Source organism: Hetaerina americana, unplaced genomic scaffold (assembly GCF_022747635.1).
Source record: "Hetaerina americana unplaced genomic scaffold, ioHetAmer1.1.p SCAF_2, whole genome shotgun sequence".
In the NCBI taxonomy this organism is placed as follows: Eukaryota; Metazoa; Arthropoda; class Insecta; order Odonata; family Calopterygidae; genus Hetaerina; species Hetaerina americana.
In genome coordinates, this window is record NW_027286763.1 from 25,836,336 (window position 1) to 25,958,231 (window position 121,896).

At 40.5% G+C, this 121,896-nt stretch overlaps 2 protein-coding genes and 1 pseudogene across 4 annotated transcripts; 1 reads left to right on the plus strand and 2 right to left on the minus strand.

Annotated features, from left to right (window-relative positions):
- Positions 1 to 6,526: 6,526 nt before the first annotated feature.
- Positions 6,527 to 6,645, minus strand: LOC139688466 (5S ribosomal RNA; annotated as a pseudogene).
- Positions 6,646 to 55,096: 48,451 nt separating this feature from the next.
- On the plus strand, positions 55,097 to 81,836 carry LOC139687708 (lymphotoxin beta receptor inhibitor-like). The gene is made up of 5 exons (XM_071584965.1): positions 55,097 to 55,364; positions 74,579 to 74,844; positions 78,330 to 78,416; positions 78,871 to 79,106; positions 81,485 to 81,836. The coding sequence occupies exons 2-5, from the start codon at positions 74,594 to 74,596 to the stop codon at positions 81,607 to 81,609; spliced, it is 699 nt and encodes a 232-aa protein (XP_071441066.1). The 5' UTR covers positions 55,097 to 55,364; positions 74,579 to 74,593; the 3' UTR covers positions 81,610 to 81,836.
- A 3,672-nt stretch (positions 81,837 to 85,508) lies between these two features.
- On the minus strand, positions 85,509 to 120,748 carry LOC139687953 (ribosomal oxygenase 1-like). 3 transcript variants are annotated; one of them, XM_071585326.1, is made up of 12 exons: positions 120,579 to 120,748; positions 120,348 to 120,418; positions 120,187 to 120,265; positions 119,572 to 120,085; positions 118,333 to 118,432; positions 106,741 to 106,961; positions 103,756 to 103,863; positions 101,652 to 101,865; positions 98,789 to 99,035; positions 91,375 to 91,492; positions 90,932 to 91,121; positions 85,509 to 86,155 (listed from the first exon to the last, which is right to left on the minus strand). In XM_071585326.1, the coding sequence occupies exons 2-12, from the start codon at positions 120,399 to 120,401 to the stop codon at positions 86,081 to 86,083; spliced, it is 1,920 nt and encodes a 639-aa protein (XP_071441427.1). In that variant the 5' UTR covers positions 120,402 to 120,418; positions 120,579 to 120,748; the 3' UTR covers positions 85,509 to 86,080. The 3 variants fall into 3 exon arrangements, with proteins under 3 accessions (XP_071441427.1, XP_071441426.1, XP_071441424.1); XM_071585325.1 differs by having other exon boundaries at positions 120,348 to 120,442; XM_071585323.1 differs by having other exon boundaries at positions 120,348 to 120,488.
- Between the last annotated feature and the right edge of the window lie 1,148 nt (positions 120,749 to 121,896).

Consider the following 121,896-nt stretch of genomic DNA (forward strand, 5'->3'; position numbering starts at 1 on the left):
TCGGCAAATATATGACAACTGCATTTTCTCTACATGTCCATAGCCTCTGCTAGCTTCCTTGCCTTAATTTGACGGTCATCCGGAACCATTTGTTGAAATTTTTCGATGTTATCGGTGGTTGTCACAGTTTTTGGCAGTCCGCGACGGCCATCATCAGCCAAACTCTTACGGTGACGTTTAAATTCAGCCGCCCACAACCCCAGTGTCCTAAATGATTCTGCAGAGTCTCCGTACACAGCGTCCAATTCGTTTTTGATTATTTTAGAAGTGTTCTCGTTCAAAAAAACAAATATATAATGGCAGCTGGATACTCAATGTTTTTAACTTTCATAAAATTCCTCACAATGACTCATTCAGACGATTGTAAAACAACAACTGAGAGGCCAACATGGCTGAAATTTTAATGAGTAACTTTGAACGCACGCGCAAAAACATTCCCCAACTTCTGTTGATGAGTATGGTCGTCTTATTGTTGAGATCAAAAACATTTCAGACAACCCTCGGATATGTTCCTGAGGAAAAGGAGGACGTGCGAGGTCTGGCCAATAAATACGCGAACTGGTGCAATCTGGCGGCCATGACGCGGACTATGGCCCCGCCCACTAGCGGCGCTAGTTAAGAGAAGACCCAATGAGCCATTGTACTTGGCGGATCGTCGAGCTGTGCGTATGGTGCCAGTTATGTTAGTTTCTATTGCTCTTGTTTTTACTGTTTGTTGAAAATGGAAATTGACGAAATCACGGAGCAACGAAACAACATCAAGTTTTTTGGGGAAGTGCGGTAAAATTTGTCAAGAAATCACTTAAATGTTGACAGCAGTTTACGGTGACAATTTTCTGAAAAAAACATCTGATTTCAAGTGGATTAAACGTTTTAAAGATGGCTAACTAGACGCCACGGATGAGGCAACGGACGACCTTCAACCACCTGGGATGACGACAACATTGATCGTGTGCGGTCCCTTGTCCTTACCGATCGTAGGAAAACTGTCCGAATGATAGCTGATGAACTGAATTTAGAAAAATCAACAGTGCACATCGTTTTAACCGAACATGAAGGATGGATCCTTCACCATGACAATACGCCTGCACATTCGGCATTGATTGTTCGCCATTTTCAGGCAAAAAATTCAATCACCATCCTTGATAATCCTCATTCGCCAGATCTCACCACCTGCGACTTTTTTCCTATTTCCAAAATGCAGAAATGTGATGAGGGGACATCACTGGGAAGATTTGGACACAATAGAGCAAGAAACGACGAGAAAACTTAAAAGCCTGACTGCCAAGGGTGCTTTAAAATGTGAAAAAAAAGATGAAATAAGTGCACAGCAACGAATGGAACAAAATCGATGTGGACTAAATTTTGCAAAATGAAGTTTTTATGGCTTCAGTTCGCGTATTTATCGGGCAATCTTCATATAGTCCATAAGTTTAGTATCTTCATCTTCAAAGCAGTGATCAAAACAAGTTGAAGCTAATAATATCAATTTCATTGACACGACAAAAGTTGGGCATTTCATTGCAGCACCTTGTAGAAAAAACGCGTGGCCGGGTACTCGGGTTCGTATCTCGTTCGATCAAAGATATTCTTCCTTGTTGGAGCTCCATTGTTTCAGTGGCAAAGTAACGGGATTGGCAACGATCAAAGCCAACAGTGAAAACTCTCGCGCGGTAGACAAAAATCCAGAAGGAACAGTCGTTAGAAATGCAGGCGAATGCCGCAGAATTGGGAATACAATTATTCTGCCGAAACAAATCCTGCGCCGGATTATTATTCATGATATAAAAGCCGACATTTATGAGCCGTTTTGGAAAAGAGTGAGCAGCAGATCACGTCCACCAGGTGACCGGGTTTAATGAATCGCTTTGAGGCACGTGACGGAACTCGAAGAGTGAAGAAAGAGGCGATGATTGCATAGGAAATTCCACCAGCGAGCTCCCTCAAAAGCACCCCGAGGCAATAACAATCAGAGGGTCCCCCATCCCTTCGCCCTATCCCCCTCCCCGCCAATGTACCATGCATATTTATGCACACACACGGAGACCTCGGCCCAACCGATGTGCACACTGCGCTTTGGTGCGTCCTTTCGCCCAGATTCCTCACGCTGCTCCTCGCGATATTCCCCAAGTGCCGACAGGGATTGATCTCTCGCTTAAGGTGGGTTTTGGATGGATAGGCAGACTCTTTGCCGCTGCATTACTGGGCCTAACCTAATGCCATGTTGCACCCGACACGGCAATATGCATCAGTTTAAGCATGTATATGTATACGCATGTATGAGTACATACGGATGTTTTCTTCAGAGCATTATCACCGTAAACAGCTGTCATCTTTTCAGTAATTTCTTGATAACTTTTACCGCACAAAAACTTTATGTGTATTCGTTGCTCCGTAATTTATGTCAATTTCCATTTACGACAAACAGTAAAGACAAGGGCACCAGAAAGTAACATAACGGGCACCATACGCACAGCTCGACGATCCGCCAAGCACAGATGGCCAATTGGGTCCCAGACAACTAGCACCGCTAGTGGGCGGGGCTATAGTCCGCGTCATGGTCGCAAGTTTTCACCAGCGTATTTATTGGATAGACGACGAATTTATTTAAAGTAGTCGAGGCGGTATTTTACAACAAACATATCATTCTTGTTGCATGATTTTAATAGAACTGGTGTTGGCACTATGAGTTCGATACGTGGTTATTAGTTCATTACATGCCAATTTTTTTCATGTAGTTGTATCTCATGCTTAGTGCGTGACTTTGTCTGTCCGCGTGCTGTGCATTCCATGCCGTGGATAACCGCCCCCCCCCCCCCGCCCCGCACCTTCTCGGTGGCTTGCAGGGTATTATGTATACATGGATACAAACCCTTCCGCCGATTTTCTGCTCCCCTTCGATCCTTCTAATATATATTTGCTCCATTTATCCCTCTACCTCACTTGCCTAACATTTTCCCTTCAATCACGGTCTTCAACGTCCCATCGCCAATCAAAATACTCGGCATCCATTTTTCTTGTCTCTTTGGCCTCTCTCCCTCCCTACTGTACCAAACACGAATTCGTTTGTTTTTCTTGATGTCCGTTTCAACTCTTTCCATCCTTTTACGCGCTCACACTTCAATATCCCCGAATCTACCCCGAAGTGTAGATTTTGCCCGTACGTGGAAGTTTCCGTGCCGTAAAAAAACCACATATCAATCCGTATCAAAATTTTTGCTTGTATTTACTTTTTCTATACTCAAGGTTCTATCATTAACTCCCTTATCCGAGTATAAGCTCCTTTGTCTTGCCAAATTCTCATCCCTATGTCCCTCTTCGTTGACTATCCCCCAAAGCAACTCCTACATTTGTGACTTGTTCTTCTTATTTCAGTTTACATTTGAATGAGATGCCATATGGACAATTGCGTTTGTAAGTGAGCAATTACATGGTTTGTGTAAAAAGCACCGGTAACAATTTTTCCCTGCAGTATGCTTAAGTGCTAAATTCAGACCGTCGGTTAAGTGTGCGCAGATCGTATTGGCATCGATAAGATGACAGTGCACACCATTATCACTGAAAATTTGGTGATGTGAAAGATCTGCGCTAAACTCGTCCCGAGAGTCTTGACGGACGGCAGAGAGTCGAGTATCTGCTGGCGAAGACCTTCTGCAGCACGACACGACGATTCCCCAACCCCCTTACAGTCCCGACTTGGCACCAGCAAACTATTTCCTTTTCCCAATAGTGAAATCCTCCCTCGAAAGACACCACCCTAGGGGCATTCAATGAAGCTCGCATGCGTACCCTTAAGGACCTTCCGGAATCCACTTACCAGGGAGCCCTCAAGTCGTGGAAAAGCCGCTGACAAAAGTGTATCGACGCTCAAGGGATGTGCTTTGAAGACTTTTGAGGCATTGTAGGTATATCTGAAATAAATCTATTTTTTGCGAAACTTTTCCAGATAATTATTATACATAACATGTATATTTGATGTCTACCTATAAAACGTTGAAAATGTGTAGCTCTGGTCCTTACTCTGCATGCATGCATGGTTACTGTAAGTTGGTGTCTTTGAGTGGTGAAATCTACTGAGGTAGCCTATCCGTATGGAGTACCATGAGACGGGGACTCTTAAGACGATGAGAGGAGATAAAGCTTAACTCATGTAATTCTTAAGTTAAGAGATGTTAAAAGAGTAGCTATTTATAAAGTAAATAGCGGAATGAGAGCGTTTTCCTCATGAGACGTGAAGAATAGTAACGGAGACGAAGGCGCTGTGGATAACGCTTTGAGTGCGTGAAACTCACATTTTGCACATGCTATGCACAAGTTTTTAGTGAATCGCCACCGGTCGTTTGAATATAATAATTTGAGCAAAGAAAAATAATTTTTTTTTCTTCATCCGTCATGTGCTAACCATCCATTTTTAAATAGCCCTACTGGTTGCTAGAGAGTCGTTTAAAAAACTATAAATCTTTTCACAAGTTTTAGGCAAAGCAAATTGTTTTCCTCTTTTTATCCTTCAGCCACAGAGCTGGCACGTGTGACCTCAATATCTCTTGACCGTTAATATTTTAGTTCCGACATCGGCCAAGAAAGTGTCAGAGCACTCTCTAAAGCAGTGTAAAGGCATTGGCATTGGAAAGGCCGAGGAAATGAACGAGCGTAACGGTATGGCAGAAATATCTTCCGCCAAAGCTCACATTCAAGTCAGCCGAGAGGAAAATACTACATTCCACTTAAATAAATGTTCAATTTTTCAATTAAAAAGGTTTCATTATCAGTATTTACAAAAGATGACTCGTTTTAAAAATCATTTTTGTGAACATTCCCATACTTACAATTTTATGCAAATACGTCACTATGGAGCGCGAGTGTCATGACGACGATCATTTTTGCAGCAACATGACAATCATTAAGTCACTATTATAAAGTTTGTTCTAAAAAGTAGTATGTATCACTACTCCATGGCAGGAACTTTTGTATATTTGCTTCGTTGAGAAAATACTTAACCCGAAAAAGTCGTAGTGCGCGTTGCCGAGATCTGGATATTCTGGGTTGTCGTCAAACAAGAATTCAGGTTAATTACTTTCGTGCAGTGATTTATCTTAGCGATTGGCGATGAATTATGAGTAGAACAATGAACGGAGTACATATTTAGAGAACTTGAATACTATACTACATGCAGATTCCTTAACATCCGGTTTCAATTTATTTTTTCTAAATCATATGGACATCTCCCAATTCACTACGTTCCCTACTCATGCATGCTATCTACCCGGGAGAACACACGTCAATGCATCGACTGCCAAAAGATTAACGCAGGCTAATTTTGCGCCCCTTTTTTAAACGAGTAAAAAATAAAACTCTTCAATGTTTCGTGAATGGGAGAATTGCCCAACACCCCTCCCGCCTGAGGGATACCGACACCCATTCTTAATTTTCGGCATTCCCGTTAATGTATTTTGTTTTACTCGTTCATTTACATTATTTCCCAAAAATATTCCACGAATATGCCGCCGTAAATCCAAAATAACCCCATTTTTATACCAAATATCTCCATTTACGGTTTCACATGTTCCTTGGAGCTCCATCGCAGAATCCCCACAGCACCGAGAAACTCGAACCAGGTTCATTTTTGGTCATATTCATGAGAGGGAAACACTGGGGCCCTTGAACTACGACTAAAACGAGAGCTTCGCGGGGAGGCAAACGGTACTCCACGTCAATCATCGAAAAACTTCTGCAAGTTAATAGGCTCGGAACGCATTTTCAGCCTGTGGAAAAGAAAGCCGAAGTTGAGCAAATCGTAATAGACGTTCAGCTAGATATCACGGTTGAACACTACATGCAAATACCTGCTCAACTGAATATCTGCGTCGGCCCACAACTATGATTCATCCCTGGAGTTCTTACTGGACAGGTCACCTCCACCTCCATTCCGCTACCTCGCTAAGGGCGGGTGGAAGTCCACCCTCGCCGTGGTCCACGACTCTTGTCCCGTGAATTCTTGCACTCCTAGTAATTTAGAAAGGTATTTATTTCCAACTATTGGCTCTTTAAGCTTGAACTATTCGCATTCGCGTTAGGGATTTCATGAAAACAAATGCACTACGCAGGGATCCCCAAAGAATTGGTGTACACATTGAGGTCTTCCATGGGGCCATATTCGACTATATTATGGCGAGATATAGGGATCGGTAGGCATTTTAAATCGCAACTTTGGATAAATGTGGAAGATTACGTCCTAACGATACACAATATGAATACTTTGGTCTAAGAAAGCTGGACGCCTGGAAAAAATGGATAGCCGCCTGTAGCGGCTATCCATTTTTTCCAGGTAAAAAGAAGGTAATCCGATTACGTCCATGTTTTAAAATTATGAATGTAATCACCGAACGAACGACCGGCATTACTAGTGAAATTATTTTAATTGAATTTATCAATTTATTCGAAAACATTTACATATAAAGCCAAAGAGGCAATGAATGACGTTTGCCTGAAAATACGTTTCGGACGTGGAAAAAGAAAAAAAAATGCAAGCCAACGGTACCCGGTGTTCCCAAGCCGTCACCCATTCAAGTACTATCCGGGCCCGACGCTACTTAGGTACGGTGATCGGACGAGAACCGGTGTATTCAGCGTGGTATGGCCGTTTGCAAATTCCCGTATTATACCATTAGAAGTTCAGGGATGAACAAAAATGAGAGAGAACGCGAAGATATCGGGGAATAAATGAAAACGACTCGAAAGGATGGTTCAAAATAATAAGACGAGAATATGATTGACACGATGGGACGCGTACACATAACATATTACAGTAATGTGTAAAAGAACGCAAAAATTGGGAAGGTTTATAAAACAAGACATTACATGAAATAGACATGAATAAAACGTCACAAGTAAGAATAAGGTGGAGGAATAACGCCGAATTTTAAGGCTTCTTCTCCTTCTTTCGCGCGCAGGCACGCCAGAGCACCCTCACCCATTCCCCTCCTCCGCCGCCAGCCGATTGCCCGCCACACCCCACCCCACCCCCGGCCGCAGTCCGACTCCCACGCACACCCGCCCCACCCCCGCCAAAACTCTCTCCTCGCCCGCATCGCTTATCCTATCGGCCATAGGCATCCGCCTCAATTTGTTGGCTAATCAGCGAGACTGATGGGCCAATCGCTCTCGGAAAACCCTAAACCCTATATAGCCCCACCCTACCACTTACCCTTGGAAAAACTCGTCAAACCCACCCTCCGCCCCTTCCGTCGAATCCCCACTGCCTCCATTCGTCTTTCCTACCCCCACCATCATCTTTCCCATCATGCCCTACATGATATACACACCCATATATATATATATATATACACACATACATATATATATATACATATATATATATATATATACACACCCATATACATCTTCCAAAAACTAACGCTCTTCAGCGACGACCAGAAATCAGTGCAATCGAAAATCAGTGTGAACGGCATTGGATAAAAATTAGTGTTAAAAAATAAATGTCTTCGAGAAGTGTGAGGAAGTTTTCTTTCGGAGCGCCTTTCCCATGTCTCTCCGAACGTATCGGATAGTTCATCAAATAGTTTCCAGCAACCGATGTTCAAAATTCAAATTTTATATGACGGAATAGAAATTATGCTGAAAAACGCTAACTGTAACAAATCATCCAGACCGGAACAAATGCCAGATCGTATATTTGAGGAATTAGCGTCGGAAATAGCGCCGTACCTAGATATCATATTTAAAAAGTCCCTAGTACATCACAAGACTGGAAAACGACTAATGTGACACCTCCATTTTAAAAAGGAAACAGCGAGGAGCCGAGCGATATCAGACCTTATGATTGCTAGTCCGATAATGAGACACCTCCATATTTGTGAGTTTTGATGTGAAATCCATCACGGTTTCCGGAAGGATAAATCCTATGAGATACAACCTGCACTTTTTGTCCATGACATTTTTGGTTCTGGAGAAAATAATTTCCAGTGTTTTGTAAATTTTAAAAATCCTTCGATAAAGTATCCTTAAAAACCATAAACACAGTAATCAACCCGAAGGGCGGTTTAGTAGGTGTTGGTAGAGTTCACCCAGTACTAAGCCCTATACGGCGTGTGAAATTCACACATCAGGGTAGGGGGGCCAGTTCCTTTCCCTGTGCCGGTTATGGTTTCCCAGGAAGATGTGGTACCCGAAAAATCACATAGCTTGGGTGGAGCTGCAGGTGCTCAGAGTGCCTTGCCCGGGAATCGAACCCGGGACCCTCCGGTCAGCAGTCCAACGCTCTACCCCCTGGACTACCGCGACACACAATAAAGTATCATATAGTAAAATTCTAACAAAACTTATGTCTTACATAAAAATATCCTGGGTTGGATTAAATGACTTTGTATGGTCACGTACCAAAAGTAGTATTCATAGATGGCGTTGGCTCTAATGTAGTCGAAGGCACTCTGAGTGTTCCCCACAGGGAATTGTCATAGGATCTTTTTTATTCCTTCTTTACGATAACGATATATCCGTGGTTGATAGTAACATACTTTTACATACATACTTAATTTGCCGAAGACACAGTGGTTTACAGGGATATTCGTAGTCCTGATGATGAAGTATCTATAGTAGATGATCTCAATACTATACAAAGTTAGTGTGACTTTCGGCAGTTAGAATTAAACTTTAAAATGTGCGTAGTGATGAATTTTTGGATAAAGATCAAAGTTAAATACTTATGCGTTGCCCTCATTCACGAACTCACCTGGGTGAAACTCACTTATATACGGTAAATATGTGGACAAGCTAAAAAAAATTAGGATTAATTGGAAGAGTGTTGGAAGAAATGCGTCGAGAATATTAAAGGGCAATGTTTATCTTTCGGTAGTTAGGGATCATTAAGAACATGCGGCTAGTAATTTGGATGCGCTCCTGATCGGCATTCATTCCCTCCACAAATACTTCAGTGGTAACAAAGACGAGAAAAGATCCTCTCTTCTTTCTTCGTGCGTTGGAGTGTTGTTAATTCTTCGTCGTCATAAAAAATCTTCGAACGCGTAATTTTTGAAGGAGTGAATCGTAATTTCGTTAAGAAGGATCTTACCCGAGTACGATACACCCTGGATCCCACGGGGGCGAATGCACGCGATCAATTAATTAAATATTAAGGACATTAGAATGGGAAATATTGGCATCCACTTTAACTTCCACCCTCATCAAAAATCCTTTCACTTGATCTATGCTTTGAGAAAGTTGAACGAATCAGAAGTTCCCAGTGAGGATATTCGAGTAGGCCTTTGCTTTTTTCAGGCATATCTGTTTTATAATTCAGTCTGGTTAAGGTCCCATCTTCGTGAGTGGGAACGCAAAAAAAACATATTTTATCTGCAGAAAATTATTCTACATCCAATCGTTTTTCCACCAATTATTATTGAACGGTAATTGGCGATTGCCTTACAGATGAAAACTAATGGTAATCATGTGAGTCCACAATTAAATATTTTCAAAAGTGCATTCTTAATGTGCCGATTAAAAAAAAAGGTATTTTTCTCAAAAAGGCGTGAAGGAATGGAATTCATAGCCTACCACTGGTTGGTAAGTTCAATTTTCAGACGTTAAGACAATACTTTTAATCGTTCTCCCAGTTACTCAAAGTAGAGGAGATTTTAATTTATAACGCTCTAGCTGTACTCTTTCAAAGAGTAATTCTTGGGAACTTAAATAATTTCGAGAGAAAGACAGAAATTATAAATGAAAGATAAATGTATTTGAACTTCCACTCTAGGGAACCTTGTTGACGGCAGAGAAATTATAGCTAGAATTTTCTTTAATAAATGCTCTTCAACATTTTATTTCGAAATTACGACATACAGGTATTACTCGTAAGTATCCTTATCTACTGTTTTTTCCTTCTCGTTTCGTAATTTTAATTGTAACTTACCGATATCTTCCTCCTAGTACTCATAAATCTTACAAATGGTATCATTACTTGTTATTCAAGGAACATGAACAAAAAAAGAGAAATAAAAATACTCATTTAAGTGTCCACTCATTTTAAAATGCAACTGACGGAATGGTGTATGGCTAATTTTATCTAATTCCTATGAATTTAATCTAATTCGTAAGTTAGCCCTATTTTCAAATTTACATAAACGGTATCATATTGAGAGATGCAACCGTTGTGGTAATACATATTTTTCCGGTCAATTCATAGTTTAAACATTTATCGGGCCAATGAAGGAAAATGTAACGAATCTTTCCTTTTGAGTTTCATATACCCACACAAATATATCGATTATCCTTCTGAATGAATAAAAACTTCGAACCCTAAGGATTAATAACAAATTTCAGATGCTCTTCAAGCTGGTTCATTTTGGCACAGGTTACATTTCCTTTTCAACCTTTTATTTATGATATTGTTTGGGTTCTCACATTCAGCGCCAACAGTTTGAAAAGAGAAATGGAATAACTGCGTTTAGATAAATGGAACTGGATAGATCATCTTTATTTCTTGTCAAACTGGCACACAGTTCCGCCCAGCTCTCGTCTCTCACATCGATCGGCAGTCTTCCCCCATAAAATGTTGATCCGTCGCATTGGGCGCGCAGGTTTTCAGCTTTGGATCATATTTCCGCAACCCGAGAGAGACACTGCGGAGAGACCTGAACTCGTGCGAGGCAAAACCTAGCCCTCGAGGGCTGACCCCAGACGTCGCTTGAAGTCCGTCGCCGAGCTATCCAAACAGGAAAAAGTGGTTCTACATTGAAACGTGAGGCAAAACTTGTTTATTAAGTTTCTAAGTGCTATAAAAGCCAGGTAAGAGTAAATACATGGAAGGAAGTTACTCGTAAGTTGCCCAGGAATAATCATACATGCCGATACAAATGCACAACCGAGAGGTTTAAAACTCTATTTCTTCATTCCAGTAATGTCTAACGTTGTTATATTTAACATTTTAAAAGCGAATTGAAAGGAAGCCGGAATGACACTTGGACTTTTTTGATCTTGGCCAACAGACAGAGCAACTGTTGAAAAGAATGTCGAAGAGAAAAATGATAAATTTCTCTGATTTGTTGACAGGCGTCAGGTACCATTATTAAACGGAAATAGCCAATTTGCGTATACATACTTATGGATGTTTGTACGACCGGAGTAATTAAAATCAAAACAAGTATGCAAAATTTCTGAATATTTTTCTCGTCGATGTGGACATTTCGGAAGATCAAGAGTCAGCTTGGAGAATCGGATGTAAGAACTTCGAGGTATCTGAAATAATCTCAGAACTGGTCAAAGTTCAAAAATAAAACAATTCGATCAGAGGAAAAAACAATTCTCTCCGAGCCTTTTCAAAGATTGATTTTGAATTTCAAAAATATGTTTAAACGCAGAACTTTATCAGACAATTGACTTAATTAGAGACTACCGCTTCTCGTGAATAAAATTTCCCTTCAAAGGTAATAATTTTATTTTGCAAGTTTTAGAAACAGAAAAAATGCACAAAAAATGAAAAATCATATTTTGCAAATTTTAGAAAGGATAAAATTGATTTGTATTAACGGTATCATTTAAATAATACTATATGAATCACAAATAAAATTATAAAAACATTAAGTTTCATTCGACTCAAAATAATTAGGAAACATAATACATCCATGGAGACATTATTCACACCACACGGTCACACGACACACGGAACATTTCGCGCCTCCATAGCCAGATTATCATAACACTCGCTTAGGTCTCCCAGAAATTAAAAAAAAGTTCTCGACGTAGGTCTCGTTGTCTGGCTTCGTTGTGGGCTTCGGTTGATCGCCTGGGAAAGTAAGCTTGTCAACTTCCTTGGTGCCGCGATCCAGACCGCTCCCGGGATCCGTCGAGGGGATAGCCGCCGATGACGGTGTCTTCCTGGCAAACGAGTCCGACGGATCGGCAGGGCCGGAGCTCAACACTCTCGTTCGGGAAATCATGGAACTGGTACTAGCGGTCGACAGGAGGAACCCGAGGACAAGGAAGACTGATCTGCTATTCATTTTACTGCTGTGTTGTTGGTGTTGACGAGTGTTCTAATTACTTCATTAGCAAACTCCAGAAATAGTATAGCACGCAACTTAGACTTGAATCAGCACTTCAAATTGCGTCCTCGAGCGCTCAGAACGAAGTGGTTTCGTGGGTTGCTAACGTTGAATTCTCCGGAAGGTATAGAATGCACTGCGGGCGGTGCTCCGGTGGGTCACAGGAGAGAGGAGGATGGGGGCATTCGGCTACCCGATTGGTTCTCTCGCTATTTTTCTTATGCTCTGCCGTTCGCAGCAAGAGACGGATGAACCGTTACTCGGCGAGATCATTCCCATCGTTTCGCCGACCTCCTCTCGCGGTGCGACTGCTACGGAGGAGATTCAGAGTGTCATTAATATCCCTTGCCTGCAATCACAGCCTCAATCGCTGGCTTAGAATGTTAGTTCCTTCTTCTACTTATGTACATTACCCGTGCTAATGAATTTTGCATTGAAAATGGGTTGAAAAATGTTCAATTTTTATATATTTGTAGGGGATAGTGACTTTTCAGTCGCTATCTAATGACAAAATTATGAACCAGCGAAATGGCAATCCAATTAAACGATAGATATTTAGTAAAGATTATAATTCAGCTTTGGATAGCCAATCATTCAAGAGGTGCGTATTAGGCAATGAATGTGATAGATAAAGTACGACAATTAAAGTAAACAAAACAAATGTAATGAGGTTTTTGCGGAAAAGGAAGAATAATCAAACGTTAAAATAGCAGGGTGAAACTATAGTAGACGGAACATATTACGTATCTTGGAAGTGTTTTAGACCAAGACAATAGCAGAGGCATAACGAGAAGAATTGCGTTCAGGAAGAACCTTTCACAAATAGAAGGGAATTGATGAAAGGGACATTTGAGTATGAAAAATAATATTGATGGCATGTTTGATTTGGGGCGTGGTTTTGTCTGCCGCGGAAACATAGTCGTTGAAGCAAGATAATAGAGGTAGATTGGAGATTTTTGAAATGTGGTTGTGGAGAAGGATGAAAAAGGGGAAATAGAGAGAAAGAAAAGAAAACAAAGAAGTACTAGAAATGTAAAGAGGGTAAGACATAGAACTGTAGGCAAAGATTCAAATTACGCGTGAGAAATGGATTCAGAGTATTTTGATTGGCAATGAGATGTTTGAAGACTCTGATAGAGGAAACAGCGTTGATTACGAGCGGAAGGGTAGGAATAGAATAGGCATGGATGGAATGAAGGGAGGAAAGAAGTATGCGGAATTGAAGAAGGGCTTATTGTAGTGTCGGATGCGAGGCTATGTTTTGTTAGGAAAAGGAAGTAAAAGTATCGTCGCTCAGTGGTTTGCCCATGCCAAGCCTACCTTAAACAGTGGACTACCTGATAATAATAATTATCATTCCATTATTCTGTATTGATCATTCAATTATTTATACATTTCTGTAGTTGGAATTGTTTCTTGACAAAGATTATCCATAACTGTTGGGAGTCATGTTGAATTCGGAGTTTATATATATATATATATATATATATATATATATATATATATATAATATATATATATATATTTATTTATTTATTTATTTAATTATTTATTTACAAAAAATTTCAAAGGACTGAGGATAGTAATTTATGATCGACGAAACTCCTTCTAAATATGTGGAAACAGATATTGAATAAATTGGATTACTTGTCAAATGAATCGAGAGAAGTATTCAAAGAGGCAAGTTAAAATGTAATGTTATTTCAATTTGGCAAGGCATCTTAAATTCTCTTCGAGTTGTTGGAACCTATAGCAGAAACTAATAAGTTTTTCATGAAATAATGAAATAGGTAAGCCACCAATGAATTTAAAATTGATTTGGATAGACAGCTCAACATAAGTGGTCAATTCAGGGTAGGGGCTGCTGAATTCTCGAAGGTTACCCACTAGACAATATACAGACACACTACACAACGTACATTTTTAATCCTTAAGAGGGCCAGTACACCAGATTAGATTGGAAGGAGAAATATTATTACAAATTAAGGAAAACAGACTCTTGTATGAGCAGATGTAATAAATCCTTATCCAACGCACAATTACTGACCAAAGCCGAATAAATTCCTCAAAGAGTCATTAAACTCTTTCAAAAGAAAATATCAACCAATTGTTTTCTACATGCCATGGAATAATCGCAACTTTACCCTATAAATTGATGGCCTAACGTTCCTTTCTCACGCTCTTTCCTAACGCCTCTCGTGCAAGGAATTATGATGATGACAAAGTAGAAGACAAATTAATTGAGTGATATTGTGCACAAATTGCTGGAAATTCATGATGGGCAGAAACAAAACAAAACACTGTAAGTTCCAGAACGTTTTATTCAAACGACCAGGGCCGTCGAATGGTAGACATCTTCAGGTATAGCAAACAGGTAGCTGGAGAATATAGTATTACCCTCGCGGATGTGGTGGAATGAGATTTTTAGGAGTGGAGGGGTGGGAGGAAAGGGTTTTTGCTGGTTCCGTTGAATAATAAAAGAGAGATGAGTTAAGTTTGGGCGACTGAGATGAGATGAGATGCTGCTGGACAAAGGAAGAAGGGGGTGTGGGGAGAGTGAATGAGTGAAGGGAAAGTTGATACCCCCGAACGGAAGATGGTGCAAGGCCTGAGGGAAGCTTGAAAATGACAGGGGAGCTGTTGAGGGTCACGGCATTACGGCAATTGCTGGGTTCAAGGGGCATCAAGTAGAAATTCCCCTTCCACGCGTCCTTCAAGTGGATCGTGGAGCGCCATTTGCTTGTGGAAATATTGGATTAGATGCAGGGTGGCTTTCAATTTCACCTTTCCGCTGTAGTATGGTTGGTGCCATTTGTGTGCCTCACTTAATCACGTTAAGTATCTTCCTCTGTCCTCTAAAAATGGCATTGCAGTCTTCACAGTTTAGCTTACATGCACCACTTTTGTCGTTAGGCTTAATGGAATCTTTTGCATTTTTCAATAATTTCCTCTAATTAATCTACTATGAAATTCCACTTTACACTTCCCTATAGGAAAAACACTGGCCACTTAATGCAAAAACTCACCTAAATGGTCAGTTTACACCACGTACTTCTCCTTTTCAGTGCTTCTATTCCTTGGTGAGGTGAAAGAAAGAGAAAAAACAACTTTGCACTTCCACACACTTTTTTAATATAACACGACCATGGTTTCGATGCTGCGCATCATCTTCAGGTACAACATAACAAAATTATTCAACTTATATAGCCAGGAGCCAGGTAGGGGAAGTCAGGGAGAGGGGTGGTAGCAATCATTGGTGGGTGAAGGGAAAGGGAAAGTGAGGGGGAACTAATGGATGCAGACGGTACAAAGGGGGGTGGTTGTTTGCAACGGTTGACCCTCATTAACGGAGGGTCGGTGACTGTCACTGCCTTGGTGGGGGAGGGGATGGTGTGGGGTGGTATTCAAGAAATTAAGGAGAGGGGAACGCGAGAGGTAAAGGATATCGTTGACCACCTCAAGATTACCGGACTGAAGGGATTCCCAAATTTCCAACTCCTCCAGAGCGTTCAGCCGCCGACCTTTCGTTTCTGTGTGTAAAATGTCTGCTGTGAAATTGCTGGAATGATTGTAGTCTAAGAGGTGTTTGGCGAATTGTGATCTGTTGTCTTTCTTCCTGAAGCATGAACGGTGTTCCTTAATCCTAATGTCGAAAGTCCTCCCAGTCTGTCCAATGTAGATGGCGTTGCAGTCTGTACAATTGAGTCTATAAACTCCGCTGTGTTGCATGACGTCAATTTTGTCTTTAGTGGAACCTATTATATTTTTTAAAGTACGTGAATTGTAAAAAGCGGCTTTGATATGGTTTTTTGCGAGTATTTGTTGTGTCCTGAGTGAGAGATGGCCAAGGAAAGGAATTCTTCGCCATTGGTGCGTGTCCGGTTTGGGTGTGTGATATATGGAATTCCGAGCTATTTGCGTTTGTTTTCTGTTGTACATGTTGTCAATCAATGTTTCAGGGTAGCCGTTGTTGACTGCAATCTGTTTTATAATGCGGAGTTCTCTGTGTTTGTTGTGAGTTGACATTGGGATGTTGCAAGCTCTGTGTAACATGGAATGGAAGGCTGCATGTTTTTGTGAATGGTGGTGCCTGGATGTGGAGTGGATAATTTGGTCGGAGTAGCATTTTTTCCGGTATATCGAGAGGTCGAACCTTTGGTTAACTATTTTCAACGTCAAATCAAGGAAATTCAGAGTACCGTCTGCTTCTAGCTCCCTCGTGAACTGTATGGCAGAATCAAAAGCATTTAACATGGTTGAAAAATTGTCTAATTGCCTGGGGGATCCCGTCCAGACACAAAAGATGTCGTCCACATACCGGAACCAGGAAAACACATTTTTTTGGAGGGGATGGTTTAAGGCGAAGAAGTTTCTTTCCCAATTGTCCATATAAAGGTCCGCCAGGATAGGAGAGAGAGGAGAGCCCATAGCCAAGCCTTCCATCTGATTGTAATGTTCCCCGTTGAACAAAAAACTACTCTGGTTCACGCACAGGGTTAACAATTCACACAATTCACTGGTTATTGGATGTGGTGCTTTGGCTTTAACGAGGGCTATCTCGGCAAGATCGACGGCTTTCATTCTGGGGATGCTGGTGTACATATTAGAGACGTCGAAGGACACCATAACACACTTCGACGGTAAAACCATGTCCGACAACTTACTCGCGAGCTCGTATGAGTTCTTAACCCCGTATTTTGGGGAAAAAAGAGTAAATTGCCTGAGTAGGTTGTTTAACTTGTGGGCAAGAAGGTGGGCTGGCGCCGAGACACTGGACACCACAGGTCGGATAGGAATGTCACTCTTGTGTATTTTCGGGAGACCAAAGAATCTGGGAGATTTTGGATTCATTTGCACTAGTTTGGTAATAGCACTGGGCTTAAACAGCACTTCGCATCGGGCCAGGGAGGTTTTGACATCCCTCTGGTGCTCTGTAGTGGGATCACGCGAAAGGATGGCTATTTTATTAGACGAAATGAAGTCTTCACATTTTTTAACATAGGATTCCTTGTCTAAAACCACGACTGTATTCCCCTTATCTGCTTTTGTGACTATGAGCTTATTTATTGAAATGGACTTTTTTAGGGAAGAGACCGCCTTAATGACTTCGCTGGAACTTGTCCTCCTTTCGGAATTCTTGTATTTCACTATTTCCCTTGAAATGAGCTCTTTCGGTCCTGCGTTTCCTTTTCCGAGGGCTAAATCACAATCTACAGCGAGATTTTTTAGGTCCTTAGTGGTTATCCGGGTGTTGGGACAGTACATGAGGCCTTTCTGAGTTGAATAATTTTGTTATGTTGTACCTGAAGATGATGCGCAGCATCGAAACCATGGTCGTGTTATATTAAAAAAGTGTGTGGAAGTGCAAAGTTGTTTTTTCTCTTTCTTTCACCTCACCATGAAAGAATTCCACCAAGTTAAGCCTGAAACTGTTAGATTCTTCTATTCCTTTAACAAATAAGTGTCTGAAATAAGAATATGGAAAGCGTTTTTATTGTGGATGAGATCAATCAAATTTTTAGCCATAGATGGATAAAATTATTCTCATTTTTTTCAAATTCCCGATTGAAATTATTGACCGAAAATAGAATTCCAACGTGTACCTGTATATATCTATTATGTCTGTTTGATGAAAGGCTGATAGTTCCTGAGAAATGCAATGACGGGAATTGTAATGGATTGCTTGACCTGTGAAAGCTATTTTTCTCAAAACTGCAAACTCATGTGCATTGCCACCAGTTATGGTGTTGATTTGAAGGAAATTGAGATGGCCATGGACTCCTTTCTCGTATGTGAAATTTATGCCTTGGCATAGGAAATTCAAAAACACTTTCAAAAAGGCGATCAGCTTCGGTCCTCTTAGAGAAAATTTCGATAACCAAGCTATAACCTTTACGTATTAACATACTTGGTGTCCGCCACTCGTGAATTGCAAATATTCTCCAATAAATCATCCATTGCTAAATCTGCGAGAAGCGGAGATAATGGGGACCACTTCGATTTGCATGTAAAGTTCACCGTTGAAGAGGAAGCGATTCCGTTCCACGCACAATTTTAGGAGTGTCATGTATTGTTCTACAAAATATGCATTACGTATTTAGAACCTTTTCAGTTACTCTTACTGCTCCCGACACGGGGATGCTGGTAAACATGTTGGTGACATCAAATGACACTAGTTGGAGTGATTTTTTTGAAGGGACTTTGCACAGCTTACTAGAGTTCTTGACACGGTATTTTGAGATGAAGTCGGTAATGCCTTTGAGCACAAAATCCAGTCTAGTCGCCAGTTTTCTGGAAGGAGCGGCCACTTTTGTAACAACTGGCCCAATAGGAATGCCTTCATTGTGTGTTTTGGGAAGGCCGAAGAAGCTGGTGCTTGGAGCGTAATTGCTGTAAATTTGTAGACTTCTTCGTGATTAACTATATGCAAAGCGGAACAAAGAGCAGATCTTACTTCCTTTTGAAACTTGAGGTTGGGGTCACGTGGGTTTTTAGCGATGAAATCGTTGCTTTATTTGGGATATCCTCTCAATTCTTAAAATACCATTTATTAAAATTTTGTTTTGTTTCTGTTCAAGACAAATGATTTTTGCTATAGTAATTAGTTGCCATCATTGTATTTATTGCACTAAACTATACTAAACAATGGAAATAATATTTTAAAACTGAACTAGCTGAAAAGACGATACTCCAATTTTTTAAGATCTCGCATTGAATAAGACGGACAGGATTTACTTAAATCTATCTTAATTCCAATGGCCAATATCAACTATCTTATTATGTCAGCAAAAGTTGTGAAGCATGCCTTAAGTGGCTAATATTTCCAATGATGCCGTGAAACTTTGAATCAAAAGTCAATGACACGCCCCTGACTTGGCATATAGCGGCCGGGAAATCTATAAATGGTTGCGATTCATTTCCGTGTCGTATTTACAGCCGGTGAACATACATTAAAAATCTAATCAATAATTCCAACTAATGACTCGCTCGAAGTTTTCCTCCGCCAAGTCATTGATATGAGAGGGGAATGAGGAAAAGTGCGTGCGATCATTAGGATCATGAATATTTCCACAAAATGCGGATCAAATAGTTGCAACATTGATTCCTTTCGAACAAATGGATAGCCAAAATGTTTTAATAGGAATAACTTCTACCTCAAACCACTGCTGACTGTTGGAATGATCGAAAGGTATTTCGGGAAACTTTTCTGAACATGTGCTGGGAAAAAGAGAGAGAAATAGGGGTGGCGGAGGAAAAGTGTCGTGTGCCGTGCGAGAGGTAAAGGAAACGATTGGGTGAGTGAAACTTCACCCGGGGGCGGTGAAGAAACAACGCACTCTCAATGGAGGTCGCGTGGCTTCGTCCGCGGGAGGAGTGGGCCGGGAAGAAGGGGTCTTTGAATTCCACGAGGAAGAACGTGGTGGGGAAGTCCTGGGAGAAGGCTTGACGGACGAGGAAATCTTGGAGGCCGCCCTCAAGGCCGAGAAGATTACAAGTGATCAAAATGCTCGCTGAATTCGCGACGGAGAAAAGTACATTTTGATAAAATGAGGCAAATTATGGTCAAAATCACGCAAATTATTTTGATTTAAAAAAATTATAATTTGAAACCAATTCTCATTGGTTGCATGTATATTAAGGTTTATTTAGATAAAAAAGTAAGGAAAAAAGCTAAGGAAATACTATTTTTTTAAATGGCTTTAATGCCAATAGTCAAACCACGGGGGGAAAATATGAGCTTAATGGAATGACGCTGTGGAAGAAGAGCCTAAGTAGCAGTAGGAAAATAATGAATTTGTTTATTCATTTGTCCTTCAATCTGAAGATTGACTGACTGCAGCCCTCATTTAATCCCTATTCAAGGCTCTCGGGCCGTGATAGTCACTCTGCCTTGAACCCGTCCTCATTTAGCCTTGAAGTATTTTTCCCCTGTCCCCCACCGGGCTCTCCGTTCGTCTCTCACTTTCCCTGCAGCCTTTCGATTGACATCCACCTCCGCCGGAGCCAAATCTCGGAGGTTCCGACTCTGATTTTCCCATCCCAAGGGACACACCCCTCCGGAATACGTCTATGCAATATTTATTTCTTCATGACCGTATTTTCTTCGGGCAATGTATCTGTGTTTTCATCCCACACGACTCCCTACCTCGATCAATTCTGCTCTTTGTGTAGATATGTCACATGTCCTTCCGTAGCTTGTTTCACTGTTTAAGAGTCAGATAAAATATTCCACGTACTTTAGTAGAACATGCGTTTGGAAACAATTTGAAAGAATGTGTATGAAAGAATGTGTATGAAAGAATGTGTATGAAAGAATGTGTATGAAAGAATGTGTATGAAAGAATGTGTATGAAAGAATGGGTAGATTTTTCCTGAATTTCCCACTGAATAAATCCTTGTGAGGGCAAAACTTTCAAGAAGCCTGAGGATGGCAGATAGAACAACATTTGGAATCTACCTTGTTCATTAGACAGAAATATTTTGAAGTAAAACAGGGATATCGTCATTAACCACACTTTGATGATGGCAAATGCCCAAATTAAAATTTCAAAAGTGAAAAGATCAATGATTATTTTCTGAAAGGTGGTGATTCTCAAAGAAGCATATCACAAGTCAGCGATATACAGTAGATGATGCCAAAGTAGATGAATCAGATAAACAGCCATGACCAGGTATCAATGACAGACGAATATCAGGCCATAAACGGAATCCTAAAAGCCGGAGAAGATAAGCAAGGAAGTGGGAACAAGGGAAAAAGGAAACGATAGATCGCAGAAGACAGCATGAATCGAGAATTGGATCGGAAAAGATTTAAATGCAAAAACTCAAGAATCGAAGTAAGAAAGGAGGCGCATAATAACATGAGTGTACTACATATCCGCAAAGAAAGATGTGGAAGGGATCGGAATGAAAGCATGTAAAAGAGTGCATGATAACATGCCATTGGGAAATACAGCATATGCAATAAGCATAGAGCATTAAGATAGTATATTGGTAGAGGAGTCCGAGCAAAATGATGCACTCCTCTAAGGAAAAATAAGGAGAAAACTGTGATTCAATACGATAATCAGGTTGGAATGGATGGTGTTCTCACAAGACATTTACCGTAAAATCATCAATTGAGTTAAGCAATTCTGAATGATTAAAATCCCTTGAATGAAAACGAAAAAGAGAACAAAATACTGGAATCAGGTTATAGTTTTGCTAAGGAGCCTTTCCGGGGATACATGAGCCCATAAATTGGCGAAATGCCGACGGAGTTACTAATTTACTGTTAAGAAGATCCTGAACAGATTATACACATTAGAATCTGACATTAGGTATTATAAAAACATCAACAAGTATTTTATAAGATTATATGGTCTCTAGATAAAATAAGATGGGGAAAAAGAGGAGAAATTAATTAAAGAAGATAAATGTGCGCGAAGGGCAACTTTTGAAAATAACTAGTATTCTTGAAAGGGATGAAGGAAAGCCAACTAATGTATTTAACAATGTCAAACTATCTTGATGTTCAAGACCTAATCTCTTTTCAGATATAAAACCTTTATAAACCGTGTCCTACACGTATAATATCATATTAATAATGCCGTCTACTAGTGATAGTAGGTTGCTCATGGAATCATAGACCAACTACTTCTATATTAGTAAGCCCTACCTGTGCGACACCGAACATCGCAACGCACTAAATTACAACAAGCTTTTTAACTCCATATATGCACTCCCTCCTCCCCCCTTCATTCCGTTCAAGGTGATTAATATTTTCCTCCCCCTACCTCGCTAAACAACACTCTCCCATTTACATCAGTGGCCAACAATCCATTGGCACTCTCAATATGCGCTGCATTCACGTCTCCCGGCTCCATTGAAATTCTCTCAAAAATCTCCTCTCCTGCGATTACCATCTTTTTTTTCCTTTTGTGCATGTGTACGCGCAATAACGAAATCAAACACTCCTATGGCGCGGCACATACTCCAATGTTCGGCAACAGTACACGTCCGACTCCGTGGTCACAATCTTCTTTCGTGGATCAGAGTGCAGTGAGCTCGAACCGGCCCTCCCCTCCCGGAACGCGCCTCTCCCCCTCTTCTCATCACCTCTTCGCCCGCCCCTCACCCACCCCCCAACCGCCGCCGCCCCCCACCCCCCCCAAACTCACCGCCCGGACGAGTGGGTGGGCGAATCTCCCTTCCTCCTCACCCCCCCCTCCCGACCGTGTAATCACGAATTCCGCCCCAATGATCCGCTCTCCGTCCCCACTGGTGGCGACGACCCCCTGCGGCAACTGCCATCCACCCCGCCCCCACAGGTTCCCCATTTCCCCCCCTCCCCACACCCCCAACCCCCGACCCGATTATTTCGGCGGTCGCCATGACGGCGAGGGGGTGGGCGGTGAGGGGAGAAGGCATTACGCGTATTACCCGAGAACGAGGCGCACGGGCCGCTCACGCGTGAGCGGTCCGCGCGCGCGCGCGCTCTCTCACTCCCACAGCCGCTCGCTTCCACGTGCGACAGCGCAATACGGCCGACACAGAGGCACACAAATGCATGCACTACGGCAGCAGGGCCCGTTTCGAGCTGATGTGCAAAGGCAACTTCTCTGCATCCAGCCGCCGGCCAAAAGGATACGTCGCTGGTTCCTGAATTAATTACACGGCGCGAGGAGTGCGTCAACGGCCGCATTAATACGCAAGAATACACTCGGAATCTCATATTCGCCGCTGCCTCTCAACTCTCGATAGCAAAAAAAAAAAACACAAATCATTAGGTTGAACCCAGAGAAAACTAGGACCCTTCAAAACTTGATGATTATGTTGGATGCCGAGGATCAAATGAGCGGGTGTGATGGCAAACGTATGAGTTAGCGGAGGAGTGGAAGGGAGAGGTCAGGTGAATCGGGGATACGTTGGAAACACACAGGGTTCGTTGGCAGCACGACAGAAGAATAGACGCAAGAAAGGGAAATGGGAGGAAAGAACCCTAGTGAAAGACCAAAGATGAATGGCAAACAAGGCCACACAAAGGAGGATGTGAGACGGAAACGGTATTGCGGTTCAGGAGATCGGATGCGGAGAAGAAGGGATGGCTGCAGTCAACTGATATCCGCATTGATAACTCGCTGGTCGCCATATGCATTCGACGTTTAAATTGTGCCGCCATGAGACACAAAAAAAATAAACGTCCACCGAATTAGAAAATCGATCATTCAAGATGTCCCATTCTTCATTTTTAGGTACTTTTAGGCATCATTCGCTAAATTTCAGCGCTTTGATATTTGGACACTATTGATTGCTGGAACTGGATGGATTTTTCTTCGGACAATAGCCTTTTAACAGTCCTCTTTGAGCACGATGGCGCGCGATACCTCTTAACAATAAAAGGCGCTGAATGAATGACTGGGGGCATTGGGGTGTGTGTCAAAAGAGAGGATTGGAGGAGGGAGACGCAGTGAAGGGCAATCCCAATGGCAATCAGAAGTATGGAAAGAGGACTGCTCGACTGGAGGCCGGAGATATGCGCTTCAGGAGTAAGCGGGAGAAACGCATGAATGCAGTGAATGGCAGAGGGGTGGACTAGTACTGATCTGTATTTATTTTGATGTATTTCATAGCAATGAAAATGATTAACGAAATTGCACGTACATTGGAATGGACTCGATACATGATTTAGGTTGACTTAAATTAATTATACAGTCCTTCATATCGTTCCACGCTTAGGTAGCCACAAAAACATTATTAAAGACGTTGGCGTGGATCGTAGCATAGTATGGAGCCGTCACGTCGTCTTTGAGGTAAGAGTATAAGCATAAATTAGAAGTTTTGAGGGGTGGGTAGTTAAGTGTTGAGGAAAAATAAGTTGAATAGAGGTGAAGACAAACGAACAGTTTTCAAATGTGGTGAAGGAAGGGGACAGTCAGCGGATTGGTGGAATTTTAAGAGGGCAGAAGGAGGGAGTGGATGGAGTTACCGGAGACGGTGGACGATCCGGCTGGTTGTTCTTGCTATTTTTAAAAACATAATTGACGAAGACACTTTTAGAAAAACCTATAAAATGGATCCTTAGAAGTAATTTCTGATGACATTAGCAATACATTTTAGAGAAAGTACTGTAAACTGTGGTCAGCTTATTGAAAATATAACGGTTTATGAAATTTTCAAGTGCAATAGTTACTTAAAATTTTTTTGAAAATTACATTTGCAAAAAATCTTGAAATATTTCATCAATTTCAATCAAAAGCGAAGTGTAAAGTAGGCATTACTTTTCAATAAATTATTGCCAAGTCAATTTTATTCTATTAAAAGATTTTACTTTATTAGCATATTAATGGCATTGTATTGCAGCAAAATATAGGTATGTTAAGCCTCGATAAACAATCAATCAAAAATAAGAGTATTAATTAAAGTGAAGGTACAAAAGGGAGGTCTTAGACGACCCCTAACAACCATTGCGTATTACATATTGTATGAAATTCTCCTTCTTCACCCGACATATTCTATTCCTACCTCTTCCCGTGGCATCTAAAATTAATTACCCCTTCCATCACGGCTTCCCACGTCACACAGCGCCTCTCAATATCTCCATCTCCCGTTCCTCCGAATTTCATCCAGAAAATTCCTCACTCTTCTCACCATACTTAAAAATTAGTCAGTCTTCCTCTCTCCCTCCAACTTATTTTCTTCATTCTTTTCCATGCTACACACATCTCAAAGACGTACAATCTAAGCTCATCCATTTGCCTCAAAGGCCAGTTTTCGTATCCATGCAACACTATGCCATATAATGCAGACTAATTTTTCATTATTGAAAATAAAGATCTTTCCGAATAATATGCTTCGGCCTAGGGATCTCTCGCGATTCGCACCCCCTTCCTCGATCGTCGGGACGGCCGCCGTAATGAGGGGCCACGCCACATCGCGAAGGCAAGCGCCAGGCTTCGACCAAAAGAAATGATCGCTCCACGCGACTTATTCAGGACGTCAACGCGAACTGTTTGTTACGACATCCGAGAGGAGTTGAGATATTAGTCCTCTAAGTTTAGAAACATAAAGCTAGAAATTAAACATCTGCAAATAAGCTCTACGCAATCTTAGTATTGATGTCAATGTCAGTCTGCCACAAAATCAAAGCACAAATTTCAAAAATACCCTAATGAACGTATGCTAGACTTATCGTGTATACATTTTTTTAAACAAATAGCGCAAAAGTGAGGTGCATATTAATATAAAATATGCTATTTGATATTGATATGAAATTCATGTCATATTAATATCGTCTAGCAGGAAGAGTCGTAGGGAAAAATTTGCAATGGAACAGATTCGAATGGGACACAGTATCATAAGACACCCCTCACCCCTAATGGTGTCCAAGGAGCCACGGGTGTGTGATGTTTGTCGCATTATTTAAACGATAAATATATATGCTGTCAAACAACAGGAAATACAAATAACATCGAATATCAAACAGTAAGCCAGGCAGCCTCAGAAACATCGTATTATGTGCGAAGACTCAAAAAGGAAAATAATTTTATCAATTGTGAATGTTTTTTATACTAATCTCAAAATTAATAAACCTCTTTCAAAGGACAAAAGCATTTTTTCATTAATGCACATGTTATTCATTTAATTTATAGTCTGATATGATCATTATTTTTTTAATTTCTTCAAGCGGTTGGGGTAGGCTTTGAAGGGCCGCAAAATATTAACCACCGCTGCACTCCCAAGTCTCGTGCCACCGTACATGTTGTAATGAACCCTTCTTAAATTGCATATTTGTTGCCTCCCTTCATTCCATCCAACATTCCATTTCTTTTCCTCCCCTGCCTGACTCTCTCCCCTCTGCCACACCTTTTCCTAGCAAACTTTCTTCCACCTCTCGTGCCTCCTTTGAATTTCTCCCAACCACCACCCCCTTCCTCCCTTACCATGCCTAGTATTTCTTTGTTTGTTTTCCTACCCGTCCAAATTACTTTTTCTACTCTTCCAAAAATCCATATCTCAAAAGTCTCCCATCTACGCTTTTCCTCATGCCTCAACGACCAAGTACGCCGTTCAAAACTTCTCTCTAAAACATAGTAGTCACGAATCTTTCCTTCAACTCCTTGTCATCAACTCTCTCTTCGTGAAAGATTCGTTGCCAAACACAATACATTTTCTTTAACTTCCAAACTGCTTTGACCATCTTTGTCCTCAACACTTTTTCGAAAAGTGGTACTGCCCCTGCTCTAGTCTATGCTCTCCAATGTTAATGTTTCACTTAGCCTTTCCCTTTCTCGAGAGTTTCATTTTATTTACATTGATTCTCATACCGTACAAGTCACACTCATTTTTAATGGGTTCAGTAATGAGTATTTACTAACTCCGCCCATAGCTGAGTTTATTCAAAACACAATCATTTACTATTCATTTTCTCAAGGTATTCTATCCATAGTATGTTTTGGAGAGTCCCTAACGTCTCTTTCACGCACCGCGCGGGATTTCCCTATCTTCCCTACATCCGTTATTTTCTTCTTCAGTTCTTCGTAACTTCTACTTGCCTCCATGCAGAGTCCAAGGTATTCTTTTACTTCCTTCAACCCACTGGTTCCACAGTCTCCCTCCTAACACGTTCTCGTCAACATCCCGCTGCACTTCAGTTATTTTTTTCCACCGCTCTTTTTTCTTGCCTTTCTCGTATTTCACCAGGCAACTTTCTATCTTGGTCAACCATATGTAAAACTTCGTCCTCTCTCTCCGAATTCTTCACTCTTCTGCATCCTAGCAATTCTAAATTCTTTAATCTACGCTAATCCTCTTTCCTCAAAGACAATGTTTCAAATCCATACAGCGCTCAAATTCATGTCAAAAGACGTGTCAATCTTTACTTGAAATCTCGACTTAGCGCATATTTCATCAGTTATCCGCTAATTTCCTTTTTCACCAACGAAATTAACTTGCGCTATATTTACGTAGTTGATAAAATGGTGGCAAACAATTGTTGTGGATACATAAATGAAGGATATTTCTGTTAAATTTATCGTAAAAATGGCTTCTACGATCCATACACCCCATAAACAAATAAGTCCCTACCCATACCCTGTCCAGCTACCCTGAGGAATACATAGACCACGGGCTCGCGCGCGGGAGAGGGCGCGGGCCGCCGCCTAATGGGGCCGCCGAGGGTGGGATTCATCGTGGGCGCATCATTTCACACACACACACAGGGTGAGGGAGGCGGGCGCATTATGCATTTACGGTCAGTGGAGCGGAGAGGACAGCGGCGGCCGGACCCCATTCAGCCAATCTCATTCGGGCCTCCGCCGCCCGCTGATGCAAAAGTAATAATAGGGGCGGAGTCAGGGGAGGGGGAAGGGACGGGAGTGACTCTCTGCCTCTTTCTCTCTCTCTCTCTCTCTTCCCCTCCCCCCCCCCGGGCGACCGCCGAAAAATCCCTCCTAGGTCTCTCGCCCAGAAAATTGCCATCGCCGCACACGCACCCGCATCCTCTCCCACTCACCCACCCGCTCCCTCTCTCCCTCCCTCTGCCATTTCCACCCGGCGTGGATTGCCAAAACGGAATATACATGTATTAATCCCCGACTTTAAGGCGAGCTGTGTGGCTCGGAAACCTTTCGCAGTCAACTGCGATAAACTTCCAACGTCCGTGCTGCCGGCAATCTCCTCGCTGCGCCGTCATCCGCATCCACTGAAGCGTCGCATTCCTCGTCGCACCCGACTACATAGTCAGTGTGGGGAAGTTGTATGGATATTGAAAAATGAGCAAACTCCAAATGCATTGAAAAAACTACGATATTTCAGAGATTGCTTTTGAATAGCAGTTCGTTATTTTAAACCACCAATGTTTCCCTCGCCGCACTCGCATAATCCAGGGGCTCCGTCGTCTTTGGCCGCCAGGGCCGTCGTCCCACCCCCACGCTCCTACTCCTAGGGAACTCCGATCAAAGATCAGGGACCACAACCTCCAAAGCGAAGTGAGAGATTGCGCGCCATTCGGGCACAATCTCCACCTCTTCAGCATCACGTATTTCTTACTTGCACGGCAACCAAAGTTGGAGCCCAGCTTTGGATGCAGGGTAGGTGAGACTAATTTCTGGCTAATTACCCTAGTACTCAAAGTAGTGTACAGTTTAATTTTGTGCTTTTTTCGAAGTAATTCAGGCATTATTATTTTTATTTCACGAATCGGTTCCTTTGCTGTCATTAATTTACTGTATTAATTACTAAAATCGTTAAATTGCATTGCTCAAATTGTAAACTGGCATTTTACATTCTTTCCATAAAGATGCATACATCAAAACGCACGCCGTTCCCTTCCCTACCAAAGAAGATTACTTTCATATTTATTAAATGAAGAATACAATGTATCTTTCCACTGTCCTTTATTCACGTACAACTAGTTTCAACGCTCAAGCGTCATCATCAGATACAGTTCAAGTGTACATGATGATGACGCTTGAGCGTTGAAACTAGTTGCACGTGAATGAAGGACAGTGGAAAGATACATTGTATTCTTCATTTAATAAACATGAATTTCCACAAAGTTGAGCCGGGAACAATTGAATATTGAAGATAACTTTCATTATGCACGCTATTATTCAAAGTTTTATTTTCGAAATCACATCAATAAAGTAGTCCAGGTGCCCCTACAGACGTTTTAGGGTTCAGCCAGAAGTACTGAACCGTCGGCATGCAGATAATGGATGCATGCATGTACATCACTTATCATTACTCCTCACTTTGCCATGGTATCCTTCTGTCATACTTTTATGAAAAAAAATTGAGGGAGTTTCTTTTCCTAACGCAATGCACCCTCAAATGTCCCTCCTACTTTCTGGCTATGACCATTTCGGTCTAAAACTATTCCGAGATACTCCGATGCCTCTTTAACCACGTCCTTCTTATATAAGTTTAAAGGATGGGTGGTAATGGACAACCCTGTCTCATCCCTCACTGCCCATGCCGACTCTCCATCTGCCAATTGCATCTGAGGATTCTGAGATGTGTGCAGTGTGCAGATTAGCCGACTTTCCCCTCCGATTTTCTGCAATATATCCATTGATTACACTGAGGTCACTCTATTTAACACTCCCTCGAAATTAATGAAATAAAAAATACATCCTGATGATATTCTATGTTCCTCTTTATTAGTGAGTCCTGCTGCTCTAGCATCACACTTGCCTCTTCCTTTCCTGTACCCTCACTGATCACACCATGGGTAATCATTGAGAAAGTACAAAGAGTTCGTAATTGCAGCTCTTTACCCTTTCTTCAAACTAATTCTGTATTCACATTCTTTCAATCTCTTCTTTCGTCTATCTTTCTAATCACCTTGACCGTAAGTCACGGTTTCCTGGTGACTTTTCTATTTACTTTTCCTATGGTCTGCGGCTTTCTGTATCTCCTTTTTGATATGTTTGCATTTTTTTCCCTGAAACCAATTTCCCAGTCGGCATTCATAATTTCCTCCACTGCTTCCTGTTACCCCTTTCTTTTCGTCTCGGTCAATGATTTTGCATTCCATTTTCTCAACAGGCTTCCGCGTTTTATCCTCATGAATCCGACTTTATACCTAATTAGTACCACATAATGAATGCACATCAGCTACTGGGAAAATAATCTAAATATTCACGCTGTTCCTAAATCTGTCTAATCAACATATCGTCGGTTTGATACAACTTTGAAACGCTCGGCATTTTCCATGCACACCAAGCGGCCAATCATGTTACTTTAAATCAAGTGTTTGCTGTAATTACAAAATCTCTCCAGTGTAACTCTTCTGCTTTCTCTCCGCGGTCATTCCTTATTTCTAAACCGTAGACCCCTCTCTCACTACAATCTCTTCCTTCGCCTACCGTCGCGCTCCAACCCACCATTACTGCCAAATGTTTCCTTCCAGGACACCCAATTTTATATCCTGTAATATCGCATACCCTGCCAATTTCTTCCTCCCTATGATTGCTTGTCGATATATGGGCCATAGCAATGACCAAATATTCAGTAATACCCACTATCCTTCCATCTCACTTCGTATAGCCTTAAAATAACTGTACTCGTATTTATATTTCCTACTTTAATCTCTTGCCTAATAATGTATAATCTCCCTAACTTCAACATCTTCCAAGTATTTCAAGTACCCATTCCATCTTATTTTCATTCTAGCCTGTGTATTCTGTGGTTTCTACTGTCGATTTCGCTTAGCACTGATTTCGTGAGATGATGCCCGTGGAAGCCATACTTCCCCCGTTGCCGGGTACGACATGGCCGATTGAGCCGAGTCCCGTAGTTGCCAGGATCCACGCACAAGTTTCTGCCCATCACTGTTACATGGGATTAATAATTTAGTTGGTTTTCCGTATCCCTCCCAAATAGGGTATTTAACGTGACACCATCACTAACCACTCAAGGCCGCCCCACCAGGGTCAGACGCCTTTGCAGCCACTTCACTGAGGAGCAAACGCTGTGCGGACTACCTTTCGTCTGACTATTACCCTTCGTACTATCTGGCATACCCGACCTGGTGCAAAATTCAATGCTCCGGAACGCACAGCTTTAGTGGTCATCAAAACCCACAAGCCCTTCCACCACGTCAAGGTTGCGGCCCATGGGGAGGGAGATGCTGTAAGCATGACCTGCGTCACACAATTGATTTCAGAAATCGTTCTGCTTCCCACCGTACATCCACGAGATATCCTGTCTTATTTCTAATAATCATCACATGGTCATCATCTAGTCATATATAAAAATACTCCTATCATTCTTTTAACTACAACTACGGCACAGTTTTGGCCTGGCAATGACGCCCTAAAATGGTGGGCATCTAATAGGTGTCAAAGGATACAAAAATGTATTCAGTGTATCCGACATAAAATAAGGACTAATTCGGAGAAAAGTTGAATTGAATGTGTTGCAATATTTACTCTATAAGTAAAATCAAAGAAATAAGCGCTAATATTAATACTCGGTAAATATGTTTATATTATTAAATTTTACGTACGAATTTATTTCATTCCATTTCATAATTCAAGCACGCGACATGTTCTTATGTCAATTGCAAGGGTTGTCAATCTCTGCCGAAAAGGTGATGACTCATCATTCGTTCCAAACTCGAAAAATCTCGTTAAAAATCGCTTCGGAAAAGTCCACCGGGATCATAGACTAAAATGGAAAAGAACGCAATATTTCATTCATTATTCACGAGGAATTTCGTTGGTGGGCACCACTTACTTCATTTCCCTTTATTCGTAGCCGCTGATCGACGATAATTGATTTTAATATCCTTGCAAAAAATTGAGGCAGCATCAATAATGAGGCTTGTTTTAAAGAACGTGCATATTTCACACGTTCTATCGCATTAAGCACTGGCCAAGTTGGAAAAAAATGAGCGTTTCACGGGTGAAGGAATCGGCTTTCATCGATGAACCTTCAAAAATGTATTCAGGGGCTGATTATGATATCTTTTTAAGACGTCCTTGCTCTCCTTTCAAAAAGCCGATTGGGTATTAAAAAAACCGCTTAGCTGAAATGCAATTACTAGGAGATTTGATTGAATTTCCCACCTCTGGCTTCCCTTCGAAACCTGCCCGGTCGCCCCACTAAATAGACTAATTGCTCCAGGGAAATTTAACGATCTTAGCCGACCGATCGAGGATTCCCCCGCGCTTCCTCTCCACCAAAAGTAATCGGTCACTTAAAGCGAATCCACCCACAACCCCTCCCGTCCCTCTCCCTCGTCTCAAATCACTGCCGGAATTAATTCTGAGTGACGAAAAAAAGAATAATAAAAACATTCAGCCCAGGAGGGGAATAAAAGATGAGCGGAGCGATTCATTATTATCCTCATTTTCTCTGATCGAATGACCCCTTTCCATATTTTCCCCGGGATGATTCCAATTTTCGCAACATGGATATACACGTGTGTGTGTGTGTGTGTGTGTGTATATATATATATATATATATATATATATATATATATATATATATATATATATATATATATATATATATATATATATATTATTTATTTATTTATTTATTTATTGTTAATTACAAATATATATATATATATAATCATTGTAGTAAAAACCTTGAAAAGGTAGTGATATGAGGAATTATCTCTGGAATCCTCACTAAGTGGTGTCATACCAGACGAATGGTGACAATCGATGGCCTGACAATCGGACATTCGATGGTTATGGTCCCTCCAACCAAACATCTACACCCTGTTTATGACATATATGGTCAATATGTTTGAAATAATTTTCATTTTTTAACGAAGGAAAATTAAAGCACGGACCAAAATGTGATTTAACTTCAATGGCAGGATGCTTGGGATCACAGACACAATAATACGTCACGCAGACAGAGAAAATTATATTGAAAAATCATGATACGTCGATTATGAGAGGTACCAGGATGATTTGTGGGCTTCACTTCCTGATTTATGAATTGTTTTTCTCTGTCGAGGCTTCGAGATGCACGCCATTGAGCACACTCTCTGCTGCGGGTCGAATCCGGGCCAAACCCGGCGAGGTGGTAGCACTGGCTGTTGTCCGAGGGGTCGAGTCTTGTTTGGTGCGAAAGACAAGAGTGCGGGATGAGGAGGGGGGGGTGGTGTTTGGGGGGAGGGGCCAAGAGGAGAGGCGGCCCTGATTTATGCTCTTCATTGGTTTCCATTGGGTAGCGTGCAAACTCCATCACGGTCCTTGAAAACGACATTAACTTCTACACTAGCTCTAGCAGTGTTGCCAATTTAGCACATTTGGCTATTTTTTACATATTATTATTAGGTAATCTACCGTTTAAGATAGGTTTCGGATTGACACAACCACCAAATAAATATTTTGTGACTCCTAACAAAGCGTAATTCAGCAACCTACTCCAACATCCCTATCCTGTTCCTGCTCTTTCCTCGTTTGCCTAACATTCTCCCCTATATTGCAGTCTTCGACATCTCACCGCCGATCAATACGACCTTTATTCATTTTCCATGCCTCCCTAGGATTTCTCCCAACAAACCCCTCTCATCGCCCATCATACCTAGTACTTCTTCATTTGTTTTCCTTTCGGTCCATTTCACCTTCTCCATTCTTCTCCACAAGCTTTAGTTTGTCAGTCAGCCAAGGAGTTGCAAGCATTGCCGAGTGAATTGGTAATTCAGTGTGATAGATATGGGATGAGAAGAGAAATATTAATAAAATAAAGGTTATACGATTTTCAAGAAAGAAAAAGACTAAGCTAAACATTAAAATAGGAGGGCAAAAACTAGAGCAAATTGAACGGTTTACATATCTCGGAAATGTTTTGGACCAATATGGTCAAAGTAGTAGGGCCGTAAGGAGAAGAATTGCGCTAGGCAAAGAGGCTTTCACAAGGAGGAGGGAGTTGATGATGGGGACGCTGAGTAAGGATGTTAAGAAAAGACTCGTAAAAACTTTGATATGGAGCGTAGCTATGCACGGCGCGGAAACATGGTCACTTAAGCAGGATGATAGAAGTAGATTGGAGGCTTTTGAAATGTGGGGGTGGAGAAGGATGGAAAAAATGAAGTTAGCTACAAATAAAACAAGCGAGGAAATGTAAGGTATGGTGTGTAAGGAAAGAGAATTGTTTGGATAAGTCAGAAAGAGATAGGAAAGATTTAATTGGTGATGTGATGTTGAAGACTATGATAGAAGGGAGAATGTTGGAAAAGCGAGGAAGGAGCGGGAATACGATAGGGATATTGGACGGAATGAGTGTAGGAAAAAGTATGCAGATTTAATGAAGGGTTATTTTAAAATGGGTGTCAGTGGGATTGTGTTTCATTGGGCGAGACAAAGAAATGTAACGGTATTTACCAAATTTTTTACCAACAAAATTTACTGTCCAAAACCGTCCTTAAATGGTAAACCATTTGTTATATGTAAATAAAATTACATATATATATAAATATACATATGCCTCTGGAACCATTAACTATACATTACAGATACGTTGGATTCGGTTTCCCTTTTATCCGCTAGTCCCACCTGAGCTCTCTGAGACATGTACAGGCTGCGGACAAATCTTCTATCCCACCAAACTGCTATTTTTTGCAATCCATTCACCAAACTTCCCCAATTTAAGCTATCAAACGTCTTATGGAAATCTACAAAAGAGACAAATGCATCCTGATTGTATTTTATATTTCTCTCTATTCGTAACCTACTCGTAATTACTGCAGTTACATCACACGTGCCGTATAGTGTATACGTATTACACTATAAATATCACCCTAGTAATCCTCCATCTCAACTCGTATGGATCTAAAAGATCTACAAATATTTCCTCTTTCCATCTCTCTCTTTATATTCTCTAATTTTCCTGCCCTCAATATTGGCCTAACATTTCAAGATCCTATTCTAACTATTTTGGTCGTCTTCTCTGCAGCCGCTGTCGGTTTTCCTTCGGGAAGATTTCGTTAGATTGCGACCACAGAAGCCTTGCCTCTCTACGGAGTTCGGCCCAATTGACACACGGTCAATTGGATCGATTCCCGTAGTTACCAGTTGATTTTTTTCTCTATTCTGTACATTATACAAATCTTGGGATTATTAATTGAGGAGGCTTTCCGTTGCCTTACTCAATAGTGTTTTTAATGTAATACCATCATTTAATGGCCGTCCAACTGGGGTTAGACACCTTTGCAGCCGCCTCACTGAGGAACAGAAGCTGCGCGGGCTAACTTTCGTCTGGCTCCTAATCATCGACCTATGACCCTACCAGGGGTGACCCTACCAGGAGCCATTATCATTGCTCCCGCAAGCCGTGGGGGTGGATAACATTCCTGCGGAACTGCTGAAATGTTTAGGAAAATGTGAGAGGAAGAGGCTATATGGGCTAATTCGTAGTATCTATGAGGAAGGAATCTGGCCGGAAGACTTAGTGAGATCAGTGTTAGTTCCTATTCCGAAAAAGGTAAAGACTACATCATTTGAGGACTACAGGACAATAAGTTTGATATCCCACGCAGCTTAAGTTGTTCTCAGGATCATCAACAACAGAATAGAGAGTAGGGCAAATGACTACTTAGGGGATGATCAGTTTGGGTTTAGGAAGGGGAGAGGTACGCGTGATGCCATTGCAGTAATGAGATCATTAATTGAGAGGAATATAGAATACAACCAGGAGGTATTTTCCTGTTTCGTAGATTTCGAAAAAGCGTTTGATAGAGTGTATTGGGAAAGACTAATGAGTATATTGCAGAAAATAGGAATAGATTTGAGGGAAAGGAGGCTAATTCGCAACCTGTACATATCTCAGACGGCTCAGGTGCGGGTGGGGAACGGGGAGTCCGGATGGGCAGTGTTAGGAAGAGGTGTAAGGCAAGGTTGCCCATTATCACCGTTGCTGTTCAACCTCTATGCAGAGGAAATGATCAAAGAGGCATGGGAAGAACTCGAGGTAGGAATGAAAGTGGGTGGGAAATTCGTAAAATCAGTTAGGTTTGCTGATGGCCAAGCTCTAATTAGTCAGTCAGCCAACGGAGATTAAAATATTATTAAAATAGGAGGACAAAAACTAGAGTAGGTAAAACAGTTTACATGTTTGGGAATTTTTTGGATTAACACGGTCAAAGTAGTAGGAACGTAAGGAGAAGAATTGCGCTAGGAAAAGAGGCTTTCACAAGGAGGAGGGAGTTGACAACATGGGGGTTGGGAGGAATTTATCAAAGGAGTCGGGGTCATTGAAGATTCTGTGTCCTGTAGTGGACAGGGAGTAAGGAATGGAGCGTTTGGTGCGATATAGGTGGCCACTGTTATAAAGTACGTATTGTTGTATGTTGTTCGTTTGTATATCTACCGAAGTATGAAATATTTTGTCTATTAATGTTTCGTTTACATCTAGGAAAGTTAATTAACTGTAGACCTATTTCTTGAGCCTTTCTGACACAGGAATAAAATGTTTTTGAATTCTCTTTTAAAAACTCAGAAAATGTTTTCATTTTGAATTCTCTCGATGCTTTCCGAAATGCCTTCATGACATTCGCTCTAGATATCTTATTATTATAAGTGATCTCATTCGGTTTGTCGTGAAACCAACATGTCCTTATATTTTTCATCTTGGTGTGACATCTTAACGATTTTCTTATTTCCACGTTGTGTCCTCTATGTGACGTGTTATCTTTTCTAAATTTACTTGGAATGAACCTGTTAACTGCTGAGCGCGTGATGTCGAGGAAGTGATTCCACGTAGCACTTAGGTTTCTCCTATTTCTTAAAATTTACAAATTAACAGAGTAGCAAGTCCCTTTTTTAAACTCGTACATTTTTTTACTTCTTATTTCGGATTCCATATAGGGGAAGCATAACTGCATTAAACATTTACACAGGAAACATGTGGTTGTTAATTATTCCTTTTAATAGTTTCAGAACTTAAAGACTTTTCTGGTATGTTCGCTGCCAACGTGTCAAGGATGTTACCGTCCCTAGTTGATGAAACGACAATTTGATCTATGAAGTTTAACGTTAAAGAATGTAATAACGGCTCGCAGGTATCTTTTGCCTTTGCCCCTTGTTTTAAAACTGCATGTGCTCTGATCAATAGATAAGACATTGAAATCTCCAATAATCATAATGGAAAGATCGTTGTTTTGTGATGAAAAACTTTTTAATTGCTGGTAAAGCCTAGTGAAATATCTCTGTCGTCTTTCGGCCTGTCAAGTGTGCATGCACGTATTCTTTTGAATTCAGGACTTTAAATTGAACACCAAACGCTTTCCATACCGTTATTTGGAGTTGCCTCAGCCCTGCTAACGCAAGGGCTGTAATAAAGATACCGCCCCCGATTCCATTTACTCTCATTCTGTAAAAAGAAAAGGATTTTGGGAAAATGTCACTCACGGCAGTTCCAGGGAACAATCAGCTTTCAGTTGCAATAATTATTTATACCTGCGCCTGTGCTTAAAAATTGTAGTGGCTGATGAAATTCAGCGACTATTTTTAAACTTCGGAAATTCACTACTAATTGAGATATGTTTCCTTGGTATAACGGTCGCTTGATTATTTAACGGAGATCGTTTTCTTATTATTATCGAATTCCTTATACAATCTTCCGTCCGATGCTATCTGATGAATGTAGTAGTAGTAGTAGTTTTGAGGGGAGGCGACCGACAGCTAAGGTCATTTGCGCCATAGGGGAAGGACAGGAAAGGATGAAGGGTGGAGAGAAACCCGGCGTCGGCATTAGCCTACTCTTTACGAAAGGCGCCAAGGGGTCCGCGGCTTAACGTCCCATCCGACGGACGGCGTACTCACTCAAAGTGCCCTCCACAAAGCACCTCAAGTAGGGATCGAGATACCTCTGAAAAATATTCAACACCGCCGGGATTTGAACCCGCGCCCTCAGGGTGGGAAGCCAGTACGTTAGCCCCCGCACCATCTCGATCCCCCTGATGAATGTTAAGTGACTTTTTGTACACGTATGAATCTCTAGCCCTGACCCTCATATCATATAAAGCATTAGTTTCCGGCAAAGAGGAATTCAGAGATCCTCTATTTAACTTACTCGCTGCCATACTTTCTAATATAAAAGAGCCCTGCAGCGCTCGAATATCCTACCTGCCACACGCATGGCGGCCTCAGACGTGTAGTGAACACCAGAGCGGTTTCGACGGTTCCTACACGATTGGATCGCCGGTTGAAACCTGCAGAAATGACGCAACCTTAGATTTATACCTACCACTCGGCTCCAAACCAGAGGTCCACGGTCCATCCGCGGGCCATGTCGCCAAATCGCGAATATAGAGGCTTTATTTTTTTATATATGCACACGATCCTACCTACTACATGAGAATATTAATTTTTCTCATGAACTTTAGTGACAATTAGGTTATTTGCCAACATAAATTGGGTGATTGCTGATTTCCTCAAGATAATTCAGAAAGGTCAAACATAAGTCGCTTCTATTTTTTTATTATTTCTTTAAAATAAGACATGGGAATAATATTTTATGCAAGCATGAATTTTACATTTCCAAATTCTGTAAATCTCTATGTGACATTAATGATGGATGTGAATGTGTGACAATTTATCCAAGCGACTTACACAATAGATGTTTTGCGCCATCGTCAAATGGGCGGGAAAACGTGAAATGCAATAAATGAACAGCAAATAGTATACGCTAAGATTATAAAGCAAAGAATGGTTATCAGCCGGATATGGCTGAAAACTTATTGCTCCATCCCAATTTTGTTGATTTCAAGGAGGGAATGAGTGCGTAAAAATAAAAAGTATTCTTATGCACACCAACTGATTTCAGTCTTTAGATTTAATTTAGCGCACAATATGAATGCTATAATGGTTTAACTCGGAGGTATATGGTATAATATTCAGGGCCAGTTTGTTTATGCATTAAAATATGCGAATAGACTAAATAAGCCACTCAAGACTGCTTCAACGCCTCACTGTGAAAGAAAGACCACGAGCGTCACGGCGAGGGATCGAGTGCATGCAAATAACTGCATCGATTGAAATGGATATCGAAAAAAACTACTAGAGAGGCGAGGGAAATGATCCACTGAAATTCATTCCCGAAACTATATATTCTAGCACTTAATAGACTACGATCTAATGCTGTCAAGCGCCCCGGGCCCCCCTCTCCACCCCTCGATCCAGCCCCGCCTACCGCATGACTCTCCCACCCCAGCCCCCGGCCGCCCCCGAGTTCGTGCGGCAATCGAATGTCAGCCTGTTCTTCCATTCCTTTCCGCCAGAGGGAAGGCCCAGCTGATCCACGAACAAGACGGCGGAGTTCGGCGCGTGGGGGAAGGGGGAGTGCGTTGGCGGTGCGCGCGTGTTAGGGGAGACGCCCTGTGGTGGACCGCCCGACCTTCTGGCCCCTTCGTTTGTGCGAGGGGGGGGAGAGCATGGAATGCGTGAATTCATGCGACGGAGGCCTTCGACCATTCAATGACTAGATACGCCCTCGAGGTTGCGGCTCCGGGAGGGAGTGTGGGCGGGAGAAGAGAAGGTTCCGGCGGCGAAGGGTTTGTGAGGGGTGAATCGCAGCGTGGGGACTCGCGACAGACGGGCGTTCTCCACTCCCCCCCCCCCAGTATTCCTACCTTTTCGTACCGCTTAGAGCTTCTGCATTCAATATCCTCAATCGCCTTTTCGATTTTATCCTCTTGAATCTGAAGTTACACTTCATTACTAGTAAATTATGATCTGGATCCCGATCCACTTCCGGGAAATTGCGCGAATATATCATGCTGTTTCCAAATATGTGCCAAAACATTGCATTCTCTAACATCTTCTGCCACCTCTTTGAATTCCTCTTCAACCTCTACATATTTCTCCATCCTTCCGTCGAAAGCTGTGCCCAATCATCTCCGCTAACCACTCTGCAGGCAGGTTTTAACAACATGGCGGGTGATCCGCTCTTATTCTTAGACAATATTTTCTTCACGTCTTTACGCATAGTCCATCAGTATTTACCTCCTACTCGCAAACCTTTTTTTTTTGCTCATGTAATTCTTCTCATTATGCTACGATATGCCAGGAAAACATAACCTTGAGGGGTGGAAACCATTAGTTATATGTCCATGAAATAGTAGAATTTCTTCTTCTTAGTTTTCAATTCTGCATTAATTGTCTTGCTATGGTGTTGCATAAATGTTTGTGGTTCATTTTTCACCCCTTTTTTGCAGAACAAATAATTAATTATTAGGTAAATTAGCCCTCGTTTTAAATTGTCTTCCTCCAACATGTACACAAATTTGCACTTTATTTGATAGTTTTTACTGACTATTTTCACTTTCCCTTCCTCTTCCATATCCTCCCTTATCACGTACCCTTCAAACATGCTACTAGCACCCCCTGCCACACACTTTTTTGTTGGATCCGGGGGTATTTATGTCGATGTAGAGCCCTTCCACGAATGATGACTTGTGTATTAACACCCTCCTGAACGTTGCGAGGTAGCCTAATGACAGAGCGGACGGTTGGGGTTGCAGGCCAGAGGACCCCACGTTGAATCCACAACTTCAACAAAAGAAAACTAAAGTGGTGCGGTGATTGTTTGGCAGCTATAACCTCTTTGGGAATCCAATGGTGACCCAGAGAATAAGGGACCCTTTAATCGTGTGGGGCTCATGCGTCATAAGACTTATGACTTGAAGCTCACCTTGCCCTCACACCTGAAACTAACATTCTGGTTGAATGCTGTGATGATGATGGACATACACGTGCATCTTAACTTGATATCTCTGAGCCCGAAACTACCTTGGCGTGAAGAGAAATATGGGTATGATTCCAGAAGGAGAGTATAGAATTATTAATCAAATATTGTAGCTTTTAGATAATAAAGGTGAATAATAGCGTTCATTCTGAAATTTCAAATAAATTTGGAAATGCAATTGTCGCCCAGGGCCCCGAGGAAGTTATATTTGACCACTAATGACAGTGGCGTCAGCCAACTCATACGCCCAGCATGCCATAACAGAGGCACGAAAAGGGGGCAAGAGGTCACAGTCAAGGGTGGTTAACGCCTGATTAAGTCTACTCGAATCCGGGGCTATTTAGTCCAAGGAGTAGTTCTAGAAGATCCATTATTTCATCGCCCAACCTAAGCGCGGCAGAAGTTGATGAACTCATTACAAGATGTGTGCGACCTACAAGGAAATATTTTAAATAGTATGGAACCGAGTGCATTGAAAAATTTGCAACATGTGGGAAGACTCAAGCATTAAGGCAAGTTGGCAAAAACTATGCCGCTGGAACAATTCACGTATTTGGGACATATTTTGAACTACGGTGGATAATACATTAATCATTATCACCGAGTATCAATCCGAAGATTGCTTTGTGGTAGCTCTTCAATCATGATCCATTCTCCCAATCTCTTCCATTCCTCGTCGCTCCTTACACCCACCCACATGTCTCTCTATTTATTTTCCATTATCTCCTTCTTGTAGTCTAACCCAGGCCTTCCTCTGTAATTTCCCCTCCATACAAGTAGTTAATTCAGTTATGGTCTTCAGTAAGCTAACGTTCCTCAGAAAACGTCCAATCAATTTTCCTCTTTTACTTGTAAGTGTCCTCCATATGCATCTCTCTTCACTCACTCTTTGAAGTTCTTCTTCAATGATCCTCTCTGTCCGTCCATTTAATTCTTCATTATTCTTCGATAGCAGCAAATTTCCATCATCTTCGATATATTTTCCTCTACTGTACCGATGGCCCACGTCTCACTTCCATAGAAAAATAGTCTACATATATAACTGTGAATAAATCACCTCATTATGTCTATGCTAGCACTATTTGCTGGTAGTAGATCTTTCTTCCAAAAGACACTATTCTTAGCCATCCATATTCTTCGTACTGTATCCAACTTGTTTCTTATATTACCATTCTAGTGGTCCAGCTCGCTAAATTGCAGAACTCTTCCTCTTTTTCTATTGGGTATTTCCCCAGTTTTCTTCATTGATTTGACTGAAAAACATCTTAGTTTTGATCTTATTTATCTCGAGGTTGCATTTCTTCATGCTCTTCACTGCGGTGGCTTCCTCCTCATGTCTTATTTCTTCTTAATAGGTAGCAATTCACAGCGACTTACCCTTTCTCGATGCATTCGTACGCCTATATTAATATCTCCATTGGTCTTCGTAATTGCTTTCACATTCTACTCATTAATAACCACGGCTTGCGATGAGAAACCCTGCCTTACTCTTTTCTTTACTTTAGCCCCTTTCCTGTTTTCGCTGCATCTAATCACCGCTCCCTGATCTCTATAGGGAACGTTTATCAAACTCCCTTTTCTGTAGTTCATTCAAATTTTCTTCCGAGTACGCTGTGGCATCATATTTCAGTCCACGCTGTCAAAGGCTTTCACCGGATCGAATGGGGCAATAGGTCGGTTAATCTTTCTGCGTCTTCATCCCTACGAAGTGTTTCAGAGCAAGAATAGCTTCCCTTGTCCCTCTTTTTTTTTAAAACCTAATTGGACATCATGTAAATACTCTACTGCTCTTGTTTTCAACCTTCGGTATATTATTCTTGCCAGAATCTTCGGTGAATAAGTCGTCACGATGACTCTTCGGAAGTTTTCACATTTTCTGCCTTTTCTTTGTCGGAATAGCGACAATTGTATTCTTCCCAAGGTCCATCGGTATTTCTCGTCTTTTAGGCATATTACCTACTATGCTGTATGTCACATATTGGGTTGCATAGCTCTATAAGAGTCCCTTTCCGTACTTTCTTTTGACAATAATGATTAACGTAATGACTTCAAGATTAAGTAAAGGAGGGAATATAACCCTTGAACAGACACCTCAATTAAAGATTAGTTAATATTTTAATACAGGTAGCAAGGATGTCGGCCTCTAAATCTTATATTGCAAGCACAAGGACATTACGTGCAATAGATCGCTTTGGATACGTCGGTTTGCAAAAGAATGGGGAATATAATTTGGATGCAAAAGGGAAGAGAAGAGTTGCGGAAATTGTTAGTAGAGAGACAGAAGTGCCGTGTGGGTGAGGTGCCGAGAGGCGATGGGATTTTGAAGGTCATATCGGAATGAAGAGATGGCTGGTTGAAGCGGGGAAGGGACATTTCTGCCAACTGCATGAAGAAAAGTTTGAAAAATATGTGCCAAAAAAGAAAACAGAGTGGGGAAAAGTGTTTTCTTGGGAATTTTGGAAGTTCATGAGGATTTGAAACAGCTTTCAGACGACGTAAAATTCTTACTTCCACGCGGTCGATTTCACTCCTTTAACCATACTCTAAACTCGAGATCTTTGTTTTTGAAAGTCCCCCCACAGTCAATTTAAAAAATTCGCAAATTACTGCATTGCATTTAGAAAGTCCCAAACCAACCAACCAGTCGTTTAAAAACCGGTCAACAAATCGAAATTCTGGTCCAAACGCTCGCCCTTACGATTTATTTCTTCCTCATCTATCACCATATCATGCTGCAGATATTTTGTTGTGAGGCATTAGCCGTCTGATCGTAAGGAATTTGGTTCAATTCCAATTGTTTTCAGATCCAATTAGTTTTCACAGCCCTTGTTCCATCTTTAATTCCATAGTAGTTTTTCCCCTTTCCTATATTTTTCCGTACTTCAGTTATATTTGCATACCAATCTGCTCGCATCGTCAGATGTCGTTTTTACCCTATTTTCTATTGCTTCTGCCAACTGGTCCCTATCCCTCCCTTCCACATTTCTTCCTTCCCCAGGGTATTTTTAAAATGCTCACAGTTTTTTTTTTAAATACCCGAATGTTAAAAACACACTCAACCTAAATGCTTGTCAGCATTATTATTCCTTATTAAATACTATGGTTGGCCTTTTATGACCGCGTGTTTTTTTTTTGGGCTGACAGAATGACGCCTCACTCACCGAGAGAGTAGGCGGAGGGGCGGGGGGGGGGGGGTCGTCGATCCCCCTGGGCCCTCCCGTTTCTAAAACTCCAACCCCTAACATCAATTGTCGCAATTGTCTCCTAAACATCAAGACATATTAAAATAGTCCTTTTAATTAACGAAATACAAATATGTGAAACTCGCCCTCTTTTGTATTACGTGCGTTGTAGCCCGGGGTGATGTTCTCTCCGAAAAAATGAGCCGTCTTGATATTTTTTTTAATCTTACGCACCGTCGCTAGTACATGGAAATCCACAATATACACATCTGTGGTTTTAATTATTTTCATTGACTTGGCATTTAATATGGAGGGGAGAAAATTAGCCTTTACCAATCCGAAGCTTAACACTGGTATATGGTGTCCACGACCCGGATGACCAGACATCTTCGGACCTAAAATGTAGAGAGTGAGGGTGGTAAAAGCCATGTTCTATTGGAAAGCAACAAACACATAAAGGTTGTTTCTTTCCCCTCCGCAATGGATTAGTTACACAGTGAAGTGAATCCCAATGCATTATGTGAATTTGACGGAAATTTAATTGGTTTTGCATTCTCAATTTTTAGAAACTGTATCTGCGATGGTATTCGGTTTCATTTTGGGACGCATTTTATGTTTAATGCCCTTCATATTTGACGTCATCCTCCAATAAAATGAAACAGAGTTTGTTTTGATCAAATACTAAAATTTACATTCGGCCCCATAACGTGATGTAAGTTGAAAATTACACCTTCGGGACCCAAAAAGATTTTTAATGAACGCAAAAGAGAGCGCAAAGGTAACGATTTTATAATAACTCATGTATTTAGTTTCACATTCAATGCTATTAATGTAATGCTCTTCTATTCTTCAAAAGTTTTATGCATAAAACACCGTTTTAAAATGTGGATTTGTTATATAGAGATCTCTTTCAATTAAGGGCGTGGTATTGTATCTGTGATCGATAAAAGTTGTATCATTCCTTCGCTAAACTCTATGAAAATAAATCTATTTGAGAAAATTATTATTTCAAATTTTAAAAACAAATTTACGAGCTATGATTATGGAATGTCAAAACGGCTGTGATGCTCAAAAACCCAGCTTTTAATCCACTCCGAACTATTCGGAATATAGGATAAGTGAAACATGACATCAATAAGAGAGGAGTACATTAGATAATTTGATGTCACCAATCGCAACCTTTTTACAATGGATTTGCATCTACAAGTGCACTTTTCAAACCGATTTTACTGTGTAACCTATGCAATCACTTTAGAAAAGGGTCTCTAAGTGATTGCGAACATCGAATGAAGTCATTAAGTATTGAATTAATAAACCTTCCATGTAGGTTTATTCCCTTTTCATATTTTTTGTGGACTATATTTTTTTGTTCTGCTTTTCTTTTTGCCTCTCACGTATACCAAAAAGATCGGTCTACATTAGTCTTAGACAATTCTTTCTATAATCAAGCATTCGTGACCCGCTGAACGAAATTAATTGCGGCTGCAAATATCGAATGGACTGCATTATTATTTCACCGTGAGAGCACCTCATTGACTAATGCACTCTAGTCGACCACCTCATTAAAATACCTTCAGCAGCAAATCTGAAGTACGACTCTTGCCGACACCCTACGAAAATTTCGGAAAATATCGCCATATTCGGTGAAACCGTATGTCGGTCGGCACACTGTTGCCATGTGATATCAGCGGAAAGCGGAAAGTAAACGTGAGCTTTCATAGATATGCATGAAGTAATTCATACTCTTGCCTTGTTTGATTACCGAATCATTGCCATGGATGGTGATTATACATAAAGGCTTAATATTTTTCTTTACGTATATATATATATATATATATATATATATATATATATATATATATATATATATATATATATATATATATATATTGGTATGTGGAGTAAATTCAACAGATAACGATGTCAAAACGGAAGCAGGGATCTTAATTTAGGCAATTGAGAGTTTTCCATACTTCAAAATCTGGTCTGCTGAAAAGTTAATGCGATCGGCAGGGCTGAGGCAGTGAGAATGGTGTTTAGCAATCCATTTGAACGACGCGGTGGGCCCACTTCCGGTTTTCAGTCGGATTGGAAGGAGCCGAAGCGGCGATCTCCTTGCGGAGTGGGACATCATGGATGGATGCCTGGACCTAGGATGACCGCCACAACTTGGCACGATTACGGTACCCGAGCAGGCCCTTGCCTCCTGCGAGACTGTGGCACGAGGGAGGCTGGGAAAGAGAGAGGAGGAGGGGTCAGAGAGGAGCAAGTAACCTCCCACCCCCACGCGCCTCTTTCTCCGATTTCTCCCCCGCCCCCTTCTCCTCCCCACGTCACCCCCTCTCATCCCCTAGCAACGCAGCTCCGTTTCCCCGACACAAATAATCAATAGAACCAGCTCCCTCCACAGCTTCTCCAACCCCCGCCCCCCTTCCTCCCCTCTCTCCCTCCCCCGTTCCCATGCCAACGGATCCACCACCACCACCCCCTCCCTCTCGCTGCCAGCGACGGCGCTCGCATTGTGCGTGCGTGTCAGCCGCGTGAGTGCGTGCGTTCGCGAGGATGTAGGGTGCGTGCGAAGGGGTCCTCGGGAGTCAGCGGCCCCACTTCGCAGCCCGATCGCAGGCTCTGTTTGTGCTCCGCGACGCGATGTTCGACTCTCTCGGCCCCCATAATCCACGGGAGAATAAAATCGAAATAGTGGCCGAAAGGGCTCCGTTTCAGCTCCTAAACACCGAAGATCACATCACGCCCCTACCAATGGCAAGAGGGAAAACGGAGCAGGAAAGAGTGTATGAACGATGAGCGTGGGATTTGGTCGATTGTCGAATTCCAGCGTGACGCTATTTGAGTGCAGAGGGCCATCGCCTCGGCTACGGGAGGTTTTTGTGGCTTCAGAACCACTATTATGTTTACCATATCTTCGTCAAATATTCATCATTGAGGAAATCGGAGGAAGAAACAGAAATAAACCAGGGTTGTTGGCGACGCGTTTGTTCCAAGTAGAAGCGACCGTACTCTATGCATAGGAAAATAACGTACGCTTTCACCTCATCACTATTCGCAATAGAATTTCTCCACCGTGAAGATAGGCTTCCAACGAGAGAGAGCAATTGCTGAAGAGTCCTTTATATCCGCGGAAGATAGACATCTTTTTATTGCGTTCCAATGTATTGGATGCGAGAAATAAGAATTCTACGAATACATACTTGGAGAGAAAAATAATGAAATAAAAATAGTCTTCCACTTATGCCGCTCGATATGCACTACGCTGCTGGAAAAGCGAAAAACAAGGCAATAATATCATTTTTTTTTAAAAAGCACAATATTCAATTTTTACACAATGAAGTTCAAGCGATTGAAGATTTTGCGGGGGCAAAAGATTCCTTCACGGAATGAAATGCATTTCGCACATTTGTAGAAACTTTTATGGAGAATCATCTGGTCAGACATTGTGATGTAGAATTAATAACATCAAGGAGACCGAGACAGCACACATATGGAAATGTCAGCCGTTTAAACACACTTTTTAAGTCAAGATCACGAAATTCTACCATATGCAACACCGTTTTTGGCAAAAGAAAAGTTGTATTCTCCAATCTCCATCTGCTTGGGCTTTAGGTGGACAGCCGAGGTCATCCGATTCACTGGGGATGGAACAATTTGGAAGAGAGGCGTCTGCATGACCTACAGGAAAGACCGACCTCGAATTAGGCCTAGGTCCAGGACTCAATAGACAAGGACATCGCAGTTAACTCACAACTCAGCAGTTATCGCTATGAATGCGACTGCATTAGTATACAAAGTGTTTTGTGTTACGTCAAGGATTAAAATCACAGAAGCTTATTTATATTTTCACTCAATGGACCCATTCACTCCGACATAGATGTTCTGTCCAAGCTCGATGATCAAATATCCATAATCTTAACCAAGCATAGCAAAAGCAGATGTGCATTGCATTTGCAGTCATCGGTTACGTTAACTTGCCCTTAATTAATTGGGATAACTGTTCCGTGGAAAAATTGGAAAAAAAATCGCAATTCATGCCAAGAAAATTCATGAGATATTGGCCAACCACTCGGTAAACAAGCATTTAAATCGCCGACACAGCACACTACATGCTTTCGCGAATATTACGCCAGAGGTTATCACAAGCGTGATCATAACTGAGGGCATTAGCGATCAGTGGGGATTTCTTCTGACCCTGGATCTTTGATTGTTTTAATTTTTCGGTATTATCTTCTTACTTTTTCCTGAGACACTATAACGTGGCTCATGAGCTCTCCTGAGTACTTTACCTTTTGCATTCATATTTTTCCTGTTGGCGTCTGAAAGAAATTGTACAAGAAAATAACCATATTTACACTTCCGGCACCAATTTTACCATTGTCTGCCTTTGATGAATGCACATTTGAACGCTTTCCTTGTATTTCCCTGACGTAAGAGCAAACTTAATTTGGTTTATCCTCTAAATATTTGTGTAACATTTTCCTTTTAAAGGTACATACGGCTGTTCACATTATCTTTTTTTTCCATTTTTACAGCATTCCACGAGTTTCCGACTTAGAATGTCGGCATTACTTCTCAAACTATTTTTAAAACTTGAGTAAAATTTCATTTGTCCCCTTCACGGCGCTCAGACTTCTCTGTTGCAGCATCGTGGCTCCTCTTATCCATCCTGCGTCAGTATGTTAGTAACATCTCTATATCCACTAAAAAGCATTTTCCAGATGTACTGCGTCAGCATTACGAGTATTTAACCTTAACGATTGCAGTTCTTCTTTTAATTTCTCCCGAAGCCTTGCGGGAGATGTCTCGAAGGGAGTTACGTGCGTAACCACGGTTCAGGAACAAGGAGTGACCCGGCTTTAATGACATCACAGGTATAAGTACCTAATATGGAAAATGACCAAGGATATATGCAATAAATATATGTTTAAATCAATCACGCTCTTACGTGAATAATGCTAATGAAAGAGAATATGTTGGGAAGGCGAGGTAGATGAAGGAAGAGACGTTTAAGTTTAGCCCAGATAGACGGACGGACGGGCGGCGGTTTCTCTGGCTGGGTTCGAGGGAGGGGAGTCCCAGGAAAGACTGGAGGCCGGTGGTAGTTGGCTCCCAACCTTGGCGGAGTGCAGATCGTATGTTTGCGAAACGTCTATGGCGTGACCCCGTTACACTCCGTCATGAACGGGTTATTGGAACAGCGCTACGCCATTAAATTGAGCGTGAAACTGGAGGTAAACTCATGACATGTTCAAGGTTATGGTGATAACGCCATGGGTAGATCGGGTGTATTTGACTGGCACAGGTTATTTCGGGAGGGCAGAGAAGATTTTGAAGACGCCGAAAGTTCAGGACGCCCTTTGACCTCAAAAAGTGACAAAATCTTTCAAGAGTGGTGGCTGTGTTGGACGGGGATCGCAGATTAAGAGTTCGCGTGGTGTCTGGTGAAATTCGCATCCATAAAAGTGATGTGTATCGACTTGTGACCGAAAAAATGGGCATGAGAAAGGTGTGTGTGAGGTTAAAGCCGCGATTGCTCTCGGACGAGCAAAAGAAAACTCGCTCGCGGATGTGCCAAGAGCTTCTAGACCATGCCTCAGCCACCCTACAGCCCTCACCTTGCCCCACCAGACTTCTTCATCTTCCCCCACCACAAATCTGTGCTGAAAAGCCGTGACCACGGCTCGGTGGAAGCGTTACAGCGGGCCGTGACGAGGGAGTTTAGCAGCATTCTGGGCGCCGGTTTCCATAATATGTACGAGGCATGGAAAACCCGCTGGCAGCGATGTGTTGACGCACAAGGGTACTAATTCGAAGGCTTTTGAGTGAATGTTTCAACTCTGGGAATAAATATTTTTCAATCGACTCAGTCCTACTACTTTTGGGACAGACCTTGTATCTCCAAATTTATATTGTGATATGTACTAAGGTGGACGCGAAAAAGCGAAGCAGAAAATGATTTTTATCAGCTAAGATGCTATAAGAAATGCCAAACACTAATAATCAATACTTAAGGGAATTTACTATTATGTTTTTCGCGTCAAGTAAAATTATTTTTCATGAAAAGGAATGATTCACACGTGAATGCAAGCTGTTATTTGGTGATGTGGAGTTTGCAGTTTATGTTTTTTAATAAATGGCCATAGTAGACCAACACATTCAAGTGAAAAAGAAATTGTAAGTTCTGTTGTTGATACGATGAGGTTAGGGTAATGGATTTGAAAATATTCCCTAATATAATATCAGTATTGAAAAATATTGTAAATCACCCATTATCTAATGCAGTAATACCCGCTAGTTAAAAAAGGTGTTGGTATGACCTATTTGGAAAGGAACATCTCATAAGATTTTAAATAATTATCACACAAACTCAATATTACATGCGGTATCAAATATCATGGAAAGGTTTGTAGCTGTTACACTGTTGGATTTACTAGGTAAGCATGGCATTACTTACATAAATTTCCGATATGGTTTCCAAAGAAATTAAAGAACCACATAGGTTTCCAGCTAGTGATAAATAGTGTCAGAGATGTAGTATAAATGGTAAGCTTAAGAGTAATTCACTAAATCAATAATGTGTGTGGAGAAGAAAATGATGAGGAATTTAGTGTGCCAAAAGGATCTATTCTCACCAAACTATTCTAATTTTAATATATGTAAATAATGCATTCAGTTGGGTGAATTTCATGAATTAGAATTGGGTGCTGATGATGCATTGCTTATTGGGAATAACTCTTACTGCATTGGTCATTGTAAATAGCTATTCAGGATGTGAAGCAGTTTATCTATAATAGCATCAGGTTCGAGGTTCGTATTACCAATTATTATGAAATTAATATTATTATTATTATAACAGTAAGCACAGTATTATCCAAAATAACGTTTGATTCATTACATGACCTCTAAAATTGGAGATACTGCATGACAGATTCATCCACACAGCACACTACATTACGATACTCATAACTTTAATTCTCTCGTACTTAAATAAGTAAAAATTTATGATTAATTAGAATTAATCATTGATGAACATTTTAATATTGGTTTATTTGTACTTTGTTTGGAAAGGTAAACTGTTTACGGCTATTGGATTTTTCCATTTATTTAATTGGTGACATTTCAGTAAATAAATCCTTACATTTGTATTCTACCAGTTATGGTAGGTTTTGGATGGACACAGCCTATACAATTGTACGCAATACGTTATATTTACCTGCCTCTCCAAACAGAATACAACCTGACATATGACGCTACAATAAGCCGTGGCTCTTACTTAAAAAGTCAAGTGTAGCTAGTGGTAACGCCTGGATGTTGAAAGGGCGCTTCATTTTAGAAAGAAAGTGGAAAGTACAATCAGTACTCTTCATATTCCGCTATATTAGGGCCGTTGTCCCCTGCCCTCTGGCAAGCACTCTCGACGATTCGCTGGGCGCTTACGCTCACAACTCGCGAATTATCGCGGCGAAAGAGGGGAAACCACCGAAGAGTACGGGAAAACCTTTTCTCCGATATTTATTATAACTATGGTAATATTCCGATCAACGTATGATTTGTTTCGGATAACACTTTAACCACCACTACACTCCTGAGCTTAATCTAACACGAGACACCCAACATGCTACAATGAGTCCCCCTTCTATTCCGCTTACCGTCTTCCTAACTTCATTACGTCCAACACGTCAGCCCCTTTCCTCCCATTGCATCGCCTGCCTAACGTTCTCCCTTCCATCACAGTCTTCAACACTCCATCTCCAATTGATATTCTCTGCATCCACTTTTTCATGTCATCTTTTAATTCCTGCCAACAGGCGTCACCGCACCCCCACCATGCCTAGCACTTCCTCGTTTGTTTTCCTTTCTGTCCATCTCAGCTCTTCCACCCTTCTCCGCACCGAGATATCTAAAACCTCGGAAGTACGAATAAGATTATCCTCTTCCCTCAAAGTCATATTCCCGGAACCGTACAAAACTATGTTCCTTATCAAAATTATCAGTAACCTTTCCTTTGCATCCTTTAATTTCAAGGTCTTTGAAATAAAATCCCACCTCTTTGTAAGATTTCTTCGGCTAATGCAATTCTTCCTCTTATGCTCCGGATGCTTTGACCATCTTCGTAAAAAAAAATTTCTCCAATGAATCGACCCGAATAAATAATTACGAATGTTTCGAGCGAGAGAATCCGCGGAACCCTTGAAGCACGCGAGGGTCCATTCGCATCTCTCGGATCGCCGCTCACCCCCCCCCCCATGTTGCCATTACTCCGCCCCTTGCCGGTGGCAGGATTCGGAGGGTGGCGCGTCCTCCCCCCCTCCATCCCCCCGAGGGACCAAGGCACCCGATCAGCCGAGAAATTGGCGCATTCATTTTGAAAAAAAAGCAAATGAGGGGCAGAGAGAGGAAGGGGAGGAAAGAGGGAGGGAGTCTGATTTGGGTTTTTCTGAAAATTGGGAAAAGTTTGGAGGCGCATTCCGGGGATATTGGTGGGTGGAGGGAGAAGGAGGGCAAGGGTCAGGACGAAAATAAAAATCTAGCCCTCCCCCTACCCCCCCCACACCCCCGGGTTGCCTTGGGGTTTAATCAGAGAGGATTAAAAAGAGTCGATTCGTCCATCCCTCCTCTCCACGCGACATCAAAAGGGCCGTGCGCAAGTGGCCATCACGGGCGTTTGGGACACCCCCCCTCCCATCCTGCTCCATCCCCCTATAATCGCCTACCCCCCCCCCATACTCACACCCACCCACCCCTTCGATTCGAATCCCCCCCCTCCTCCTCATCCCACACGCCGCTTCCTTTTGCTTTTTTAAGTCAATACCCGAGCGGGGTGAACTCTTTCGGAAGGGCGGGGGGGGGGCGAGAGAGAGAGAGGTGGTGGGAGGAGGGAGGTGCATTAGCAATTCCCTCTCTGCAGCGAGGCAAGCAAATGAACCCCCCCCTTCCCTCCCCCACACACGCACGCTCTCACGCACTCCTGAAAAATTCAGGTCGGTGGGGAATGTTGGGACGCGCTCGCGAGGACGCGAGCATAAAAATAATGCACGCGGATAAAATAATGAGTGGAAAAAAATCTGCGCCCACAACACGAGGACGAGGATGAAGGGGGGAACTTGGGTGGGGGGGGGGGTTCGTAAGGAGCGATCGCGGAGAGGCGGGAAGACAGAGGGCCGTATAGTGGAGGGCGGGAATGCCCTGATTCCTCTGGGTAATTAAGCATACGCTTAGGGGGCGCTGAAGTGGCGGAGGAAAGGTCAGCAGACTTGCCGCGTAAACACTGCGCAGCTCGGGCACCACACCAAGCCGAAGAACTACCCCGGATGTCGACTGTGCTGCTTCACTGCTGGTAGGGCCGAGCGACGCTGTGCGCAATCGCTAATGCCAATCGCCTCAACTGCCACAATATCGTATGCCATACTCATCAAGTATTTGTATTTGAGGAAAACAAGGAAAGCAACGATAAAATAAAATCACGTATATTTTTATTCGTTATATGGTTATTCCGGATATGGTCGTGATATGGAACATCGTCATTATGATGAAATTACCAACCCAATCAGATATCGTTCTGCCAACTTATTGTTCATTACTTAACGACACCTCTCAACGCTTGGGCGCCGTCATCAGTTACATGCGAGGGTAGGCTGAAAACTAATGCACACATGCTTGTAGACCAACAAACAAAATGACCTTCAGAAGCACTACTTGTGGCATGTGGAAGTAACATTCCCCCTCAACACGCATGTGCAAGTTTGAGGTAGTTTAATTCATCCAGTGTATTTCTAGAAGCCGAAGTAAGGAGACGTGTTCCAGTGCTACGTCAACGCGAGTTAAACAGCGTGCTGTTATCGAATATTTAACTGCTGAAAAAGTGACTCCTACTGACTAATATCGTCGTTTAAAGGCTGTTTATGGTGACGATGCTGTTGATAGGTCTACTGTAAATCGATGGGTAGTAAAATTTCGTGGTTGTGAGCCTGGAAAAGCTAAAATTGTTGATAATACACACAAGGGACGTCCGATCACTGCCACAGACGATAAATATTGCTAACTCGTCGAAGATTTAATTCAAAATCACCGGAGAATCACTCAAAAGCGTATCGCAAGCCATATTGGAATATCCAAGGAAGAAGTTAGTCGTGTTAAAGGCAGCCTGGCGCCAATAAGCTTGCAATATGACAACGCTCGTCAACAGACCTCGCGCACAACTGGAGAGGATCTGCGAAACCTGAAATTTAAACCGATTCCACGCCCTCCTTATTCCTCCGATCTTGCCCCTTGCGATTTTTATTTTTTTTCTTCAACTCAAGGGACACTTCAAGGATAATCATTACACCTCGGACGATGAGGTGAAGGCAGCTGTTAAGTCCTGAATTATAGAAAAGTCGGAAGAGTTATTTAGTGACGGAATGAAAAAAGTTGTTACTCGTTGGGAGAAATGTGCTCACCTTAACGGTGACTATGTTGAAGAATAAATATATGGTTTTAAAACGAAAGAATTGCGCTTAAATTTACTTCTCGTCCGATCTTGATATCTGTTTTTGATTGCGCTCTGCAAGCATATGTGCATTACTATTCAGCCTACCCTCGTACAATACATTTAAATTATAAAAAGTTTGTATTACAGAGCATACGAGGACGATCAGAAAAGTAAGTTCCCCAATTTTTTTCATGAAAAATCAAATTTATTCTCATCTCTGCGTACATCGTTGGAAAGGTTGAGCATTTAGCTATTTCTCTATATAGTCGCCTTGACGATCAATCACTTTTTGTATCCTTGAAACCAGCTTTTTAATATCGGCGTCGTACCTTTCTCCCGCCGCGTCGCGAAGCCAACTGACGACTACTTCTCCAATATCAATGCATCGCTATTTAGTGGAAGCGTACGGTGAGAAGTGTATGGGCATCAAAAACGTGCGGAAGTGGTGCAGGGAGTTCTTTGATGGCCGGGAAAACGTCCACGATGAGCAGCGGTCGGGGCGGCCGAGTTTGCCGGAATCAACGGTGGCTCAAATTGACGAGATGGTGCGCAATGACCGGAGAATTACCCATTATGAGATAAAGGAAGGCCTTAATGAAGAGAGTGGCTCCCGCTCTCAAAAACACCTTGGAGGACAGATTATGTGTTCCTAAGTTTAAGTTTAACATGCCATGGTCAAGCTAGTGACCAACATAATATATGTACATATACACGCTTCAGAATCAATCTACTCTCGATTACCTTAAACAATAAGGCGATTAAACAACCAAAACTTATTCGAGAAATCAAACAATTTGCAATATATTTTTATCATTTAAAAATTTTTGTTTGAATATCAAGTCAGTTCTCAGCACTGAATTTGTTACATTGTACAAACATTCGTTTAGGAGCCCAGATTTCTTTAGCTCTTAACGCTGATAATTTTTGATTTTCCCTCATCTTCGCACTACTCGCGTGTATTATCATAATGTTTTAATGGTTTCCAAGACGCTCATTCATTTGTGACTGTGGACCGTCCCGGATGCACCAATCGCACATTTGAACCCTTGGATCCTTAACGCGGGTCGGATCCCTAAAGCAAAGGGGGGGTGAGGGAGGACGAGGGCCGAAAGGGACGCCAGCGCCATTCCGCGGGTACTGGCGAACCCCGTAGTTCGGAGCCGGCCCTGCGCGGTGGCGCCACCCGCCCCGTTCCCAGTTCGAGGCGGAGAAGGACGACTACGTCGGAGCGTGAGAGTGTGTGCGTGAGTGTGTGTGTGTGTCGTTGCCTGCCCCCCGGCCGCACCCCCGGTCCACTCTCTCCACCCCTGCGCCCCCACCCTCCCCCCGGGGGCCGCGCGGAGATTCGCAGTGTGTCGAGGGCAGCGAAGCCTCCCCCGATTCGAGCACCGCGTCGAGTGCGGAGCAGCGGAGCCCCACATCCGCCAGGGCCGGACTCACATCGCCACCGTGAGTACGCGACCACCCCAGGAGGGCAGTGCATGCACGCGTGCGTGATTGCCGCCCGCCCCTGCGTGTGTCTCTGCACCGTGTGTCCCTCCCGCCCCCGCCAGTCATCTTCTCCCGAAAAAACCCCGTTCACGTGGATTCCGGTTCAGGCGGCGCCGCTGCCGCCCCTCTCCCCCCCCCCCCCACTTTCCCCCGCGCACAAAACGAGGGGAGTGGGGCGCGCTCGTATTGACGTGTGCGCCAGCGGCCCTGACGGCGGCGTTCTCCCCAACCACCCGTCGCCACGGAGGGCATCGGGGGAGCGTGCGCGCGAGGGAAACACGGGGCCGTGGCGCGGCCGACGTTTGCACTCCACACCACATATGATCCACAACCCTTGCAACCGTGGCACTCCTACCAACATCGCCTTCCTGTCGATATTTTCCGGCTCCCGCGTTTTTCTCACTGTCGTCCATCGTATGAGGTGTGATTCAGACTGTCGACTATGCACCGCTAAAATTCTAGGCCTCGCCCAGCAAGAAACTAATTACCGCAACAGCCTGCAGCACAACAAACCACTCATCTTTTCCACATACCTCCCTTCATTCTCCCGTGAGGGGCTCTTTTACTTCCTCGCTTTCCCAAAATTCTCCCGTTAGTCACAGACTTCAGCATCATCCCATTGCCTCTCAGTATCAACTAGGTCCACTTTTCCTACCTTCCTCGAATTTTTCCCAATACAATACGGAGCTGTTTTTTTCTTCCCCCTCCAGGCATAGCACTTCTTCGTTCATTTTTCTATCGGCCCTATATTTCATTTTCTCAATTCTTCTCCACCTTCACGTTTCACAAGACTCATATTCGTTTCCTTAGATACCCAAGTTTCCGAGCCATGTATAACTACGCCCTATCTGGTGCTATACAATTTGTAGTTTCATATTTGGTGTTCTTTACTGTTCACAATAGTGGATTCCCCGACTAATATTCTGTCTAGTTCTCAAGTCACCATCCTTTTTAGAAAGGTTTCGCAATGCCTGTCGCACAGTAAGTTTTTTATCTCACACTTTGTGGCGCCATCCTGGGTATCGTGAGAGCGGAGGAATTCACGAATAAATCCTCCTCAGTATAAAAACACGAACATTTTTTGTTTCGAACATATTATATAGCCATTGTAAGCGCATTTATAATACTCGTATGTCCATTTTCTAAAGGCTGCTCCCACAAATATTAATACTGTCGCGTTCCTCTGAAGTGAAAATATAATTTAGAAATTGATCTCGCAAATTATTATTTTTTCAAAAAAATATTGCCAGAGTTTAGTTAATAAATGGTTTAAAGGATAAGGAAGTTGGTGGCGAAATTAATTTCCGAGACACAATTAGTCTTTCAGAGTTTCGATCGCACTCTAACGAAGACGCTCGCGATGATGTACATACAAATTGCACCATGGTTTCCGCGGGTGTTACCCGAAAACCCCAATGTGTGCCTTTTGACTATCTTGTTGAATCGGATTAAGGGCTTCATAAACGCAATATTTCCTTAGTATTTCTTTAAACTGAAGGTAAATCCCTTCATTTTCAAAAATCGGCGGCCTTCCATCCGGCTGTGAAAGAAACGGGCTCGTCGGAGGAATGAATGGTACGCGTCATCCACACTCGAGTACCCACCGAACCGCATCTAGAATCTGAACACGAGAGGAATTCAGGGAACACGTCCAAAACCGTCTCGGGATTGTTAAAAATAGAAATGATTGGTACATAAAAGTTTCTTTAGGTGGAAACACAATCCAACTGAAGGCCATTCAATCATTATTCACAAGTGTCGTTGATCCATTCGCAAATCGGAGGGAGCGTTCAGGCTGACTAATAGGACAGGATAATTGCTCCATCAATATGACTCTGTTAGTACCTCACGTGGGCCCATCAATTTTTAGAAACCATTGATTAATTATGGTATCAATTTCTTCTGCCTTGTCATTGCCTTTCTTCAACCCCCATCTACCTTCCCCTACTTAGTCCCAAGCGGCACTCACCGCGTTCTGTTGATTAGTCCACTAAACACGCTCTTCAGGGCAAGCGTTTCGCGGGGCATGAGGACGTTTTATATGGGGGTTTAACTGTGGCTGAGACAGCAAATACTTCAATGCTTTGAGGGGTTTGTGTACGAAGATAACGTTGTAGATTACAACGGACCTCAGTCAAGTATCTCACCGAGTATATTATTTTTTAACAACTGTCGGTGACCCAACTTCTGGCGCTCCCTCATGCGAGGGCACAGGGAGTACACCCAAGTGGAGCCCGATGGACACCATGGTACCAATGCGGGTAGAGGTGAGGGGGGCGGAGAGAGAGGCGGGTCGAGGAGAGCCATCCGCCGTGAGCAGTTCACGGAGCGAGGGTATCGTTGGACTCCTTCCATTACCCACCTCTCGATTCGATCCCAAATATCCTCGACGCTTTGCGAGCGAAATGGTGGGAATAGGCCGTCGATTGCCGCGTGGAACAGCGAGTTAGGAAGTGAAGTCACACGATGAAATTAACTTTCGCCGTCAGACGGTGAAAACTGTCTCAATACCATAGGGGTTGCCATAGTGCCACCTTAAGTGTTTTTATTGCGACCTTGGTTTAACTAGTACCTAGGTCGTAATATAAATACTTTATGAGGAAAAACAAAGCGTCTTCTTCCATCATGAAAGATTTCCACCATGTTACACCTGAAACCGTGTTGTTTACCATCAGGGTTGTTAATAGACGATTACGAATCAAGGTCTAGGAAAAATATGAAAGAGAATATTTTCCTGCAGAATTCCTTGAAAGAATATTTCATAGCGAAAGCACCGGATGCCAAACGCACTTCAAGGGAATGATATAGAAAGAAACAGGTGAAACACGGCACGATTTCCCGATTCAGGGAAACTTTTCGTCTTGTCGGCAACCTTCCTTCCCTCTCCCCGCCCGCCGTAGGAACCCGCACAAAGTTTTCCCAACAACCTCTCTCCTCTCATACACTCCCCAGCACTTTGCTGGTATCCCTTTCCATCCAATTTAACATTTTCCATTTTTCTCTGCAACCACATCTCAAAACCCTGGGATCCACACTCATCCCTTGGCCCATAGAACAAGTTTCACAACCATACAAAATTATGCCCGTTATCAAAGTTTGCGTTGATTTTTTCTTTAAATCTTACTCGAGGTCCTTATTATCAACCCTATCCACTTTGCAAAAGTGTCTTTGCCTAACCTAATACTTATTTTAATTCCCTTGCCATTTTGCCCATATCCGTCTAAAAGACTTCATTTATCGGTTATCTGCTCTTCGTTTCAATACAACAATTTCAGTGTGTAAAGATCGTTCGCCTTGACCGGAATGAATTTTACACTCTGATATTGTTGCATTGTAATGAACACTTAGCGGATGACTCCGTTAAAAGTTACAGTCACAGCATTTCCCGCAGTCTCTTGGAATCTGCTCTTAGTTTATTCCTACCACTTTAAATGTATAGCTCAAGCTTTCTATTTCCCAAAGACCCAATTATCTTTGTTTTCCTCTAATTTAGTCTCAATGACGGATGACAGAGCATGTAATTAAAACGTTTCGTTTCATTTCCGAAGCGAATTGATTCCACAGATTCACACCCGTAATAGCGTAGAGGAGATCGATTTGTAAAACGTTGGCATGCTAAAATTAGTAGCGTATCCAAATCATTAGAGCAGCTATGCTGGGAATCACTCACGGAGCGAAGGTTACATTACAGATTGAAGCTTTTTCATAAATTGGAAGGAGGTCTCTTTAGCAGTGATGTTGAAAATGTATTATTACCCCCATCGTACTATGGTAGGACAGATCCTACCGGTAAAATTAGAGAGATTAAGTGTATGACAGATAGATTTAAGATGTCATTTTTCTCCGAAAGTTAGGGGATCATAATAACATTGTCTGACCGCGGTAGGATCATATTCGGGTAAAATTTATTCTGGCGTGTTTTCACCCCCTGCCACACACCCTGGCGGTGGCTTGCAGAGTATATATAAATAAAAATAAACCAACTCTTGCAAGCCACATCACGCACCCTGCTCACGTGAGTACGGACTTGCGTATCCACTCCCGAGGCATTCACCAATCACGGTCCGCTCTGCCGGCGCCTGCAGGGCCGCAACGCCTCCGAGTGGTGGGTGTGAGGATCGACCCTTCAGGTGGCGACCACCCCGGGGGCGAGCACGCGTGCCGTTCGCAGTCGACACCCCGCACCTCCCTCCGACCCGGCTAGCAAAGTAAGTCCCGCTACAGCAGGAGTAAGCGGACAACACACAACCCAACAACAAAAGGACATCCCTACGGTCAAACAAAACGTGCAGGAGGGGGGGTGGGGGTGACGGGGGTCGGACGTAGCAGTGAGAAACCGAGCACTCACCATCCAACCTCCCTCTCCGGTGTGTGATACGAGGTGGTGATGGTGCTGAGAAAGGCGCGATTGGGTGCGGGCAGAAGGGCCCGAGGGAGGCGCGTCCACGGACAAGGCCGGCGGCCGAAGATCGCGGCGAGCGCTTCTATTCCTTAGGGGGCGATATCATAGCAGTCCACAGAGAGGGTGGTGGGTTCGGGAGGTGGGGCAGGAAGGCGTCAGGAAGGTTAAAATGGGTGGGCACTCAGGGGTGGCTGGAAAAGGAGCTAGTATGACACTCGAGGGTGGTTGGATACAACGACGCCCATCATCCTAAGGGGCATATTGTGGGGAAAGTGAGGTGGGAAAATGTGATGAGAGGGGCGCTCTATATCTTTCGCTCGTTATGCCCCATTTAGAATGTACTGCTGATATTTGGGATCATGGCGAAGTCGGTTTGATTACCAAATTAGATCTGGCGCAGCGAAGAGGAGCTAGATTTGTAAAAAAAATTCTTTTGATAAATTTGACAGCTAAACTATTTTATTAGGAAGCAGGTTGGATATAGCTAACGGAGGGGATGTTAAATTACAGATCAAATTCTCTTTCGTAAATTGGAAGCAGATCTCTCTTGTAATTATGTTGAAAATATATTGCAAATTCCGTCTCCTACCACGGCAAGAGAAAACGAAAATAACATAATATCTCAGCTGTAAAAGTGACATTTTAAAATAGTATTTTTCCGACGACCATTAAGGGATCAGTATAGGTCTAACTGCAAACTACGGCAATTAAAATAATAAAACCTCTTACTTTAAGTTTCCTAGTGCGTGATCATCATTTTACCAAACCTTTTTCCTATTTTTATCCGTACTTGAATCCTGTAAAATTTTTCGGTTAATTGAGACAGTGCACGTAAGCTGTTGTAAAAATGATTTCCATCTTTTGAATTATTTAACACTTCCATTGGTAACCTACTTAAAGTAACACCATTTTACATGCCTGGTGTGAAATCACTAGCTGCTACGCACCCCAGAGGTGACCTGCAGGACACCATATTGTAGGTGTGTGTGAGCGCAGTCACGTGTTGACGGAGCTGCGAGACGGACGGAGGAGGCCGACGGTGGGGGCCACAATCAAGGGTGCGGAGTTACCATGGCAACGGGTAAAATATGAGGATTCAAAGATCGTGCAACGATGGAGGTTGCTGATGGTCCGTTAAAACTTCACGGCAAAAAAAAATGGCGCGACCAAACGACGCATGAAATGTGGGAGAAAGTGAAATCAATATGGTGCTTGGCCAAATTTAAACCGCAAGAGGTGAGAAGATATGCAGGACAGCAGAAAAGTAAACTTTAGTTTCTGTGCTTCCGGTTTGGTGTGTCACCAAGGACCCCGAAGAACCAATCAAGGACGCTGATACGTCGTTTGCGGCGCCAGAGTTCGGTCATTCCCTCTCAACTGTCACCGAGGGCTGCGGCAGCGAGCGAAAACCGACCTTTGACGTCTGTCATTTGTTCATCACGGATCAAAACCACTACGACATAATAACTCGTATTTTCGGCAAACTACCTTTGGATTTCACCGACTATTATACTTATACCGTGTCCATTATATCTACTTTGTCTATTTATGTGTTTTCATCAGTAGTCAATGTATGAAACTCGATTTCCTTCGTTTTTTAGCTTATTTACCAGTTTTATTCATTTTAGTGATTCGAACAGTCTCTCGACTTCACGTTCCTAGTGCTTTCAGTTTCTATTAACTTCTACTTCACGTTCCTAGTGCTTTCAGAAATGGCCTCTTTCAGTAGCCGGAAGGGAATAAATGAAACAGAAATATTTTTGTAAGTTTTTGGTGATAAAATAATCAGATATTCCTACTGAGGATGGAGATTCAGATGATTGTGAAGAGATGTTTTGAGAACGATTCTAGTGACAGTGAATTTATTAGACTCCTAAAGAAGCATTAGGTTTCCGTAAGTAATGATATATGTGATTCCGAAAGTAATGATATATGTGATTCTGTGCACATTGTGGCGCCATATCTACCAGAATAATTATAATAAGAGAACCTATACTGTTGAATCACTGCTAGAAAAAACAAAGAGTCTGTGGAATTATGGGAGTGAATAGAGGTTCACATCCAAGCCTTAAAGCTAAAGCCTTAATAATGAGGAAAGAGGACACAGTGATCGGTAGAAAAGTGACATTCTTCTTCTCGTATGAAATCACAAGCGGAATGTCAGAATGGTATTAACAATTTATAACACATCTGTCACAAATATAGGGAATTAAACTAGAAAAAACTGGAGAGGATTAAGTAAAACTAATGTGTATACCTTTAACCATCAATGGTAAAACGTGTAACAAAGGAACAACTCACGCAATGAACACAACTTGTGTCCATATACTCGCGTTCATGTGGAATGTAAGAACTTAACAAAGACGAGCTTAGGTACATGTTAGAAATTCAAGTGTTCCACGAACGTCTTTCCAAGACCTTTTCAGATCACCCTCGAATACCCTGAGTGTATTCTATGTTCCTGTCTAATAGTGACCTCATTACTGCAACGGCATCATTCTCAACTGCGATGGCTCTATTTTTTACTCGCCTCAATTCATTATTCAACTGTTTATACATCCTCCTCCCTAGCTCTTTGTTTATATTTCCTTCATTCATCTATCTTTCTAATCATTACATCCGTGATCCACGATTTCCTTTTCCTATTAACAGTTCCTATAGTTTCTTACGCGGCTTTTGACATCCCTATTGTGAGATACATCAATTTTTTCTCGACAGTACCCAGCTCCGTATTCTCACTCCTGATGTTCTCTACAGCCTGCTGACTCTTCTTCCTTGCCAATTCAGTTAATCCTTCTACATTCCATTTCCTAAACCGCCTCCCTTGCCTTATCTTTTTGAATCGGACGCTACACTTCATAACTTCTAAATTGTGATCTAAGTCTGCATCCGCTCCCGGGAAAGTGTGTGAGTTGATCACGCTCTTCCTAAATCTTTGCCTAACCATAATTTAGCCTAACTTATATCTTCCTGAATCCCCCGGCATTTTCCGTGTGTACCTTTCGTGGTGCCTTAACCAAGTTTTGGTCATGATTAACCCGGTCTCCTGCAGAACTCAGTCGCTTTCTCTCCGTGGTCATTCATTGTTCCTAAACCGAAGTCACCTACCTCACTGCTATCTCTTCCTTTGCCTACCGTCGTATTACAATCCTCATCACTATCAAACGTTTCCTTGCAGGAACACACGAGATTACGTCCTCTAACTGATCGTATATCCTATCGGCTGTTTTCTCCCTATGATTGCTTGGGGGCTTGTATACCTGAACAATGACCAAGTTCGTGGGTCCCGCTTTTACTTCTACTAGTAATACTCTATCAATCACTTGTTCTATGTTTATTAGGTTCCCTTTTTCCTTTTCATTCCATATTAATGCCACCTCTCGCTGGCTCTCGTCCCTCCGCTGTATTCCATCTTCCCTGTCCACACCTCTCCCATCTACTCAACCCTCTTCCTCAAAACGCCGGATTTCAGAGTACGACGGTTCGCGTTTACCGAACTTTTCTAAACGTGTGTATTAATGAGCCCGTAACTGGTTCTAAAACTAGTGTTCGGGTTCTGTTTTTAATATTTTTGTTCCCTGAACATGGGTCATGCATACTTAGCAAAGATCTTCTATGTGATGAGTTTCCACGAACGTTCAAAAAATTATCCTGCACTGCGAATAATAGAGCCCAGCCAAAAATCGTATTCAAAATATTGCTATCGCAAAAATCTCAACTCATTCCAAAATAATTCGATACAAACGAGTCGTAAATGATATCGCAATTTCATAAAAAGAATCAAATGAAAACAGGAGCAAATCACAACACAATGAACGGTCATCAATCATTTAATGGGTAGTCTAGAAATGAGAGGTTGGTTTCTTTGATAGTTCGCGAAAATTGTGGTTGAAAATGATGATCTTCTAAAGGCGTCTATTAAAAAAATAAAGGTACAAAAACACTATTAATTAGACCTGAGTAATGCATTAAGATAACACAATTTTCTTAATTCTCTCATTCTATCTGGTCATGAAAAGGAAAATCGTACGAGGAATGTAAATGTAACGGCCACATCAATTTCTTTTCTCTTCCTTTGGCCCGAGGTGGCGCGCGTCCCATTATTTAACTCATTTTTCACTCCCCATCCCGGGCGCATCGATATTTCCAACTCTGTCTTCGTGTAAGCGGAGCTTAAGCGCTCGGTCCTCTTCAAGCCAGGGTGCCTCGGAATGAAGAAGGGTCGGCGCAAAGTGCTCCCTAAACTTCCACCCCCGAAGGTCGTCCCCTAGACCTCCAGCACCCCCTCCCGGACACACGGCCCCGGGGACGGCGCTTGCCGACTGTCGTCGGCGACGTCATGCCCCAGCCGCGCGGGTCACTCGAATTTCGACACACATCACGCAGAATATACGTAAATGCATGTTCAACCACACAGAAATCTATGCCCCGCTTTAAACAGACCATATTCAAAAAATGTTGCTCGAATAACTCTCTTTTAAAGTATAATATGTGTCCCTATTAAAAAAATTTGTTCTTTTTTTATTGTTATCAAATTGGGAAACTTCATTGCACTGACCAAAATAATTTTATGACATTTTTTCAACAAATAAAATTGAAAAACATATTCAAATTTAAATGTATCGCATTTATTTACCGCATCCTATTATACAACATATTATACCCGGAGGACAGCAAGTTCTCAAAATTACCGTCGTGCATGGAAGATAAATATATATATATATATATATATATATATATATATATATATATATATATATATATATATATATTTAATTTTATTATAGTCAAACATATTCCCCGGAGTTAGTTGGAGGCATGGTCACCCCTTTGGATCCCATATTAGAGACACTACGACGACCGTTCAATCAAGAATGTCCATAAAACCTTTATTCGCATAATTTATCGTGCAATAATTGATTTTCATTTTTTATTCTTAGTTTTATATATATATATAAAATTTATATATATATATATATATATATATATATATATATATATATATATATATATATATATATAAACATAACCATAAACACAGTAATCAACCCGAAGGTCGGTTTATTAGGTGATGGTAGAGATCACCCAGTACTAAGCCCTATACGGCGTGTGAAAATTCACACATCAGGGTAGGGAGGCCAGTTCCTTTCCCTGCGCCGGTTACGGTTTCCCAGGAAGACCTGGTACCCGAAAAATCACTTAGCTTGGGTGGAGCTGCAGGTGCCCAGAGTGCCTTGCCCGGGAATCGAACCCGGGAACCTCTGGTCAGCAGTCAAACGCTCTACCCACTGGACTACCGCGACATATATATATATATAATATATATATATATATATAATATATATATATATATCGTATAAATGATACAAATTTATTGGCTTGACTCCAGCATTGCGTCAGCGACAGCCGTTGCAAGTTGAAGCATGACCAGTTCACGTGTGGCACGATGAAGGTGCAAACTTTGGATCGAAATATTGCTGTCACCAGAAGCAATCGTCAACTGAGACCAATTTAATGCTAGATGAATCTTATGGAGAGTCTGTTCTCCTTCGTGGTATTACTATCAGATAATTTAAAACGCTAAAAGAGGGGAGACGATCAATTAAAAAGGAAGTTAGACCTGGAGATTCAGCCACTGCTCTCTTGGAAGTAAAATTAACTCCACTGCCACCATTTTGAGAGAATATCGTTAAGAGCAGTATCATAAATGGTGAACGGTTCATCGGATGCCAACCACATGTCTGTAACAGAAAAATTCCACACGACACGTTTTTTGTGCGCGGTGGGTTCTGATACTGCTCGCACCCAAACAAAAAAGGACGTTCACGTTCAAGGTTATTCGAAGTTGAAGTTGATGAGCTTCAAGAAGGTGAGATGTTACTTTCAAAGATTATCACTACAAATGAAAATTGGCTGAATCATTATGATCCTGTGAGCAAACGTCAAAGTTTTGCGTGGAAATCTCCCACGTAAGCAACACCAAAAAAGCCTAAGCGGCGTCGGCTTCTGCTGGGAAAGTTATGGTGATATCATTTTTCGATATCCAGGGAATGTTTGTTATATCAGTATGTCATACACGCCCGCACTGGTGTAAATTAAGCATACTATTAGAATGTATTGAACATTCTCCAAGGCCACACTTCAAATCAATAGGCTGGATAATGCTACAATATGATGATACACATCGCAAATACTTCTGCTGATCATCTCGCGAAAATCAATGCGAAATGCGTCCTTCGTCCTCCATCGCCCCATACGACTACTTTTTCCTGCCCCCCAGTGTGAAGAAACACCGTCGTGCAAAGCGTATTCGGTGTCAGAAGCAGGAATGTGCGATCTGAATGTTTCAACTTCGCAATGGGTACCGATTACCCAATAGTGAAGTCTGGTCAACTGGTACCACAGATGCATTTCACATCAAGCTAACAATATAACAAAAATCTATTAATGCACAATGAATTATTTGAACATAACATTTTGTTCACTCTTTATTGAAAAACCTACTTGCATCAATCAATCAATGGCTCCGTAAGAACCAAAACTATGCATTAGTAATGCTAGATATTAATGTCTTAAATCTTGACAATCTTTGGCATTCTCTTTTTGATTTTAAATTTAATTTATTACAATTTATAAACATTGTTATACATTATATATGAGTTTTTTATACATGATAATTTTAAGACTATCCCTAAGGCTCTAAGGATAATGTTATTAAACTTATTCAATCGGTACTATCCGGTCTACCCGGCATCGCAAAAGGGGATCCCATTCACTATACATGTATTACAAACGTACTCATAAATGGGAGTGAAATAAGCCGTACCGATTAGTAATAGCAATGAATCTCAAGGCTTAACTTTGAAATATATTTTCGGCCGGTGGATGTGTAGACTCCCCACTACTAAAGATCCACGTCAGATTAGAGAATGACAGAAAACGCAATCAGACCATCATTCCGGGGACACAAACTACAGGAAAACCATTCACTCCGTTTTGCTGATCATATTTTCAACATAAAATAAGTGTCACGGACGAAAAAGTATTTTTTTTCAATTGAACAGACGTCCACATTCTCCATCCTCTCAACTCCGCATTTATTTTAATGCCGCATAGTAGCAGTCAGTGCCACTGTTTATTCCCAATTGTCGATTTTTAGGGTTTAGTTCTGTTACCTAAGTACCACCCAGAATACCTAGAAAATCAATGACAATCAGAAAAATTGCCGGCATCTGTGATGGAGGACGGACGTGCCTCAACCCCGCGGAATTACGAGGGGAGCGGTATTTCCACCATCGAAACAAAGAGTCTCACTCTCCCGAAGCGCCCGTCGGGACTGCGGCGGGAGAATTTCCGAGTACATGAATTGGATGAATAATTTTTGCGAATCTCGCTCCCAAAGGAACCAGAAGGGAGGATGGGGGAGAAGACTGCGAAAGAGGGACAGTTTTCCGTATCTCCGAGAGAAGAGCATATGGGACGGGAAAAGGTTTCTGGGGTGGGCGGGGTGGGGATGGTTAAGGGGAGGGGCGTAGTCCTGAATGAATGCCTTCAAAAGATAAAAGAGGGGGTTGGAGAGGGGGAGAGAGTCTAGGGGAGGGAGGAGAAGAGTTACAAGCATGTGCGATCGCAAGTGAGTAAGAGTATTACATATGTGGTGCGCCTTATAAGCGTCGATAAGTACATGAAGGAGTGAATGTGCCTACACGGAAAGCCGGAGGGGCAAACCATATGGCCCCATGGTCTCATTGTGCACCCCGCCGCTACACAATGGCCCCCCGAGTGCCGAGTGCGCCCTGGGGTTTTCAATAAATGTGTCGCCGCATCCCCGGGCGCGGGCACTAAGAGTGCCGAACAACAAGTTGAGTGAAATCGGGGGTTGTGGAGGGTAGGTGGGGGAGGGGTGCCGGGACAAGGGAAGAGGGGGGGGGGCCTCCCTCGCCGCTGTCCATTGTCGGTGCTAAATGTAGTGTTTCATTGTCATTGCCCACCCACCCCCATGCCCCCTCGCGGATTATCAATCCCCCTCCTCCTCGCCATTTGCCTTCCCTCCCCACACCCCCATCCCGACCCTCCCCGCCCAATTTGTCCCCAACCCCTTTCACTCCTCTCTCACCCTCTCGCAGGATCAACGGGCTCAATGTTTTCGTTCATCTTTTTGACATTAACCGAGGACTCGTCGTGAGCCATTGCCAGGAGAGATCAAACTATTACATCGACAGCCGTCGAGATTTGAACATGAAATACGCCACTGATGACAAGTGAGGAGTGTATATTTCAATTCTTTTAAGTATCATCAGTATAACGCGCTAATATTATAAACACGAGCTCCACGTGTAGGCAATGAATGAAAAATTGTGACATGTCCAGCACATTACTTACTCTCCACGATTTTCATTTTTATGACCTCACTTTATAAGAACAGCATGAACTATTGCCAGTAACTAATTGAATTACTTACGTTTATTCGTAGATTTTGTGCAACTGCACGCCGAAACAGAGGATGTGCATTATCTCGAAATGATCTCCTCTAACATTGAGCCTCTCACGACACGACATAAATGTGTAGAAAAATCCATGCAATGTAACAGAGCTTGGCATCATAAAATAAACCATTCTTCAATACTGAATCTGCCTTTCTGCCTCCCTTCATTCCGTACAACTTGCCCTTTCCTTCATCCTAACCCACCACTCTTCGTTTTCTCCTCTATCGTAGTCTCGGTATTCCATCGCCAAATCAAAATGCTCTGCATCCACTTCTCCCCAGCCTGTTTTAGATTTCTCCCAAAGATTCTCACTCCTCCAGAGCCAAGCACAGCATTTCTTTGTTTGTTTTCCTTTCTGTCCATTTCACTTCCACCACTCTTCTCTACACTCAAGTTTCCAAAGCCTCCAAATTTACGCCTATCGTCTGGCCTCGAAGGCCAAGTTTCCTAGCGCTAAAAAGACTCACCTATATCAAAGCTTTCGTTTATCTTTTCTTTATATATTTTATTTATTTTATTTATTTATTAATATATAACCTGAAAGCCACCGCTAGGGGGCATGGCAGGGGTTGAATACACACCAGAATAAATTATCCCCGAACATGACCCTACCGCGGTCGAACAATGTCATTAGGATCCCCGTCGTTCGTGGAAAAAATGACATCTTAAATCGATATGTTCAACATTTAATCGAGAATCGTGACTTCATTTTTGGGGATGAAGTTTAGAAATTCCTTGACACGAGGAAAAGAGAAGGGTTCCAAAAATTTGCCAACCCTCGTGGGACGCCGTTTGCGTGCGAAGGCCACTGAAAATTTAGTACCTAAAGGCCCACTGATTCAAAGGTGAACTTCAATCAGCATCTTCGTGCCGTGAACGATCTGTTGAAGGCGACGGATTTTTCCCCAAAGCGATAACCCTTTGGTCTCGGAGGAAAGTTTGCTTCGTTATATATATATATATATATATATATATATATATATATATATATATAACACAAATAGAATAGATAGAATAGTGTCCTTTTAAATGTTGCTATTCTATTCTATTTGTGTTATATTGTGTCAGCCCATTATTGTGCCGCTCGTGTGAGTTTTTCCGTACAATCGTTAAAAAAAAAATATATATATATATTTTTTACACTATTCTATCTATTCTATTTGTGTTATATTGTGTCAGCCCATATATATATATATATATATATATATATATATATATATATATATATATATATATATATATAATTATAAAACTGATACCTCAGGTATTTATTGCGAATACTATGACTAACATCCTGCAAAAGCAAATTTGTACAATATTAATCAATTCTAAATTTGCAGGTCCCCGAAAGTTCACCTTTTGCCGCAAGGGCGTATTTTTCAACTTTTCCTTTTTTTCAATATCGACGCTCAAAACAAAACCTAGAGTTGATTGAAAAAATCTTTCATTACCGCTGCCAAAAGTATTATAAATAAACCTTTCATGAACTGGCTACTTTAATTTCCGTGCGATGACTAATTACTGGGAAACAAGCACTCAAAGATGAGTCGCTATGCGTTTGTAGCTTTGAAGCAGACGGTGCGTACTTGTATATAACTGCAATATATGTCGCCTGTGAGGGAGAGATGCTTGAAGAGAGGGAGAGAGATTTGAGAGGACGCGGGAGGAAGGGAGGGATATGCACAGAGGGCAGAGAATAGGAGACGGTGGGCGGCGGGCCCTGAGGCGGGGTTTGGGGACAGGGTCGAGGGAGGGCCCAGGGCGGATGGGCCGGCCCTTGGGGGAAGCGCGGGCTGGATTTTTTAGACGAACGAAAACACACGCGCGGACATCGCATGACAAGTGTCATTTCCTCCCCTTGGCCCTATTGTTGAGTGGGGTTGATTGGCGGGAGGGGAGGGAAGTCCTTCCGACGACCACCAGCCGCGGACGTCCCGCTCACGGCAATCCCATCATGCCCCGCGCGCTCACACACCCCATTGAACTCTCTCCCCTCTCGCCGTCTGCCGCGCGAAGGGTCCCTCTTCTCCCCCGTCACGCCAACCGTGGGCCCATTTGGGGAGAGAGATTAAGAGCATTGTAATTGCCATTCACTGAAGGACCGAGGGAGAGAGGGAAGCCGCTCCCCCTTCCCCACCCCGACGTCCCTAAAAGCCTTACAGTTCCAGACCGCAAGGCAAATGTTCCGCCGCGGATGCTCACCGCGGAAGGATACAGAGGCGAAGCGGGCAGACAGACAGACGGGAGGAGGGAAAAACACACTCACACAGTTGTCGCTCGCCGGAATTTTCACCCCGGATAATCGCCTTTTCACGACGGCACACCCACAACGTCATCATTATCGTTTGCCATTCAATTCGTACCACAATTTCTCGCCGGAGAACCGGTCAGTACCTCTTCCCCTCGGGGGCGATAGAGGAGGGGCCGCGATAGGGGAAGGTCTTCGGACGATCCCCGTACTCTTCAAAGACCCTTAAAATAAGGGACTGGTATTTTTGGGAGTGGAGAGAGAGTCCAAATCCGAGTCCGAAATCATTAGGGTTCGAGGGCGGCAAGGCGCAGATTCAAGGGATCGGTCATCACTGGTCCCCGAGGTTATACGATATCATACTGGTCTGCGTATGGTAATGCCACAGTCTACTCATGAAGTTCAGGATCTCGAGGAGCCCAGGAAGACTGTGGCATAAAGGGCTGTTCTCTTAGGAACTGAACACCGCTAATATAAGCTTTCTTACACGGTGGTGGAAGGTTATGTTAATTTGAGAACTCTTTACCCAAAAACCACCGACCTAGACTTTCGGAGTCGGGTAGTGGCAGCACTAAATAAAAGTACTAAGTAAATTAGTACTTGCACGCCGCTGCAGACGTGGTAATCCCTCCAGAAATATGGAGGGATCTTGGGCCACTTGACGAGTTTTACGCGGTAGCCTCGACAATCCGTTGGCAAATGACTTCTCTCCGAAACAGGGTTGCCAGCTTTTTTGCAACACAAGTAGTCAAATGCTGCCACCCAATTAGCCAAAAGTCGTAATCATTTGAGCAAAGTCATAATAGACTAGTTTCTAAAATAAAGCTCAATGTCAAAATGTCCACACACCTATCATAGAAATAATATAATTACAGTCACCAGTGATTTTAATCATTCCGAAATAATTCGAACACCTAATGCGCAGGATAAACACTAAAGAAAAATCGCGATTCGTATCACGCGCATCTCAATATATTCGCCAACTACTCATTGAGACAAGTACTTCCGTTCGTCGCCACAAACTGATACAAAAACTAAGATAATTTAGTTTAAATATAGGTGGCGAATTGAATTAGAGACTTCTTCCAAAGAAACTGCGGGAGATGCCGCAACAGTAACTTTTAACGGAGTTATCCGCTAATGTGCATTTCAATGCAATTTCAGAGTGCAAAAAGCATTCGCCTTGACCGGGATTCGAACCCGGATCCCTCAATTTCCGGTCGAGTGCTTCAGCCAGTTAAGCTATCGAGGCAGAGTTCAGGAGGACGCCTTCGAATCCCGGTCAAGGCGAATGATTTTTACACTCTGAAAATGTTGCATTGAAATAGACTCTTATTTAACCGTAAACCAAAAGGTTTTCGTCGATGTGGAAAGCTCATTAAAGGCAGATGTAACTTCTGGAGTGCCACAGGGAAGTCTAACAGGGCTCTTACTGTTGGTGATATACATTAAAGACATAAGTTCCCTTGCTGGATACAAACTTAACTATTAACTTGACTATTAACGAATGGTACAGTGATGTTGAGTAAACTATGAACCTCTGCGGATTGCGATCCACACTACGGCGTATATTTATAGGAGTTTTTGAAGAAATGGGAATTAGAAATTGATGTAAAAAAATGCACAGGATTGAAATTTTGGGACGAAGTAAAAGATAAACGAGACGTAAATTATAAAATAGATGGGATCGAGTATAGCATTTCAGAAATAGTAAAATAGTTGGGAGTTCTACTGACATCAAATTCATGTTGTACACACATTTGAAAAATATTCGGGTCAGCCTTAAAGGAACGACGTATTGAAGGAGAATGTAAAGAAAAAGTAGGATATGTAGGTATTACTCCCCTTTTTGTTAAGCCACGTTCGCAATTGATATGAATCATTCACATGCAGCAAAGTTAGTTTTTAAAAACATCAATAGAAAGTTACAAAAAGTGCAAACAAAGACCCGCGCGGAGATTAGTTTGGCTTCAGAAAGGGGAGGATAATTCGTGACGTCATTGCGATGATAAGAACATGGGTACAAAGAAACATCGGGTACATATAATCAGAATGTCTTTGTGTGCTTCATGGGCTTTGAGAAGGCGTTCGACCGTGTCGAGTGGGCAAAGTCAACGGAGATGTTGCAGAATATGAGAGTAGACAATGAGGCTGCCGGGCGACCAGTTTGAAACTTGTACTTGCTTTACTGGGAATAAAAATGGACGGCGAGATAATCATTTCAGTTTGGATTAAATGTCATTAAATGATAGTCATTCCGACAGCCGAGGGATTGCTGTTATCATTGAGCGATTTAGAGGAACGATGAGAGAGGTATGGGATAAGGATTAATCAATAGAAAACAATAGTAACACGATTTTTAAGAAATAGGAAATTCAAAGAAAAATTCAGCCAATCCCGAAAGTCCATCGGATAACCATACTTTCGCCATCTGATTCATTCACAGATTTTGGATGTTTTTTCTATTTATTTTAATACCCTGCAAGCCACCGCTAGGGTGTGTGGCAGAGGTTGAATAGACACCAGAATAAATTTTACCCGAACATGATTCTATTGCGTTCGAACAATGTTATCATGATCCCCTGCCGCTCGTGGAAACAATGAAATCTTGAATCTATCTGTTCTACACTTAATCTCTCTAATTTTACTAACATAATCTCTCCTACCGTAGTACGATGGGGGTATTAATACATTTTCAACATCACTGCTAAAGAAGCCTCCTTCCAATTCATGCAAGAGCTTCAATCTGTAATTTAACCTTCGCTCTGTGAGTGATTCCAACCCTAGCTACTCTAATACGATATTTTGGATACGCTACTAATTTTAGCATGCCAACGTTTTACAAATGTACATCATCTACGCTGAACGCGACCTCATTCGGCAATTAATCCAACTTAGGGAGGATCCTAAATACTTGCAACATATTCTAAATGAGGCCTAACCAACGACGGATAACATTTCTCTAAGACCTTTTCATCACATTCACCTTCTAATAAATCCTCATTTTTTGTTACTTTGTCCACATATTCCCGTATGTGTTTCACCCAGGAGAGATCGTGAGTGAGAGTAACGCCTATGCATTTAATAGAGTCTACACATTCCATTTCGGTGTTCCCAATGCAGTAGGCGTTCGGATGGGAATTGCTCTTTTTCCAAAAATGTATGACTACGCACTTTTTTTAAGTTTAATTCTAATTGCCTAGTGTCACACCAGTGTTGTAAGCATTTAGGTCATCTGACAAAGCCGCTGTATCCTCAGGACCATGGATATCACAGTAATTCACCGCATCATTGGCAAATGAACGTATCTTACTTGTTACTACGGAGTCAATGTCGTTAGCGTGAAGTAGGAACAAAAGTGGTCCGATAACACTTCCCTGGAGAACACCTGAAGTAACTTCTACTGCATTTGAGCTAACTCCATCTATCACTACTCTTTGAACCCGACCATTGAAAAAGTCTTTAATCCAACCCCGGATATATTTATCTCTGCCAAATGCTTCTAGCTTTGCGAGTGATTTACTATGAGATACTTTGTCCAAGGCTTTCTTAAAATCTAGAAAAATATTCCTGTCTCGGACATTCCTGTTATCTTTTCAATAGAGTCCGGGGTCACCCAGACTGAATTTTAATCATTATCCAGGATTTCCAGAGAAATGCATAATATAGAAACCGCACATCCAAGGCCTTGTTGATAAATTGCATCCGTATTTTGGAACTGAATTCCCATTCCTGTCCCACACTGCCACAATTTTTGTTTTATATTTATCTGAAGATGTGATAACCCCACTTCTAAACAAATGCAACCCAGGACAGAATCTATCTACTTAAGCCGTGCCTTGCAGTGCTGACAACATTATTCGAACCCCTCCCTCCCTCCCCCAACCTCAGAAATCCCCTCTCCCCTCCGGCCCCAATAATGGGGTGACGTCATATATGGACTGAGTTGGGGATGTCTACTGTGGGCCCGTTTGCTCCTCTCCTTCGCGTTTGCCCCCCCAACTCGCATGATTTCACTTTTGTCTCCCCTTGCCAGAGCCCCGCGGAGGAGATGGTACCCCCCTTGGTGCTCCTGGTGCTGTTCGTCGGTGGAGGGAAGTGCGGCGTGGGGCCCGATATGAAGGCAGACGCCGCCACGGCCTACCGCATGCACCACCAGCTGAACATGCGGGGCCCGCACCACCCGCGCAGCACCGAGGCGGCGCCCACGCACCACACCAAGGCGCACTACCAGTTGCACCGGCCCGAGGCCGGCGAGGGCCCCAAGCTGACGCAGGACACGGATCTCCTCCACGACGAGGAGTGAGTAACCCTCCCACCCGTGGGACAGCTCGATCCAACGGTCAGCGCCCGGGGGCGACCGACGCAAGCGCCGTTTCCGAATCCCCCGCGCGCCACACATGCCGTGTATGTACGCCGGTGATCCTCCCTCACATTCACGGTGAGGAGGATGAATCATTCAAGGCCGCCGATCCCCGTCTGCATTACGATTCTCGGATTTTTCCCGATGCCATCTCAACTGAGTCACAAGAGCAGTTAAGGAAAAGCTAGACACTGTAATCTTCGGTGTACTGCCTGTAGCCATGTTTACGTAAGCTTTTGATGAGGAGCGTGTTGTGTAAGGTCCGGAAACTTGGTAGGTGTTAGGTGTAGAATTGTGGCTTTCGGGAGGTGGGTATGGAGAAGGATTAAAAAATACAAACGACTTAATCAAAAACAAACAAGGAAATGCTAGGTATGCTGGGGGAGGGGAGAGGAATGATGGGAGAAATCACAAGGAGAAAGTAAGGAAGGATGCAGAGAATTTTGATAGGCAATGGGATGTAGAATACCGTAATAGATGGGAGGACGACAAGCGAAGAAGGGTTGTGAATAGAATGGGCATGTTGCACGGAATGAAAGAAAGAAGGAAGTGTGCGATATTGAAAAAGGGTTTATTGTATGGAGCCAAGCTGTGTCGTGTTAGGTAAGCCTTACGACCCACTTATTGGAGGTCTGTACTTGTTGAAAGTGTCGCAGTGGTTACTCTATGTCCATTCAAAACCTATCTTAGCAGGTAGACTACCTTAAATAATCACATTACGCTCAAAAACCGTTTTTATTTTCAAAAATAGAGGGCAAATTCTAAAATCTCATCATTTTAAAATCCTGAAAGCCAAGTTTCCTGCACTCTTAAAGTCCCGGTTACCCCAACTTCGATTGTCAAATTTCCCTCGAGCCAGCCACTCGCATCACCACAGTCTACTGTCACACTTTTGAGCCGCTTGCACGTGCAATTGTATTTGACAATAGAAATACCTCCTCGTCGGGAGCACCAGATTCGCATATCAAATTCCTGACTTTTTCAAGATGAACACTCTTTTCTCTAGTTGTAGAAGCATGTGAGAATTGACAGACTGCCCCCGTAACAGTGTATGGCCGGAGAGTGGCATTCATCTTCGTTAATTCAAAGAGCTGCGGGAAATGTCGCGACAGTTACTTTAACAAAGTCACCCGCGGATGTGCACTGAAGTGTAGGAATATCACAGATTGTGTTAATCATTCGCATTGCCCGGGATTCGAACCTCGGTCAAATTTTTACGCTGTGAAATGCCTTCATTAATCTTAGTTGGCGTGTCCCCTTCGTTTGGTCACGAGTGTCCGACACTTACCTCCTAGACAGCCCAGTAGTTCCGTCCCAAAGATGTATAATTAGCTAATCTGTTGACACTCAGTCCTTTTAAGATTTCTTAACGCGAACCGGGCTGCTTTCATCTACGTTTTGACCATTCCTCGCATTGGCTGCTTTCAAAGTGAGTCAAAATGTGAATTCGCACTTAAGACGTGAGGCTTAACGAGAAGTAACATTATATACTGCTTTTTTCATCCCTGGATCTTCCAAATACGTACGCGATTCTTACGCCAGTTTCTTCGAGACCTACATGGCCCGGTGTGACATCGCGGAGGTGGCGTTTATTACGCATGCGGTGCCTCATAAGGTGAAACGAGTCGTCGTATTTGCGTAAATACACGATCTGTGGAAGAAATTTGAATCGCGTGAGCCAACCGGAAAGGGGGGGGGAGGCAACAATGCTATGGACTCCTTAAGTTGGGTCTAATGGGTGATGCCGCATGTCACCCGCAAGTATATTATGTGGACAGTAACGCTTAATTGTTTTCTTTTAGGGACATGATAGGTCTAGTATCCTTTTCTATCACAAAAAACAGTAGACATTATTCATAACGAAATTGTGAGATCCATTCAGACCACCATCCGTCAATTCTGCCACTTACGAGTAAAAGAGGTTGTCCGTAATCGGCGCTTTTCAACTCATATGGTGATAAATATTATGGGTGAAATAAGAGTTCGGAATAAAATGGGAACACATGCGATTAAGTAAGATTTTTAGTGGGGAATCCTGCAGTTTGCCATTCGTTCAGAGACTGCATTCATTGCTGAGCGAATTATAGAATTAGTGCTGGATCAAAGGGATGAAAATCAAGATGAAGAACACGAAAGTAGTAAGATTCTCGACAGTGGGAAAAGCTAAGTTAATCATAAAATCATGAGATAATGATTCAAGATTTCATAGAATTAGAAAAGGCATTTGTTGGGGCAGTCATTTCAGGACAATTAGGATCAGGAGCGGGAAAATTAGCTGAGTAGGTAATCGGCTAGAAATGCATTTCAAAACAATAGGGAATTGATGAAAAGCACGTAAATGCGTGAAAGACAAGTGAGGATTGTATGAACCCGAAATCTAAACTTTTAATGAAAAGAATGAGGGAAGGGAACAGCCCTTTAAGATTTGGGGAGAAAAATACAGAAAATAAGTTAGATTGAGGAAGACCAACGAGGAAATTTTCAAAATTATGGGAGAAGATAGGAAGGAAATAGTGGTAGGAATGAAGGGCATAGAAAGATGGATAAGAACCGAGACGAAGGAAGAGGAGATGTAGAGTAGAAAGTGTAAATAAATGAAAACATACACGTAAACGATGCAGGACGGGAGGGTCTTCAGATCTCCACGGCGTGATTGTATGCTCTCTAATCTCTTCTAATTTTGGTCCGTTTTAATGTATCTTTGCTTTCCACCTGGGACGCTCTTTTATGCTCTCGACAAGTCCAATGTAACCTATGGTATTCTAATTCTTCGTTTGGCGCTCAAATAACAGCCTGTTCTTCCTAATAACATCCCTTTCTGGTCTCCGACATCTCCTTCCAGGAGCATCTTTCCAGCGTTCCAATTCTCCTGGTACCTGAATCCAATCCCTTGGAGTGATACACTTCTTATACAAGTCCCCACGTCAAATAAAAGAAGTATAGCGCGCCTGCTGAAATTTCCAAATGCAGAAAACGTGGAGTGGAGCCGAGTCCTATTTTACCCAGCATGAACCGTAGCTGTTGAACAAATAAACTATAAGATCGCAGTAAAGCAATCTCCGACCTCATTACAGACCGTCGCGAAATTATGGATATTGTTTTACATTGAATATACCCTCGTGTTCCTAAAATCTGTTCACAGCACCTTTAGTTTGCGAACAAGATGATACGCTTGTCAGATTAAAATCTTAAGCTTCTTCAAAAGAGGCAAATACTAACAATGAAAAACACTACTTAGTAATAATTAATCTTTATATAAAGAGATTAATTCAAGAAATCTATTCATTTAAGAAACCAGAGTGTGAATCAATAACATATAAATACCCTTTGAACTTTAAGGCACCTTCATAAATAATAAATGGGTGATTTTACACATGAAATTAACTCATCTACAATTTCATTTTGCCATCATGAATATTTACAGGCACATAAGAGAAGACCTTGAGAACCTATTACCAGGAGAGGATACCAAGAAAATGTCTCCAGAGGAGCTTGAATTTTATTATTTCAAGTGAGTTAAAAAAATAACCTATAGCAAATGCAGAGGTATTGTCTGGAGGTTGAACCAGAAATCAATTAGCTTTAATAAAATGAAATTTCAAATGCAAAAATGACTTTATAATGATATTATTCACTTAAAAAATACATTAATATCATCTTTTCCAATAGCCAAAAATATTTCCACAACTAATGCCTTCCATTCACATATTTCATCGTCACACGGAGATACCTTGGTGTGAATATGAAAAATTCATGTAGCAGCATTCTTTCAGTTTCATATACTATATATTTAATGAACAGAAGAGTTTTCTGGCAATTGCTTTTCCATTAAAATTTAAAACACGTTCAAACTTAAATGAGTGTATCCAAAGTTTCATGAAAAGTAAAATAAAATGCCAATAAATTAAGAGTTTCAAAAACAAAACAGTTCTCACCTCAAAATGGACTTTTCTTCTGTTTGGTAGATTGCATGACTTTGACAACAATACTAAATTGGACGGCCTGGAGATCCTACAGGCCATCCAACATGTGATGCACTCGGGAGATGACCAATCAGAGAATGGAAAGGAAGGTGAAATGGATCATGGGAGCCAATCAGGACAACAAGAGGGAGGCGGCGGGGATGAGGTCAAGACCAATTCAAGGACCGACTTCGTCGAGGAAGCTGACCGCCTGGACGATGATTTCTCCTACTTTGTGGGTGAGTGGGGCAAATGGCCCTTTGTGGTACATACATATATTTATTTATATATATGTATATATATATATGTATATATATATATATATATATGTATATATATATATATATATATATATATATATATATATATATATATATATATGTATATATATATATATATATATATATATATATATATATATACAGAAACATATATAAGGAAAAGGGATAGGAACACGTATAAAGGACGAACACAATAGAGATATATTTTTACTCTTGTGATCCGTTCGATTCCGCCTTCCCCACCTCTATTGTGTTCGTCCTTTATACGTGTTCCTATCCCTTTTCCTTATATATGTTTCTGTATATATGAGTATTTATTCGCCGTTTGGCAGGATTTCGTGTTTGAATGTATATATATATATATATATATATAACTCAGTTCATTCATTTCAAGGAGGCTTGTAATTGGTCAAGTTGAAACATACTTTGAAGGAGGGTTGTGGATTGAAGAGATAGAAGACAAGTTAAGGGGTGGTAATCGAATCAGAGCATTAAGTTACACGCTAGGAATCACAGAAGTGAGATAAGTAATACTTGTAGAATGAAAAAGTTTGTTTCTTCTCTATCTGAAATACTGCTGAATATAATATCCATGGAATAAATGATTGCAATATAGAAGAATTGTACTTGAATAAAATAAGGAATGAATGCATAGTTGTGCCTAGGCTTGCTGGTAATAGTTGAGTCTGGAATAAAAACTAAAGGAAGTTAATTGAAAAGGGATAATACGCACAAAGGTAAACATTAAGAGATAAAATTCAAGATAGAGAAGGAAGGAGCTGCGTATACAGCAGGTTTGAGCAACTTAATACACTGAATTAAGGTTAATCTGAACTGCAACATGTATACACACATTATGACTGGATGTATAAAGGGACTTAAATAATGGTGTAAGACAAATCATGTGAGTCATATAACAAAGGTTTGAGAACCAGATTTTTAAAAGTTTTTCTGGAAAGTAGCACTGAATGAGGTGGAGTTGTGAACACTCAAGAAAGAATGAAATAAGTTTTAAAGCAATTGATACGAGAACATAGATAAGAACGAATAGGTGGGTAGATATAATTAGGAGGTATGAGAGAGATGATGAAGCACGATGAAGAGCATAATAAATGGGATGAAGTATTCGAGGGTGCTGGTGAAGAAAAATAATTATAAGTTAATTCCTTTGAAGGAGCTGCTAAGAAATTGAGAATTTAGAATAAGATGAAGAGCATCTTTTGACACTGTGGAAGGAGCCTGATGGTAAGTTAGACATCTAGGTGAAAGGAATTATGGAGGAAAGACTGGGATAAAATAGAAAAGGGAAGTGTGTCAAGCAACAATGCAAAGATGACCATTGGTCTAAATGTCAGGATACATTCTACTCAATGTAAACTTCAGTGATGCAATATGATTAGTCTAATTTATTTTTATATTTTCAAACTCCTTCCACTGGGCTCTTATAGTTAAAGAATATGGTGAAAATCACCAAAACAACGTACAAGAAAAAAGTTCTCATATTCTTGGTATCAATCCTTTAATTTTCTAATTCACGAAGTTTCGACTAAAATTCTGCAGAAAGAAAAAACGCAAAAACTGAGTGCAAGAGCTAGCACTGAACATCAGTACACAATGAAAATCAATTTTCCTTCACTTTTTCCTAATGATGGTTCATAGCGATGGAATATGAGTCACACAAGTCTTTGTTGAAAACGAATCTACCAGTTGAAACTACTACATAAACGATATCATAGGCTATCACCATCGAAACAAATATTTGGCTTTTACCATTCTATCTCATGTAAAAAACTAAGTACTCTCAAAGTTAATGAGCACCTATACCACGATTTAATGTTGATTGATTTTAACCATGTCATACAAATTTATTTCCATTGCAAAATTATATCCCAGACTTTCAGGTAGGTAGGACAAGCTGAGATGAATAATTTGCCAATAAAATTTTCAATGGAGTTAAAATTAAGAATTTTTTCAGAAACTATAAGTATCATGTACAAACTTATTCCACACACAGCCTATCAAGTACAGGCAAGATTTCATATTCCTACAGTTCCAAAATTACAAATAAATAACATTTCATCTCTTATGCCTTAAATATATCTTGATTGGGCTTTAAAGTGATTTTTTTAGCAATGTCATGTTCTACATGAGCTACGATTATGACTTTTCAGTCAGTTCTGATAAAAGAGCTGCAACAAATTATTCAAGAAATCAGTCATAATCCATATCATAGTTGAATCTGTTGTATGATACCCACTAATAATTATTTACAATTGTGAGTTCAATCAGCATTTGTTAAGTTCAAAATAAATTATGTAACTTGTTCTTTTTTGCAGAGCTCATTGACAAGGTTTTGGAAGAAGATGATCTTGACCATGATGGATACCTGAGCTATGTTGAATATGTACAAGGCAGAAAGAAGGATCAAATCAAGAGAGAGAAAAAGAATCAAAGGATATAAATTAATTTTTCAATTGCATTTAACTTAAAGGTATATAGAAACAATAATTTAGTTACCCTTTTCCAATAATCATCACACACTAACTGGAGTGCCAACCTATAAGCAAACCCAAATGATTGGTTTTATGGAAGCTTTGATTGTTAATAAAAGTTTCAAAGCTTAAAACAGCTGTGGTGCAAAATCACATTCAAATATAAATGCTATGTAAAGTATTACTATATTTCTCAATAAAATATTAACATTGAAAAACTTATCTAAATAATGAAACCATGTCTAAACAACGATCCAGAAAATGCCTCCTGTCATTTTCCTAGCACAGAAAACCTACTTTTGGCATAATTGCAATGTGCCTAAGCAGCAAAATTCGCAAATGATAATCTCATGTAATCTTACTTAGAATAAAACGACATCAATGCCATCACAAAAAGAACTTGTGATACACATTTTACATTAAACTGGGTAGGATGAATTAATGCATCATTCCTGAAGGAATTCAGTTGTGACATCTTTTTAACAATCCTGCAGAACTATAATACGTTAATTTTCATGCATATTATTTTGTGGTATGGATATCCAGTGATGCTGGCTTTAATTTTAGTTGGACTGATGATTAATATATATATATATATATATACATATATATATATATATATATATATATATATATATATACACACACACACACACACATATGTTCATACTTATATAGTATATATATATACACACACATGTTCATACATATATATTCTTTATATATAATTTGGCATCTTCTTCTCAAAGAAAATGTCAAAGCAAGCCTGTATTTGTTCACGAAAAAGTAGAAGACTGAATTGACTAGCCACAAGCCAATAAGGGTCTGATACTGCTATTTTGCACAAATTAAAACAGCAATTTGGAAATCAAACCGCAGCTTGTTTACCATTCAGGAACTCCAAAAGCCTTCAAGACGTTAAGTCCAACACAACAGTCTATATGTGATGAGTAGGTAATATGCAACTGTTGCAACATACCATGCATATGAGGCATTGCCCTAATAATGCAGTGGCAATGCACACCATAAATTTATTTAATGATAATTCTGAGTCGCATTGTTACAAAATTTTGAAGCTTTGACAACAAATGTCTCTAGACAGATTTCTAGTAAAAAGATAATAGGTGTGCGCCAAAAATAACGAGCAATTTCTTTCGATTATTTTTTACTTTTATAAAACAAGTTTGCATTCCAGGTTACTTCATTCTTTGATAGAAGAAAAGATTAATACGATCCACTATATTATGCATAATATTCTTTGAATAAACCTTGTACATAAGTTTTTTTCATAGGTCACAAGTCATGGGTTTATGGATAAGACGATGAAACAAAAGGGCAATCTACACAGTGGATTGGTGAAAAATCTCCCCTCCCCAAAAAAGGTAAAAAAGTTTGCTCGACAGTCCAGGTGATGTCGTCAGTTTTTCTCGATGCAAAGGTGGTTGTGCATCACAAATACCTACCTTAAGGCCAGACCAGACAGCCAACACAGAGTACTACCTGGGGTTAATCAAATGCCTAACAGAGAATCAAGCAAAAACAGCCCAAACTTGGGAGCAGTGAGTGGTCTTTTACCACAAAAATGCACCAGTTCATTTGCCTCTCATGAGTTTCTAGCCAAAAACAAGACTGCTGTGCTTCCCCACCCTCCCTACTCTCCAGACATGGCCCCATGTGACATTTTCCTGTTCCCTTAACTAAAAAGCTCGGTTAAAGAAAAAGAAGAAGCATTCCAGGACTGTATGAAAGAGGGGAAACACCGTTAGGATAAGAGGAGGAGACTACTTGAACCAATTATAATTTGTTAGCGAAGTATTTTTTGTATTTATACATATGTATATATATATATATATATATATATATATATATATATATACACACATATGCGGGTCACAGTAGTAGGAGGTAGAGCGTTGGACAACTGACCAGAAGGCCCGGGTTCAATTCCCGGGCAAGCCTCTCTGGGCACCTGTAGCTCCACCCAAGCTATGCGATTTTTTGGGTAACAGATCTTCCTGGGAAACCATAACCAGCACAGGGAAAGGAACTGGCCCCCCTACCCTGATGAGTGAATTTCACATGCTGTCGGGCTTAGTACTGGGTGAACTCTGCCATCACCTACCAAACAGACCTTCAGGTTGATTACTACATATACATATATATATATATATATATATATATACACACACATATATACATATATACATATATATATATATATATATACATATATATATATACACACAAACACACAACATAAACAGAGTAATCAACCCGAAGGTCAGTTTAGTAGGTGATGATGAGTTCAACCAATACTAAGCCCGAGAAGCAGTTACCAAAATATGACTGCTTCTCTGTTCTAAAAATTCATTCATGCCTATTGACAATAGCGAGCTTTTGCTACTAAGCAAAGGGCTCTCCTTCTACCTCACCCCTAGAACCAACCACCTCAGCAATGTCACTGACACTTGAGACTTTTGCCGGAATCTACGCAGGCATGCTCATCAGAAATCCCAGCCTTGTCCTTAAAACTCTTCCACCATTGACCCAGCACTTACATGATTCCGTCCGGCCACAGAAAATTAACCCAAACCACTCCAATCCAGCCATTCAATAGAAATCTTTATCAACCTCCTCCTCACAAAGATTTAGAATAAAATATTTATAGATTCCTTGAAGCCACCAAAAAACATTTCCCCCTCTCAGATAGAAGCTCTCGGGCATTAAGCATCAAACAAAAATATAATAATCACCATAGCAGACAAGGGGTCATCTGTCATCGTACTAAACATAAAAGACTACAATGTAGAGGCATTACGCCAATTAAACGTCCTTTCTTGCTATACCCCCATGCCCCAAGATCCTAACCCTACATACAAGACTGAAATTCTCTCTTTCCTATTAAATTTTGGTCCCAAAGAAGGTCTCTCATCCAAAGATACATCCATTCTTTCTCCACCTAATCCCAAGCTCTGGGGTAATGTATTCGCCTATGTAATATAAAGTACATTGTTTGCATGGCAAAAGATAGATGTTTTTCAAGAGGCAATTAGCATGGGAATGATGTGAGGGAGCAATGAGGGGATGCAGGAGGGGAGCAGATCTGATAAGCAAATATGTCTTACATCGGGGACTGTTGCAAGTAGCGGAAATATGATGAAATATGCTGGGAGAGGGGGGGGGAAGGGTTGGTGGATCTCGGAAGATCTTTTAGATTGGTGGGTCATCGGTATGCGAGAGGGGCATTGGGGCAGTAAGGACAAGGTAGCATCATTGTCGTGTAAAATAGGAAACAGTTCTTTAAGAAAGGTAGGTTGGATGGAGCGGTGGATTTTATTTTGTAGGAGCTTTTCTGGGCAACAGCATTTGTGGAGTGAATTGTGTAGATTATGGAAGAATTTGTTGAGAGTGGCTGTGCTGTTGCAAATTCAGTGTCCGCGGATAGAGAGATAGAGTTGGAAATCGAGCGTTTGGTGTGGGAAGGTTGACAGCTGGTATTATGTAGGCATTGTTGATTGTTAGTGGCTTTGATATGTGCTGAAGTGGTAAATTTGTTATTGTGAGGTGAGATGTCAGTGTCAAGAAAGGTGATGGTGGAGTCTGAAATGTAAGAAGTGAATTTAACAGTGAAAGAAGAATTTAAGGCTGATAAGAAATTATTGAGAGACTCAGAGCCATGTGTCCAGAGAATAAAAATGTCATCTATGCAGCAGACCCAGAAAAGAGGTCGGTGGGGTTGCTGTGAAAGGAAAGTCTTAGAAAGGTGGCCCATGAAGAGATCGGCGAATGATGGTGCCATCCCCATCTCTGTGCCTTTGGTTTGTAATATAAACAATTTTGGAATGAAAATGCTATTTTGTCAGGATGAAAGTGACCAGAATGAGAAAAAATTCGGTCGAAGGTTGCCCACTGTGGTGGGGGGCGTAGAGAAAGAGACATACACACATACATACATACATGTATATACATACACACAAAAGATAATGGATGTCAACCTGGACTATATCAAATTACACAATGCAGTATCAAGAACTTACTGGATCATGAACAAGAATAAAAAACAGCACACCGGGTTTGACATGCATCCACACTTGCATTAGAGAAGACTAAAATAAATATTGAAAATCATGCTCCACACTATTTTAATAAAAATGTTAATGCTGATTGCAGACAATTAGTACAAAATGTTTTCATGATGTCACGATTAATTTTGATTCATTTCATTGCTTAAAAACAGTAAAAACAATCGACTAGAGGTATTATCATTTGATCAGCAACAATCAAAATGGGCTGTCTGAAGGAATTAAAATCTTATGGAACAGAGTATACAATAATGATAACTGCCTTCATCTACAAATTTAGAAAATGATTAATTCAGAGTGCACCATAAGAACAGGGTGGACAAATGTACTGAATGTTATGTTTGAACGCATGTGTTCTTCAGTCCTCAGTGATGGGAAGAGGTTGCTCAGTCACCACCAAACCCCTTTCCCAAAGATCACTTGCCAATTGAACCTGAAAACAAAGAAAAGAAATGGCTTTACTTACAAAATAAAAACAGAACTTACTATGAAAATTGCCTTTTTTCACAACATCATGACCAACATTTTGACAAAAGTACAATTATGAAGTTTGCGGATTAAAATGATTTTTCTACCTTCTTCGAAACAAGCCCCATATCCATTCATATAACTTTCTCTAAGTCTTAGATTGTTCTCACAGTAATGTCAAATCTCTTTACGAACAACTCCTTGAGACAATGAACTTTCTCTTATTATCATTATTATTTAGTATTCAACATTGTCAGTTGTTTTTTGACAAACATTGACACAATATTGATACATTTCTTAGCTTCATCTAACAACACAGAACCTAACACTCCACACTAAATTAAATTTTCCTTCAATTCCACACATTTCCTCCCTCCCTTCATTCCGTCCAACATACCTATCCTTCCCCTTTTCTCCCCTGAATCCCTTTAAAAGCAATGTTAGTCATTATAAAAAATGAGAAAATACGTAACTAAGGACAAGCAGTAGCTGTGGCATAAGTTTATAATGAAATCCTCTTTATTTCAAAAAAAAGCATGACATTTCACATTATTTTGCTGTCAGGCAAGAAGATTCGAGAACCTAAGGAAGAAGAAAGGTAAATTTCTCCCTTCCTTGGCATTCCTTCAACGTTGCAGAGATTCGGACAAAATACCATCCTGTGTCACGCTAAAACACCATCTTCGGAGCAAGGCTGCCCAAAGAATTTTATGAAGAGCGAGCATCTCACTTCTTCGGGAGCAAGTGCATAACATGCGATACCAATTGGACCGTGTCTCAAAAGAACTCTACCGCCTGCATTTGGAGCTAAGCTGCATCCTGAATAAGGACTGGGAGGCCATAGATGAGATCACAAACATCTTGTCCACTAAAAACTTCACCAGCTCGAGAGAGACGCAGATGAAGAAGTTCCATAAACTCCACCAAGTCCAACATCCGAGCACTCCTGGTCCTGAAAAGGACCGCATGCTGATCAACCTGACGGACCAGACATTGAGTGAAGATATTTCCTCGATTCTGACCAAAGGCCTCAACTTTGCCGTCGCTCCTGAGATACCTAAAGAAAACATCATTATAGGAGTCGAAGATGCAGTGCGGAAGCTACCTAAACATCTAGCCAACAAGATAAGGGAGGATGTCATTCAAATCTCCGCAGGGCAAAACCACCCAGACCCAATACCACCGCTGCAGAACACAAAGCATTGGAAAAACTGCACGACAATAAGGAACTTCTTGTCCTGCCAGCAGATAAGGGGAATGCTATGGTAATCATGAAGAAAGATGACTACCAGAACAAAATTGCAGCCCTATTGGATAGCAGCACCTATTTCCAATTGAAAAGTGACCCAACAGCCCAGATAGAACGACTCACGAGGGAGAAAATCAAACGGTCATCCATCCCAACGGAAGAAAAATGGAGACTTTTTCCATCGGCAGCCAAACCACCGCGTCTGTATGGACTACCCAAGGTTCACAAGGAGGGGGTCCCCGTACGACCCATCGTAAGCAACATTAACGCACCGACCTACAAGCTGGCACAATGCGTTGCGCGTTCTCTCCAACCCTTCGCCGGAAGAACCGACTCATCCGTAAAAAACTCCACGGAATTCATTCGCACCATCAAGAATATCAAAGTTAAGGAATGGGACGTGCTAGTGAGCTTTGACGTAGTCTCTCTTTTCACGAATACTACCATTTATGACTCAATGCTACTAATCAAAGAGCTCACCTCGGAAGGATTACCAAAGGATTTCCCGGACCTCGCAGAACTCTGCCTCAAGAACTCATACTTCCTTTGGAATGATAAGTACTTTCAGCAGAAGGAAGGTGCGGTCATGGGATCACCACTCTCTCCTGTGGTAGCTGACAGTTTCATGGAGAATTTTGAGAAGAAGGCAATAGAGACCTATCCGAAGAAACCATCTCTTTGGATCTGCTATGCCGATGATACCTTTGTCATCTGGCCACACGGGAAAGAAGAACTAGAGTTGTTCCTGAAACACCTAAATCAGCAACATCCTGCCATCAAATTTACCATGGAAACTGAGCAGAATGGTGTTCTCCCTTTTTTAGATGTGTTAGTGACCAAAAAACCAGATGGCAGCCTTTACCATGAGGTATACCGCAAGAAAACCCACACCGACCGGTATTTGGATTTGCGATCACACCACCATCCCGCCCAGAAGAGCTCAATAGTAAATAGACTATTTCATCGCCCTTAGGCCATCTCCGATGCCGAATCACTCCCATCAGAAAAGAGATACCTCGTTTCTGCGCCGGGGAATAATGGATACCCAGAACACATGGTCCAAAAAAGGACCGTCATAAAGGAAATGGAGTTGACGAAAGACAGGATTCTGGCCAAGGAACAGGGCAAGGAGAAACCTGAAAAAGAAAAACCAGCGGCATATGCTACCATCCCGTATGTCGCTGGAAAGGCTGAGAAGATAAGCAAGCTACTACGGAAGCATAACATAACCACTAGGTTCTCCACAGCCAGAAAAATCAGCGACATAATGTCTAAGCCAAAGGACCAAATCCCCAATCTCATGCACGAAGGTGTATATGAGATAAAGTGCACGTGTGGGAAGTCATATATCGGTCAAACAGGAAGGTCCATCAGATGCAGGACCAAGGAGCACCAAAGAGCCACAGATAAGAAACAGTTCCAACATTCAGCAATTGCCGAACATGCGTGGTCGGAACCCGGACACTCTATAAAGTTCGACCAGACTAGAGTGCTGGCAAGAGAAAGGCAATATTTTCCGCAACTCATCAGAGAAGCGGTGGAAATAATAAAAAATCCATACAACTTCAACCGTGAGGACGGCTACACCCTGACCTCCACTTGGAATAGGGTGATTCCCATTCGCTGTCAAGAAAGAGCCAATCAGAGAGCTACCGGCCAGCCAGCGTCTCCTATATATAGCGGCCAAAACGCAACGCACATCACTTCGACCTGAAGACCCCTCCAGGACTGGGGGTGAAACAGTTGTCTACCAACTAAACTATGCAACAGTAATTCCCGGAAATCAGCATGGATTAACCCTATTATTTACAATTACATTTGTATCATTTGCATAAAGAAAAATTCCTTCACTTGGAAGTAAATAATGACATACCCAAAAATAAATTTAAACATAGTAACTAATTTTAACACATATCCAGTGCATTTCCAGTATAATTAAATTTGTGTTTTTCATTTTCTTTTTCATATTTACACTTACTTCATTACACTTCTAATTAAAACCACTGGAGGAAATTGCCATGAGATTGGTGATTTTTTTGTTGTTCATTTGAAACATTAACAACCAAGGTTTCTTTAGTTAAATATTTTCTCCTTAAATTTATTGCTCTACTTAATCAGGATATTCACTACAATAAACCTTAGAATACCAACATGGTATCACACATTCATTTTTTGATCAAATGATCTGCTGCAAATGCATTTTCTCCAACTTAAAATTTCTACAACTAAACCTATCTTTTAAACCTCAAATCAGTTAGACTTATCAAAGTTTGATGGTAACATAACTGAATAGGCAATTTGGATAAAACTAATGGAGGAAGAAAGTAAGCAGAGCTAAGGAATGACATTGTTATACATAGAACTAATAAATTCAGAGCCCCATGTTTCAGTGCCGAGGCCTGGCAAATTATTTGCACTCCAACATACATTGGTTGCTTGGATCATGAATATAAAATTCAGGAAATAGATGCCAGAACTGGCAGACTCAAGGACTCCTCCTTCCCACAGACAATATGGGATAGTAACTGCACGGTCAAGATAGCAAAAATCCCACTTACCACCCACAGCTTCTAGGGAATAATTAGTTTGACTCAAATGCACTTTGACTAATCTGGTCTTTTGATGTCAAAACCCTTCCCGCATGGGACTGCCATTAAAGAATGTAGAGATCGTTAAAGTATTGCTTGCCCTGCTTAACTTGTTTTCACGTTTCTCCTTCCAACCCTTGTCTCTCTCTGTGGGGGGGACCCTACCGCTGTCTGCCTGCTCTCGTGTGTCACATTCCCAACCCATTCCTTTGGGGGCAGAGACCATGAGTTGCATGTGCATGTGACAGTAGAGTTTCCCCTTCTTACTTTTCAATTCTAATTTGCACATTATTGAATAAATATTTACTACACATGTAGGTGCATGTGTATGTTAGTTGATAGTATATGTATTTGCATGCATGTAAGTTAAATAGGTTTTTGCACGAATATATATGCCTATGCGGGTGTAGGTTTGCATGAATACGTTGGTTTTGCAAGTCGTTTTATTCTCTTTTACCAGTGGTGACATAACATCCTACGCCACATGCCCCTGCAGCAGTTTCCAGGGTATTAAGTATATGTAGAATGGTGCTAAAGGGTATTTTGAGTTATGCTAGTTTGGGTTATGAGTATAGTATCGTGTAGTGGCATGATTCATCAAACTAAACCAGCAGACTGACTTAATTAACAATAATTCCTTTCTACTAGAATAGCATGGAGATATTACATCGGAACAAGACACCACCAAAATGTATCCTGATGAAGCATTAAAATTATACTCCTCTGTCAATTCAAACAATCCATAATGTTGCTCATAAAAAATACAAGGGTACTGAACCAACAGCCCGTATCCCGAACCGGTTTACACTAAGCTGAGAGATTGTGTCAATTTGAAGAATTTCCCAAACTGGGATGCATCGTATTTGCATTTGGGAATCTCCAAAAACTACGAAATAACTGTTACCTTGTCTTCCAGCTGGTCCAATGGCAGATCATCCAGAGAAATAAATGCTGGGTATGAATGTATAAGGAACTCAACAGCTGGAGCCAATTCTGCAGACAGCTCAATAAATTGGGGCTCATCAATACCATGGTATTCCCTTGGGTTCTCAATGCAGTGGTAAGCACGAACATTACCCTCCTCAGTCACCAGCCTGCAATTAAGGATTACAAGTCAAAAGGGTATCAAAATATAAGTTAATATTAAAAACATCTGCTCAAAGAGCCTTGAGTTCCATAGGAACTATTCTGGTCCCTTACAGTTAACAGTCCTTTCAGTCTTGAAAATCATGCTGGCCAACTTTTAAAATACCTGCAAGACTCAGAACCAAGTGCTTACTTGTGAGGTTGTACCCAGAAAAATAACAACTGAGTCAATAAAATGTACACCAATGACAAATCCCATACCTGAGGACATTCCCTCTGAGCAGCTTAATCTTCGTGTCCGGCTCCAGTTCTACTCTGTTTGAGACCACACCTTTGTCAATCCTCTCTCCGTCCTCAAACACAGAACATAACTTCTCCTCTGAAAAACATGTATAATAGCAAATTATACACACATATTTATAGAGAAAATACAACTAATGTCATGAAAATTATCTTAAGAATTCCTTTTAATGGGGGAAAGCTGCACAAGACTCTCCATGAACAGGGTATTCAAATTGGAAAAGGATAAATTATTTGGAAAAAGATACAGGCTAAGGTAAGTAAGTCATTCAAAAATTCTTCAGAAAAGCCAAGAGATGGCGCTCGTAGCGTCAGAAAATACTTATTTATAGTAAGCTTCATCTCTCAATCAACTGCTGTTAGAGTTTCAGCCATATCCACCATGTGGTTTCATTTTCATAGTCGATTGAAGCAACCAAGTATTGTTTGTATAGAAAAATGAAAAAAAAATGACTTCCCGGTCAACAAACACTCCTATTTAAAAGGCAAAACATTGAAAGAGATCAAAACGAGTTGGATGAAGTTCATAGTACACCTAGCCCGGTGTTTGCAACCTTCTAAAATTGGATAATTGAGTTTAAACAAGGCTGTACGAGGCCTGTCCAATAAATACGCGAACTGGTGCAATCTGGCAGCCATGACGTGCACTATAGCCCCGCCCACTAGTGGCACTAGTTGTCTAAGACCCAATGGTGCTTGTGTGGTCTGTGCTTGGTGGATTGTCTAGCTATGCGTATGATGCCAGTTATGTTAGTTTTTGTTGTCCTTGTATTCACTGTTTGCCGAAAATGGAAATTGAAGAAATCATGGAGGTACGAACCAATAAGCATTCCTCAATTATTTTTTGTGGAATGGAGAATTCTACGAGCAGGCAGAGGGAGCAGCCATGGGTTCGCCGCTGTCTCCGGTAGTAGCTAACCTGTTCATGGAGTATTTTGAAGAGAAGGCTCTTAACCAGTACGAGAAAAAACCTAGGATGTGGTTAAGACATGTGGATGATACTTTCGTCATCTGGCAGCACGGCGCAGCAGAACTTCAGAAATTCCTCGAGTTCCTAAACTCACAACATCACTCCATCAAATTTACGATGGAAGTAGAAAAGGACAACCAACTACCTTTCTTGGACGTGTTAGTCACGAGGAGGAGTGATGGGAAGCTGGGACATGCTGTCTACAGGAAGAAGACGCACACTGACCGTTATCTTAACGCAGCCTCTCACCACCACCCGCTTCAGAAGACTACTTTGGTGGACACACTAGTTCACCGAGCCAATGAAATTTCTGACGCCGATTCTTTGCCAGCGGAAAAGAAACATCTCCTGAAAGCATTGCAGCAAAATGGCTATCGGAACGATATGGTCCTTAAAAGGGCCGCCAGGGAAGAAAGGCGAAGACGGGATTGGGACAAGTCCATCAAGCAGACGGAACCGGACCCAAACGCATACGCTACCATTCCCTACGTATCCGGAACATCCGAGAAGATAGCCAGAGTCCTAAAAAAACATGAGGTGGTGACAAGATTTAACTGCACCAAGAAAATAGCCGACGCTCTCCCTGGACCGAAGGACCAAATTCCGAAAGACTTATATGAAGGGGTCTACCAAGTACCCTGTTCATGTGGGAAAGCCTACATCGGGGAAACATGCCGCTCATTGAAAGTTCGGATAAAGGAACACCTCCGGGCAACCACAAAAAAGCAGTTTCACCTGTCGGCCATTTCAGAACACCAATGGAGTGAACCCGGTCACGAGATTTCATTCCAAAAAGCAAACATCATAGCCAAGAAGAGTAGATACTACCCGCGTTTAATTAGGGAAGCAATTGAGATCACAAAAAAACCCGGAAAACATTAACAGAGATGAAGGCTACCATCTCCACAACGCGTGGAAGAGAGTTCTCCGGGAATGGACCAATCAGGGAGCAGCCACTAGACGGGACCACCTATATAAGGGTGGCAAAATTCCGAGTCCCTCATCTTCAACCTGAAGACGCCGAATGCAACTTCGGCGAAACTGTTGTCTGAATCAAACAACGACGCGGTGAAACCCGACAATGCAGAGTACTTCAATGTATGCCTATTTTGACGACCCTCCGAAATCCTAGCTTTTGGATGACTTAAAAATGCTGGAGAAGTGCTGGGAAAATTAACATATTTTCCCATCAATAATGCGCATGCTATCTAAACAAAAATGTTCAGACGATCGAAAAAATGACAATGCGCGTTATGTAAAGAAAATTCACAATAATTTATAGAAGAGTTTCGCAACAATAAATTATTCTGGAAGCATGCCTTTCTAATTGCATTCTATTTTATACAGATCTGCTACTGTTACAGTTATTTCATCTCATAAATCCATGAGAAAAAGAAGAACCATATTCAATTTCTATACTTCATTCATTCTAATAGGTAGTGCTTCTTTATTCTAATACATAGTCCTTGATGCATACATAGAGTATGTCGTATTATACACGCATACGTATGAATATATGGCAGGACAAGTAGATCACCCGAATGCAAGAAATTCATCACCCGACTCACAATCAAATAAATGAAGACAATTTATTATTTCTTCAGGCACATCAGCAAGTTTACTCTACGAAGTGAGCTCTTCCTCATCTTCTATCACTGGCATTGAAATATTACCAAAAGCTTTTTCAAATCCATTTTTTACAAAAGTCCCTCTGACACCCTCCCAAATTTCCAGGATCCACTGCCTTATTTTTTCATAAGACACTCTTTTAATCCTTCCCGATTCTGTGTAGTCTTTCATACCAGACATCATCCACATTTCCCAACTATAACGTAACTTTGATTCAAAAGATTTTTTGATGGATAACTCCTGGCAGCCTCGAGATTTCCTTTTTCTTTCCCATAATAGAACACTTCTAGCTTAAACATTGCAGTATAAGATTTTCGTCTCCATGGGTAATTTTCTTGAGAAAATTCTAAATTAGAAAAGCTTAACTATATTCAGGTTTGAAACAATCACCATGTAGGCAGCACTTTCATAGAACTTGGAGGGTGTCTCAAACAGCTGAGCGCCAATACTAACAAAGCGAAGTAAAGCAAACAAAACCAAAAAACTCTTTATTTTTTTATATTTGATTTGCTGAAAGTTACATGATATAGCAAATCAAAGGGCACACAAATCTATGTCTCGTTTAGACACGATTCATAGCAAAAAAGCTATAATGCAGCGTATTGTGTTGGCTTGTAAATATTGTTTAATTTTTGATCCTCCTGTTGTTTGGAATTAATTTCAATCACCTGGCTCTAATCTTCTGTATACTTACGGTAGATATAGTCACAGGCAATTATGATTCCATGTATTCATTGGTTGTTACCATCTATTAGTACATGGATATAGACTTATTTTTACAAACAATATATATATATATATATATATATATATATATATATATATATATATATATATATATATATATATATACACACACACACACACACTCATTCCCACACACAAGCACGGCATCTATACACGTTCAAGATAACTATGAAGCCCTGGGCACATGGTATCTATATAAATTCATAACTACTTAAGTTCTGGGTGCGCATTAAACCCTGATGGGAAAATATGATATATCCAGTGAAAGGGAGATTATGTTGAAAAATTAAAAAAAAAGACTAACCATAATTATTTTTTTTTCTATTTTTTCTAAGAGATTTTTAAACAATTAACACACAACCAGATCAAAAATGACCATCTTTAGCCTCCATTCTCTCTGAAGTACAAAGCATTCCCTTCAAAAAGAAGATTTCAAAACTTAACTCAGCTGCTAGGGATGGAATTTATGCAGATGTGCAATAGATGAACCTCAAATGACCTATGCAAAATAGGTTCAAGGGTTGACTATTAGACCCTCAACTTACTGCATTACAGCATACCTTAATTATTCTTGCTGAAACCAATGCCATAAAATAATAAACTGTTTGGGAACTCGGATCAAGTGATTCATTCTGTTCCTAGATTTCAACCTAATTCTACAGTTTATTTCTTCAGAGGAAATAGCTATTTAAGTAAAAAAGCTTACTTGGCTCCTCCTAGTCCCAACCATATTCTGCAATGAGCATGAAACACTTAAAACCATTCCAATGACATCCAGTCAGAACTCCAATTAAGGCCTCCCGCCATTACCATCCACCGACATTTCTCCATTGGAGCTTATCTGAATGAGTGAATTAATTTTTCTGCTTCCTTTTCAGGATTTATTATTAGAATTAAGATTCTTTCAGTAATGCTGCAAAATAAAATATAATACAAAGAAACACTCAAAAAAATCTTTATTCTAGCAAAGTAATTAATTTATTTTTCTCAAATATTTACAGGATTTATTTATACAAATTAATGTAATTTTATGCTCCATAATGGCACATAAATTCATACAAAATGATGCGACTTGCCTGGAAATATTTCCTTCAGTGAAAGTTTCCTTTTTGTTATCAGCATGAGCCTCACTGCAATATTAAGCAATGTTCTGGCAACCACAAGAGTGAAAAAGCAAGAGAACATTTGTATCACTGACTTTTTTCAGTGTGCACACTACTTTAGCACACTGCAGACCTATCGGGACACTAGAAGTTGTGCTACTATAAGCTTCAGTGATAATTATTCTTAATTTTGTCCTACACCTATATTCTTCATAATTGGTGATTAGACCCTAAAGATATCGGACAACATGTTTTAATATTGTAAAATATTTTCAGATATTCTATAACTCAAAATTGGGTAATTAATGAAATTTTAAAGAAATTTCTTCATTTTAGTTAAAGAAATGGGAGATGAAATAGGAAAAAGTAATTGGCATGTAAGGCTACAGAGGTCAGGAATATGACAATGCTGAAATATGAAAGGAAAAATTAAAAAAGGTTTGACATCAAATACTTTGAAACACGAAGTTTAAAGATGTTGTGCCAGTCCTAATTGTTGGGTTTTTCATCTTCTGACCACTTCTAGTAAAGCCACAATTAATATTTAGTTGGTATGATAATTATTAAGAGGTTGTTTAAACGAATGGAAGTTCAATCTCATGTTTATTATTGATTACATAGCAACTGACCTTTAAGCACCAAAAAACAAGGGGCGTGAATGGGCTTACCGAAAGTGAAGCAACAAAAACACTAAATAATACAAAACGCCAAAATACTTAACAACATTTCCAAGACTAAGTTTCTGATTATGATTTATAAATTTATACATCATTGTGGCTTCCAAAAGTACATACTTCAATTAGAACTTTTGCATAATTTAAGAGTTGCAGGAGGAGAAAGAGCTTTTAACTAAATTTCAGCAAAGAATCCAACAGAATGTCCTCCTCACATAAAATGTTATACAGCTTAGCTTTACTATTAATAGGAAATTACCTTGCACTGAAAATTTATCATGGAGAGAAAATAACAGTTGCAGTTGGAAATAGTTTGAAATTTTGGCAAGTGTTTCAGACGATTTGGACATTTGTTACAGAATAATCATTTCATTAAGTTTTCCCATTTAATTTTGATTAGCTTGGAAAACAATAAATTGCAAATTTATTTTCTGTGATGTGTGAAGTATTCAAGAGGAGGATATGTTATGAATAATGCCAAAATAAAACTTTGCAAGTCCACATGATAAATAAACTTGCATGTAACCCAGGTTTCCCTGCAGTGGAGCATCATCAGGCCTAATTGAGTAGCTTCAGGCATGGTAGGAAACGAGGGGGGGGGGAGGGAGAGAGGGGAGGGAAAAAGGGGGGGAAAGACAACAGTTTCGACCACTGTCAAAACGTTTTCCCGGCTATTCCTCATAAACGTCTCCCTTGTCTTCCCTCCCTTCTACCCTCCCTCTCTCTCTTCCCCCCTCGTTTCCTACCATATCCACTCCCCTCTCTCCGGAATCTTATATGTATATAAGACAGCACACAACTTCAGTTTGTCACCTGATGATGATGTAATACATCGAAATCCAGTCATGAAATAAAAATTTATCCAGTGGAAAAGTGCTATGATCAGTTTTTCATCATCAGGCCTGATACACAGCAGTGAAACCTGGGTCACATTAAAGTTTATTTTTCAAACGGATCAGCAAAGTTTTATTCCGACATTATTCATCATGGAACAATTCCACAAAGTTAGGCTTGGAACTATTAATTATTTATAGGATACATTAATTGAAAATTATAATTTCATCAAAGGAAATTGTTGTCATTTATATACTGAGGCTCCTGAAATTTTACACACTCCAGGAAAGACTTTGAGCTTTCAGCATTTTTTTAGCTTCAATTAGCTTCAATTTCAAGCCTTCAATTAAACTGAGTCTATATGCATTGCATTCTTCATTTTGACGTGCCTTATATCATGTACATACACAATCCACCTGGTATTTTGTAATATGATATTTGAGCAATTAAATGTATAATTATTAGTACTCCTCAGTAGGTACACTAAGAAAATATCTCTAGATCTATTATCATATAATACTTTACTCCTGAATTTTTATGAGTTCTCATATTCCAGCAACAAACAAAATTTTGAAACTCCAACAGAAGGGGTGTGTGTTTAACTTTGTATTTAATCTTGTGAAAGTCACCGGCGATTGCAATCGTGGAAACAACATATTTAAGGTAAGGTGAGGACATTACCAAAATTTTACCATTTTGGTACAATAGCCTCCTAGTTTGACTCAGCTAGTGTTAATTATTAATTAATTCATTGCAACAAATGGGAAAAATCAGCTGCCGGAGTAAATAATGTGGCCACAAGAGTTGCTTCCTGTTCTACCGAAGGCTTATTGACAGTTTCATTTCACGAACTGATAAATGTGATCTTTAAGTTCATTGCTTTATTACTATATATTGTAATGAAACTTGAATAAAATTGGCATCATTACACCTATCAGAGTATTTCTATCAAGGGAAATCCTTTTACTTTAAAATTCTTAAAGCATACTCTTTTAAATCATTACTCACAGTCTATGTTTTCCATTTGATTTTTAACCAACACTTGATCACCTAATTCTCAGACCTTTATGGGCATAAGTTGTTAGCAATGAAGCACACAGACATGTAATTTGGACCTCAATATAATCTCCTGAATTATATCAAACTCACAGAGTTCAAAGCCTAAATTTGAATGTCTATCATTGCCCATGAAAATTTCATTCAATAGATAAATACATGATTTCCTTAACAGAAAAATATAAATGAAGTTATTCCAAAAAGACTGATATGTCTAAAACTCAACACCTCTATGACATGGGTTGAAATCTCCGAACGGAGCAATAAATATACCAGAAACAAAATAAAACATTGCTTACTCTTAGGAGGATGTTTACAAACTTGCACATTTTGGCCTACCCATGCGATGGAGCTGCCATTACCTGGAGACAAGAGAGGAGGCAGGGCATCGTGCATCAACTGCTTCCCCAACTGGTCAGCCGTGGCGTCAATGGGAGCAAAATCACAGAGCCTCTGCATGAGTTGGCCAATCTTTTTGATGAACTGACTACGCCCTTCTGATGTGTAATCACTGTGGGCAACACCCATGTAGCGCAAGTAGTCCCGCGGGAGGCCTTCTCGATAGCTCAGATCCTCCTCCATTGCAGCTTTCAAAGCAACCGGAATAAGCTGAAATTGGAGAATTAATTGAGAGCATGCATTAAACTGAAGCCTACTCCTTCCACGGCTCTATAATCCATCATTAACTCCCACTGATAAAACTTTCTCACCTCAGAATAGCCCCAGATAAATGAAAGCAATTTGAATGTACTAGTTTCCCCAGAGAATAACAACTTATGGCTTGATAGAACATAGGCTGACCTGTACCACAGGATAAATTTATCAGTTAAAAATAAAACACAGCATCGGACAATGTTTCAAAAGTAAAAACATGACTTATTTCTGGTGATACTCCTACCAGTTCACCACTTAATAAATTTTGCAACTACAATACTAATTGAGCTTCTTTAAACATTGAACAACCTCCTAAGTAAATACAGAAATTAACAAACCCAATCAAAATATTACATTATTTGACACCTGGAACTGTATCCAAGCACAAGTATAGGATTTTATATGATTTTTACTTACATTAAAATACCACCAATATGAAATCTGATCATCATCTGGTACCAGAACTCACAATCATGCTCATTTAGATATTTTTCGGGGATCGGGATGGTGAGGTGGCTAACGTACTTGCCTCCCACCCAGAGGGCCCGCGTTCAAATCCCAGCGGTGACAGATACTTTTCAATTGCCCGATCCCTAATTGAGGTGCTTTGTAAAGCCACTATGAGTCAGTACGCCATCCGTTGGATGGGACGTTCAGCTACAGGCCCCTTAGCACCTTTCGTTAAGAGTAGGCTAATGCCAACACCGGGTTTCTCTCCACCCTTCATCCTTTCCTGTCCATCCCTAATGGCACAAATGACCTTAGCTGTCGGTCGCCTCCCCTAAAAACTACTACTATTAGATATTTTCCTTCAGACATTGAAAGGTTAGCATTACATGTATACAAAGTTGCATGCAGGAATAATGGGAAATGAATTGAATTGCTGATACTCAATTCTCATTAAAATTGCCAACCTGCAAAACACGTAACTCTATGCTGCTAGGTCAGTTAACAAAATATAATTTCATAAACAGCTGTCTTATTTTATTAAGACATTTCATCCAACAATTTTCTATTGGTATTATCCTGTCTCTTTAGTGTTCTTTTAGAAGTACTGGAAAGTACTTCTAAAGCTTCTACTTTAGTTTTTTTACGGTTTCACAATATGCTGTCAAATTCATTGTGTCACTAAATGGCAAAAAATTCACAAACAACATCCCCTTCCTGTCCCAAAACCCATTACAAATGATTTTCCTGGTTGAAATTGCTTGTTTGAACTTCAATTTCTTGGATGATATCGCCATTCCATGAATTGCTGCTTAGATTCTGGTGTAACATATACCACCCATGTTTTGTTACCTGGAACAATTTCGCTAAAAAATCATCACCTTCCCAACTGTACTGCTCAAAGAAACTTAATGTTTGTCGATTGTCGTCATTTTCGGTACCCAGCATGAGCATACCTTTCAATAATTTAAATACTCGGTCACAATTTCATAGAGAACACTTGAGGGAATTCATCAGATAACGAAAAAACCATGAAGTGTCTGTTGTCTTTCACTATTTCATCAACTTTCTGCACCAAATCTTCAATAATGATTGATGAAATGGCACCTATTTCATTCCTAATAATAAACATTCATGCACCCATCTCTAAAAGCTCATTCCATCGTTCATAATGATTTCTACGCAAACTTCACCGATCTGATGATGAATTTCAGCCACTTTCACACTTTTATCATAAATAAAATGAATCATAATAGGTATTTCACAGTCGGCAGCATTCTCAATCAGCGGAGGCAATTTAAATACTAACAAACAAATACAGACATAGTCGAATGTTTTGGCAATAGATCTGTGGCTTCCCAACAAATTTAAGTCCACAGCTTGTATGTGCCAAATGCCAACTGCAGCGGCTGTATTTCAAAACGGGATTTACTTAAAAAAACACGCCTCGTATTTCAAATTTAGTGGAATCGAAAAAAAAAGGATCCAACATACTTCCTAACTATCCCATTCTCTTGCGAGAGTGCACTTAAGTAATGATTGCTGCTGTTTTAGATCAGAATTAAGAGTGTAAATCCAGAAATAATGCAGTGCATCCTAGTTTAAGGGATATGTATGTACCTAATTGAAAACTTGAGAAAACGCAGGGTTAACCATATGAAATAGGGATGAAGTTCTCTCTGATTTTTTTCCGAGTTAATTTGTTTGGTGCAATGATATTTGCAAACACGCATTCCAGCCCTCTTCTTCAAGGAAGACTTGCTTTCCATGGATTTACATCTGTAGAAACATCAAACAACACCAAACAATTTTAAAAGAGAGGATATATGTATTCTCTCTTGCTTCTACCAAGTACACCTGACAAATATGAACCAACAAATCAGAAAACACCAACATGAGGAGCCAGCCAAGTCAGTCAAAAATGCACATCTGACCAGAAAAAGCTAGTTGGAATGTCCAAGACCCATCAGATGACCCAAGTCTTCCACCCACAACATTGCTCTGCTGCGCACTTTGCCCCAACATAGTGATATCCATATCAATCTGAATGCAAATATTTGATGTGATACAGAAGTGTTTTCCCTTATTAATATGAGGAGTCACCCCCTCAGTTCATTGGCTCACCTTCTCCAGGAAGTCTCCCCATGTGTTACGCTGATATGTGGACACAGTGATGTGGAGGGAGTGCACCCCAGGCTGTGTTGACCCTTGGTGGATGACCCCACGGGGGAAATAGAGGAGGTCACCTGGTTCCAGCACAACATCCAGAATGGGCTCACCTATCTCCTCCTGCGTGAAGTTCTGGCTGGAGAATCGTGGAAGGCACTCCTCACCACTCCTGATTACAGTAGATTTCACTTTGAATTGCAGACGTACTTCGGCAAGTCAAACATCAGACACATGACAAAGGGCATTAACCCTGGGAACAAGATACTCAGTGCCACTCACTACACCACAACATACTCAGGACTGCCGGTATTGAGAATCAAGTGAGGCCTGTCTAATGTCCCCATATAATGAGTTTGAAAACTGTCCAAAATGATATAATTGAAATTATTTTTATTTTGCAAATATCTCAAACTTAATTTCTCAGACCTCATTGCTTTCAGGAATTCTATTTTTCAGATGGTGGAAACAGTATTTAGGCTACTGGGTATACCAAAGCAGCACAAAAGCAGATGTGTCACTAAATATAGATTTAGATTGTACTGATAAGGTTAATTCATTAGGCTTTGGAGTTAAGAAGTTCATATGCGCTTGGGGGCCTCATGATTTGAAATTAAGTCAATGTCTAGACATAATCCCTGAGGTCCCATTTTTCATGGTGGATAAGTCTACTTCGTGATTGGCACTCCTGACCTACTGAAATTAATTTGAAATAATTTTTACCAAGTTTATAGCATTAGATTTAATGGTAGCTTAGTTGAATGGTCTCATGTAAGGTACTAGTTTGAGAAGACAGATCCTCTTGAACTGAAATTGGTAACAATGATTACCAAGTTCCAACAAATACTCCATCGATAAAGTTTTCTGCTGCCTTTTTGCCGGAGCTTGCTGCTCCACCATGCCTCACAATGATGTAGATGCCAATGCCATCACCAAGAACATCATTTGTGAGAAAGCAATCATGACTTTTGCCTTCATTGAGAATACGCTAGGATCATCAATGGCCAAAGAAGAAGTATTTGAGGGAAGCCAAGGGTGGTTTGAGAAGTTTAAGCGAACAACCAGCACCCACAGCATTGTGAATCACAGTGAAGCAGCCAGGACAAAGGCATCAGAGATCTTCATCAGTGATTTAAAGAAGCTCATAGATTCTAAGGATTACCTACCATAGCAGGTTTTTAATTGAGACAAGATGGGATTCTTCTGGAAAAAGCTGTTGAAGTGAACTACATAAAAGCAGGAGAAAAATCAGATACCCGGCCACAAACTAATGAAAGGCCATCTTGCACTGCTATTTGGACCCAATGTAGGTAGCAATTTGAAAATGAAACCCCTGCTTGTTAAACATTCAAAAACTACAAAAGCCTTCAACATGTGTTAGGTCCAGAAGATCAGACTAAATATGATGTGAAGGTCATGGGTAACTGTTGCATTGTACCATGCGTTCAAAGCATTGCCCTAATAAGGCAGTGGACACAACAAATTTATTTGATAATAATACTGTGTCGCATTTTCACTAAATTTTGAAGCATCAGCAAAAACTAATGTCTGTAAACAGCTTTCTAGTAAAAGAGAATTGCAAATGTATCATAAATAATAAATTAATTATTTCAATTCTTTTATGTTTTCTACAAATCGAATTCGCATTCCAGGTTGGTTACATCCAAAATAGAAAAAAAAACGCAAAGCATACAAAATTTATAACGCAAGCCAAGGAAAAGGATGTTCTAGTGACAACAAGAAGATAAAAGACTTCACAGACCATGCAAAAACCATCCTTATTAGGTAGAATACTTTGAATTGAATGAATAAATGAACACATTATAACGACCAAAACTTATAGATATTAATTTAACTATGACAAACTACAAAATCAACTGTTATTTGTCAACTTAAGATTATAATATAACTCCAGGTCAACAAAGGAATTTCAGACACTTACTAAAATGTTTATTATGGACACCAAACTGGGACAAAATTAAAATGTCCACATTTGATTATTAAGAAAATTTGGGGCAGGTAAATTAGGAGATCAGGCTGTAGTTGCAGGGTATGTACTCACAGAGGGGCATATAACTTCCAGTGCTTCTTCCCTTCAACCTGAAGAATGAAAGCTTCAATGTCATCATAATGTGGAGCAAATCCCTGGGAGTCAGGCGGAGTGAGATACCTGAACAAAAGGAATTAACTTAAATTAAGCTTCTCTAATCTAAAAAGAGGCTGAATTCAAATATTATATGAAGCATTAAACAAAACGATTGACCAATCAAACATATAACTAAGTAATTACAGAACACACTAAATGAGATTCTGTTGTTACCAGCTCAATCCTCAGGTTGGTCTGCAGCAATCTTCCAATTGGCTCTACATTTTACACTTTATTTCAATTCTGTATGGTTGGTACAGTTGGTACCTCCCATTAACTTTTCTATACCTGTGAAATGGTGCCACCCAGAAAATATCTCCCGCTCTATCAAACGAGAAAGAGAGTAGTCAACCCAAAGGTCGGTTTGGTAGGTGATGGTAGAGTTCACCAAGTACTAAGCCCAAAAGCATGTGAAATTCACAAATCAGGGTCATCAGAAAAATCTGGTACCCAAAAAATTACATTGCTTCCCCTTCCAATATTCCCTTTAAAATTGCCTGGATTGAACTACTGTGAAATAAGAATATGTCCAATCATTACTCTTATCCTCCTGTTCCCTATACCTCTTCAGATGGAATTATTTTCTCCTACCCTCAGATACACTTCTTCATTTGTCATTCATTCTGTCTTTCCAACTGATCTTAAGCATTCTCATGAGATTATGATACAGTAAGACTGCCGCTTAAAGCAAATGGAAAGGACAAATTGAGTAGCTTCAAGCTTGATGTGTTGGAAGTCGCACATAATGAATAACTGGTCGGAGCACTTTTCCACTTGAAAAAAAAAATTTTTTATACCTAATGATGATGATATACATCGAAACATGGTCGTAAAATAAAAAAAATTTTATTGAGTGGAAAAGTGCTTCGATCAGTTATTCATGAAAGGGAAAGGGTTAGAGGCAACAAAAAATATTCTCAGCCTCATTAAAAGAAGTGGTAGTCCAATGGGTAGAGGTCTGGACTACATTTCATCATTTCCAGTAAAAGCACGACATTGTTACTTAAAGGGATAGTGTACAGATTCAAGGAGAAAGGATTAGTGAGTTCGAATTTTCGGATGACAGAGCTATACTTGCACAGAAGAAAGAAGATATTACAAGGATGCTAGACACTATGGAGAATGGCATGAAAAGGTACATCCTCAGGATGAACAAGATTAAAACTAAAGTAATGGTACTTAGCTCACACAGTTTCCGAGGAGCAGATGCAGATTCAGATAACAATTTAGAGCTCATGAAGTGCAATTTTTAAGTAAAGAGAATGAGGAAGGAAGAGAGTTTATGAAATGGAAAGTAGAAACTTAAATGGGTCAAAAAAGAAGGTGTATCAGGGGACGGTGGATAAAATACTGAGTGAAGATATGGAGACAGATACAGTAGAAGAAAGATGAGAACAGCTCTAACAAGGAATAAAGTGGCACACAAAATAGTAGTGTAAGGTAAACAGAAAAAAGGTTAGGAAGCCATGGATTACAGAGGATGTAATTTGGAGGATGGCTGAAATAAGTAAATGGAAGAATATGTTCAAAGAATTTGGGAGAAGAAAATACAAAGAATTGAACAGAAACCTGATATGGGGAAACCAATAGAGCAAAGGAATTATGGAGGCAAATGCAATGAAAGGATGAGGAGAGTTAGCGGAAACAGGGTGAAATGGGCATAGAACAAAAGGAAGGTTTTTGTTGAGATGTCTTTATTTATTGGGTAATGTGAGGACTGTTGAAGAATATTGTAAGGATGTAAGAAGGGAAATTTCATTTACACTACGAGTGATACTACAGCTTAAATGCTAATCAAAGCAGAAGAGGTTCTTATGAGATGGAAAGAACATTTTCAATAACGAATTCCAAGGGACTCAATTTTTACAGGTTTTCCCCAATTTTGAGACCAAATTGTTACCTGTATAGGTGTTTGCTGTATGAAGGTAATTTTAAGTTGCTTACCATTGGGGAAACAGTTTTTACACACCAAGCAAGGTTATCCAACTAATGATAATATGAGTTTTACATGATGGCTGCTTTCATCAAGTTTTCTCCTTCATTGCTAATAACAGTCATGAGTGCTTGCATTGTGCAAACATTTTATAACAAATAACTGAGAATACTAGAATAATATAAGAAACAAAAACCTTCAGAAATGACCACCTGAAATGGAAGTTGGTTTCCATCGGCGAATATCAATATCCTCCCTACATCTGGAGCCAAAATTCAATCACCCAAGAACCATTTATAATGCCAAGTTCATTAAATTTTTAAAAGAAAATTTCATTCCTTATCTTAGTATTATTTACACACTATACCCGCAGTTTCCTAACAATATGTAACTTAGCTAAAATCCACACCTTATGGTTTACTTCAGCAACATATAATGAAAATTAACTTTTGGACAAATATACTTCCATAAATATTTTATAAGTGTAAACAGCACAAGTTAATGAGCCTAAGGCTAAAATGAATGTTCATTTTGAGTCATGAAAGGAACAACTGCAATTGTGATGCAGAAAATAAGTTAAATAAATTAACCCAATGCATTCATATGGTAAAAATTCACCCTGAATGACCCATATACTCCTTCAAATATCCAATGAAATTTTTGATTTTCTACAGAATTATCTTTTCATTTTCAGCAATGGTAAAAACTGTTAAGGTCGCATTGATTAAAAAAATTTTAAGTGTGCAATGGTGTAAACATAATTCAAGTTACACGTTTTTCAACTTAAACAGAAATTTTCTTTTATCAATCAGTCTCAGAAATCAGGGACTCATTATGTTGCGGTTGCTACTAACGGCAGTTTCAGTTAACTGTGGAAGTCTTGGAATATATTGACCATGGATACGGGGGTTCAACTGCACTGACCAAGCTAATCTCATCATCAAAGAATTATAAAGATAAGAGCTCACACATTGGCACCAACAAAGCTTCCAAAAACATCCTGAAGTGCAGCACACAGATGCCACACTGGGTCAATATAAGTTTGTGGACTGAGTAGTCGAATGCTGCAACCATTGCTGTAATAGTCCCACACAACGGAGGCATTGGCCCTTCCAACTGGATTATGGGTCTCCCTCTTCCCATCTGTGTATGAAGTGATGTCCAAGTCCCTGCCATACTGTAAATTGTGCTGCAAAACATAAATAAGGCAAAGAAACAATTACTGAACACAATCAGTAGAGCATTCAATGGTGACACTATGACCGTAAGTTGACTTAAACGGTCCCAAAATATATTTAAAGAATAATTAGATATCCAGGCAGGTAATTTAATCAGAATAAAAATCTTCAACTCCAAGAAATTAGTACATAGCTGAGATGGATGATGACATCATTAAACGTAACATATTCAACATAGAAATCAGTCCTGAGAAAAACACCAATTCATAACAGGCACAAGGATTGCAAGCAATATTAACTAAATATAATTGATACTGGCACATCATGGGAGATGATATCAGCACCACATAAACTTCTGCAAACAAGAGAGTTTTCTGGTTGCTTCAAGGGAAAGGAAACATTAAGAGTTTCTCACAAAAGTACAGCACCCATAACACCACAGAGCTTGGGCTAAGTCAGAGATATAATCAGGAGAATTACCCAGAATCAAACCCAGGCCTTCCAGGCATTAGCCAAGCTACCCAGTGGGTCGCCACTCTCGTGATTCATAAAGAGGTCACATTTAAGTCTCTTATCCCTCGCATCCCCTCTATACTCCGCAATGATTTTGTCCACTCTATCATACACTCACTTAAATTTCACAAGAGACATGATAATCTTTCTTACTTTCTGTGACATTAGAGGCATCAAAAGATGCAAGCAGCAGCACATCCTTGAAATGTAACTCGAAAAAATTCACACAGGGAAAATTATACTGCTCTACTAGTTTTAGAGCAGTATATATTGTATCCACCTTTTAACAAGTAACTATATCCACTTGTATTTTTTTGCTAATATTTTTCTTTGTGTAAATTTTGACAATGGAATAATAAATATTATTATTGCCATGTAAGCATCACATGATGCCCTCCTATAGATCTTCCCCAAGGCAGTCAATTCACCTCATTATTAATCATTCATGGTCTCACCCTTTGTACGCATGATATTAAACTTAGGACTCCTGCTTCAATATTTTGGGATGAAAATTATAATTAACTAAATAAAGCCCTCTGATCGGTCTTCTTAATCACATATGGAATGACAGCCCAAAAAACTCTTTCAACTCTCCCATGATGTTTTGGGGAGGTTCACTGTTATCATTTCCTTGACTAACTTTAATTTCTCCAACTGCATCTAGACCATCTAGAATCCCTAGGACAAATCAAATCCTTTTTGCATCAAATAGAGGCATATTACCTTCAACACAAAATTTTTCCACATATTATTTCCACAATCACTGACTATCTTTCAGTCCTATTAATAATTTCCTTTCTTAGCTCTTCCAGGACGTAAAATATTTTCTGTTTTAACTCCTAATAATGTTTTCACTGCATAAAACATATTTTTTTAATCTCAAGGAAGAAGATCCTAAGGCCAATAAAAATAATTACATAGAACTCCATTGCTCCGAAATAATTACGAAGAACTCCAACTACTTTGGAGTTCTTCGTAATTATTTTTATTGGCCTTAGGATCTTCTTCCTTGAGATTATTTCTTTAACAGCCAATAGCTCCACATCCTCCATATTTTTTTAGATTACAACCTTAGTCACAAATTTTCTCATGGAAGAGCAGAGATATTAATTGAAAATATCACTAGATGCAATAAATGAAGGCTTGAAAATAAAACATGGCATACTAATATTTATTGAACATCAAGGTCTGTAGTGAGTTAATAAAGTCTCAAGCCCCCAGGAAATTTCTCACAGCCATGACAGTCAGATTTCAAATAAGATACATAGTCATGGTTTGAATGACCAGAATGTCTGACTCAGTCATTCTAGAATATTGTAATCAACCTGTGGCATTTTAACTGATGAATTTCACCATGCATGAAATAATTAATTAAAAGGGCTAATGAACCCCAATTAAAGGGAACATTATGTATTGCTACTGTTTAGAAACTTTAGGACTTCAAACAATTTGTTTTAATGAGGAATGAAGAGAGCTAATTTGCAATTTTAGTAAATTGTAATTCTATGTAAAGCAACCATTCATCATTAATCTGAAATATTTTTCAAAGTTAGAAGGCAAGTATTCATTATCATTAAGCTTTGTCTTCTACAGAGCTTCACTGCTTTCTCCCGTCCAAGCCTTCTTCTGAAACCCAATAATAATGCATTGGTGCCGGGAGATTTGGATGCATATTAACATATACACAAATATAGGACACATCAGATATAAACTTCACAATTTTAGATGAAATACAATATATATACACATATACTATGTATGAATACATACTAATATACTATTGTATTCACATATTATTTGGTTAAGTCAGAATTGATGTTTTGTGACAATTCCAGTAATTCATTTACAGAATATAACAAATTATTTTTCAACATGTTGAACAGCTTTTTCTTGAAAACAGATACTTCTGTTTCACATTTGATTTCATGGGGAAGATTATTGAATAACCTTAAGCCCATTGCTTTGGATCCATGAGCAGTATTGGGTGTTCTGACAAATCGCTGGTGAAAGTCATTGCAGGTCCATTGATAGTGACTATGGTAATTGCGGTTGGACTTGTATATTACCCTTTGCATGCAAGATGACATTTAATATACTACCTTGATCAAAAATTTCCCGGAATTTATTCAGAAAATTAAAAATACAAGTTTATTCATCTAAATCTATATTGTCCCCTTCAAAGTAATCCCCATCGACTGCAACACACTTATGCCAGCGCTTGATCCAATCCTCGAAACATTTTTTATATTCGGTTTTCGGTATGTCCATCAGTGCTTCCTGCGATTTTTCCATTACTTCCTCTCGGCTGCTAAAACGCGTTCCCCGTAATGGTTTTTTAACTCGATTGAACAGAAAGAAGTCACAGGGAGCCAAATCAGGTGAATTCGGTGGCTGTTGGATGGTATTTGTTGCATTTTTCGCCAAAAAATTACGAATAATGATAGCACTGTGCGACGGTGCGTTATCATGGTGCAAAATCCACGAGTTTTCTGCCCACATTTCTGGTCTCTTTCGGCGAATTGCTTCACGCAAACGTCTCATAACGCCCAAATAATACTCTTTGTTTACTGTCTGGCCTTCTGGCAAAAATTCATGATGCACTACACCGTTGTAATCCATGAAAACCGTCAGCATTGCCTTCTTTTTTGACTGAAAACGACGTGGTTTTTTTGGTCTCGGCTCATTTGGTGAACGCCATTCACTTGCCTGATGTCTGGATTGCGTGTCGTACTCATAAACCCACGTCTCGTCTCCAGTAATGATCCTTTTGATGAATGTGGGATCGGATTCAGCCTCGCAAATCATGTCTTTTGCGACGTCAACACGGTCTCTTTTTTGCATGAAATTGAGGTCTTTTGGCACCAACTTTGCTGCTACACGACGGAAACCCAAATCATTAACCACAATGTCTTGGGCGGATCCATAGGCAATGTTCAAGTCCTCCGCTATTTCTCTGATGGTTAATTTGCGGTTATTGACCAACATTTCTTTTACTTTATCAATTTTTTCACCGACTTTCGATGTCGATGGTCTGCCACTGCGTTCATCATCTTCGATTGACTCACGACCACTTCTGAACCGCTCGTGCCACTGGTAAACGACCGTTTTTTTTAGAGAATCGTTGCCGAAACACTTTTCCAACATTTCCAACGTCCGTGCGCCACTAAATCCGTTTTTTACGCAAAATTTAATACAAGTTCGTTGTTGCAAATTTAAATCCATTTCTGCAATTGTAAAAAATCGCCAACACACACAGAGATAGATGTACTCTTGGCTACGTAACTTTTGCAAATGTCAAGTTATGACACTAAGATTTAAAGGGAATATCAACAACAGATGTACCAATTTAACAAAAAAAACAGAACTCAAATCGGAACGATGGGAGCGCCACACGGTGGTTATTCCGGGAACTTTTTGATCAAGGTAGTATATTATATATACATATATATATATATATTATATATATATATTATATATATATTATATGTGTGTTGCGGTAGCCCAGTGGGTAGAGCGTTGGACTGCTGACCAGAGGGTCCCAGGTTCAATTCCCAGGCAAGGCATTCTGGGCACCTGCAGCTCCACCCAAGCTAAAGTGATTTTTCGGGTACCAGGTCTTCCTGGGAAACCATAACCGGCACAGGGAAAGGAACTGTCCCCCCTACCCTGATGTCTGAATTTTCACACGCCGTATAGGGCTTAGTACTGAGTGAATTCTGCCGTCACCTACCAAACCGACCTTCGGGTTGATTACTGTGTTTATGGTTTATATACTATATGTATATATATATGATATATTATATATATTTTATATTATGTATATATTATATATATATCCCTCCCCGGACTACAACCTTGACGTGGTGGAAGGGCTTGTGCGTTCCAATGACCCCTAGAGCTGTGCCGGCGGGAGTAATAAAAATTGCTCCTGGTAGGGTCACCCATGCCAGATAGGTCGAAGGTTAGGAGCCAGACGAAAGGTAGTTCACGCAGCGTCTGTTCCTCAGTGAGGCGGCTGCAATGCGTCTGACCCCTGTGGGGCGGCCAGTAAGTGATGGTGTCACGTTAAAAACACTATTGAGGAAGGCAACGGGAAACCACCTCAATTATCATTCCCAAGAAAAATATGATGGACAATACAGAGATTTTGAGTCCTGGCAACCACGGGGCCCGGCCCAATCGGCCGTGTGTCGTGCCCGGCAGCGGGGGAGGCAAGGCTTCCGTGGTCGTCATCCCACGAAACCCTTGCAAGGGAAAACCAGCAGCAGCAGGACAGAAGACGCAGGAGAAGAAGACCAAATTAGTTAGAATAGGAACGTGGAATGTTAGGACAATGATGAGAAATTGGAGAATGTTAAGCGAGAGATGGAAAGGGGAAATATAGATATTTTAGGTCTATGCGAGGTGAGATGGAAAGATAGCGAGGATTACTGGAGTGATAAGTATAGAATAATATACAGCGGTGGGGACGAGAGCCAACGAGGGGTTGCCATAGTATTAAATGAAGAGGTAGGAAGAAGCGTACTCAACATAGAGCAGGTAACGGATAGATTATTACTAATAGAGATAAAAGCAGAACCGACGAACTTGGTTATTATTCAGGTATACATGCCACCGAGCAACCATAAGGAAGAAGAGGTCGATAGGATATACGATCAGTTAGAGGACAAAATTGTGTGTGTTCCTGCAGGGAAACATTTGATAGTGATGGGGGATTGGAATGCGACGGTAGGCGAAGGAAGAGATGGTGATGAGGTGGGGGACTACGGTTTAGGCACGAGGAATGACCGTAGGGAGAAAGCAGTTGAGTTCTGCCGGAGACAGGGGTTAGTCATCACCAACACTTGGTTTAGACACCACAATTGACGCAGGTATACATGGAAAATGCCAGGTGACTCAGGAAGATATCAGCTAGATTATATCCTGGTTAGACACAGGTTTAGGAACAGTGTGATAAATTCGAACAGCTTCCCGGGAGCGGATGCGGACTCAGACCACAATTTAGTTGTTATGAAATGTAGCGTGCGTTTCAAAAAGATAAGGCAGGGGCGGCGAGTTAGAAAATGGAATGTAGAAGCATTAAATGGTTTGAAAAGGAAGGAATACAAACAGGCGGTAGAGAAAATCATGGAGGATGGTAAAGGGCTTAGTACTATCGAAGAAAAATGGGAAATGATCAAGGAAGGGTTGTCTAAAGCCGCAAAAGACACTATTGGAACCGTTAACGCTAAAAGGACTAGGAAACCATGGATCACGGATGAGATGATCACAAAGATGGATGAGCGGCGAAAATGGAAGAATATAAATACAGAATCAGGCAAAATGAAGTAAAAGAATTGAACAATAAATTGAGGCGGGCAACAAATATAGCAAAAGAAGCATGGTGGAAGACGCAGTGCGAGGATATGGAAAGTCTGCAGAGGAAGGGTGAAATCAGTGCGCTGTACAGCAAAGTTAAATCGTTATCGGGAAGTAAGAAAGGAAGAGCTATGCTAACAGTTAGAGATAAGGTGGGTAAGGTAATAGTTGACGCAGGAAAGATCCAAGAGAGATGGAAGGAGTATATAGAAGAACTGTATAGTAAAGAACTCAGACCAACAAAGTTAGACATTGAAAAAGAAAATGACGTAGAGGAAGACAGCTTAGGTACAGGCATACTAGACAATGAGATAGAAAGGCATTAAGGGAGATGAAACTAAATAAGGCCGTGGGGGTAGATAACATTCCCGCAGAACTTTTAAAATGCTTAGGAAAATGTGGGAGGAAGAGGCTATATGGGCTGATCCTTAGTATTTATGAGGACGGAATCTGGCCGGAAGACTTTGTGAGATCAGTTTTAGTTCCTATTCCGAAAAAGGTAAGGGCCACGTCATGCGAGGACTATAGGACAATTAGTTTGATATCCCACGCAGCTAAAGTTGTTCTCAGGATCATAAACAAAAGGATAGAGAGTAGGGCAAATGATTACTTAGGGAATGATCAGTTTGAATTTAGGAAGGGGAGAGGTACGCGTGATGCCATTGCAGTAATGAGATTATTAATCGAGAGGAATATAGAACACAACCAGGAGGTATTTGCCTGTTTCGTAGATTTCGAAAAAGCGTTTGATAGAGTGAATTGGGAAAAACTAATGAGTATATTGCAGAAAATAGGAATAGATTGGAGGGAAAGGAGGCTAATCCGCAACCTGTACATGTCTCAGACTGCTCAGGTGCGGGTGGGAAACGGGGAGTCAGGATGGGCAGTGTTAGGAAGGGGTGTAAGGCAGGGTTGCCCATTATCACCGTTGCTGTTCAACCTCTATGCAGAGGAAATGATCAAAGAGGCATGGCAAAAACTGGAGGTAGGAATGAAAGTGGGCGGGGAATTCGTAAAATCAGTTAGGTTTGCTGATGACCAAGCTTTAGTTTGTCAGTCAGCCAAGGGGCTGCAAGCATTGCTGAGTGAATTGGAAATTCAGTGCGACAGGTATGGGATGAGAATCAATATTAATAAAACAAAGGTTATGCGATTTTCTAGAAAGAAAAAGGCCAAGCTTAACATTAAAATAGGTGGGCAAAAACTAGAGCAGGTAGAACAGTTTACGTATCTCGGTAGTGTTTTGGACCAACACGGTCAAAGTAGTAGGGACGTAAGGAGAAGAATTGCGCTAGGCAAAGAGGCTTTCACAAAGGGGAGGGAGTTGATGACGGGGACTTTGAGTAAGGAGGTTAAGAAAAGACTTGTAAAAACTTTGATTTGGAGCGTAGCTATGTACGGTGCGGAAACGTGGTCATTGAAGCAGGAGGATAGACGTAGATTGGAGGCTTTTGAAATGTGGGTGTGGAGAAGAATGGAGAAGGTGAAATGGACAGAGAAGAAAACAAATGAGGAAGTACTTGGTATGGTGGGCGAAGAGAGGGGTTTGTTGGGAGCAATCCTATGGAGGCAGGAAAAGTGGATGAAGGGGGTGTTGACCGGCAGTGGGATGTTGAAGACTGTGATAGAGGGTAGAATGTTGGGCAAAAGAGGAAAGGGAAGGAACAGGATAGGGATGTTGGTCGGGATGAAGGGAGGAAGAAAGTACTCAGAGATGAAGAGGGACCTGATATAGAGTAGGATGATGGATTTGGTGTTTTGTTAGGAGTAATAAAATATTTGTTTGGTAGTTATGTCCATCCAAAAACCTACCTTAACCGGTAGATTACCTTAAAAAAAATATATATATATATATATCATATGATATATATATATATATATATATATATATATATATATATATATATATGATATATATATATATATATATATATATATATATATACACATATATCATATATATCATATATATATATATATATAATATTTATTTAAATATATATATATCATATATATATAATATATATCATACTTATTTAAATATATATATATAAGCAGGGTACTGATAATAAACCAAGTCTTTTCAAGAGAGGTTTACATGGTGCTTGACCATGAGCATTACTCATAATACGTATAATTCTCTTTTGGATTTTGAAGATAATGCCCACATGGGGAGAGGAACCCCAGAAGAGGATACTAAAATTAACACGAGAATAAAATTCATCATAGTACAAGGATCTCTAAATTTACAGAAGATCTAATATTTCTTATGAGGAAGCATAGGGAACTTTCTACGTAATTTGATAATATATTCCTCCAAAGACATGTTTCTATGCAGGATAACTCCCAGGAATTGGGTACCAAGATTTTGGTGAATGCTTACACTTGCTGCATCTACAGAGATTGCAGTGGAAACTGTTTTTTTTTAGAGAAATAAATTAGGCTGACCTTGTTTATATTGGGTTTTAGGAAGTTTAGAAGACACCATTCATTGAAAATCTTTGCTATTTATGCTGCTCTTTTGGACAAACTGTGCGCTGAAAAGGCTAAAACAATAATCCTTGTTTTGTCAGCATACAATAATGGGTTTATTCCCTTAATGGACTTAGGTTATCAGCTAGATCATTAATATAAATGAAACTAAAAGAGGGCCAAGTGCAGACCCCTGGGGAACACCCAGTGTTACTTCCCTACCAGGAGAAACAAACGAAAAGTGAAGAGTCAGGCGTGATATTGTGGAATCGAGACATAATGAAAACTTCGTTGCAATTTTCCACAGCCTTAACTGTGGAAAATTGCAACGAAGTTTTCATTAGGAGAAACAAATTTGGAGCCATCTCTTGAGAGTTCCACATGCTGATGTCGTTCACTTAAATATGATTCAAACCATTTGAAGGATGTGCCTCTTATACCTTAACATTTCAGTTTTTACAAGAGTAGCTGACGATTCATGCAGCCAAAAGCTTTAATGAAATAAAAAAATAATCCTTAAGTTTCAGTTGTATTATCTATCTAAAGCTAAAATTATTTTATTCACCATGCAATATCTTATGTAGCCACTGTAGTGGATCTGGTTTTTCTAAATCCATCCTGAGATGTGGAGAACATGTTATGTCAATCAAGATATGATATTAGACAACGATAGAAAACTATTTCACATATTTTCCTAAATAACCTTATTATGACTATCCCTGGGAAGCTAGCTAATCCAGGACTATATTTGTTGGGGAATTTATTGATAATTCTCTTACACTCCTAGCCATTTATAGATAAGTCCCTTACCTCACAGTCATCTCTCCCTTCACCCACCACATGTTTAATCCCCCATGATTATCAAATATTTCTTTCCAGGAAGATAGTTAGACAAAGAACTTCTAATTTAATATCGACAAGTTATCAGCTTTATTTTTTGGGTGCATGTACCATCCTATGCAAATATTTCATTAAAAAATAATTCCAATCACAGCCAATACAGTGTTTGTCACATATTTTTCATACTCTCATTGTGATGTAATGCAAAGCCACTAAACAAAGAATTATTTTTTTAAGGATGTCAAACAATCAAACATCCTTATCCCACATTAAACTTATACGTTATCTGTATAAGCAGCCCCATTTGCTATATGTGTAAAGTGCACCAGCCACCATCTTTCTGGTCACCAACTATGGCAAATTCAGATACTTAAAAATTCTTAGAGTGAAAACAGAATAGTATAATGCAACAAAATATTGATAAATTCTATGATATAAATGTAAATTAGGGAAAAAATAAATTCGGGTGTATTAAAGCAAGTTTTTACCAAACCTTGGAGTATTGCTTTTAAGTCATTATTAAGAAATAACAGATACATATGAATAAAATGTATCCTGCATATTAATTAATCCTTATAAACATAATGTTTAAAATTATCGATATTAATTGGTTTTTTGTTTGAAGTAACTCACAGTAGGAAGATAGTAAAGACTCTCAGTGTGATTAAGTTCCATTATTTGAAAGGTAGCAACAGTGCCCGGCAAGTGCACAATAAAATGAGGACTGTTTATGGAAAGCCACTGGTGCCACTGGTAATCAAAGCTTCGGAATTTTCCCACATTCACCCTATTCTTCCGATCTCGCTCCAAGTGACTTTTTCCCACTCCCAGAACTCAAAAAACCAATTTTGACTGGGAGATTTGACAACACAAATGACTTCATTCAAGAGGTGGAACAATAAGGTTTTTACAAGTATGCAATCTAGTCAATTTTACAATGATGCCTTCGAAAGGTAGAGAAATGTTGGGATAAAGGTATAACTCTGGATAACTAAGTAAAGAAGTCTTAAGAATAAAAAATTTACATTGTCTCTATCCCAAGAAACTGCAGGAGATGCCACGACAGCAACTTTTAACAGAGTCATCCGCTAAGTACGCATTCCAATGCAACAATTTCAGAATGTAAAAATCATTTGCCCTGACCGGGATTAGGGATCCAGGTTCAAATCCATGTCAAGGCATATGATTTTTATACACTGTGAAATTTTTGCATTGTTAAGTCTCTATCTCAATTATTTTTAGCAATGATTAAAAGTTTATGATTTACCCTCATATAAATGAAAATATTTGAACCCTAGAAATGGCAGACCATACAGTTCATCACATTGTTGAGCTCTGGATGCTATAATGCCAAATATAGACAGGCAACGAAAATGAGATGAAAATTTGAAACAAGTGAAATGAACATATTTGAAAGAAATAATTTTATCACCTTTGGTCAACTGCTCCGTTATGCTTTCAAAAATAAAATGGATTTCAGGGCCAACTCAAATTCAGATAGAAATAAGTAAGGTGCCATAGTATGGTCAAGTTATAGGTTTGAACACAAAATTAATGGCTGACTTGAGGTTTTCACTATTCATGGAAAATTCACTGTTTCATGGTTGAGTTGCCACTGGGTTAGCATGAATGTTGACCAAATGCATGGCGAGTGTTTTGGTGCGACTAAGGGAGACAGGGTGAGTAGGAATGAATGGGTCACCAAAGACTGTGGATTGGTCTTAGTGCAGTAACAGATTAGAATGAAAGAATAGTGCTATTCTAGTTAGGTCATGACAAGCAGATGGACAGAGTTCAATAACCAAAAAGGTGAATGAGAGGAGAAGAGGTAGTTAATTAAGAAATAAAGGGTGAGACTGTGAAATTCATGACACAACGTTTGAAAATTCTCTCAATACTAGAAACTTTCAAAGGTTCAGGAAGAAATGAATAAGTATGTAATGGTGCATGAATTTGTGGAAGACAGAAGTATTGAGAAATAATGAGTTTGTATTGAATAAATTATAGATTAAATTTTCCTAAAAACATGCTTTTCTTGAAAATGAATCCCCATATTTGGAATGGCCAGAAAGACTCGCAAGGAAATTCAAAAAAGCAGAACTGATTTAAAATTATTCATCAGCAAGATCCTTATAGACATGCAACTTCATAATTAAACATCAGACAAAATAAAACTTAGCATTTTTAGGCTTACAGTACCTTTCTCAACATTAAATCAATTTTTTTTGTAGAAAGTAATGATGAATAATAGTTCCTGAAGTGCCTCATGATATGCAACGGCCTCTTCTCCCACGTTGTCCTGCCAAAACAAAACACAAAAATTAGTTAACCACTAGCATGAAATGGAAAGGGGTAAATAAAGAGTAAATTGCCAATTTGAATAAACATTCCAACTCCACCATAGAAGTGAAATGCAGGTCAAGGTCAAGTCAAGTTTATTTTTATCGTTGGGCTAAAAAACAGCCGCACGTACTTAAAGAGCTGTAAATATTTCAAATGACCAACACTAATGTCATATGAAATTTTAAAATAATCCTAATTCCACACTTATATTATTTTACCTAAAATTAAGAGATATTAACTTCTTTCAAATCTTTCAAGTTTAAAAGAGATAAAATATAAAAGTATATAAATACAGAATTCCAGTGACCAAAGACTGTGATTATAAATAAGAAATAATAAGATAGGAAGACGGGTGTTAAGAATGGCCACAGAAAATAGGCATTCAAAGTAAGTTTAACATATGGTAAACAATTCACAAGTACACAAATACTGAAATAAATAGACAAGAAAATGGTAATTAAATGGTAATGGAAAATTAGAAATGATCATTATTTATTGGGTTGGTAAATATTTCTACAGATCTATTCTCACAAGAAAACCATTACATGCCAACTGACCATGTTTAGGTTAAGCAATGAGCAACATAGAAGTCAACACCACTTCCTTTTCATTATATTCATTCGTATTAGAAGGGATGTAAGGTTTATGGTTATTTAAAATAATTCTTAATACATGCAACTCTGTGTATTGCTGTGTGTTAGTTACAAGCAGATGATGCTGCACCACGACAAAATCATACTCAGGGAAAACAAAATAACATGTAGGAATTACATTATTTTTCACATAGCATTCGAGAGATGCTAAATGTTGGAACATCATTGCCCAGCTGCTGCTCCTCACACAAATATGAGTTTCAGGCAGAGAAAATTTAATGAGAACAAGACAAAATTACTATGGGGAAAGTCAAGACAGCCTAATGGTTTTATTACACTGATATAAACAACATAGGAATACAGAATCCACGGCTGTTAATGGCATGAGGCTACGAACAAGCATTTTTTTCAAAGCAAATGTCTAAATCAACACTTTCGCTACACAGAAACATATTATAGAAATTGAGACTAAATATAACTGTAAAACTACCGGTAATCTTACTTGAAAAAGTCACTAGGAATGGCTGGATGAATCAACCATGAGAAAACCTTCTGCCCCTTGCTGAAGCTGTCATAATTGTCTAACAATTCAACTGCTGCTTCATTTACTGGGTTTTCCGTTTCCAATACTTCTAATGAAGAACTATCAACTGCTTTTACTTTCTTGATGTTTTTATTTTTTCGAGGCTTCAATAAAGATATTTTCTTTTGCTGAACCATTCCAATTTTTACTCTTGCCTTTGATTTCTTTTTCCTATTCTTCCCTTCGACAACTTTAGCCGAGACCGGCTTCAATGTAGTCTTAGAAGAGAGGGCCATACTTGCCGGCTCCTGTTCATTAGGTTTGTCTGGAGAAAAACCAACTGAACTTCTAGTCGTCATTAACACCGTCGATTCCGCAATACCATTTACTTCTTTATTCCCGTCTACAGCATTATTTCTCTTAATTCCCTTAGAATTCGTGCTCAAAGTCTTTATCTTCTTCCTCAGCGGTTTAGCATGCACCCGAGTAACACCTTAAATAATTTCGCAAAACACAGCATTACATTAATAGTTTATCACTTAAACATAGCATTTATATACATACGTTAAAGAGGCGTAATCCCATTCTTCCTACCTTGTAATGCAGGTTCATCCTTTCTCTTACTACGCCTTCTCTTCCTCCTCCTTAATTTATTCACATTTTTATTCCCAACCTGATATAAATGAATGAATGAAGCATTAATAAATTTCCGGAGAAAGTAATTGCGTACGTCAATTGCGCCGATAAAAACTTACGTGCACTAGGTTACGGTATACCGCATATGCAGACACGGGCTCGGTATCTTTCATTTCAATAATTGCGTCTCCTTGAAAGAGTGGTAAAACAGCAGCTAGGTAGAAACACAACCAATATAGCCAGATTTGAAGTATTTCATCCTAATACCAAAATTCTAAGTAAATTAATGTTCTATATAAATCGATAATTGTAATAAAGATAAAATAGTGCTCAATAATGAATCTACGTACTCTTCACTCATCTACCATCACTTGTAAATAATTCAAACAACGCACGTGGGACACATTTCAAGTACCAACCCCGTGCGTATTTCTTTCTTCAACTGCATCGTGCCCATATCAAGGGTCCCCCCACTCCAGTGCTAAGACCTTACACTCTGTTTTCTTTATGTTCCCCGTTCGAACAGGAAGTGAATACGGTGAAACTACGACGTAGTTACATTCGTTTTTAATAGATGACGCTGGCGTCCCATTACTGCGCCATGGATCATATTCTCTCTTATGTATAACTGTTGTATTTCATATATTTTTCCATATGTATTTAATTATTTCTATTATTTATTAAACTGTATCACAAAAACGAAACCCCGACACCAGTAAATTATTTGGGTGATGTTTGCAAGAAATAAAAACATCTACATTGGCCATAATAGATATAACGGAGAAACGCATGCAAGTGTAATTCAAAAACCACGAATTATTTATTAAGAAATTGACCTCAAATTGAAATATTTATTACAACAAATCTTTATCAAAGGAATTCCAATTTTTGATAGGTAATCCTAAAATCTTCCAAGAATGCTTCCTAATTTTCTAGTGCCTGGTTCTGCATGGAAGAAAATTAATTAATTACATTAGAATTGTGCACTTAAGAGAACTGTATATAGAATACGATCAATTAACAGTTAAGGGCTGAGCTTTCTTTTCAATAATTTCTTAAACGAATGACTATGACTGCTGCAATCACCATTAAAATAATTTAAGATTCCACATCAAAAAAAGCTGTAGAAAACAAATATTATGGTAGAATATTTCACCACCACCCAAAGGTTATCAGCTTGCAGCATTTCCCTCACTTAATTAGAAAAACCCATGTGGAAAAGAGATCCCCAAGAGGCACGTTAAATAATCATTAAGTAGTTCCAGTACAGTGTGTACTGCCTGAGTAATGTGAAAGACACATCACAATAAAAATGCTTCTGGCATGAGTTGGTGGAATATCTTCATGTTAAAATTGAAAATAAACAACTTGGCTTTTCCACATGGAAAATTTTTTATTTACTAGCTGCCGATATGGTATAACATCGTCAGGTAAACATACAGCTCAAACACAAATATCTCTGTACAGAGGGAAAGAGGAGGGAGGAAGGAAAGGATTGGTTGAGGTAGGAACAGGGGGCGGAGTAGGAGGATTGGTAATAATGATAAATTAGTGGGCTGGGAGGAGGGATTAATACAATATTGAAAAAGGCTTGCTTGGCGTCAAGTTAGTTGGCAGAGGAGTGGGTAATGTGAATGGGGAGAACGGCACTGGGAAATTAGTCAGATG

Coding starts and splice junctions, on each gene's coding strand:
- LOC139687708 (XM_071584965.1), top strand. CDS start 74,594: ATGGTACCCCCCTTGGTGCTCCTGGTGCTGTTCGTCGGTGGAGGGAAG. Junction 74,845..78,329: donor GATCTCCTCCACGACGAGGA/GTGAGTAACCCT, acceptor GAATATTTACAG/GCACATAAGAGAAGACCTTG. Junction 78,417..78,870: donor CTTGAATTTTATTATTTCAA/GTGAGTTAAAAA, acceptor TCTGTTTGGTAG/ATTGCATGACTTTGACAACA.
- LOC139687953 (XM_071585326.1), bottom strand. CDS start 120,401: ATGAAAGATACCGAGCCCGTGTCTGCATATGCGGTATACCGTAACCTA. Junction 103,864..106,740: donor AGCTTTGTTGGTGCCAATGT/GTGAGCTCTTAT, acceptor CCTTTTGTTCAG/GTATCTCACTCCGCCTGACT. Junction 99,036..101,651: donor GGGGAGACTTCCTGGAGAAG/GTGAGCCAATGA, acceptor CTCCAATTTCAG/CTTATTCCGGTTGCTTTGAA.